The sequence below is a fragment of the Wyeomyia smithii genome, chromosome 2, assembly GCF_029784165.1.
Source record: "Wyeomyia smithii strain HCP4-BCI-WySm-NY-G18 chromosome 2, ASM2978416v1, whole genome shotgun sequence".
Classification (NCBI taxonomy): domain Eukaryota; kingdom Metazoa; phylum Arthropoda; class Insecta; order Diptera; family Culicidae; genus Wyeomyia; species Wyeomyia smithii.
In genome coordinates this window covers 122,980,920-123,083,268 of record NC_073695.1, presented here as the reverse complement: position 1 = coordinate 123,083,268, position 102,349 = coordinate 122,980,920, and the positions used below count along the sequence as shown (strand labels likewise).

The following is a 102,349-nucleotide window of genomic DNA, read 5'->3' as shown; positions in this document are numbered from 1 at the left end:
ATGTAAAGATACTGGATGTCAAGCAATTGCATTCAGTATCCATCGAAGAAGGGAAGAAGACTTTCTTCCCTTCGGATTCCTTCCGTGTAACATTCGCCGGATCCGCACTGCCGAACTACATCTCTTTGGACAGGGTTCGTCTGCCTGTACGCCTGTTCGTACCGCGGGTCATGCATTGCCAAAACTGCAAGCAGTTAGGTCATACAGCCACCTACTGCTGCAACAAGGCACGCTGCAGCAAGTGCGGAGGCAATCATGCTGAGACCGCTTGCAGTGAGGATACTGAAAAGTGTCTTTACTGCGAGGGAACTCGGCATGACCTTTCGGCGTGTCACGCGTACAAACAGCGCGAGGAAAAAATTTAGCGTTCCCTCAAGGAACGATCAAAGCGCTCTTTCGCAGAAATGCTGAAGAGTGCTGAGCCACCCTCGACAGGAAACATCTTTTCCTTTTTGCCAACCGATGAGGGTACATCTGACGATCCCGTCGAAGGGTGTTCTTATGCCATGCCAGAAGGATCTAGGAAGAGGAGAATGATCAACTCTCCTAATCTTTCTCGCAAAGGTCGCAAGATAACCCCTAGCGGAATGACCAATAAGCCAACACAAAAAGGAAGCGGTGAAGAAAAACCGAAGCAAGTACCTCCCGGTTTTAATTTTAAATCAAACCAGGAGTACCCACCGCTTCCTGGAGCACCAAAAACCCCTCGTGCACCCATTTCTCGATCAGAAGATAAAAAAGAAACAGGGTTCATAAAATTTTCTGATATTGTGGACTGGCTATTTAAAACATTCAACATACCAGATCCCCTACAAAATATTCTTCTTGCCCTTCTTCCTACAGTGAAAACCTTTTTGAAGCAACTAGCAGCAACTTGGCCCCTCATTTCAGCTATCATATCTTTCGATGACTAATACGGCGAAAGAGGTTAGGAATTTTATCACTGTATTACAGTGGAATTGCAGAAGTATCATCCCCAAATTCGATCTATTTTCTCATTTAATAAATACATACAATTGTGACGCATTTGCGCTCTGTGAAACCTTTCTCAATTCAAACGATCAACTCAATTTCCACGATTTTAACATTATTCGTCGAGATCGAGACTCACACGGTGGAGGGGTACTTTTAGGAATTAAAAAGTGCTATTCCTTCTTCCGAATCGACCTCCCCTCGATCTCGAATATTGAAGTCGTTGCCATTCAAACGAATATGAAAGGAAAAGACCTTTGCCTTGTTTCGTTATATATTCCCCCATCCGCGCGGATTGAACAGAAGCAACTCCTTGATATAGCAGAATTGCTTTCCGCACCTTTTTTGATTTTGGGAGATTTTAACTCTCGCTGTTCACTATGGGGGTCGCTGTACGACGACAACCGATCTTCTTTAATCTGTAACTTGATCGACGACTTCAATATGACAGTTTTGAATACTGGGGAAGCGACACGCGTACCTAATCCTCCAGCACGTGAAAGCGTGCTTGACCTATCCCTCTGCTCGACATCACTAGCGTTAGATTGCCAGTGGAAAGTGATCAACGATCCCCACGGTAGTGATCATCTTCCAATCGTTATATCAATTGCTAATGGTTCAACTCCCCCGAACCCAATCAATATTTCCTACGACCTTACACGTAATATTGATTGGAAGTGTTATGGGTCTATTATAGCGTAATCTATTGAGACTCACGAGGAACTTCCTCCGGAGGAGGAATACGCGTTCTTAGCTGGCTTGATAATCGACGCCGCGACTCAAGCTCAGACGAAACCGATACCCGGGGTAACGATTAGACAGCGCCTTCACAACAAATGGTGGGACAAAGAGTGCTCTGAGCTGTACGCGCGAAGGTCCGCGGCGTATAAGGACTACCGGGAGTACGGCACTGTCAACCTGCTTCGAAAGTTCGAGGCACTGGGCGACAGATGAAGAGCTTAGTAAAGGCGAAAAAACGCGGGTACTGGCGGCGGTTCGTAAACGCGTTGTCGAGGGAAACAGCGATGAGCACTCTTTAGGATACCGCCAGGCGCATGCGGAACCGTGACGTTTCGAATGAAAGTGAGGAGTATTCAGATCGCTGGATACTCGATTTTGCCATAAAGGTCTGTCCGGACTCTGTACCGGAACAGAAAACCTTTCGCGACGCGTTATTAGTAACTACGGAAGAGCCTCCATTTTCGATGTTGGAATTTTCAATGGCTCTCCTGTCGTGCAACAATAAGGCTCCAGGGTTAGATAGAATAAAATTCAACCTGTTGAAGAATCTACCCGACTCTGCCAAAAGACGCTTGTTGAATTTGTTCAACAAGTTTCTTGAGCTAAATATTGTTCCGCACGACTGGAGGGAGGTAAAAGTCATTGCTATTCGGAAACCCGGGAAACCTGCCTCTGATCACAATTCATATAGGCCGATTGCGATGCTCTCTTGCCTCCGGAAATTAATGGAGAAAATGATCCTCTTACGGTTAGACAAATGGGTCGAAACAAACGGTTTACTTTCAGATACTCAATTTGGCTTTCGCCGGGGCAAAGGGACGAACGATTGCCTAGCGTTGCTTTCTACTGAAATTCAACTCGCATTTGCTCGAAAAGAGCAAATGGCTTCTGCGTTCTTGGATATTAAGGGGGCTTTTGACCCTGTCTCTGTAGAAGTTTTAAGCGCGAAACTTCATTCGCAGGGACTTTCACCAAATTTGAATAACTTTTTGCTCAATTTGTTGTCAGAAAAGCATATGTATTTCTCACATGGCGATTCGACAACTTCCCGAATTAGTTACATGGGCCTCCCCCAGGGCTCATGTTTAAGTCCTCTCTTATATAATTTTTACGTCAATGACATCGATGAATGTCTTGCAAATTCATGCACGCTAAGGCAACTTGCAGACGATAGCGTTGTATCCATTACTGGTAGCGAGGCTAGCGATCTGCAAGGACCATTGCAAGATACCTTAGACAATTTGTCTGAATGGGCTCTTAAGCTGGGTATCGAATTCTCTCCGGAGAAAACTGAGCTGGTCGTTTTTTCTAGAAAGCATAACCCAGCTCAGCTGCAGCTCCTACTAACGGGTAAAACGATCTCTCAGGTTTTAGTCGCTAAATATCTCGGGGTCTGGCTCGACTCTAAATGCACCTGGGCTTGTCATATTAGGTATCTGACACAAAAATGCCAACAGAGGATTAATTTTCTTCGCACGATTACCGGAACTTGGTGGGGTGCTCACCCAGGAGACCTTCTAAGGTTATACCAAACAACGATATTGTCAGTTCTTGAGTACGGCTGTTTCTGCTGTCGCTCCGCCGCGAACACGCACATTATAAAATTAGAGAGAATACAATATCGTTGTTTGCGTATTGCCTTGGGTTGCATGCAGTCGACCCATACGATGAGTCTTGATGTGCTAGCGGGTATTCTTCCGTTGAAACATCGTTTTTGGAATCTCTCTTACCGGTTGCTAATTCGATGCACAGTAATGAACCCATTAGTAATTGAAAATTTCGAGAGGTTGGTCGACCTTCAATCTCAATCCAGATTTATGACTTTATATTTTGACTGTATGGCTCAAGATATTAATCCTTCTTCATACGATTCCTCCAATGTCGCACTTTTAGATACTTCTAATAATGCTATATTCTTCGACACCACCATGAAACAAGACATTTCTGGTATCCCGGATCAATTGCGACCCCAAGAGATCCCTTAGATTTTTTCCAACAAGTTTAAACATGTTAGTTATGATAAAAGGTTTTACACTGACGGATCTAATCTAGATGAATCCACTGGCTTCGGTGTTTTCCACGAAAATTTTACCGCCTCCTACAAACTCGATGCTCCTGCTTCCGTGTACGTCTCAGAACTTGCTGCTATTCAGTACTCTCTTGGAATCATCGAAACCCTGCCCATAGACCACTACTCCATCTTCACAGATAGTCTCAGTGCCATTGAGGCTCTGCGATCAATGAAGCCTGTGAAGCACACCCCGTATTTCCTGGGGAAAATACGGCGGGTTTTAAGTGCTTTAACAGATAAAAATTACCGGGTTACCTTAGCGTGCATCCCTTCTCATTGCTCGATTCCGGGTAACGAAAAGGCTGACTCTTTAGCTAAGGTGGGTGCTATTGATGGCGATATTTATGAGAGACCAATTGCTTATGATGAATTTTATAGCATTTTGCGTCAGAGAACACTCAACAGTTGGCAATCATCATGGAACTCAGATGAACTGGGACGGTGGCTACATTCCATTTTACCTAAGGTATCGACGAAAGCATATTTCAAGGGGTTGGATGTAGGTCGGGACTTCATTCGCGTGATGTCCAGACTTATGTCCAATCACTATACGTTAAACACGCATCTCTTTCGTATAGGGCTTGTAGACAGCAATCACTGCGTTTGTGGCGATGGCTACCATGACATCGAGCATGTTGTTTGGTCGTGTACCGAATACTGTGGTGTTAGGTCTGAGCTTATAGATTCCATTCGGGCCCGAGGAAAACAACCGAACGTACCCGTTAGAGACATTCTGGGAATCGGTGATCTCCAGTACATGACACAGCTATACGGGTTTATAAAAAATGCTGGCATTAAAATTTGATTTCTTTTATCTATTTGCTAGAATACAATTTCTGTCACAAACTGAAAGCGAATGATACACCCGACTGGAGACACTAAAACGAAGACTCGGCATCTCTATGTTTACGCAGACACCTCAGACCAAAACTGCTCAAATAGAACATCACTGGTTAGCCACGTACAAATGAATACAATCTGTAATATAAAATAGTTAAAAACAAAATTGTAACACCCCTCCTCTCACCTTAAATCCCCACTAGCTCGTAGTCGGCCGCGAGAATAAAAAAAAGGCCATCCTCTTTTCCCTGCTAATTTAGAATTTAAAAAAAATGTACTTGGCTCAGTTAAACATAAATTGTATCGTGCCGGGTCAAATAAACTATTTGAAAACAAAAAAACTTTGTTGGTTGACTAGTTCTCGAGATGTGCACAAATTTGTGTTTCATCCAACTATTATGGACATATTAGTTACCCCTTAAAACATCCACATGCCAAATTCGATTTCATTTGCTTGGTTTGTTCTTGAGTTGTGCAGAAATTTATATTTCATTTGTATGGGACCCCTCCCTTCCAAAAGAGGGAGGGGTCTCAAACTATCATAAGAACCTTTATCGGCACCAAAAACCCCTACATACAAATTTTCACGTCGATCGGTTCGGTAGTTTTCGGGCCTATATGGATCAGACAGACAGACTTCACTGCATTTTTATATGTGAAGATTACAACATCAATATTTTAGAACCTAAAGAGTGAATATACATTTATTGGATTGAAGCGTTCATGTAAATCTATTTTTACAAATAAAAAATTGAATGAGAAAGGCTGGGTCTGACCGCTAGGTAGATTTATTTAGGTTTTTTTAGTTGTTCCGCGGCGAGCAGTAGAAGTCGTGCCCAACTCCACCTATAACCAAAAAAAAATTTTTTTCATTATCTTCATAAGTGTCGCTAGTGAAGTACACATGATTATATTTTTAGAATTTTTCTTCGCAAAATGGCAACGGTTTGAAAAAAAAATTCTGTTTCGACAAAAAAAAAATCGACTTTGATTGTTTATAACTTTAGTTGTTGTTAATCAATCACTTAAATCGTGTGTACTTCACTAGATAATCTAATGAAGAAGCTACAGTTAAAATTTCAAGTCAATCGGATGTAAACTTTTTCAGTTCTACTGCTCGCCGATTTTGAAAACATGGTTTTGAGAAAAACGCGTTTAAAGTTTCAAAATGCTATAAATCTTAAGATTCGCAATAACAAAGCCCCTAATAATTTTTTTACCTTCAGTCAGCTATCCCTGCACCGTAAAATTGTCCTTCCTGGGTTTTATTTTCCACTTTTTGTCATCTGATGTATGGCTGCGCCTAGCCTCTTTCGCGATGTCGGACATGCGATGCTTAGCGACTTTGACAAAGTTGGCACCCGATCCCACGCAAAACTCAAACTTGTCACTCATATTTAAGTACTTTTAAATACTTAAATATACTCACAGTTAAAAAGTATAGAAAAACTCAAACAAAGAATGTACACAACGAGAACGGCCGATCGACTAAACAAAGGGAAATTGTGAATAAACACGTTCTGTAGAGACGCTAAAATTCGACGGTCGAAATTTGATGCAGAGACCTCTATACTTCAAATTTGAAACACGATAATGATCGTAGGTAACTTCTGCTAGTTTACAAAACCTCGAAATAAAAAGAAAAACGAGCATCGCCCAATTAAACGAAAATGTGTTTAGTAAAGCGGGCAATGTATGCAGTTTGCGAGAATGCGAAAATGAACGGGAAAAGAAGGTGTGACTTTTTAGGCTTAGAAAAAATGTTCCCTCGTCCAGACGAAAAAAAAACTTTTTTTCTAAGCCTAAAAGTCACACCTTCTATTCCCGTTCATTTTCGCATCCTCGCAAACTGCATACATTGCCCGCTTTACTAAACTTAAAATGTAAGTCATATGACAAAAATGAAATTAGTTCGTAACGAAAAATGTGATTTTGGAGTATAAAAGTTGTTCGGTAAAAATTGATTTAAACAAACATTGAGTTTAGATCTGTACTTGGGTGATGTAGATTTTGATTCTTGGATAGTTTTCGCATGATTTAGGCAAATAAAAATAAATGGCGAAAAATTTTTTTGTTGGTAGATATAACCCCTTAAGCACTAGAAGGTAGGGTTTTTTTGTTTCGTCTGCAAAAATTTACAAAAAAAATTTTGCCACTTTTACAATACTCTTCTATATCCAGTTGCGTCGTTTACCGCTTATGGTGTGACCACAAGCCACGACAAATCAACTCTCGTCACGTTCGATATTTGTAGATTTCAAGGCAACCCATGATACCGTTGAACGAGAATGACTATAAAAAATGCAGGAATATAATTTTCGGACAAACTTACGTGTATGATTGGAACTGGTATGATCCCTTCTTCCTTTCTACATACACATTTTACTAGCGGGCTAGATAGCCTCTTAATGTGCTAGTGACTGATCTAATAATCAAACAACAAACAACTTTTCTAGCGGCAGGACTTACGAAAAAACCACGTTAGACAACAGATAGGAAATGGAGTGTGACCTTGAACTCACACTTCCAGCTTTGGCACTTCATTCGAACTTCATAACTGGTACATTGTTTTGGTTTTGCAGCGACTAGAACACCTCCTCTTTATATTGAATATTATTATATTTACATTATTTTATTCATCATACACTAAACATTCGTCCTTTGTCACTAAGTATTCAACACGTTCCTACAACACAAGATGCGGTACTCGATTGAAATATTGTTCCTGCGGGACATTGTAGATGTTGTGAGTTGAGGTTGCTATCACAGAAGTAATAGAAGCGACAGTCAATGGGATCGGGGAACAGTCCAGCGGATTCACAGCGATACGAATTATCTTCATCCGGTGGTGTAGTACTAGAGACACCTTGTCTATCCATACATCGACCGTCATTGAATATTTGATCACCACTACAACGGTATAGTTGAGGATAAAGAGCACGAGACTGAGTATCAACGATACAAAGATAGTAGATGTTATTATTTCCAGGCCAGCTATTCATTTCTCCTGCACGTGAACAGCTCCATTGCAACGTAGTGCAAATAGTATCATTGCGATGCAGTGAGCAATCCCCTGTTGCGGCCGAAAAAGCCATTGTATCACAAACCATATTTATAGACACCATGTTTTGCTGTTCTTGACGGCACAAATGATATCGTTGGCAATCAAATGGATTAGGAAATACCCCTTCAGTGTTACATACAAAACTGCCTTCTTGGCCAGGGCTGCAAGCACCAACATTTTGAGAACAACCTCTTTCTAGTACATTGCAGTAAAACCCGTTATCTTCGTCGCAATCCTCGAAAGGCTGGGGACGCCATTCACCATTTATGAACAGACATTGTGCGGCCGTACGACACGTCATACAGATGAAGCCTTCTCCGCTGCAGGTAGAAGTTTGAAATTCAGTTATCGAAATAATTTTTTGGCCACTTACAATTATCGTCACCTGAAATGTTAAAGAAAAAAAATTTTTTTTTACTTATTATATTTATTATATGTACACATTGTTCTTAAACGCTCTCTCTCTCTTTTCTGGCTTTAACTAGTTTTATTCTTAACACTTTCACTTTTCGCCTTATTCATGGGCATCACATGAAAGATTGCAGGTTCGAGTCCCGTCTGGATGATGTATAATTTTTCGAAGTCTAAGTCACACTTTAGTCCTTGTTTTTTTCTCATAAACGCTGCCTGCTTTAAAAATACACTTTAATAGATTTTTACGTTCATTCCACCAAATTTACACCAAAATTTGCGAAAAATCATAAAAAGACAAGCAATAACAATATTAAGGTTCCGACATCCAACAAACTCTCAGCTCCAAACCAAGGAAATTCTTAACATTATTATCGATAAGACCTAACATGTTTTCCGTTTATTCACTCATTGTGTTACATTCCAATACATATTCACACCAAGAAGTAGTGAAGTTTATGCGTATGTCTTAAGTGCATTTAATGCGCAATTGATTATTACCGTTGCAAGTAAAATGTTGATCAAAAACCACGAGGTCATTCTGTACAGAAAAAAGTAGTAACCGTACGATATTTATCTAGCTGCTCTATTACTAAGGAGCGAAAACACCTTGACTAACAATCTAGCCTTATTGATATGGATAGCCTAAAACAACTGAATATATACCTGCGAAAAAAGGCACTGCCAAACCTCAGCGATGACCTTATCGTTCAGTGTTCCCGTGTCACAGCGATTGCTTGGAGCAAGTTATATCGCAAGGACGTAAAATTTATTAGATAACGAATTTTCCTTGCAGGGGATTTTTTTATTATCGTATGAATGAGTCTCCAAATTTCATTAGTTTCCGATAGGCAGATTTTTGTTTTTACAAGGGAATTTTCAAAGTAGAAACTTTTCTTAGTTGGTTTATCGATAAAAAATTATTAGTTATTTACTATGACTTCTCTAAAAGGCTCGAGAAAAAACCTGTCTCGGGAAAAATTCACCAATTAAGTTACAACCAATGTTGATTCTACAATCTTGGCTTATAGCTGCCTGAAATATTCAGTATCCATATGGGCTCCTTTTTCTTCTACGTAGCGAAGCTGGTACCTCAGAAACACATAAATCATATTTGTAAATAATAAAGTTGTTAAAATTATTATAATTTCTGACATAATTTGATGGAGTCCTAGTTGCAGTGTGAGTTGCTTGTATAAGAAAGCAAAGTTGGTTATGAGAATCCATCAATTCTGTAACATGTTAAATTTAGTTGTCATCTAAAACATCACCTTCAGAGGTAGATAAAATTGTAGATAAGGTTTGGTGAAATTTGTGGATTCAACACTGGTGAATACTGTTCTCGATTAATCCAGAAATCAATCATTCAAACAGTCGTCGAACATGAACAACTCTGACGACTAATGAAAAAGACGTACCGTAATTGGTTTACGGTAGCCATATGATGTAATAACCTATACTTGCTTGCCTGTCCCTCCATGAATCAAAGCTGAAGTGACTCGTGCGGTTCTGTTTATTAGACATAATTTCAGCCAAGTCGGGACTCAAACACAGGGTGGGTTGCTAATTAAACCAGCATTGTATCTTGAAGCCAACTGTGTAATCAGCCATAAATGCAAATGATTTTAAGTAACTGATTTGTTTCAAAACTACACAAATTAAAAGTTATATGGAATAAAACAATGTAAATATGTATTATTTTTTAACAAGTTGTTTTAAAACACAAATAAATAAGAATCGGAATCTAGTGAGCAAATTCAATAAAATTGAGAAACCTATTCTGGATTGTTCAAATATGTGCTTGAGAATATTGGTTGAAGTTCTTAAGCCATACTTTAAAATTTCGAAATTGCAAAATACTAAAGTAACCTGCACAAATCGCATTTAATTGAATTATTTTTAGAATATTTTTTTAAATAATAATTTCTCGCTGAACCATAAAGCTAGGAAACTTTTAATATCTATATACATAGTACATTTTCGTTTCTAGTACTTTCTAGTACTAAACAATACAACGTAAAGCTCGTCAGAGCTTCCTATAAAATTCCTCCAACTTTTTACATTTTGCTTCTGCGCGTTCGAAGATGCTTCAGAAGCTTTTAGAAAATAAGTACTGCAAGGAAATTCGTGTCAACAGCAAAATATAAATAAGTTTAGCGGTGTTTTGAATCATTTACGGTGCAACACCGATCATTGATGATATAATTTTTATGTTGAGCAAAGTATCTAAATGCACTTTGTGCTTTTGGTACTATAATTATAGTTGAGATGGTGCTGTTTCGACTTGATTTCGCTATATTATTTTACTTGAGAACTGCTTGTTGGTACCCTGAATATTTTCGAGATTTTCATGGACGTTACAGGAAATTATTGCATGATGTTTAGTTGTTTAAATATTGCATCGATTTAAACATTACACTGGTCGACAAGAGCGGTTGTCCTAAAATACAATATAGTTGCCTTAAGAAGATCATAGTTTTTCAACCATTTCTGTGAATTTGGACGTTCGCATTCGGGAAAATTGATTAAGGTCTCCGAGAAACCCCTCCCCGTTTTTGTGAGACGCAAATATGTCTGTGTTTTTCTCCAATTTTTCAAACAGATTGAGCAAACACTGGGAATTTTCATACGTATCAATTGCTCCATGTATCAAATCATGTCAGGTGGATGAAGTATGGTATGTAAGTGTGAATTTTGGGGCTTCCAAATTATTTCACTACAAAATCACAAAACTACGTATTTTTATAAAATTCAAACAACAAAACCGTTCTTTAAATTTTAGGCTCTACATTTTTGCGGTAAGATCACCTGGATCTATACATGATGAAATATTTATTTTGGCATGCAAACATTTTGAGAAAAAGCAGTTTAAATTCACCAAAGTACGTATTTTCATGAAAACCTGATTTTCTCAGTCTTCCACGGTAGGTTTCAACTTAGCTCTTTAATTTTCAAGCTCTATATTTTTAGAGTAACGTCTTCTGCATCCAAAGATGGTGAAGGTTTTTTTCTAGCATGCACAGATTTGGAGAAAATATAGTTTTCATAAGAACTCCTACTTTAGTGAATTCACTGCAAAAACTAAAGGTATAAAAGTGCTCAAAAGGGCCGAATGTCGTATATCACTCGACTCAGTTCGACGAGCTGAACATTTTCTGTATGTGTGTGTGTATGTGTGTGTGTATGTGTGTGTGTATGTGTGTGTGTATGTGTGTGTGTATGTGTGTGTGTGTATGTGTGTGTATGTGTGTGTAACGCTCTCCCAATCTCACTCGATTTTCTCAGAGATGGCTGGACCGATTTCAATGAAATTAATTGCAAATGAAAGGTCTAGTTGCCCCATAAGACCGTATTGAATTTCATTGTAATCGGATTTCTAGTTTAGAGGTTATGTATCAAAATGTAAAAATCACGAAACATCAATATCTCAGAAACTACACAACCGACTAAAACAAAATTAATTTCAAATGAACGGGCTACCTGAAAAACCCTTAACTTTTGAATTTTATTAAGATTGAACTTGTGGTTAAAAAGTTATGGAAAGAAACGTGTTCTGGAGACTATTTAATCTCACTCATGTTTCTCAGAGATGGCAGGACCGATTTTCATAAAATCAGTGTCATATGGAAGGTCTCGTTGCCCCATAAGACCCTATTGATTTGTTTAGCAAACGGATCATTACTTTGCCTGTTATGTTTAAAATGTGAAATCCAACTATGAAAAGAAACATATTCCGAAGACTACATAAACTCACTCACTTTTTTTAGAGATGGTTGTACCGATTTCCACAAAATTAGTGTCAAATGAAAGGTCTAGTTGCCTCATAATACCCCATTGAATTTTGCTGTAATTGGTCTGTACTTCCCATAATTCAAAAATTGGCTAATATGCCATTTTTACCAAAATCGAGAAAACAGTTTCTCGTGATGGTACACACCCTAAACAAGGTCCCTACGGAAGCCGATTGTCAAAAAATGCATTTGGGAAGGCAGCAAACGTGAAACAATTTTGGCTAATATCCAAAATAATTGTGAAGTTGGCTAATATCCAATATGAACCTGTGGCATGTTCACGAAACAGTGTATTATTACTGTACTGTGTTTCTTCCAACTTTCGAAAGGGTGTTGTAGCTTGGTGGTTACTGGGGACAGGTGAGCGATCGTAAGGCCCTTGCATCAAATTTGACTTTTTCAAGAAGAATATTTGATGCTACAAGAATTTATTTGTTGTGCTGCGGAACCCAATGATCAGAACGAGTGACTGTTTCCTTCTGTCATGAATCTTTACATTTAAAAAAATTATATTTAGCTTTTTGATTGGGAGTAATATTAATAAAGAGAAGATTCAGATTTCATTTGGATTTGATGAGAAAAAATAGGAAAGTGGATTGTGAGATTACCATGAATAATAATATTTTCGTTATATTGTTATATTGCTGCACATAACAATTGGCTCGTCGTCCTTTTCATCCTCACTTGTGCTTCCGTGTTGTTTTATTAAATTTAAAACCATTTTCATCATCAACGAGTACGATATAATTCACATCGTATGGATATTAGCCAAATTGCACACCGTTTTGTCAACTGACCTTTCGTTTATAAAAAAACGGCTACTGTGTTAAAAATACGTGGCGGATGTAATTTTTCTACAGATTTCCCTGTTTCAACTCAACGGCATGGTTCCAGCATATATGAAGGGTGATATACTCAATAAAAAAGCTGTCATAAACAGTCAAAATATGTTGTACCGACAAAAAACCTACAAATGCGTTTTTCTCGATTTGATGCCTATGGCATATTAGCCATTTTTTTAATTATGGGCAGTGTAACTTCGTCTGTAATGTATCGAAATGTGAAAATCACGAAGCTTCATTATCTTAGAAACTACACAACTGGTTTGAACAATATTGATAACAGATAAACGGGCTAGTTAAGAGTTCACTGATGAATTATTATCGAACACGTGGCTTCAAAGTTTGGCTTCCCTTTACGTTCCCATTTCATTTGATTAAGCAACCGTTATGTGTTAAATTGTTAAAACAACGAAAGTCTATTATCTCAAGTATTACACGACTTATTTGAACATAACTAGTGACATACAAACGAGTCATCTCTCAAACTTACAAATATCAAACTTCATAACAATTTGATATGTGGCTCAAAAGTTTTGGAAAGAAAAGAAATTCAAAAACTATTAAAAACTATACCTGCTTTGATCAATATATATGGCCTCAACATGATTTGAATGTGGTATCGTACTATTTGAACGTTGCTGGTATCGCTTGTGATTAAATTGTTCGAAATCGTCATTTCTTTTATTTCGATATTTCTCAAGCACTAACATTACGTCAAATTTCATATTTTATACTTCAACTACAACATCAATATTGTAGAACCCAGAGAGTGAATATACCTTTTCTTTGGATTTAAGCATTCATGTAAATTTATTTATACAAATAATAAGTTTGAATGAGAAAGGCTGAGTCCGACCGCTAGGTGGAGCAATTTAGGTTTTTTGTTTTGTTTATGCATGCTCACCTCTGCGCCAAATGGCTTCGAAACAAGCCTTGTGCAAGCGCGATGTACAGTTCCAACTGAACTACACAACAATGATGGCACAAAGTTCACGAAAAACCCTTTTGAAAGCAAAAACCATCCTGTTTCGACTGTGTATCATTTTCTACAAACCTCAAGAACAATTCGCCAGGAAAGAAATGAAAGACCGGCCAAAGTAACGGTCAAAAAAGGACTTCGTTTTTCTTGTCAAAATCAAGGTTCAAGTGCAGTGATTTGGTCCAGTGAATGTACCGGGACTAATGATTGGAGAAAGTTTTGTATCAACTTCGTTAAAAACATCATGCCGATAGATGGTATATGTTAAGGCCAAATAAAGCTTCATCACATTACGGCAAAAACACCAATGTCCCTGAACAACCATTCGACCTCATTTGTACCCAATATACGCAACCCAACTATCATGCCACAGTGTCATCCTGCGTGCAACCGAAGATTTTTTTGGGATTTTGTTCACAACCTCTTTTTTCTTTTCTTTACAATTCATAGCCGTAAGATGTCAAAAAAGTACTGATACATGATTTTCCAAGAAAATAAAACAAGAAATCCTAAAAAATATAATTTTTGAACGAAAGTGCTGTTTTTGTATTTTAAAATTGATATTCATTTTTCGACAAATGCAGCCTTTTTTATTTAAATTTGATAATTTCATCGTGATCCTTAAGAAAATTTACATAAAAATAACTATTACCCCGATGCAATATGAGTAAATCTCGCGATATATCATTTTTATAAAACCTCTTCTGAATTTCACCATTTTATATCAAGCAATTATATTTATTTGAAAATGTCTGTCAACTTTCTGACACAAAGCACAGCCCAAAAAATGATTTTCAAAAGTTTTCTGCCAATCAAAAAAGCAAAGCTTGGGTGCTGCATTCTGATTCGGAACTTGACCTTCTGTTTATTATATACAGACTTCGCAGTCTACTGTTTAATGTACAGGACAATTGCGGGGCTGGCGCTACGATCCTACGACACAAACAGTCTCTTCCGAGCCGAGACTCGAACCTATAACGACTGGTCTGCTTGGCCAGCATCGTACTTCGAGACCAACTGGAAGAACCTTCCAGGTTGCTGCCCATCAAGAAATCCAAAAATATTTTTTTATTTTTTTGCAGCAATGTTGCCATTTTGCCTCTCGATTATTTCCCAACAATTAAATTTTTCAATTCTTTAATTTTCATTTTCATCGCTATTTTGTTATACATTGTTTCATTTTACGGCATTATAAAATTGAAAATAATTTTATTTAAATTTTCTCATAATGATGGAATGAACAAATATGATAAGAAAATAAAAATGAACATACCTAACAACAAGTTGCTTGCTTTTTTGTATATTTTGCGTGTTTTTATTTTTTTTTATGGGGAGCTGCGTTCCGCGAGGTTGCAGAGTCCGCCTTGTCGAGAAGATGATCGTGGGTTCGGATCTTAGTAGAATCAGGCAAATTCGATGTCGAAAAGGACTTAAGCATCGGTTTATTCTCAGGGTTCCCCACAACTCATCCTTCCTTCACGCTGAATTCTATAATCCCTTGGTGTGACTTCCTCAAAACAAAATAAGTCGACACCGAAATTATATTTTTTTCAAAGTGAACTTAGATGAATAATTCCCCCAGCTTTGGGCCAAATCCGTAATAGTCGTTCATATGGAAGATGCATTCAAAAAGTCGGCATGATGGTTGTACAATGCTATTGTTTCAGCGCCATGAGAAAGCTTCATCGGAAACGTGTCTTCATGAGTAATAAAGCAGAAAAAATCCAAAATTTTAGTTGTCACCCGTTACTATATACTGTGTTAAATAAAACTTTTTCAACAAATTTTGCAATATTTTGCTAAACCATAATAAAAAATCGCGTCCCTCAAACATAATTTTATTTTTAGAATTTGTTTTCCAAAAAAGTCGTTTTTGCCTTTCTCCCAAAAAGGTATGGCATTCACTGAAAAACCCAAAGGTACAAAAGTGCTCCAAATGGTCGAATCTCTTATATCAATCGACTTAGTTCAACGAGCTGAGCATTTTCTATGTGTGTGTATGTATGTAACGCTCTCCCAATCTCACTCGATTTTCTTAGAGATGGCTGAACCAATTTCCATGCAATTAAATGCAAATGAAAGGTCTAGTTGCCCCATAAGACTCTATTGAATTTTAATGTAATCGGATGTGGTTATATATCAAAATGTGAAAATCACAAATCTTCATTATCTCAGAGACTACACAACCGATTTGAACAAAATCGGTATAAAAAACAGGCTTTTTTTTAACCATTTGGATAATAATTTTAAAATGATTGTACATGTAGTTCAAAAGTTATGCAAAGTAACGTGTTTCAAAGACTGTTTAAACTCACTCACTTTTCTCAGAGATGGCTGGACCGATTTTCACAAAATAAGTGTCTTATGGAAAGTCTTGTTGCCCCATTTATTAATTTTATTGTTATTGGACTTTAACTTTGTCAATTATGTATAATAATGTGAAATCAGGCTATGAAAAGAAACATGTTTCGAAGACTGCTTGAACTCACCCACTTTTCTCAGAGATGGATGGACCGATTTTCACGAAATAAGTTGCAATAGAAAGGTCTAGTTGCCTGATAAGACCCTATTGAATTATTATAATTGAATTCGTCTGTTATGTATCAAAATGTAAAAGTTATGAAACTCCATTATCTCAGAAACTACACAGCCGATTTGAACAAAATAGGTATCAAATGAACGGACTGTCTTCAAAACCCCCAACTAACGAATTTCATGAAGTATTGAATATGAAGTTCAAAGGTTATGAAAAGAAACGTGCTCAAAAAACTTTTAAAATTTACTCATTTTGCGAAAGAAGGCTGGACTGATTTCAACAATCTTAGTTTCAATTTAAAGGTTTAGTTGCTTTATTGGTACCCATTTCATTTGATTATAACACTAGCTGACAAAATCGAAAACAAAAATGCTGCTCTAAAGCTCACAACAGTTTTTTTAGTCAATAATAATAGTATATTTGACACGGCTAGCTCAGCTCACAACAACAACAAAATCACATAAATGGTTAAAAAGCTATAACTTTTCATTTTCTTCCGAGTTTGACCTTCGGGGCCACACTTGTGTTGACCAGTGTAATCGAACATTTATTTTAAGCATCATGTGATGGCAACTTCCGGTTTCTGTAAAACAGCCGAAAATGACCAAATACCTGCAACTATGAGTATCTCTGGAATCAGAAGCTAAAAATTTACCACATACACCATTATGAATTGTAAGATGGCGACTTTTGGTTTCTGGAAAACGCCCGAAAATGACCAAATAACACCCAATATGGGTGTTTTTTAAACCCGAATGACGCTCAGGGGCCAGAAAATGTCTCCAAATGCCATTTTGATATCCAAGATGGCGACTTCTGATTTCGGAAAAACTGCCGAAAAAGACCGAATATTACTTAATATGGGTATTTCCGTAATCGAAATGATGCATAGAAGCAAAGATAACTAGAAAAGGATACCCAACTTTAATATTTTTCATACATTTTGAATACGACCGATTTCCGACGGTTAGTGCTGCCATCTGATGACTTAAATTCTCATAAAATTGTCACTATGAGCAAAACTGATTAATCGTGCATAGTCCGTCATTGATCGTTGAGCTGTTCAAGATTGTATATGAAAAAGGTGTAGCAGTTCTTCTACCAACACTTAAAGTTATGTCGCAAGCCAGGTTTCAGCACCATAGTGCATATGGTCAGGTTCACCGGGGCACCCGATTTTTGCTTTATTACCCTCGGCAAGAGTGGAAAACTTGACTGTAGAGCGTGCTCAGAGCGGTTATCAGGAAATTCTGATGGTACGTTCAATTTTAAATGATGCGCCCATTATTCTTGATTCTTCCGGAAAATTTTGTCATTCCGATAAAAACAATCATTTCAAATGATTTGCTTTTTGACTTTGATCATAACCAGTGGCCGAATCGTCGTACATTTGCAGACTATAAATTAATCGCAAGGAAGCAATGAATTTGGAATGTTTAAAATTATTAAATTAAACACAAAAATGGGCGAGACGAAGTTGTCCGGGTCCGCTAGTATCATATAAATATATAAATCATCATGGTATCGAATGTTATTTCACAAATCGTCATAATCTTTTGAAAAGCTGTATGAAAACCTAAATTAATCTACCTAGCGGTCAGACCCAGCCTTTCTCATTCAAACTTATTATTTGTAAAAATAGATTTACGTGAACGCTTAAGGTGAAACCTCATTGAATCCAAAAATGGCCGACTTCGAGTCACCACTTCGAAAGCACAAGACTCGGAAATACTCATTGCGTTCCCTATGAAAATTCTATTTTATGTTTGCTTCACCACAGCAAACATAAAATAGCATTTTCACAGGGAACGAATTAACTTTTTCCGAGTCTTGTGCTCAAGGATGGAAAAAATCGTACCGCATAACAATTATTCGGGTATCATTCCTGAACGTGCTATTCATAAGCTTTCAATCCCAGCAAACCATCGCTTTAAAAAGTTACAAATTATCGCTTGCAAGAGAAAACTTAAAGCAGAGAAAACTTGCAAGAGAAAACTTAGAGCACTTCTTTGATGATTTTGTTTCAGTATTACCTGCTTTAGGCGGAGCGAGCAATATATAGCGAGTGTTTCACGAAAGAATCGTAAACGATCGCACTCAAGCGACCGCAACGATTCTTTCAAATGTTGGTTGCTTGTAGGTGGAATTCGGCTACTCCACGTCGTGCTTTTACCGTGATGATTCTTTGTGATTTCAAATATCACATGCTAATGCATCATGCTACAATTTCCGTTAGCATTGATGATACCTGCTTGCTCTGGTAAGCAAACAGTTGAACGCAATCTAACGTTCATTTGGATTCATCATGCAGAAAAAACTCTCTGGTTTGAATCAATAAAATGTTTTATTATTAATCTATTCAACGATTTGTTTTGTTTCAATCAAAAGAACGATTCATTTCAATACAAACTTTTTTTTTAAACAAACCAACGACATAGTTTGAAACAATCCCGAAACGCTACATCTGTTTTAATCAAAATGGTTTGTTTGTTTCCAACGTGTTTTTTATCGAAACAATTACCAATTTTATTGTTTCTGCTAATTACTTTTAGCGTGCAATATCTAAGCAGTTTTGTCCTGTCAACCTCCATTGATCATCTCGAAGTGAATTGCTGGCATTTCAGCGTTACAAGCTGCCTAACTTTTCGGTCAAATTTCGAGTTATAGTTATTGTACAGTCTTTGAATTTTCGTCTTTCTATTAGAACAGTACTAGGTTTTTTTTATTTCTCTTTCTTAAGGAGATTTTCAGCCTTCGGCTGGTTCATCTCCGGACAGTATTAGGTTTTAATTTCAATATTGAAGCTGAAGGTATGGCTCAGGAATTCATCGAAAAAGAGGAAGTCAAATATGATATGCTCAATAGAGAGCAAATTGAGCTTTATCTTTTGTTGAAGTCATTTGACTTGTCGGATGATAGTATCGACTTGTTTCTAGGTGAGTATTGAATTTTAAATGATACTTCCGTCAGTAAAAAGTAGTACTCTTATGAATAAGAAGTTTTTCTTAAGTATGCACACTCTACTGCCACAAAGCGACTCCAGGTTAAAAATAAATCGTTGAATCACTTGCTTATAACTTGTGTGTAAGCATCATTTTGTGAAATGGTGTTTAATTACTTGTAGATCTAGATATCGAATGAAAGAAATAAAGATCTTATTGGAATTTGTTGTTCACTACAGTTGTAGCTTAGAAGGAGATCTATAAATGCCCCGAATATCATTTTAGAAGCAAGATTCATAGAGTGAATTAATTATTTATTCCATGTTTGTTGTTTGTTGATATCAAACAATTCATGTTTTTTTAAATAATAATTGACTGATACTTTTTATCACATTTCAGAAAACGGATACAAAATAGATCTATGCCGTTAATATCAAAATTTACTAAGGACGGTGTTTTGTATTCCAAAGGCTATGCTATTTTTTGTGCAGCAGCACGAAATAATCAACACGTTTTGCCTCTTAGATTCAGTGTTATTGCCCGATAGTAGTGTTACAGTTTTTGCCCAAAAATTTGATATAATTACATTCGAAGACCATATTCAAATATTTCAAATTGATGTTGATCATGTAGTTGCTCTACAGAATTTTCAAACACTGAGTTCAAGCAAAATAAACTTGCATCAAATAGATTCCTGTCTTTATTGGAGATATTGCAACTTTTTGAATATGTTTGATGTGTTGCCCAGAATTATACTAATGATGACTAATCCTACCTAGCAAAACATTGTAAAACACCTTCGCGAATAAATCATTGTTCTTCTCGGACTATTAAAAACATTGCTCAATAATAGGGTAAAGTCTCCTTCATTAGATCTATTGATAACATTCATCGACAAAAAAGAAGCGTTTACCCTGTACACATCAAGCTTCAAATATCGATAAAATTGACAAATAGGGTATCGGTTCTATTATCATCAGGTTTTACCTATTATCGTCCGGGGGTGAATAATGTCCTAGAGCATTAACTTCTTGCATGATGGTTCTTCACAATGCAGACCTTTTTCCCGCAAAAAATTAGTTCTCTATGACTTCATTAACCCCCCGAATGATAATTGGACAAACCTGATGCTAATAGAGCTGATATCCTAATTAATTTAGCTTGAAAACAATAAAAAAATTCATTGAACAAAAAGTTTGGTTTGAATCAACAGACGTCCCTGTTTAATTTAATAAAAGCCTTTATTCGATTTAATAAAATGTCGTATTGTTTCAATAAAATCTGTTAATGTGTTTCTAGCAAACGATTTATTTGAATTGATAAGATGCTTTTATTAAAATAAACTGCCCATTTTGTTGGTCAGAAAACAATCGAAACTTTTTATTAAAACAAACCAAAATTTATTTGATTTGATTGAATATTTTTCTGCGTGATAATATTGTATCACTGGCGATAACATCTCAAAAATCTCGCGATACTGTTGAATGCAAGTGAACTTGGATTCAACAAATACTAGCAAAGCCTTGGTGCTACATTCCGTATCGGAATTCGACCTTCTGTTTCACTATACACAGACTTCGCAGCCGACTGTTAAGTGTAAAGAACAATTGCGGGGCTAGCGCTACGATCCTACTGACACTAACAGTCTCTCCCAAGCCGGGACTCGAACATACGACGACTGGCTTGTTAGGCCAGCATCGTAACTCGAGACCAGCTGGGAGATATTTCAACTATCGTGTTTGAATCATTCAGTCTCCTTCCATGGTATTTGGAATTCTTAGAAGCGAAAAACAATCAGCAGCGTTTCTATGGAAAGCTTGTACGCGAGTGGAAATAGTCAAACGATACCTGATGAATCAAAGAACACATTTGCAAGAAATATTGCTAGTGAGAGAAAATTTCCATGCTTGCTTGTGCTTTCGAAAATTCGAAGTGGTGACTCGAAGTCGGCCATTTTTGGATTCAATGAGGTTTCACCTTAAACCCAATTAAGGTATATGCACTTTTTGGGTTATAGAATATTGATGTTGTAATTAAAGTATAAAATATGAAATTTGACGTAATGTTAGTGCTTAAGAAAAAAAAAAAGAAATGACTCCTAATTTAGAACAATTTAATAACGAGCGATAGCGGGAACGTTCAAATAGTACGATACCACATTTAAAATATGTTGAGGTCATATATATAGATTAAAGCAGGTATAGTTTTAAATAGTCTTTGAATTTCTTTTCTTTCCAAAACTTTTGAACCACATATCAAATTGTTATGAAGTTTGTTATTTGTAAGTTTGAGAGATGACTCGTTCGTATGACACTAGTTATGTTCAAATAAGTCGTGTAATACTTGAGATAATAGACTTTCGTTGTTTTAACAATTTAATACATAACGGTTGCTCAAGTTCGTTTATAATCAAATGAAAAGGAAACGTATAGGGCAGCCAAACTTTGAAACCACGTGTTCAATCATAATTTATCAGTTGACCCTTAACTAGCCGGTTCATCTGGTATCAATATTGTTCAAATCGGTTGTGTAGTTTCTAAGATAATGAAGTTTCGTGATTTTCACATTTCGATACATTACAGACGAAGTTACAGTCCGATTACAGCAAAATTCAATAGGGTGTTATAAGGCAGCTAGACCTTCCATTTGACACTAATTTTGTGGAAATCGGTCCAGCCATCTCTGAGAAACGTGAGTGACATTAGATAGTCTCCAGACCCGTTTCTTTCCATAACATCTGAACCACAAGTTCAATCTTCATGAAATTCAATAGTTAAGGGTTTTTAGGTAGCCCGTTCATTTGAAATTAATTTCATTTTTTGAGGTTTTAGTCACCGTATAATTTTATTCCCTTCGGATGGAAGATCAACCATCCAAAGGGAATGAAATTAATTTTGTTCAAATCGGTTGTGTAGTTTCTGAGATATTGATCGTGATCGTATCGTTTCGTGATTTATACATTTTGATACATAACCTCTAAACTAGAAATCCGATTACAATGAAATTCAATACGATCTTATGGGGCAACTAGACCTTTCATTTGCAATTAATTTCATTGAAATCGTTTCAGCCATCTCTGAGCAAATCGAGTGAGATTGGGAGAGAGTTACACACACACATACACACACATACTGAAAATACTCAGCTCGTCGAACTGAGTCGAGTGATATACGACATTCGGCCCTTTTGAGCACTTTTATAACATTAGTTTTTGCAGTGATTGCTATACCTTTCTAGGAGAAAGGCAAAAACATCAGATGTTTTAAATCTTTTTTAATTACTTCTCAAGAAAGTTGGTGGATGATAATTTCGAATCAGGTGGTATAAGGTCGATTGCAGTATTTTTCATAAAGTACGAGAACTTATGGGATTATATACCTCGAGAATAAAGAGCAAAGTTTGATTGCAGATCCACTGAAATAAAAAAAACTCATATTATTTCATTAGTTTAGAAGTGTCCCGGCACACTTCATTTTTTGAGGTTTTAGTCACCGTATAATTTTATTCCCTTCGGATGGAAGATCAACCATCCAAAGGGAATGAAATTAATTTTGTTCAAATCGGTTGTGTAGTTTCTGAGATATTGATCGTGATCGTATCGTTTCGTGATTTATACATTTTGATACATAACCTCTAAACTAGAAATCCGATTACAATGAAATTCAATACGATCTTATGGGGCAACTAGACCTTTCATTTGCAATTAATTTCATTGAAATCGTTTCAGCCATCTCTGAGCAAATCGAGTGAGATTGGGAGAGAGTTACACACACACATACACACACATACTGAAAATACTCAGCTCGTCGAACTGAGTCGAGTGATATACGACATTCGGCCCTTTTGAGCACTTTTATAACATTAGTTTTTGCAGTGATTGCTATACCTTTCTAGGAGAAAGGCAAAAACATCAGATGTTTTAAATCTTTTTTAATTACTTCTCAAGAAAGTTGGTGGATGATAATTTCGAATCAGGTGGTATAAGGTCGATTGCAGTATTTTTCATAAAGTACGAGAACTTATGGGATTATATACCTCGAGAATAAAGAGCAAAGTTTGATTGCAGATCCACTGAAATAAAAAAAACTCATATTATTTCATTAGTTTAGAAGTGTGCCGGGTATCTGAACGATCGGTTTAATAAGTATTTTATTTTCAGTGCAAACTGGAACGTTTTTTCTCGAAAAAAAAACACGTTTTAAGCAAAGTTAAACTTCGTTTATCAAAAATCGGTCGTTCAACGACCGGGGAATTTATTAACGAACATTTTTAAAAAAGATGAAGAAAATCGGTTCAGTAGTTTCACCGCAATCGTAACCACGGCAAAGTCATTTGTTGAGAAACACTGTTCTGAGATAAACGCGTATAAAGTTTCAAGTTAAGCTTATGCGGCCGTGGCGAGGCACGCTGCAAATCGCTCTAACTTTCTCCTTATTGCCCGGATCTTTATGAAAATTTGGGAAAATGTTCTCAAAATGTTGTACTTCAATATGATGCAATTTTTTTTTTCGATTTTTTGAAAAATAAAAAGGTATATTACCCCTTAATACAAAATAAACTGAAACTAAACTCTCTTGAGCACTCTCATATTGCTTTTCTGAGCCACTATGTTTTTCTTTTATTAAAGGCAGAGCTTTTGTAGTGTTCAATATAAAGTTAGGATAGTTAACGGCGTCGTCCGGTCGTATGTTTAAAAAGTATTTTTTCAGCTTGTTCGGCGTGCGACCAGACCGTACCAAGCGCCAAAAACTTTATTTCGAGTAATCGGTGTTCAAGGTTCATCCACCCCGTATGTTTTCTGCAAGTTGCAACAGAGAATTTTTGTTTTTAAATAATTTTTAAAATAAATTTAAAATAATTTTTACATCCACTGCACAGTGTTTTATTTTGCTGATTTCGTGCGCAAAATTAATAGCGTCTTCAAATTAGATTTTAGTGATATATTTATTCGGAAAAGTTTCTATGTATTTTATTGTTTTCTTTTAAAATGTACGATTTAGTGATTCACCATCACCTAGAAGTGATATGGAAAATTTATTTTTCCAGGACAGTGAGATAGACAGCTAGTGTCTTCGAAAAAGTTGTGTCAAATGGTTTTACTAGAAACTTTGTCGAAGGTGTCGGATTTCTGTCTCTTATGTTAAAAAAGATATAAAAAGTTTTATATGCAAAGTTCACTCAAACCATAATTTTAAATATAACTTTTTTTCCTGGATTTTCTACATGTTTTAAACCTTCTACAAAATTTTTAGCCAAACATAAATTCACATTTTTGATCTTGCTATGATTCAAAATAAAAGAGTTATTCAACAATTAACGGTTTTTCAAGGGTAAGTTTAATTTCAAATTACTCAGCCGTACGCAAAAATACGCAGATAACTTTTTGATGCTCTGAAAGCACGTCTATTTTACTTTCAAAAAAATATAAAATCATTTGTCTAATAAAGTCTTTTCGGTTGTTTCAATGAAAAAAATCTTTTGCATGAAAACTCTAACTTTATCATATAACTTTGTTATTTCTAAATATAACGTTTTACAATCTTCAGCAAAAATATAAATCCAATAAAATCGCGTATTTTTTCAGAAGGCCATAAAAATATATATATAATTTTTAGTCACAGTTTTTTTTGTGTGGACCCTACTACGACCAGTAGTTGTGTGATCTATTGTGGCATTGTCCAGACGTTTTTGCTGTTTGCACATTTCTGTTTTTTTACCATTTTGCAGTGCTACTTATTGAGAAGTAACCTGCTCCGTGTTATAGTGCTTTTTGTCTTCTCCTTCAGACTTAGTAACCTACTTCCTTCCTTATCGACCTTATCATATCCTCCTGCAGGCTATCACTCTAAAAGCATATAACGTGCTATAGTCTATGATATTATCGAAGCTTTAGACCAGTGGTTATTAAGTCTGGAGGGAAGTTATAGTACTTTTTGTCTTCTCATTCAGATTTAGTAACCAACTTTCTTCCTTATCGATTCTATCAAATCCTCCTGCAAGCTATCACTCTAACAGCATAGACGTGCTATAGTCTATGATATTATCGAAGCTTTAGACGAGAGGTTATTAACTCTGGAGAGAAAATTTTGTGTGAAAGAGCCTGAGAATAAACCCATACTTAAAGTCCTTTTTGCGAACGAATGGTTTGGTTCTACTAAGATTCGAACCTATCACCATTCGCTTGTCAAAGCGGACTCTGTAACCTTGCGGCTACGAAGCTCGACAAGACAATACACAGTTAATTGTCATCTTTGCTGTCTAGCTGTCTGTCTCACTGCCCTGAAAAAATAAGTTTTCCGTATCACTTCTAGGTGAAATAATCACTAAATCGTACATTCTAAAAGAGACACAATAAAATAAATAGAAACTTTTCCGAATAAAGTATATCACTCAAATCAAATTTGAAGAAGCTATTTATTTTGCGCACAAAATCAGCAAAATAAAACACTGTGCACTGGTGTGAATGAGTCATTTTTTTTTTTAAATGGCACTTGGTTCGGTCGGGCACACGTCGACCCTTTATAGACTGAAAAAATAAATAAATTTTAATGCTGTATAATCCATCTGTATGAATAGCATGTTAAATTATGATTTCAAAATGTATATTGTTTAAAATCAATCCTGCATTTAATCTCGAACTAATTTCGATTTTTGATAAAGTTGTAGACAACCTCTAGAAAGTTTACAATAGTTAGCTGATCATCGATTTATTCAAAAATATACAATTACCTATGAATAAGGTTAGTTTTTTTGAGAAATTTTTAAGGAAAAGTTTTAACATGTATTCCCCAAGAGAGATATTAAGTTAATAAGATAAACGAGGGCCTTCGCGCGTCTCACACATCTACAAAATGGCAACATTAGTACTAAGATACTCTGGACGACACGGAGCTGCTGGTGTCAAGATTTCGTTACGTATAACTGTAACATAAGGGCATCTTCAGCGGTGGTCCAATTCGTTGTTTTGTTCTATTTTTTTGGAACAAACTCTAATTCACTGCTGCACCGGTAGTGTAAATTTTGTTTTATACCAGATCTAAATTGAAAAAATTTGAAACTGGTATATGTTTCGGTCTATTTTTGTCACTTTTTGGAACAAGAAATAGATCATTCCAAAACCCATTGTACGCTACCAATAGGTGGGTAAAATGTCATATTTCAATTGAATACCTCATTTTAGCTATTTTCATATAAGCGTTTTGCGAGTGTTGGGGAATAAACAAAACAAAGATTTTTTATCACAATTCACAATTCATTTTTGTGGATTTTCTGAAGAAGAAAATGAACAGGTTTGTCGTTTTCGGCTTCAAGGAAACCGATCAGCAAAAGAAGGGAATTCTGGAAGACCATAACCGTAGGCTCAACTACTTGATTTGCAACCGTCAGCCACCAGGATGACAAATATGTTGGGTATTTGTTAATCGCCTTAATTGTACACTCAAAGAAATCGACACGACACTATAAAGTGTTTTGCACTTGATTTCGCCCTACTGGTCCAAACATATAGAATTCATATGCGAAACACTTTAGAATTATTTATCGTGCAACACCCCATTTTCAAAAGGAAAACACTTTCAATTCTCGTGATATGACATACAGACATAAAGTGTTTGGATTTTGAATCTCAAATGAACGTTTACCGAGCTTCGAATGGTTTTTCTTCGATTTTAAAATGAAGATAGTTTTACATGGAAGTGATTGCATATTACATAACCACAGATAACAGACATCCAAGCTAATTTTGCTTCATGTGTAAAAAGACGCAACAGTTTTTCAGCATGTCGCAATACATAGTATGGTGGCGCTAAGAACACTTAGTGGTCAATGATTCGATAAAATCGATAGTTTTCCAGCTCTTATCGATATTATTTCAATAAGAAGCGTTGCCGTTTTTCAATGTAGAAATTTTGAGCAGTCGTAATTTGTACATGATCGACAATTTTATTCAATGCCAGTTTATATTTGCGAAAAATTTGTTTGTTTTAGTGTTGATATGAAAAAAAAATACACAAACCTCACAAAAACAGTGTTATATCGTTGCAAAAACAGCGACTCTACTATTTGTGAGAATTTTCTTGCGTCTGGCAGCTTTGACTATAATCCAGCGCTGCCATCACTAAAGTGGTTAAAGTCGCAAGTTGCAGAAAGATGTCGTTAGCATTCCAAACAAGCAAGAATTTGAAATTTTACACACGATTTCGCGAATTTTTTGTTCTAGCTTGGATATCTGTTATCTGTGACATAACCTTTATTTTATTTATGAAATTTAAAATTTAAATTTTACTATAATAATTCATCGCCAAATATAATCTTTACTTCTCTGTTGAAGAAGCCTGTAAGGCAAACAAAGAATTTAATTAATTGAATTTAATTTTAATTAGTAAACAAATACTTGCCTCTAGCGTAAAGATGCTTTCATCAGAATCTCTGTGATCTTGTGCTGGAAGAACGAAATAAAATTAGAATTCGATTCTTTTACGTGACATAAATCACTCACCTTGCCAAATCTTACAGATGCATTCCGGAAAATCGTCGAACTTCTAAGCCGTATGACACCTGCTGACTTCTCATCTTTCGCCATTTTTCTACTTTTCAGCACAAACGGCACTTCATTTGACATATAAAAACAAAACAAATCAACTGAAAGTGTTTCGCACAAGATAATCACTGTGATGAAACAGTGGGGCAGATTCAAGTGTAATTCACTTGAAAGGGATGTTGGAATCATACATAAAAGAAGTGGCGCTCATGGATGTAAGTTGATGTGTGTGACAACTTGAAACGAAAGTGAAAAATGATTGAATTCGACAAAAAAAATTCTTCTAATAACAACGCGGAGTCATTTTAATATCCAATTGATGAAACACTTGGATGGAGCGTGCGCAGTTTTTTCAGTGTAGTGGGACCAGAGCAGACCTTAAGAAGCCAGAAAAATGTTCCTCGGAGACAATGAACTGAAAATGTTCAAAATGCAGGCTTGTTTCAATATCCTCAAAACCCAACCCAAGTTTGAAGAACTGCAAGATTTTGAAATATTGATGAGATGAAAACGGAAGATGAACATCTACGCGATCAAATATTTTTCGCTAACCTCTGAAGCTCAACTTGTAGCAGAAATTTTTTGATCATACTAATCCATCGTGAGAAATGTCACTAACGCTCGGGTCAACCCACCAAATCCATAAAGCCTTGTGGATATAAAGTGTCTTGCCAAAGTAATCGTTTAATGTGCGTAAAAATTATCGAATTTCCGTTTGTTAAATATTGAGTGCTTTTTATTATAACAAGTCTCATAAACTGATAGCATGGGGTATTGAATTGTTGACAGTGTGACAGATGTCAGCGGTTTAAAACAACAAGATATACAACACCGGTGCGGAGAACGAAAATTTGGTCTATATTATCTAGTTCTATTCTGGTTTCGCTGGTGTAAATCTAGTATAAAGTTGTTTCAAAAATAGACCACCGTTGAAGATGCCCTAACGGAATGATAAAATTTGAAAATAATGATATTTCAATTTACTGTTACTGCAAAAAAAATCTACGCATCTCTCGATTAAATAATGGTTTTGACTTCAGTTTAAGAACATTTCAGAATAAAAATGGGATCGAAGGTTGTTTAGCGTTATGTAACTTTAAAGGGCCAACCAATTATTACTAACGGATCAAACTTTTTATTACATAGGGGGGTGTCTGAAACCTAGATATTTTAATTACGCAATGTATGTAACACACCTTATCAACAGCAAGAAAACTCTACCAGTAGCTTACATCTACTACTCACTATTGGTGACGGCAAACACTTTGATAAAATGGAATTCAAAATCTATTCAGGGAGCAATAAGGAAGACAAAAAGAGTTTGTATAAAACATATATTTCCAAAACAAAAACTAACTTATACCTTGCATTATTTTTCAGGGACAGTCTGTCCATTGACATTTTCTATCATACCAAAATGAGCATAAATAACAACAACCAAACATTTCATATTACTATAACCAATCGACACTCGAAACTTTTCAAAAAAAAAAACAATCATTCATAAAACAGCTGAGCAATACTACCCTGTAAAACAGTTCTAGACTTGGCGAAGTTCGAGTTTGTTATGATTGTTATTCTTCAATGAAGTGTATTACAGTAAATTGAAAATCCTACGAACAGCACCAACATGAATGCTTGTCTCTTGTCTCGGTATGGTATTACTGACGAACTCCGATGTTCGTGGTACATGGCAGCCGGGTGATCTCCTGAAAATTGAGTTATAAATATGAATGCATATTTTTTTCCGGAAATAACACAATATTGCCAAACCTTTGAAAATGTGCACTACTACGCTCGCTGGCTGTGAATTACTCGGAACACACGTGTAATTTCCCGAGTGATCTTTGGTGGCATGATTGATGGTTAGCTCCGAATAATGGAAATCTGTGAATTGTAAATATTTTATACGCGAAATGATTCATTCATCAATCATGTAGTCACGTGAAAGGTAGAGGTCTACATAGTATAAGCAAGAATCCTGAACAAAACCATTTTAAAAGCAAATACTGGATAAAGTAGCTCAAAACATAATATCAGTATCGACAATGAGTTGTATATGAATTAGTCGACTAATAATCCTAACCAATATTAGTTTTATCTAAGTTTTATTGTGCATAATACAGTCAAAAAGCGCCGTAAAACTTTCTTATAACCAGTTTAGTTACTTAAGAAGCTTAGTATATTTTTACGGCGAAAAACCTGTTCAAATCAAACCGAACAGTGTACCTATCGAAAATCTTAAGACGAGAAAAAATCTTTAATTTGTCATAACCTAATCGATTGAAGGCATTGCATAGAATATGGATAAAAAAATGTTTTTTTTACTTGTCAATACTGATTTCGCTGAAATATTGTACAGTTGTTCCTTTTTGATTATGAGATCATTTTATAATATCAGTTCCTCATGTTGAATCACGACTGCTACTTTAAAAGGGCGTACCCAAAAATGTGACTGATGAATAAAGTATTCTATATCAGGAAAACGGTTTGTTTGATTGAAATTATGTGGTTGGTAAAGCTGTGTGTAATTGAGTTTTCGTTTTAGAAAAAATACACTATAATATTTTTCAAATTTTCGAAATTGTTACAAAATAATAAAAGTCTCAAGAAGAACATTTTTGAAAGCTATTCTGCCCATAATTCAAAAATTGGCTAATATGCCATAGGCATCAATTCGAGAAAAACGCATTTTAAAGTTTTTTGTCGGTACAAAATGTTTAGACTGTCCATGACATCTTTTTAATGGGTATATCACTCTTCATACAACCTGGAACCTTGCCGTTGAGTTGAATCAGAGAAATCTGCAGGAAAATTCCACCCGCCAAGTATTTTTCACGCAGTAGCCGTTTTTTCAATTATTAACGAAAGGTCAGTTGACAAACCGGTGTGCAATTTGGCTAATATCCATACGATGTGAATTATATCGTGCTCGTTGGTGATAAAAATGGCTTTAAATTGAATAAAACAATACGGAAGCTCAAATGAGGATGAAAAGGACGACGAGACAATATTGTTATATTGTTCCGTGCAACAATATAACAATACAACAAAAACATTAATTCATCATAATCACACAATTCACTTTTCTTTTTTTTTTCATCAAATTCAAAGTGAAATTTAAATCTTCTCTTCAATATAACCTCTAATCAAAGAGCTAAATAGCATTTCTAAGAATATAAATATTCATGACAGAAGGAAACAGTCACGCTTTTTAAACATTGGGTTTTGCGGCACAACGAATAAATTCTTGTTGCATCAAATATTTTTCGTAAAGAAAAGTAAAATTTGATGCAAGGGCCTTACGATTCCTTACCTGAGGCCAGTGACCACCAGGCTACAACACACTTTCAAAAGTTAGACGTAACAAAGTATAGTAATAACACACTGGTTCGTGTACAAGCCACAGGTTGAAACATATTGGATATTAGCCAACTTCACAATTATTTTGGATATTAGCCAAAATTGTTTCACTTTTGCTGCCTTCCCAAATGCATTTTTTGACAATCGGCTTTCGTAGGGACCTTGTTTAGGGTGTTTACCATCACGAGAAACCGTTTTCTCGATTTTGGTAGAAATGGCATATTAGCCAATTTTTGAATTATGGGCAGTATTCTAATATAATAATGCCTGTTCGTACTAGGTTGATTAAAAAAAAGAGCCTTTTTTACAGAGTTTTTTTTTTTTTGTTTTTGAAAGACAAAATTATTGTCGATCAAAGTAACCCTTTAGACGCCAGAAATATTTTTTAGCAATAGTAGACTCTCAGATCATTCCAATGCTTGATTTATGTCAGAACAAATTCCGGGACATCAAGTTTCGGGATTGACTCCAGCGCCGAGTATCTGAGTGTCTTCAATAAAAAGTATGCATTTTTAAAAAAGTTTGAAAACATAATTTTTTATTCTCCAAAACAACCGTAACACATTTAGTTTTCATTTCACCATGCTTGAACAAGCATCAATGCTAAGCTAACATCGTGTAGTTTTTGCGAAAAAACAAACCTTTGAAAACTGGATTTTTTGAGATAAATATTCAATTCATAATTATTCTTTAAATTTTTTTTTTCAAGAAGTATTTTTTTCTTGCGGTGTATACTTTTTCTGTAATGATAAACATACCATCTACAGCTACCACAAAAATTAAAAAAAATCAAAATAGTGTTCGCAGTTGCCCAAATCTCATAAAACATTGTCGAATACATAACATAAATGAAATGAACCTAACTTTATTACCTACAATATTGCCGAAGACACCATTTAAATCTAACAAACAGTTCTTCTGAAATGGAATATTTTATTCTTCAGTCACTTTTTTAGATAAGCCCTTTTGAAACAGCAGTCGTGAGTCAACATGAAGAACCGATATCAGAAAATGACCCCTTTATCAAAAAGGAAACAAATGTGCAAAGTTTCAGCGAAATCGGTAATGATCGATCAGCATCGATTTGCGCGTTAACACATATATGATGTTGCCAACGCCATAAGAGGAAGAAATCCTATCGTAAACATTGATACAATAATTAATAACGATTTGTATAACTATATACTAACCTGCTTCAGCAGAAACGTTAATTCCTCTATCGCCATCGTAGTTTATCATTCGATTATTGTGGTACCAGAAAATAAACGCGGAGGCTTCAGTACTCTGAACAACACGACATATTAATTTTAATGTCGAATCTGGTGTCAAGTATTTAACTTGTGGGCCTACTATTTCTGCGCGGGCTTCTGCAAATCAAAGACATAAGAAATACGCAAGCATGTAAATAAATTGATGATTAAATTTTAACTATGGCTATGAATACAAAGAAGGTAGCTTTCTGTCCACTTTTATATAACTGATTTTTGTTCCCTTGGCCGGCTCGCGGCACCAGAATAACGTTAAAATATACACGATAGCGATCTTTTCGACATTCTTTATTATTGACACGGTAGCACAGATTTTCTTTTCAAGTCAACTTTGTCGTTCGCTAGATCTACATGTATGTACAGACATCTTTTCCGTATAATCTTTCTAACACTGCGCTTCACGGGAAAAAATCACCCCTCCAGGAGCACCGGCGTCCGTTAGCCGAACCAGTTTGCGGAATAATCAATTTCTTGCCACATATGCAAGAAATCTTCCAGTCTATAAAACATTCAGCTTTATCGTTTACCAAAATGTATCCAATAAACTGATTATGGCGCATAAATCTGAAGTTTCTACGTTATCCGCGCAAATTCGCTGATTTTTCTCTCTCTTAAATAGCCTCACTGGCACCATATGTAACGACATGATTTAATTAGAACTGAGCTTTCAGCTGACTGCAATCAAATCAATTTACTGTACACTAACCTTTTTTCAGTCGTAATATAATTCGATATGCATATTATTCAAACGAGGGTCATCTATTCTTAGTATACTCTAAAAGTTCTAATTAAAATTAAGCTCGGTTTTAGGAAACAAAACTTTAAAATTTATACTGATTTTTTCCGGTTTTTTTAAAGGTTCAAAGATTCTCCACTGACACTTTCAAATTTCGTTTGACGCGCTATTTTAAAATATGCGATTTTTATTAAAATTCGAATTTTCAGCTTTAGAAATTAGTCACGTTCTGTACTATTCACGAAAGACAAAAGTCTCATGAATTTAGTTGTGCCTCAGCCTTAAGAGATTCTACCCAGACCTTCCTAAATTTTTTTTTCTATTAGAATTTTTTTTAAATTTTATCTATTAAATTAGATTAGAAACAAATATAAAATTTAATATACAGTTAGTAATCGAATAATTTTTGTCAGTTGCTTGCTGTAAATGTTATGAATTTTATTTAGGTGATCCAACAAACTATTTAGTTGGTTTACAGCTTATTAAGCCGATTTCATGCAAACTTTAGCTTAGAAGCTGTTACACAATAGAATTGCTTGTTGGGAAGTTTCGATATTTGCATTTCATTTATTTCCCAAGGAACTGGCAAGATTTTTTGTTTGACACTAAGACCGGTCAAATTGGTTCAGTCATTGAGAAACACGAACATTAGAACTTTAGAAAACATGAACAGAACACAAGTGAAAGAAATCACGCGAAATTCGTGTTGTAAATTTTCAACAAACATTCAGCACAATACAATAATCTGACCTCTCAACAGAAGAACTAATTTAGTGATTTTGATGTGGTCCCAAGCGTATACTTCTAGCTGATATTTACATCTTCAATGTGAATAAACCGGTCGTTCTAAGCCTTCTGTCTCAGTGGACATAATATTACATAATTAACTAGGAAAAGGTCCCATTCGCAATTACGATATTATTATGAATCGCAACACTCGGTATTGCACACGGCAACCGAAAAGCCTCCCAGCTGGCCCCAAACGAGCAAAAAAGTCTCACTATGCTGGTGAAGCTGCAGCAGCAATTATGCCGGGATGACTAACGAGTTATAGGTTTCGAAAAGGCTAACTGTGACAGGGTCGGACATTGTGTTTTGTTGGCTTCTGGCTGCTCTTTGGATGGCAGCCAAAGCTTCCTTTTGCTATTTTTCATCCATGTGACATTTTCGTACTTGTTTTTTTTTTTGTTTTTATCGCTAGACAAAAGAAACATCATTACGAAATGTTAAAACAGCATAATCTATGCTAGTTTCGTTTTTCAAGCTTACATAGAAGGTACAAAAATTGCGAGTAAGTCCTTTTATATAGCTTCTTTCGATCTTACGTAAGTTTTCCGGTAGCTGTATTCAACAAAACAATAATGGCTGCTGCCACAAGGAAGGAAATAAAAAAAAAGCTATTTTTGATTCATGGGAGGTTTTTTTGGTCTGTAATTGTCGCAATAGCATTCTGTAGATAATGTTTCCTAGGCATTGGGTGTTGCTTGCCATGTTCAAAGGTTTTTACCAATGTTTAATTTTAACGTAGGAGCGATTTGAAAAAACCTTCTTCGCTTAAAACGAATGATTGCATTTTGTAACGAAACCAGTCTACAACGAGGTATTTGAGAAGGATTCTACAACGAGTATTTGCCAAGAAAAACAAAATGCAATTTAATTTCCCGAGTTCAACTGTTTTCGCTGTGATTTGCCGATTTCAACTGTAAAATTAGGGCTAAAAAGTTACTGTGAAGACCTTTTATTAATCCGCAATCCGTACCGAACAGTTATGATAAGCAGACTCCCGAAATATAATCGTTTTATGTGTTAACATATTGAGATTGAATGGCCGTAATCTTAAATGAATATTTTGCTAGAAAATTCTTCGTTACTTTTAAATTTTCAACTAGCGAAAGTGTGGTTTTGTTTACGGAATTTGAGTAAATCAGATTTCTTAATCAACAGGAAGATCACTAGAGTTGACGCAGCAAATTCATGTGAAAAATATAGGTTTAAGTTTTCTTAAAATACTGTGAAATATATGAACCAGAATGACATTTTTACATTCAGCGGTTGTTTTCACTAGCATGAACTGACTGGAAATGTTGTTATGATCTAATGCTTATTGATCAAGGTATGGCCTTCGTCTAATTAGGTAAGTATTAATCGATGGAAATGAGTTTTTGTACAACGATGATTAACAGTGTGAGACAAAATTTAGTCAATGAAACTTGATATCCGACTAATAATAATACAAGAAAAGACTTATTTATATAATAAGTTATGTGCATATAAAGCAGAAAGTCATGTTTCGACTGCATTTCCCGATAACCAAATGCTATAAGGTTCAATATTTTCTTATTAACAACAACTCCTTGTTATGATACTTTTGGCCTGGGTAGCGCACAGGATTTCTCGGTCTCTTATAACAGTAAGTGTCAAACTAACATTATAAAAATCCCTTCTCTAATTGATGTAAGCGGGTTATCGTTGTTGATCAATAAATAAATAAGATCATCAGGAGTTGCATACTGAGGCTTTGATTTTATAAGATCATTTGACATTAAAAATGTAAAATTCAAACGACAGTTTTATTTTGTTGCAACAAATCAATACCAACTTTAGGCGTTTTTTTTTTTGTTTTGTACAGGTCATTTTAAGAATATACATTATTACTTTAGAATCCTATCAAAATATTTACAAAAAACTTTGTACCTAATCATTACTCGATATAAAACGAAATACTTGCAGCTTATCTTCTCATCTGTCTATATGCAAATGATACTGTAAAACCATTTGGTTATACAAGGGTACTTGCCATTATACCAATATTTGCATATTTCTACTCTTCGAATACAATCATCGCAATCTATTGTTTCATATTAAAAAGAAAAGTACCGTAGCGACATTCCTCTCCGGTGCGACTTCTGGTGTAAATCTCAAAGAAAGATGGGAACAAAAATGATGCTGAAAAGTAATTTATGCTGTGTCGCCATTTCCAAGTTTATAATAAAATGAAAAAGAAAGTTAAATCACGCTCGGAAGAGTTTAATTAAAAACAAGCCTCTTTCAAACCGAGGCAGTCACAAACCAAAGTGGTTCCGGTGTACTTTAGCAATGCCTTTACCGAATCAAGTGCGCCGCATATGTCCGAAATGTGTGCTTAAAATTTAATAAGGGGTCAAATATACAGCACATACCTACCACAGATGCTAACAGAGGCAAATTGGTGCAGTGTGCTGATATTCAATATGTCATACACGGTGTATGCATGATGTAGTAGATTGACCACAATTAATGGCAAAATGCTGTCCTATATCGGAATACAAATATTCGTGTTTTTGGACACGCTCTACCTAGTAAATACGCCGGTTTAAAATAGCGCTTTCAAGCTGTGCCATTATTCTTTCTTATTTTTAACTAGCTAACCCGGCATACTTCGTCCCGCCCATATTTGTGTTTAACTAAATAATTTTAAGCTTTACAAATTTATTGATTCCTTGCAATTTATTTATAGTCTGCAAATGCACGACAAATCGGCCATAGGATATGATCAAAGTCAAAAGACAAATCGTTTTAAAATTATTAGTTTTATCGGAATGATCACATTTTTCTGGCATCAATCTGATTCCGAAAATACCCATATTGGGTGGTGCTTGGCTGTTTTTCAGGAACTGAAAGTGGTCATCTTTCAACTTCTTCGAAATGGTGTTCATTGTAAGTGCTTGGCTACTATGTATCATCTCGATTACGGAAATACCTATATTGAATAGTATTCAGTTATTTTTGGTTGTTTCCCAGAAGTTGCCATCTTACAATTCTAAATGGTGTCTGAGATCGATTTTTATCTCCTTGTATTATTTGGTATTTGGTTACTTTAGGCTGTTTTCCAGAAACCGAAAGTTGCCATCTTGGATTTTTAAATGGCATTTTGGGACATTTTCTGGCCTCTGGGCGTCATTCTGGTTCCGGAAACACCCATATTATAAAACGAAAGTTTTCATCTTAAACTTACAAATGGCATCTGGAGTCGATTTTTGGCTCCTGTGCATCTTCCCAATCTCTCCCAGCTGGTCTCGAGGTACGATGCTGGCCTAACAAGCCAGTCGTCGTAGGTTCGAGTCTCGGTCGGGAGAGACTGTTAGTGTCAGTAGGATCGTAGCGCTAGCCCCGCAATTGTCCTGTACACGTAACAGTTGGCTGCGAAGTCTGTGTATAATAAACAGAAGGTCGAGTTCCGATACGGAATGTAGCACCAAGGCTTTGCTTTGCTTTGCATCTTCCCAATCATTTTAGGCTGTTTTTCGGAAATACTGGCTGGAATATCTCTCCCCTTCCAGAGTACGGAGGAGTGTCAAACCACCATAGAAATTTGTACAAAAGCCCTCTCATCCAGAAGTGGAAGGTTGTCGAACCACCATGAAGATATTTTTGCTCCCAAAAACCTCCACATGCCAAATTTGGTTCCATTTACTTGATTAGTTCTTGAGTTGTGAAGAAATTTGAGTTTTATTTATATGAGAGCCCTCTCTTCCAGAAAAGGGAGAGGAGTCGATCCACCATGAAAATATTTATATTTTTTATAATAGTACAATTCATCCAGATGGGGAGGGGTATCGAACCATTGAAGACTTATTTGTTACCCCTAAAAATATCTCCATACCAAATTTGGTTGTATTTGCTTGTTTGTTAGGTTCTCGAGTTACGGGAAATTTGTGTTTCATTTGTATGGAACCCCTCCCTTACAGAAGAGAGAGAAGTTTCGAAACATTGTGGACATATTTTTTACGCCTTAAAACATTCCCCTGCCAAATTTGACTCCATTTGCTTCGTTAGTTCTCGAGATGTGCAGACATTTGTGTTTAATTTTTATGGAACTACTCCTTTCCAGAAGAGGAAAGGGGTGTCGACCCCTCCCTTACGGAAGAGGGAAGGGTGTCAAACCATTATGGACATATTTGTTATCCCTAAAAGCATTCACATGCATATCCATACATATCCTCCCACGATATCCTCGTCACGAGGTACGATGGACTGGACTAACGATTTGTTAGATGTTGTAAGAAATGACTTTAATATTCCGCTAGCTTCGCACATTAGGAAATTAGTGTCTTTCGAAAAATGTTTCGTGCGTAAATTCATATTATGCACAAAATATTCACAGAAATATAATTAATTCTGTCTCATTTAAGTGTTGGAGAAAACACCCTGATCTTATCGGCTAGAGGATTATCCATTGCGTTTTAAGAGATACTGACACTGCACTACTAACTCTGTTCGCATTTAAATTATTTTTTAAGTCAAAGTTTACATACAAAGTGTTTTCATAGTTTTTTTTATTGAAACTAGTGTTTTATTGTGTAGTAACTAGCAAACTGTTGATATATGCTCGAATATGTAACGTAGCAAGAGAACGATGGCCGTATATCATTTTAATTATTAATTAATTAACAGGTCACAATCAATAATTTATTCCATTATTGTCGACCTACAACATCTACCAAATGTATCTCCGGGTCTTTCTTTCTTTTTTCCATGTCACATGACTTTTATAATGCCGATACATAACGTATGAGGAAAAAAATCCGAACAAACTTTCAATTCCAAATTAAAATCTTGCGCAATTTTTTTTTCTATACTTGTTTGTTTATTCAAGTAATGTAACTCATTAACAAACCTCATAGAAAAAACTCAGCTCCATATCGGGTTGATTTCCTGATACTCTGGGGTACTTGCTTTATAGCTTCCTGAATTTCGAATGTTTCAATTGTTCTCCTTTTTGATTTTTCTATCAAACAATCGACGTTTTGGCTCTGAAATCTTTATGGCAGACGATTCGCTTCAAATTTGCTCAGAAAGTTTCAATAGACAATAGATAGCTGTGGCACATTTTGGGGATTGTATCCTTCGTAATAATTATATATTGCCTTAGCGCATACCCGCTAAAGTTGCATTAGCATAGTGTGACAATGCAAGTTCTGGTCAACATACATTCGACCCATACGATGAGTTTGGAAGTTTTGGCGGGCGTTCCCCCATTTAAAAGACCGCTTTTGGGATCTGACTACTCGCATTCTCAACAAATGTGAGGTTCAACCCCTTGGTAATTGAAAACTTCGATAGGCTAGTTGAACTTAATTCTCAAACCCGTTTCATGACTGTGTATTTCAATCACATGTCTCAAAGTATAAATCCTTTCTCATACACCTCCAATCGTGTCAACTTGTTAGATGCTTCTGTTTCTACTGTGTTTTTCGTTACATCCATGATGAAAGAACTTCGTGGAATCCCGGATCACTAACGCGTGCAGCAAATCCCTAAAATATTTTTTAACAAATATAAAAACATCAACTGCGACATCAACTGTAACAATCCACTGCGACAATCTTCAACAATAATTTTACCGTCTCCTACAAGCTCAATAATCCTGCTTTTGTTTACGTCGCAGAATTGGCTGCAATTCAGTATACCTTAGGGATTATTGAAAAAAATGCCCACGGACCATTACTTCATCTTGGATGTAAGGCACTCTCCGTATTTCCTGGGGAAAATACGGGAACGAGTGCTTTATCCGAAAAATCTTCTCAGATTACCTTAGTGTGGGTCCGGGCAAAGCGGACACTTTAGCTAAGATGGGCGCAACAAACGGTAATATATACGACAGACCAATTGCCTCCAATGAATTTTTAAAATTTTCACGCCAGAGTGCACTCATCAACTGGCAAGCCTTGTGGGACAAGGGAGAACTAGGGAGGTGGCTACAAGGCATCATCCCCAAGGTTTCCACCAAACCCTGGTTTCGGGGGCTGGATGTAGGACGAGATTTCATTCGCGTGATGTCTCGGATTATGTCCAACCACTACGGGTTAGATGCCCATCGTAAGAGCGAGGAGCGACATAATGGCTGTGAGCGGGCCTGGCACTACTCCGGACGATCTAGTCCGGAGGATGTGCGACGACCCGGACATCTGGAACGCGGTCTGTGCGGCCGCCTCTCAGATTGTCCTGGAGCTGCAACGTGTGTGGCGGGTCAACCACCATCACGCCAGTGATAGCTAATTACCAGTCTCCAAGTAGTTAGCTAGGAGGTTATAAGAGTAAAGAGGGTGCATCACGCACAAAAGCCACTCCCCGACGTAATACTTAACCGTCGTTCCGGGAAGACCAGGGCTGGAGACTGGAGGGGTTTTAGTGGGTCGGGACAGGGATCAGTAGGTGCCTGGGGGAGTGTAACTACACCAGCATCTCTCCCCTAGTCTCATTCCCACACCCTGAGTTCTCTTCTCAGGTGTCTGTTTGCAGATTTCCCCGCCACCTTTAAAAAAAAAGATGCGCATCTCCTGCGTATTGGGCTGGCGAGCAGTAATCATTGCGTTTGTGGATCAAAACATTGAACACGTGGTTTGGGTGTGTGCTGAATTCCGCGGCGCCAGATCTCTACTTTTGGATACCCTCAGGGCCCGAGGAATACAACCCAGTTCGTGATATCCTCTTTCAGCGAAACTTGCCATACATGCTACTTGTTTATAGCTATTTGAAGAGCATCAAGGTGCCCATTTAACAGCGAAACGAATCTCGGATAAGAAAAACCATGTTAGATTTAGTATTAGATATAGTTTCAGCTCGTAGTCGGCAGCGAGGATAAAAAGTTTGCCTTTAGCTTATAAGATATTTTAGACCATATGGCCAACTATATGGCTCCGTAGAACATTAATTTGTATTGTGTCGTGTCAAATAAATGTTGTGTGAACAAAAAAAAGTTCTGGTCAAAACACTACTTTGCCATTTTTATGGTACTTATATTCTAAGTTTTAAACCCATTTTATGCAGATACTTTTTCACCGCTTTTGGATCAATTTGATATTTATTGCCCAGCTGACGAAATGATTTCGCCGACCGACCAGGCGTTTCCGCCCTCAATCTCGCTCGAACTTTGCTCTCTTGCAAAATGCTTTTTCGTCCGGAACCAGATTTTTTTTTGAAAGTATTTCCATTCTCGAAGAGTCTGACAATAATGTATAAAAATGTTTTATTTATATCCAAGAACTTTAAAATACTGGAAAACTTCACTTTTAGATTTTTCTTTATTTCACTAACAAAAATTGAAAATCAATTCACAACGATCTTCTTCCGACAACGCCTTTTTCTCAACTAAGCGTCACTTGACAGAATCGACTGGTCGTGTTACCAGTTATATAAAAGTGGATCTTCATTTTGTGGAAAAGAATTTTTCGATTTGTACAGCACTTCGAAATCGTAGACCAATTTGAAAGTTGTTCGGATTTTTTTCCTCACACGTTATAACATTTTTGTCAAAAACTATAGGTTCACTTCTCCTATCAATCATCGCTCACTCGTTTTGTTTACGTTAGCATATACGACCTTTCGTCATGTTGCTTGAGATGTTAAATTTTCAAGTTCATAATACGCTTCTAATACTAATTCTATCAAAATAAAAACCAATTTTTATTTAAGTTTACGTCTGACTTTTTTGCATAAACTTGCACAACTCTACACAACGGTTACAGCCAAGCTCACCACCAAGCTTGTTATTAGCTGCGACTGTCATTGTTTGTTTCCATTCATGCTCACTGAGCAAAATTTCCTCATGATTCGCGAAAACTTCCACCGTTATAACACGAGTGTTGAATGCGAATTACGAAAAGCGAGCAAACGAAACAGACAAAATCTGTCACTGTAGGGCTGCTGTTGGCTTCAAGTCACGTCGCACTGCTCCCGAAGAATATTGAATCTGCGAAACTATTTAAGATAATGCTCAGTGTCTGACTTGCTCGACATCTGTACGACTAGCCAAAAAAATTTAGTAAAATGATTTTGTTTCATTTACGCCAATAATAAAGTTTGATAAATGATACTCTGTTCCGATCGGTTCCAAGTATATGATTGTTCCGAATAAAATAAATGCTTTTGGGGAACACAAGTTGAGAAAAAATGATAAAGTTTATAATTACTTTGGTAGTTATAGAAACTCCTAAAAATAAAAGAAAAAATAACGATACAGAATGGATGGACTTAAGAGCGGCCAGATTATAATATGTCTGTATCAAGTAACGAGTTATGACGCTGGTGTAGCAAACCAACAAACATAGCTATCTTTAAATGTCGTTTGATCATCCCAAACAAGTTATTTCGACCTTCACTGCTAATGAAGATAATACAGTAGCAAAACTTTTTTTCACGTGTGTTTGTAACATTCATTATTTGGTTTAAGGCGATAACCTACTTTTAAATAAACCATTTGTTAATATTTGGCTTGATATCTTATTAAAACACTGTAATATATACCAAACCTATTAATTCGTCGCGTAGAGAAAGTAATATAGAAAAGGTGAAATAATTATGGCTATAACTTGTTGGAATAAAAACATTGCAATACTCTTTGAATAGCTCTGTGCTTTACGAAAATGATCTCAGTTTCCCATATGGGAGGTAAAGGTTAAAAGTACTAGTGCAGTGCATAAAAAGAAAAATATACAAACGTTATATGACTTGGTTTACGACGAGTCTATCTACCTATGACTCGGAGCTCCAGAAAAATGGATGTCGGTGGATGCGTTGAGACTTGGCATTCGTACCATCCGGCGTCCCTGTCCTGTACGAATTTTATCTGCAGCGTCCAATCCTGCAATTGTATAGCAATATATATATATTATTGTGGAAATAGTTCTCGGCACGTAACCAAAACAATTTTGTTAGAACCTCGGAATTTTGCAAGTGTGTGGCACTGAACCGTTCGTCGCTACTGTAGGTTGTCAGCCCAACAGTGAGTAGATGATAGTCTTTCCGTCTGATCCACGACACCTAGGATATGGAATGAGAATTAAAAAAAAGCCATTGCAGTGAGTATCCCTAGAGCAAAACGATAATGTAAAGTACAAAGATAAATATTCAAGTTGCTCGCTTCGCAGGGGAATTGTTGTTGATACCCTTTCCTCAATTTCTGTTTCCTACATCGGTAGAAAGGGGGGTTGCGTTATGCACCTGCGAAAGAACACAAAACACACAATATAATGAAAATGACTTGCCGTTCAGTACACCAAGGTATTCTTTACGCGGATATTGAACTCGACTTTTAGTGGCGTGTTTCTGTAGTGCGATAAAATAACACATTTTCACACTGAATGACACCGAACGGATGTATCTGAATTCATACAATTGAGCGTTTTGACATTACTTCACCACGTGCATAAAAATAATTCTTGGTGTGTGGCAAACTCACAGGTAGTGGATCTAGCAACCGGCCCATTTATTTGAAGGGATGGCTAAGGATATCCTTTCCTGCAACACCTTTCCTGTAACACTTATCACTATCTTACAAAAGGAAACCAAACAAAGCCAGTATTACCGGAAGATGCTTTTATTCCAAGGTAGGAACTGGGGTTAGAGAGAACATTTTAATTAAGGAATTTTTGTTAGCACACTCAAATATACATGCACGTAAAGCAGTTGGAAATAGGAAAAATTGTGGTCTGAAAAAATAACCTGCTACGTAATTCAGTATCAACGAAAAATTGAACCTGGCTCGCGTTGCATAATGTTTATTAGTTTATTCAAATATGTAAATAGATTAGGAAGCTATGCTCTCGATAGCACGGAATAATATTTCATGTTTAAATACATTCATTTTTATTCAAGTGATGAACATCTCGTAAAAGTGTACTCAAAAAGCGGTATACAATTGTTATTAATTACTATTTCTACCTTGCTCTGGTTTTCTACCACGGACTCCAACAATCGGTAAATTAATCTCTCGTGTTTCAGCATCTCGTTACATTAGCGAAAGATATGAAAATTAATGACTTAATCAACGTTAAACAAGAATATCTTAATTTCATACAGAAAATAAGAGCAATTTACTCGTCTGCCAATATATTCTGTAATGACAATCGAAAAGCATAACAAGATCGAATAGTCAAAAAGTGTTTGTATCCATGTAAAGCTACTTATTCAAAGACGATTCTTTTTCCCGCCTGACTAATATTAATATTCAAATAACGTTGCGCTAAGTTAAATTGTAGACCGTTTCGAGCTTCCTCAGTCACTACCATTAATCAATCAAGTGTGATTAAATTTCGTTCATCCTTTTCTATCCATCGCAAAACTCACTCAAAGGTGGTCCCATCTAAGTAACATAAAAAGGTCGACTCGGATATCGTTTTCAATAGAAACTCACTACTCCTTCCCCTATATGGTGGATCCGGCACGGTATATGTGCTGTCGAACCGACTTGCGAAGTCACTGCTGTGGAGTTTTCCGTCCCGAATTGCATTGGCGTCTTGTAGTATTTCAGCAAATCTTCACTTTCGCTGTCGAAGTCAAACGTAGAAGAATCAATTTCACTGCTGTCACTACTACCACTGCTACCACTACCACTGAATACACTATTTTGGTTATCACTACCCTCGTTACTACTGCCTTGCAGTGAGTTCCTGTCACCCGGAATGTGGGGCGATAACAGGAAGAATGCTGTCCGAAAGATCATGTCACTGTTATCTTTGAATGATATCGTGTCTGCAAAAGGAAATAGAAAATGCGTGTTAACGTTGTGAGTTACTGTCATGACGAAGGCGGGAACTTTCAGATTAGAGCAGAAAAGAAAAAAGAATGCCTTTGCGATACTCGATAATATTTGTTATAACTAATAAATTCAGAGAAATTATTTGATATTAATAAAATAATTTCGTTTTCAACATTTATTCACATGACAATCAAAACATATTTCAATGGCAAACGACCTATCCTCCAATATCGACCATTTGTGATTTAAATGAAACTTTGCACATGTGTATGACTTAGCAAACTGAGTATTTTTCGAGGGTAGAAATGTTTGTCGTTCACAGTTTACGGTAATCTATGTGCAGCCGAAAACTACGTAACGTAAATAAGAAGGACTGTGTAACGAAAAGAATTTGAATTCAGACTGTGAAAGACCGTTGTCCGTTTAAATCTACAGCCATACATTAATACAACCACACTTATTTCGTACTCAAAAAACCTTTCTTGGGAAGGAAATATAGTAAAATTTTGTGAAATAGTGAGTGAAGTGATTTTAAAAACTGCTTGGATTGATAACGTTCTTACACGTCACGTTTTTACTTGTTAGTTCAAAAGCAACAAAGAAAAATTCTCCCTTTCGTAACAAATCTGTTACTTAAAAATAAAAACATTAATCACCAGTCAAGTAACAACACATACTCTATTATATATTGAACATGTTATGAGATCACGACAATCTAATAATGGCCGATACAACTAAACGAAAAATTTTCACTTGTAATTTCAAAAGCAACAACGAAAAAATCACTTTTCTGTAACAAATTCGTTACCTAAAAAGCATTTGCTGCAAAAGAGCAAAAGACATTTGCTCAGTTACCAAAAGTAAGTTGCTTGGTACGAAAACCAGACGTATTCTTTCATCGTTACGCAAGGTTAAAAAAACAGTGAGGTGAACTAGTAAACAAAACAGTGGCGTTTACCATTGGACATTTGAGTCTGGTGCGCTACGGGAGAGATTCTGCATATGAGTGAGAAAAAAGGGTAAAGTCAGGCTCATTTTGCATCAATACAATACATACAAACCTGAGAATACAAACGTATGTTCCCCTGCTGAAACACATACAAGCACGTGGCCGTCATTATTTTTGTTACATTTGCCAAAGATTTGGGTATATAAAAACGATTGCTGTTTGAAAGGTAATATTCAATAGAAACTATTTAAATTACTAGGCGTTTAATACAGACACAAATTAAAAATGTTTTTTTTAGTATAATGGACACGAGACATACTGCCAACAGGCATAATAAACGCGAAGCCGAATGGACGCAAGGCCGGATGGACGCGCGGCCGAATACGATGTTGTATGATCGCATGAGATTCAGTTAACGTGGTGATGTGCCTTGAGTTTGCGACATCCATTTCACCTCAGAATGTCTATCGAAAAATATGTCGCACGTTTGATGATTAATAAAAAGCGTAATTCAATGAATTATATATTAAAGTCAGGTATTTTTTATTCTGCGTATGTAGTTCAAGAGTAAATATATTCCCAAAGGGTTCAGGTTGAGCATATTATTTTTTTTAAATCATGCGGAGAAGACGCATAATCGAGAGCAAGAAGCCGTCGTGGTTTTCGCAGTCCGAGCCGGCCGCCGACCCGCCGTCGGCCGACTGATCTACTGGTTGGCTAGGTCTACTCAAACAGAGTTTCCTTCCCTTAGTCAAATCCGAACGAGCGGTAGCGCGGAGACAGCATTGGCTCGAACAACGAGTCTGCCGCAGGCCGCGAGTGCATTGCTTTTCAATTGCAACTCTGATGCGAAATACATATTATTGAAAAAGAGCTGTGACTTTGATGACGAAAACACCGTAATCTGTCTCACTTCTACTCGGCCTGGCGCCCATTCGGCCTTGCGTCCATTCGGCCTTGCGTCCTTTCGGCCTCGCGTCCATATGCCTCGTGCCCGTATGCCTACCGTCAATAATGTCTAGCGTAATATGCCTCGTGTCCATATGCCTCGCCTCTGTATGCTTTACGAAGTGTCATCCGTTCATTGTACTAAGGCCTGTACTCGAAAAATATACGCACCAGGCAAAACTGTTCGCCAAAATTTTTTTTAATCAGATTATCTTAAAACTTCCAGGGAATGAACTAATACGTATGGCTTATGTTTCGGGAAAATTACTTTATCTAGTTTTCTCTCCATTGCTGAAAGCAAGCACCTTTCTCTTGAGAACCCTCATCACATTTTGTGCAATGGTGGAGCCGACCTTTTTGGTCACTTTCATCCATTCTTTCTTCAACTCAAACTCGTTCTTATACACCTTGGACGATTTTCGAACTTTGGCCTTCATTATAGCCCAAAATCTATCCACCGAACGAATCGCTGGTGAATTTAAGGGGTTTGCGGTTTTTGGTGCAAAAACAACGTCGTTGTCTCTGTACCAATCCAACGTCGATCGCGCGTAATGGCATAAGGCCAGGTCCACCCTAAATAGTGTCTCGCCTTTATGGGACCGAAAGAAAAGCAACAGACGCTTGTGGAGGCACTCGGTGTGGTAAATTTCGCTGTTCATGGTACCCGTTGTGATGTACAGTTTACTCAGTTTACTGCATTAGTATATGGCCTGCCAGAGCGAATATTTTTTGGCGAATTTATCCACTTTCTTCTTTCTTATGCATTCCGGAACATCAAACCGTGATTTGGCAACGTAGAACTCCAGCCCCGGTATTTGCTTCGTCATCCATAACCACACACATCGGTTTCTCGATACAGCTCCCTTGCGCGGGATTTAGCCGCCATGTTTTGTTGATCACGCCGGTTCAGTACCTTCCAGACCTTGAATACACGTAGCCCAGCTCGTTTCATGGTTTGCTGAACGAACCAGGCGGAACACTTTGCCTTCAGAGCCTCGTCGCGAACCAAAATGTTGGGATTACGCCTTCACAGGGTCAGCTGTGTTCGATTTTCTTCCACTTCCAGCCCGCCGCTCGGTCGTATTGGACTCCTCAAACGTTTTTACCACCCGGGACACAGTTGTATGGGTGATTCTAAGCTGACTTCTGATCCATCTCATGGTCGCAGTCGGATTTTTCATGACGGCGCACAGTGCGTTGAATGTAGAGTAAGACGGTACAAAAATCAAAACTACACGATTTTGTCGATGAAACATGTAACAAGAAAAGTTGTTCATTACCTTCAGAGCTACTAAATGCCTAAAGGTCTAATGTGATTCACTAAATCACAAAACTGTCCCAAACGCCAACGCACTCATCCTATACCAGAAACCGTTAATCTTTTTTAGTTTTTAAATAGTTTATTTGACACGGCACGATACAATTTATGTTTAACTGAGCCAAGTACATTTTTTTTAAATTCTAAATTAGCAGGGAAAAGAGGGAGGCCTTTTCTTTATTCTCGCGGCCGACTACGAGCTAGTGGGGATTTAAGGTGAGAGGAGGGGAGTTACAATTTTGATTTCAACTATATTGAGTTATACGATTTATTTATTTGTACATGGCTAAGCAGTGATGTTCTATTTGAGCAGTTTGGACTGAGGTGTCTGCGTGAACATGAAGATGCCGAGTCTTCGTTTGGGTGTCTCCAGCTTAGTGTATCATCTTCTTTCAGCGTGTAGCGGGAATGGTAATCTAACAAATAGATAGAAGAGTTTCATATTTTAATACCAGCGTGTTTTATGAACACGTATAGCTGTGTCATGTACTGGAGATCACCGCTTCCCAGAATGTCTCTAACGGGTACGTTCGGTTGTTTTCCTCGGGCCCGAAGGGAATCTATAAGCTCAGACCTAACACCACAGTATTCGGTACACGACCAAACAACATGCTCGATGTCATGGTAGCCATCGCCACAAACGCAGTGATTACTGTCTACAAGCCCTATACGAAAGAGATGCGTGTTTAACGTATAGTGATTGGACATAAGTCTGGACATCACGCGAATGAAGTCCCGACCTACATCCAACCCCTTGAACCATGCTTTCGTCGATACCTTAGGAAAAAGGAATGTAGCCACCGTCCCAGTTCATCTGAGTTCCATGATGATTGCCAACTGTTGAGTGTTCTCTGACGCAAAATGCTATAAAATTCATCAAAAGCAATTGGTCTTTCATAAATATCGCCGTCAATAGCACCCACCTTAGCTAAAGAGTCAGCCTTTTCGTTACCCGGAATCGAGCAATGAGAAGGGACCCACGCTAAGGTAACCCGGTAATTTTTATCTGTTAAAGCACTTAAAAACCGCCGTATTTTCCCCAGGAAATACGGGGTGTGCTTCACAGGCTTCATTGATCGCAGAGCCTCAATGGCACTGAGACTATCTGTGAAGATGAAGTAGTGGTCTATGGGTAGGGTTTCGATGATTCCAAGAGAGTACTGAATAGCAGCAAGTTCTGCGACGTACACGGAAGCAGGAGCATCGAGTTTGTAGGAGGCGGTAAAATTTTCGTGGAAAACACCGAAGCCAGTGGACTCATCTAGATTAGATCCGTCAGTGTGAAAGCTTTTATCATAACTAACATGTTTAAACTTATTGGAAAAAATCTTAGGGATCTCTTGGGGTCGCAATTGATCCGGGATACCAGAAATGTCTTGTTTCATGGTGGTGTCGAAGAATATAGCATTATTAGAAGTAGCTAAAAGTGCGACATTGGAGGAATCGTATGAAGAAGGATTAATATCTTGAGCCATATAGTCAAAATATAAAGTCATAAATCTGGATTGAGATTGAAGGTCGACCAACCTCTCGAAATTTTCAATTACTAATGGGTTCATAACTGTGCATCGAATTAGCAACCGGTAAGAGAGATTCCAAAAACGATGTTTCAACGGAAGAATACCCGCTAGCACTTCAAGACTCATCGTATGGGTCGACTGCATGCAACCCAAGGCAATACGCAAACAACGATATTGTATTCTCTCTAATTTTATAATGTGCGTGTTCGCGGCGGAGCGAAAGCAGAAACAGCCGTACTCAAGAACTGACAATATCGTTGTTTGGTATAACCTTAGAAGGTCTCCTGGGTGAGCACCCCACCAAGTTCCGGTAATCGTACGAAGAAAATTAATCCTCTGTTGGCATTTTTGTGTCAGATATCTAATATGACAAGCCCAGGTGCATTTGGAGTCGAACCAGACCCCGAGATATTTAGCGACTAAAACCTGAGAGATCGTTTTACCCGTTAGTAGGAGCTGCAGCTGAGCTGGGTTATGCTTCCTAGAAAAAACGACCAGCTCAGTTTTCTCCGGAGAGAATTCGATACCCAGCTTAAGAGCCCATTCAGACAAATTGTCTAAGGTATCTTGCAATGGTCCTTGCAGGTCGCTAGCCTTGCCACCAGTAATGGATACAACGCTATCGTCTGCAAGTTGCCTTAGCGTGCATGAATTTGCAAGACATTCATCGATGTCATTGACGTAAAAATTATATAAGAGAGGACTTAAACATGAGCCCTGGGGGAGGCCCATGTAACTAATTCGGGAAGTTGTCGAATCGCCATGTGAGAAATACATATGCTTTTCTGACAACAAATTGAGCAAAGAGTTATTCAAATATGGTGAAAGTCCCTGCGAATGAAGTTTCGCGCTTAAAACTTCTACAGAGACAGAGTCAAAAGCCCCCTTAATATCCATGAACGCAGATGCCATTTGCTCTTTTCGAGCAAAGGCTAGTTGAATTTCAGTAGAAAGCAACGCTAGGCAATCGTTCGTCCCTTTGCCCCGGCGAAAGCCAAATTGAGTATCTGAAAGTAACCCGTTTGTTTCGACCCATTTGTCTAACCGTAAGAGGATCATTTTCTCCATTAATTTCCGGAGGCAAGAGAGCATCGCAATCGGCCTATATGAATTGTGATCAGAGGCAGGTTTCCCGGGTTTCCGAATAGCAATGACTTTTACCTCCCTCCAGTCATGCGGAACAATATTTAGCTCAAGAAACTTGTTGAATAAATTCAACAAGCGTCTTTTTGCAGAGTCGGGTAGGTTCTTCAACAGGTTGAATTTTATTCTATCTAACCCTGGAGCCTTATTGTTGCACGACAGGAGAGCCATTGAAAATTCCAACATCGAAAATGGAGGCTCTTCCGTAGTTACTAATAACGCGTCGCGAAAGGTTTTCTGTTCCGGTACAGAGTCTGGACAGACCTTTTTGGCAAAATCGAGTATCCAGCGATCTGAATACTCCTCGCTTTCATTCGAAACGTCACGGTTCCGCATGCGCCTGGCGGTATCCCAAAGAGTGCTCATCGCTGTTTCATGGACAACGCGTTTACGAACCGCCGCCAGTACCCGCGTTTTTTCGCCTTTACTAAGCTCTTCATCTGCCTGCCCAGTGCCTCGTACTTTCGAAGCAGGTTGACAGTGCCGTACTCCCGGTAGTCCTTATACGCCGCGGACCTTCGCGCGTACAGCTCAGAGCACTCTTTGTCCCACCATTTGTTGGGAGGGCGCTGTCTAATCGTTACCCCGGGTATCGGTTTCGTCTGAGCTTGAGTCGCGGCGTCGATTATCAAGCCAGCTAAGAACGCGTATTCTTCCTCCGGAGGAAGTTCCTCGTGAGTCTCGATAGATTGCGCTATAATAGACTCATAACACTTCCAATCAATATTACGTGTAAGGTCGTAGGAAATATTGATTGGGTTCGGGGGAGTTGAACCATTAGCAATTGATATAACGATTGGAAGATGATCACTACCGTGGGGATCGTTGATTACTTTCCACCGGCAATCTAGCGCTAGTGATGTCGAGCAGAGGGATAGGTCAAGCACGCTTTCACGTGCTGGAGGATTAGGTACACGTGTCGCTTCCCCAGTATTCAAAACTGTCATATTGAAGTCGTCGATCAAGTTACAGATTAAAGAAGATCGGTTGTCGTCGTACAGCGACCCCCATAGCGAACAGTGAGAATTAAAATCTCCCAATATCAAAAAAGGCGCGGGAAGCAACTCTGCTATATCAGTGAGATGCTTCTGTTCAATCCGCGCGGATGGAGGCATATATAACGAAACAAGGCATAGGTCTTTTCCATCCATATTCGTTTGAATGGCAACGACTTCAATATTCGAGATCGAGGGGAGGTCGATTCGGAAGAAGGAATAGCACTTTTTAATCCCTAAAAGTACCCCTCCACCGTGTGAGTCTCGATCTCGACGAATAATGTTAAAATCGTGGAAATTGAGTTGATCGTTTGAATTGAGAAAGGTTTCACAGAGCGCAAATGCGTCACAATTGTATGTATTTATTAAATGAGAAAATAGATCGAATTTGGGGATGATACTTCTGCAATTCCACTGTAATACAGTGATAAAATTCCTAACCTCTTTCGCCGTATTAGTCATCGAAAGATATGATAGCTGAAATGAGGGGCCAAGTTGCTGCTAGTTGCATCAAAAAGGTTTTCACTGTAGGAAGAAGGGCAAGAAGAATATTTTGTAGGGGATCTGGTATGTTGAATGTTTTAAATATCCAGTCCACAATATCAGAAAATTTTATGAACCCTGTTTCTATTTTATCTTCTGATCGAGAAATGGGTGCCCGAGGGGTTTTTGGTGCCCCAGGAAGCGGTGGGTACTCCTGGTTTGATTTAAAATTAAAACCGGGAGGTACTTGCTTCGGTTTTTCTTCACCGCTTCCTTTTTGTGTTGGCTTATTGGTCATTCCGCTAGGGGTTATCTTGCGACCTTTGCGAGAAAGATTAGGAGAGTTGATCATTCTCCTCTTCCTAGATCCTTCTGGCATGGCATAAGAACACCCTTCGACGGGATCGTCAGATGTACCCTCATCGGTTGGCAAAAAGGAAAAGATGTTTCCTGTCGAGGGTGGCTCAGCACTCTTCAGCATTTCTGCGAAAGAGCGCTTTGATCGTTCCTTGAGGGAACGCTTTATTTTTTCCTCGCGCTGTTTGTACGCGGGACACGCCGAAAGGTCATGCCGAGTTCCCTCGCAGTAAAGACACTTTTCAGTATCCTCACTGCAAGCGGTCTCAGCATGATTGCCTCCGCACTTGCTGCAGCGTGCCTTGTTGCAGCAGTAGGTGGCTGTATGACCTAACTGCTTGCAGTTTTGGCAATGCATGACCCGCGGTACGAACAGGCGTACAGGCAGACGAACCCTGTCCAAAGAGATGTAGTTCGGCAGTGCGGATCCGGCGAATGTTACACGGAAGGAATCCGAAGGGAAGAATTTCTTCTTCCCTTCTTCGATGGATACTGAATGCAATTGCTTGACATCCAGTATCTTTACATCTTGAATCAGGGGGTTTTTGAAGCAGCCAACCCCGTGACGCAAAATGTCATCGACCGTGAGGCTTCCTTCGGTAACCACACCGTCGATCTCCACGTCCTTGGCAGGGATGTACACGCGGTACTCTCTCGTGAAGAGCTCGTAGCTAGCAATTGCGTTTGCTTGCTTCAAGCTACTCACAACAACTCGCAGTTTGTTCGGTCTAACCTTTGTAATTTCGGTTACGTCCGAAAACTGTTTTGCCAGGTCCTTGCCGATTTGAATTATATTTAGAGGCTTCTTTATGGGCCTGAAGTAAACTACGAACGGACCTTTCGAAGCATCTGGGTAAGCTTTCACCCGTGTTGCCGGTACCCTTGGTACGGGGCTAGGTAGCGGGGAAGGTAGAGGGGAATTGATGGGGGAGATCTCAATCTCTTCCCCAGTTGTTTCCACATCCAGGAATAGTTGCACCTGCATGTCGTCCATTTTGCGGGAGCGTTACGCTCTACCGCACACAAACGATAAATATTCGAATGTGGGGGGGGGGGGGTCAAATAGTTGCTATTAAATTTTAAAAACAATTTTTCAAACTACAATGGATCAAAATTAAAAAAAAAGGCAGTAATACTAATACTAATTACAATAGTAATAATAATAATAATAATAATAATAATAATAATAATAATAATAATAATAATAATAATAATAGTAATAATAATAATAATAATAATAATAATAGTAATAATAATTATAATAATAACAATAATAATACTATTAATAATAATGATAAAAATTCTAAAGTGAATACTTCACCGAACGTCTAAGTCACGACCTCACGGCTGATAGTAGGATTAATCGAGCGTCTCCGCAGAACAAACAATGACGATCCAGCTTCGTGTTGTGACACAGTGGCCGTATCCTACACGCGACCTTGTAGATGCCACTTGTAGTTGACTTCCACTCGCTCGATCGTATGGTGGTCCGTGCTGCTAGCGGGGTAACAGCGGTGCGGGAGAATTATTCTTGCTGATATATCAGCTGCGTATCGGATCACTGGCGGGGTAGCCTGCCCCTACCAGTGTGCAGAAGATGTTTCTGCCGATAAACTACCGGCTATTGTTATCGCGCAGCACAAGAAATAATCGACAAAAAAACACCCGTACGATAACTCGTGTATTGTTATTTTGCAAACTCAAACGGAGATGAACAATTTGCGTCTAATCGAGACGAAAGCAAAACAACGAAATGAAACCGTTAATCTCTTTGTAAAAGTTGTACATTGTAACGAAAACTGCGGTGTTTATGTTTTACTAACTTTTATATAATTGCAAAAGTGACTTATGCGCAATTATACAAAAAAAAATTTTTTAGGTTTTCTTTTATGCATTATTTTTATGATTTTTGCCTTTCTCCTAGAAAGGTATACCAATCACTTGCAAAACCGAAAGTATAAAAGTGCTCCAAAGGGCCGAATGACATATATCACTCGACTCAGCTCGACGAGCTGAGCATTTTCTGTAAGTATGTGTGTGTGTATGTGTGTGTGTGTGTGTGTGTGTGTGTGTGTGTATGTGTGTGTGTATGTGTGTGGGTATGTGCAGATTTTTATTCTCAGTCACTTTTCTCAAAGATGGCTGGACCGATTTTCATGAAATTAATTGCAAATGAAAGGTCTTATTGTCCCATAAGACCCTATTAAATTTCATTGTAATCGGATTTTTAGTTTGGAGGTTATGTATCAAAATGTAAAAATCATGAAAAATCATTATCTCGAAAACTACACAACCGATTTGAACAAAATTGATTTCATATGAACGGGCTACCTAAAAAACCCTTAACTTTTGAATTTCATAAAGATTGAACTTGTGGTTCAAAAGTTATGACAAGAAACGTGTTTTGAAGACTACTTAATCTCACTCATGTTTCTCAGAGATGGCTGAATCGATTTTCATAAAATCAGTGTCAAATGGAAGGTCTATTGATTTGTTTTGCAATCGGACTATTACTTTGCCTGTTATGTTAAAAATGTGAAATCCAGCTATGAAATGGAACATATTCCAAAGACTACTTGAACTCACTCACTCTTCTCAGAGATGGATGACCCGATTTCCACAAAATCAGTGTCAACTAATAAGTCTAGCTGCCTCGTAACACCCTATTGAATTTTACTGTAATCGGACTGTAACTTCGTCTGTAAAGTACCGAAACGTGAAAATCACGAAACTTCACTATCTCAAAAACTACACAACCGATTTAATCAATATTACTATCAAATGAGCGGGCTAGTTAAGGGTTAACTGATGAATTATGATTGAACACGTGGTTTCAAAGTTTGGCTGCCCTATACGTTCCCATTTCATTTGATTATAATTGAGCTTAAGCCACCGTTATGTGTTAAATTGTTAATAAAACAATGAAAGTCTATTATTTCACTGACTTATTTGAACATAACTAGTGTCATACGAACGAGTTATCTCTCAAACTTACAAATAACAAACTTCATAACAATTTGATATGTGGCTCAAAAGTTATGGAAAGAAAATAAATTCAAAGGCTATTTAAAACTATACCTGCTTTGATTTATGTATTTATGTGGCCTCTACATAATTTAAACGTGGTTTTGTACTATTTGAACGTTCCAAAGTCATTGATTCCTTGCGATGTGTTTAAAGTCTGCAAAAGCACGACGAATCGGCCATAGGATATGATCAAAGTCAAAAGACAAATCGTTTGGTTTGTCGGTTTTATTGGTTTTATCGAAATGACACATCCTCGACTTCTGGCTTCTGTACATCGCCCTAATTCTGAATATATTCATATTGGGTGGTATTTGGTCATTTTCAGCAAATTTTCTGGCATTAATCTAACACCGGAAATACCCATATTGGTAGGTATTTAGTTATTTTGGTTGTTTTCCAGAAACTAACAGTGGTCGTCTTTAAATTCAAAATGGTGTCAAGGGTCTATCTTTGGTTTCTATGCATCATCTCGATTACGGAAATATCCATGTTGAGTATTATTTGGTCATTTTCGACTGTTTCCTCTAAGTTGCCATTTAACGATTCAATTGGTCAATTGTTAGCTCATTGCATCATTCTGGTTCCAGAGATACTCATACTGGATGGTATTTGGTTATTTTAGGCTGTTTTTCACAAACCGGAAGTCGCCATCTTGGATTTCAAAATGGTATTTAATATAATTTCTGGCCTCTGAGTGTCATTCTGGTTGAAGAACACCCATATTGGGTGTAATTTGATCATTTTCGATTTCAGCTGCTGTGTATCATTCTAGATCCGGAGATACTCATGTTAGACGGAAATCAGCCATTTTTGGCTGTTTTCCAGAAACCACAAGTTGCCATCCTACAATAATGGTGTCTGAAGTCGATTTGTGGATCCAGTGCATCATTACGATTCCGAAAATACCCATATTGGGTGGTATTTGGTCGTTTGCCGCTGGTTTTCCGTAACCGGAAGTCGACATAAATTGGTATCTGTGGTTGAATTTAGCTCCTGTGTATCTTTCTTGTGGTCCCCGTGGCTCTGTGGTTAGCGATGTCGAGGATCTTTTTGAACTGGAAATTTTCTCGACTCAGCACTGGGGCACGGTGTATCGTTGTACTTATCCTACACATGCAAAATGTGCCAAAAACAATATCCAAAATGTTGCCTGAGGTCGATTATGGAACATATTTGTTACCACTAAAAACATTCACCTGCCAAATATGGTTGATTAGTTCGCGAGATGTGCAGAAATTTGTGCAGAAACATGTGCTTCCATGAGAAGGAGGGGCGTCGAACCATTATGGACATACTTATTACCCTTTAAAACATCCACATGCCAAATTCGGTTTCATTTGCTTGGTTTGTTCTTGAGTTGTGCAGAAATGTATGTTTCATTTGTATTGGACCCCTCCTTTCCAGAAGAGGGAGGGGTCTCAAACTATCATAGGAACCTTTATCGGGACCAAAAACCCCTACATACAAATTTTCACGTCGATCGGTTCGGTAGTTTTCGAGCCTATATGGATCAAACAGACAGACAGACCGGACTACATTTTTATATGTATAGATTACAACATCAATATTTTAGAACCTAAAGAGTGACATACATTTATTGGATTGAAGCGTTCATGTAAATCTATTTTTACAAATAAAAGTTTGAGTGAGAAAAGCTGGGTCTGACCGCTAGGTGGATTAATTTAGATTTTTTATATATTTAATTACCAGAATAACAAACAATTTTCAAATTCTTCATGATGCATATTAATATCATGTCAAGTGTTTTAGGTCATCCTCAGACGAATTGGAATAGTTGTTCGAAACGGTAGCAGCAAATACTGGTTCTTCTGGGGAAATATTTTCAACGAGCTCTGCAACTCGCCATTTTGTAGTTCTGGTTGAGCAACTTTCAAAAAGTTTCTGACGACGCCCACGAGAAGAAATGTTGTTGTATTCATAATTATCATAATTTTTCATGATATACTTTTTTATTCTATTGCACTCCTCCCACTTCGAGTTCAATTTCGAACAATATAGAGCAGAACACTTGCGCAAATTTCTATAATCAACTGTGTCTTCTGGTAGAGACAATGTCAAGTATCAAAATACACATGATGTTCTTTTGCTTACATAGCAGTTAACCCACTTCTCAAAATCTTCCGGTTCACGAGCGATCGGCAATGATCTACGAAAAATAAAAAATCTCGCAGAGTTTCAGGAAGTTGCAGTTAATTTCTATATATTTGTAGAGGATACTTCAAGCAAACTTTTGGCATATGTTTTAGAGAGAAACTCGGTGGAACTTCTTTTAAAACGCTAACGAAAGTTTGAGTTCTCGTTTTTTCTAGGTTTAATACCTTCACCAATTCACCATACCGATTACTCATACACGCATTTAAAACTAAGTTTCTCTATCAATGAAATATATTGCTCTAACCTTGATTGTTATTTTCCATTTTATATTACTGAAATACACGAAGCAATTAAGTTTTACCAACGTTTAGAAAACGAGCGACAATTTAGCACGAAATATGAAACTAATGATTGCTCTGGACGCTGACGTTTGCTATGCTTGTAATAGTATTAGTGATGCTTCCCTAAGCTGACTAATTTTTGTTCACAACCCAGAAGGTATCTGTGAACACTTCGGGGTACTTGGTGCATCCAAATAAAAAAAAAGAAAAATGATTTTTGTCTTTGGCTCAACACACTATGCACCGCGCTAAATTCTCTGGCGATTTCCTTCTTTTTTCGATTACATCTCAATAACCACTGAACTGATTGTTATGAAATTTTGCGCATGTAAATAATACACTCCAAACTAGTAATACCCAGCTTTTTATCAATTTTTACCCACGGACAAAAAGTTTACACACGGTGCATTTTTTTCAAGTACAGATTTTACACTGTTTACTTTGACGTTCCTCTTTGTTAATCTTACTTTTGAATAAAAAATTTACACACTTTGATTGTTCCTAGTGAGTCATGAAAAGGACATACCGTAATGCATCAAATTTCGAACACTTGAGCTACGATGAAACTTCTTTCACTAAAAAACAACGAAAAATTAATTTTCTCATCGATCATGTTGGTTATTTTATTTTTATTGCAATTAAGTGCAATTTATATTGATTTGGACATGTTTTGTACATGAAAACCAGGATAATTTAGAACTCGGCTTTGATTCAAATTTCGAACACTTCAACGTAATCGCTAAGAGATAGATAGACAAACTGTCTGAATACTGACTGTCACTTTTTCCAACGCCTGCTAATTCCCTGGAAATGGCCATACCAAAACGAGCTAAACATCACAGGGCGCAGGACGTTCCGAGGAACGAAATGTTATATAATAACCATACATTTTATTACACTAGCTGCCATAATTAGATTTTTATTGTAAAGTGTTCGAAGTTTGAATCAAAACGGTATGTCTTGCAAATACTTCAAATGTGTTAAGCTCAATTTTTAAATATCTCCAAAATGAATGCAACTAGAAAGTTGATCACTATTCGTTTTCCGATGAAACAATATGAATAGACTTATTCAACATTATCGAAATAGATAATTCTTCGAAAAAATTTCTTTAAAATGTATGTTCGAAAACATCAGCCCAGAACAATGGTCCTAAAATGTCAGCATCCTGAATTTTTTATTAAATCTTGAAGTTAGTCGAACTAAATTTCTATTTTTAACAACGGCTTTTACCCGTTAGCACACAAGGTCATTAAGCAGACAGTATGTGCAGTTGGGAGAGCGAAAAATAAGCGAACTGGAAATATGATACAGATTTGGAAAAATATACCGCTTCCCTATGGGACTTAAACCCGCAATCTCCCTGTTTCCGGCATGGTGTTTTGACCAATTAAACTACGGGCGACGGTGGTACTGTTCCACAATCTATATCGTATCACATTCCACTGCCGACTTATTCTATTGCTCATCCCTAACCACACCATGCCGGAGACAGGGAGATTGCGGGTTCAAGTCCCGTTGGGATGCGGTATATTTTTCCCAATCTGTATCATATTTCCAGGTCGCTTATTTCTCGCTCTCCCTACTGCACATACTGTCTGCTTAATGAACTTGAAGTTAGTGTTCACTAAAAACACCAACATTTGATATTTGTTTCCAACTTATTTTCCTCAAATATTTGTTTGAAGATTTTCTTGCAAAGCATTATGTTAGTTTCTTTCAACTTCTGTTTTTAGCATGAATTTTATTTGCACAAAATAAAATTTGTCCCAAATATATCAAATGTTTGCTTCGTCTTATGCCTGATTTAGAAAGTTTCTTTATAAAACCGAATACTGCGTAGCTCAATGTATGCTTCAAGAGCATTTGCGTCTTAAGTCTAAACAATATCTCCAACCGTGAAAAACATCAAATTTTCTAAACCAAACACGATGGCAAAGTTTCATCAAATCTAATCTGCCATATATTGGTTGATTAGTCATTTGACATGGAGCCGATCAAAGGCAATTGATCTTTGATAAGTTTTACCGTTTATTCCGCTCACTTTAGTTGAGCTCCGAATGAATTAACAAGAAAAGACCTACTCCGAAGTAACCTAATAATATTTTCGGGTAAAGCTCTTAGACACTCAGTCTCCATGTTTTCTCCGAGTGATAAGGAAAACGCTTTACATCCTTCATCAGACTTCGTAGTGAGAGAGGTTTCATTTCCTATTCATCGATATATATTATTGTTGGGAAGCTTGGCTGGAGGGTGGGCAAAGAAAAAGAATGCCATGGCCGAAAATACTACCATGAACGCGAACAAAAATGTTCCTATTCTATCAGGGATCACCCGCGTAACAATAAAATTAATTCAACAAATATACACCTAACGTTCAATCAGAAACATACCCTTGCTGAGATTTTTTCTGACGTATTCCTCATTGATCTAATAACTTTGAATTCCTATGATATCGCCACTATTATTGGCATAATTCAGAAACAGTTTAAGAACGCGACTAATTTTAACTCAATAATTATCGTATTTGTAATTTATAATATTTCCTGTTATTGAAATTCCAAATGTAAAATTCGATCCGGCATAGTTTAACGTAAAGTATATGATCGTGCTTCAGACACAACACTTTTTTCATTCACCTTTAAGTTTTTTAGTGATGTATTATTTAAAGACACTTAATCTATTGTATACACATTTACACAATTGAAGTAATTAAATGAAGCAAAATTAATCTCACAATGCTGGGTTGCTTTCAGCAGTCAAATTCGTCAATCGAGTAACTTGTTTCAGAATGGCGCACACGATTTATTTTCGGTTGTTTCTAACATGTTTTCCATGTTTTATCAATACTCAAACATCTTTACGCTTAAATTTTTCGTGGAACTTGCTTACTACTTTCTTCGCAAAGTAAAAATGCAGCATTGAATGAATAATGGCTATGATCATGAAATGTATGAAATAATATCTGATGACAATTCGCACATTCTACAATGAAACACTGAATTTGATTACCCAACATATAAATTGTGCTGAAACCACCCTTATGTCCAAGCTTTACGTTTTGCGGTGGGTGGCGTCTCTGGGCTCAGAATGGGAAACTTTGCTCCATTTATTATTTTCTAGTCTATTAATTTTCATGCGCATTCTGCTCTTTCACATTCTCTGAGGGCAAATTTTCTTATGTAAAATCTACATTATTTCTCTTGGTTTCGCTGTTTCAAGTTTGACTTCTTGGTATTTTCATTTTCCTGCAGCAGTACCGATGTCTGCCTTCATATAGAAAACAAATATAAATTGTTATCCGGATGGAGATACGGATGAGAAAGCAATATGAGAAATGCAGGCCAAAATGCTTTGTGTGGTGGGATGTCCGCACGTGGACTACACATTCTTGTAATCGTCCTCATAACACCCTTTCTCACATTCACGAAGCACCTAAGCCGTCGTCAGGCGTCCGGCATACTGGCTTTAGATTATTGAAGTTGACAGACTTGAAAGAACAGTTTCAAACGACAGAACATAATTTATTCTCTGTCAACTCTGACACTTCATGCATAATATGTGCACAAAACATCGTAACCAATAGCATGATTGCTTGCATAGCTTCTAATGACTGTTGGGAAAACTATAACATGATGCTTGATTGTGATGACTAAGAAGAAGTGAAACATTTATTCCTTACGCAATTTTACTTCGTTTGGTTGTCAGAGCTGTTGGTCTTAGAACATTTGTAACTTCGCATTGTTTTTTTTATCAGACTATGATATGAATTATGTACGTATATTGTGTTTGATTTATAAATTTTTTCGCCAGTACATGATAACTAATATAAAGATTTCAATTTAGTAAAAATATTATTTTTTACAATAAGAGAATAACAACATCACTACATTGAAGCTTCATTGATAAACAGACAAACGAGTCGATTACTGTTGCAAAATCCAACCAGAACCACTCCATTTAAACGATGATAGTGAATGTATCAGTTCAACATGATTCGAATATTTTGTGACGCATTTCGAATGGAAACATATTACAACATAGTCTCCAGACAATGAGTACTGAGATATAGTCTGAGATATAGCCTGTTAAACGTTCAAATTATGCCTTCTGAGCAATAAGTTATGTAATCGTTCTTGTAAACAGATACGAACAAAAAGGTGCGGGTTGTGATGCTACATCTACTGTTTATTTGACTTGGAAATTATTTCCCGAGTAAAGAAGCGGAACCTTCTGTGTTTGTTTCCATTAGGGTAACGGGGGTATTTTGACCCACCTGGGCACATCTAACGCATTCTATCTAATAAATCTAATGAAGCTTTGTATGCACCATTGAAATAACATATATGAGATCAATATTGCCCTATAGTTTTCGGAAAAAAACACCGACGCTAGTTGACATTAGTTTTGAAATTGTTGAGCAGATATCTAAAATCATGCTTAAGTCGAGCTAAAGTCAGGAGAAGATGACAACATTCGAGTCATCTTTTGAAATAAAAAATACGAAAGATTTTGAAACTATTTCATTGATGATATTCATCAATAGGACACTATAAGAACAATTTATGAACTCAACAAAAAAAAATATCGCACGCTTAGCCTGGGGGCTAATGGCGGTCTCGACCAACTAAATGATAGTTGAGAGAATTCGTTATCGATATTGTTTTTTTGGCACATTTTGCATGTGTAGGATAAGTACAACGATACACCGTGCCCCAGTGCTGAGTCGAGAAAATTTCCAGCTCGAAAAGATCCTCGACTCGATTGGGAATCGAACACGATATCACAACCGTGTGGGAGAGCTAGCCGACCGACATCGCTAACTGCAGAGCCACGGGGACCACTTTTTATGTACTCATAAAAGTTTATTATTAAAACAGTAACCGAAATATGTTCGTTTCATGCACATCGAACATATTTTAGTTATGTCATCTAACCTAACTTTGATAGCTCTTTGATTACCATTCGGTCGTTTATTATTAGATGAAGCAAATATTTGCTATTTTTCGTACGGATTTGTTTTGTACAAAAAAAATTCGTACCACAAATAGTAAATACTTGCTTCATCAAAATATATGTTTAGTACGCCGCAGAAGTTTTGATATTTTTAGGCTATTTTACAATAAATTGCGTTGTTTAAACATGTATTTCGAATGTAAATTGTAGAACAGTTATTTATTTTGAAAATAAATTATTTCATTAAACTATACAACCACTTCCTAAAGTTTTCCAAAATACCCCCTCACCCTATATGCAGAGGAAAAACGCTTACGAAAGTACAACAAAATATGTACTGTAAGGCAAAATACATGAACAGTCGCCAAAAGCATATAAAAAGCCAAAAGCCAATTGCAACTAATATAATCATAACCGTCATGAAAAGTATCTGGGTTGAATGTACGCTGTAGACTAACTTGTAATTTCCCGCACGTAATCATTATGAGAAGACACAAACGAATCACTGCAGCTCGAACGAAGATGAAAACCAGATATCCTTCTAGTTACATAAATAATATGGCAGGCTAACATTTTTTAGGCTTCGTGTATTTCACTATGATGCTGAAAGCTTTCTCAATCTGTTGTGATATTGAAGACGGTGAACGTGACGTAATTCCGAAAGATTTCAGAATTGTTTTTGTTGTAGGCATTGAGTTTATAAAACTAAGCTGTAAAAACTAAGCTAGGCTTCATCCCAATATGAAAGATTTTCATACAAAAAATATTTTCATCTTTCTTTCAACACTTCTGGTGTTGTTTGAACTTGTTATGATTAAAATTGCTTAAGCTCATTTGAGACTATAATCCGCTCAAATTTTGATAAATTCATCGAAATCAAGCCTATACAGATCAAGTCTCTTGAGAGCAATATTTGTGTCTGGTTATAAAATGCTAGAAAAGGTAAACGAAAGGGCAAGGTAAAATCAATATACAAAAAAAAAGAATATTTTATAGTTCATGAAATCATAAAAAATGAAATTGAACTACAGTTTTGTGCTTCTTGAGTGCAAATGCATTCCTACTACTCAGAATTACATGTTTTTGATTTTAGAAAAAGGTTATTTTATAAAGGAGCATGCATAAATGACGTGAATTTTTTTTGGGTTTCCTTGACCCCCATCATAGAATTTCGTCGAAAAATTGCAGAACCCCCACTAGATAATGACGTAGCTTTATAACAAACCCCCCCCCCCCCCTCCCTGACATTTTTTTTTGGCAAATTTTATTACCAAGAACAATTGTATCAATATTGAACAAAAAAAGACATTAAAGTATTGAAAACAGATAAAACAGTAATAAAAATGAACAATTCGAATATCCATTTTTTTTCCTAATTTCATATTTGCTACGTAGCTTGGTTTGACTCCCCACCCTCCCCATCGTCACATTTCGTCACATAATTGCAACACCCCCACCCTCTCCTCCCTCGAATGCTACATCATTTATGAATGTTCACTAATGTAAAAGGAACACAAGAATTGGAACAGAATAATTGAAGCAATAGTTAAGTTCAGCACAAAAACTTAATGAAATTTTCTATGTGTTCTGTTGAATAAAGTTTAGGATTCTAATTTCATTTTCTGAGAACAGTTATGTTGATATGCCCTCCGTATACTTGGTCTTTCTAAATAGCATTATTAGCGAGTTTTTTGCAATCTCTCAGTAAAGTAAAAAGCTTACCTCAAAGAGACTGAATGAACGTCGTATAAGTTTTGATTTTGCGAACACGTTATTCGAATTTGTTTCATTCAAGATTTTTAATGTTCTTGCAATGTCTTAAAAGGATGAGACATAAGTTTTTAGCGGGCATTACACGAAGCAAATATTTGCTTGAAATGATATTCAATATTCATTTGCCCGTCTAATATTAAAAATATTGGCTTCAATTATTCGCTGAAACAAACTTGCTGTTGTAGTATTTACTAAACGAAAAATTAGGTAAATATTTGCTTTGTCTAATGTTATTCTTTGCTAGAGATTCCGCTACTGAGCATATATTTGCTTGGATGTTTTCTTTGTTCATACTGAAATTTGGAATGAGTGATGGGTTTCAGAGTGACATTTCACATAAAATGTTTAGATTTTTCACAAAGCAGACTTGCAAGTGTTTTTGAAGATTTTTTTAGTCAAGATTGTCGAAGAACAATAAAATTCAACTTACAAGTCATGCGTTGTTTTACTTCTGTTGGAAGGATTAATTTTTTCATTTCATTCATAATTGCACTGCATTTATTAGATAATTCACTGCATTAATATACATAAAAAGATTGTTCATTTCATACGTTGAACTTACTGTTTAGAAAAATATTATACAGAATACTGCTTTGTATCAATGAAGATACCAACTCCAAATGTAAAAATAAATGTATGAATATGTTCATAAGCAGAAAGTCTTCCTCTCGGAGAAGTTTACAGTAGCATCCTGTTTTTACCCATGCTGAGCAACCTTAAACTGGACAGCTGAAGCCCTTGGTCTCACCGGGACCGCCGTTAGGCATTACTTCAAGGAGAGGGCCAGTCGTGCTTTTTAGCACTTATCTCTACGGGTAGCAGAGCAACCTATTCAGGCCAGTCAGTTAGCTAGTTAGCTAGTTAGCTATTGATCTACTGACTGGGGCATGTCGATGGTTTCCCGTCGATTGGTGCCTTGCAAAATATTTACGATCTGTGATGCAGCCTTGATGACCGCACTCCAGATTTCCCTATTCCCGCATATCCTATGCACAATATTCTCTGGCGTGGTGTCCGTCCCACTTATTGCCAGCATTTCGTGCCTTATCCGCTCGAAACGCGGACATGTGAAGAACAAATGCTCCGCGTTTTCTACCGCACCCGTACATGCGGGGCACATAGGGGTCTCGGCATACCCGAACCTATGCAGGTACTGCCTTAAGCAGCCATGGCCTGACAGGATCTGTGTCAGATGGAAGGTTACTTCTCCATGGCGCCTATTAATCCAGCATGCTAACTCTGGAATGAGTCGGTGTGTCAATCTACCTTTAGTAGTGTTGGGCCACTCCCGCTGCCACCTAGTCATTGAAGATGGCTGTATGGTGTTGCGTATACCCCTCGTGTCGCGTTGGTCGAAGCACTCTACATCCTCTTTGACGATGATGCTGATGGGCATCATGCCAGCCAAGACACAAACCGCGTCGTACGACACTGTTCGGTATGCGCACGCGACCCTTAGGCACGTTAGCCTGTACGTACTCTTGAGTTTGCCGCGATGGCACGAGGTACCCGAAACCTTGAACCACACTGGCCCTCCATACGTAGTCACGCTAGCAAGGACTTTGCGCCTGCTGCTACGGACCGCTGAGCTGTTTGCAATTATGCGGGATAGTTCCGCTACAGCCATGGAAGCCTTCGATCATAACCTCCGCAAGCTTCAAGGAGCGTTTTGAGACGGTAGTGCATGCTTCCTCAGCCGTTCTGGTGACGGAGAGAATTGCATCCACCGTGGACCTACCTGTTCGAAAACCGAAGAATCCTCGTTTAACCCAATCGTGCTATGCATCTGACGACGCTTTCGATTCCCGTCATTCCTGATGGTGACACGGCAAGCATGACCAAAATACAAACCAACAACGGATTTGCAAGAGAAGAAGAGTCAGAAGAGTATTGCTCATCAACCTAAACATGGAAATAACATTCGACAGACATAAAAAATAAATGAAAACTAGATTTACTATATTCGCTACGAAGTTTATTTTCTAAGAATAATTCGAATTGCGTAATAGCATTTTCATGTTCATGTTCATGTTCATATGTAACTGTGCCAACTTGCAGCTACTAATAAGAAATGGCTCGACTAGATAATCGAATAAAACTGATAGGACACCAAACATCATTGGATACTATACTCACAGACAAACAGACGTGCCACTCGATGACAATTTCATCGACCAGAAAAACAACGATTGTTTTGAAATTTTGCTTAGTGGGCAATAATGCCACTAGTGTCGCTATAAGTAAGCGTGTACAATTACTATCAAAGACAAAAACCGTCAGCAATGCCGCTGAGGCTCATTTTAGCAAGCGTGCATACCCATTAGCAAAGACAAAACCCGTTTTACGAGAATAAGTTAGTAGGCAATAAGCTCACATGGTGGCGCATGAGTGCAACGTTTCAAATAAGGACGAAGATTTTTCAGGATTTTTTTTTTCGAAGAGGCTCGTCTGTTTGTCTGTGCTATACTACATAATGGGGCGGCAGTGACCTGTATGAGAAAAATTGACTTCGAATTTCGCTTAGATGTAGTGCTGGAAAGTTTCGTCATGTCAAAAAAAGCTTAATTGAACTTTGGGAACACGTACCTCAAAGCGGTCAGAGTTTCACTTTTTTGATCAATAAATAATGCACAAATCCGTCGAAACCGAACACCTTTTTTCATGCAAAATTTCTTAGAAATGCATATAACGTCAGGATCTGATGTTATTTCAATTTTAAAAAAAAAAAAAAACGACTTTAAGATTCCGATAATTTTTGGCGATAAATTACCTCTCGAGTTTCGCTCAGAAGTGGGACTTAAAAGTTTCATCTTCTCAAAAAGAGTAGCCATTCAAAATTTAAGCTCAATTGGACTTCGGGAACAGGTGCCTGAAACGTCGGCATCAAAAAAAAAATTCGATATCGACAATTTCATGTACAACTACCAGTGCTTTTCTTCATTAGTCGAAAAAGTCAAACTTTGACCGCTTTGAGGCTCTACTTCTAAGCGAAATTCGAAGATCAAGTTTTTCCTATATATTACATTGTCGTCAATCTGACGTTTCATGCATTTCTAAGACTTCAAAAAAGTTTTGATACACTCGTGAGGAAAATTTTCATACGTATCACCTTCAAAAGGGTTGGCATCCGTGAGATTATTTATCAATTAAGTAGAGGTCGAGGTGAAACCCTCGAAAATTATGTCTCCTAAGAGTATAACCTCAACCATTTTTTCAAAAATAGGTAGATTTAGTGCGATTGAAAACGAAATTGCCAACTCCCACAATTTTTGGTAACAATATGATTTCACTGCAACCTGGTGGGAGTGACGCCCAGGAGGTAAGCGGTGACACCAAAATTTTCCGCCCGGGTGTCACCCGGTCACGCTACGCCACTGCATACAGAGAAAAGAGGGAGTTAAAAATTGTAACTACATGACGCAAAAACCAGTGTCACAAACCTAAGTGACTACGGCGCGCCAGTGATCAAAAGCAAAAAAAATCATCTGAAATCTCTCTGATCTTCTAACTCTCTGAAAAAGTTAACTTTGCTAGTAGCAACATAATTCACAGAAATGGTTAAACAGCCATAATCTTTTATTTTTCCCAGTTTGAGCTCCAGGGCAAACCACAAGTGTAATCAGATCCGAACACATTCACACATATAATAAATACATACGAAGATTCTAGTTTTATTATTAATATGATCCACACTTGTAACTTGTCAGACTTCGTCGCTAAAGATTATAGCAAATCTTTTTTCATAGTACATAAAAAATAAAGGTTTTAGCCACCGACCATCGCGCCTTCAACTAACTCGGTTACGGATAGATAAACACCATTATAAAGTCATAAATCAAGAAATTCTATAAACCGCGTCTTAGCAAAACTTTAAACGTATACATAAAGATTGGCGTTTCATACATACCGGTTTTCAGTAATGGCATTCTTTGCAGTACGCACAGCGTAACGATCCAGCTTCGGAATAGACAGTTCAAGTTTCGCGATAATCCCAAAAAGAAAACAATATTTATCATAATTCAATCTTCGGTAATCCACCTTCACTGTTATGTTTATTCTACTTATACTGTATCTCAGGATATAGCGCAGGTTATATGTAAGGAAGCACGCGAACAAACTTAAACTATGGCTGGTTTATCCAACATAGAAATACAATTCTCGACATTCACTTTTTGCACTTGTTTACTCAGCTGGTTCCTGAGATTAGATTAACAATGTTATATTTCGTTTTAGTCCTTTTCTGAACAACATCAGCCAGAAGCAATCGTTTTATCATTTTAATTTTATCCTGGATACACTCTGTTCGACCATGTTAGTTCCTGTGTACGTGAAAAGATAGACGGATTATTTTTGTTTTTATGATACTGCTACTGACTGCACTGGTGTCTATACAACCACCGCTGAATGGCGTTCTCGGCCCGACCTAGCTGTGCCGTCGTAGCTTGCTAGTATAGTCTCCTAGTCTTTATCTTGCTCTGCAACCACATAAAGCTCGGTAAGCCCGCACAGTAGCCAGACTATGAACTGGCGCCTAAACAGTAAATTTATGAAGCTCTGTTTATCGTCACAAAATCTTGTACAAATTACATTGGAATTGTGACTTGAGGAACTTAGTCACATATAGATTTACTAGATTTGTCTATTTCTGTACCATTTACAGGTTTTTTTCATTTTGCATGCCAATTCTACATATGTACGATGCAAAAGTCATGTAGCGGCATGACGTGATTTTTTTGTTTGACGTATACAAAGACAATATAAATATGTGGTAAAAGGTATATCAAACACGTACTTTATATATTCATATATTGTTCCACATTTCTGAAATTCTCAAATGTTTCCTCACAATCCATTTCCTCGTTTGAAATCTAATATAAAACTAGATTTGTCCACAATTTTTTTCAACACCACTTTGAAAAAATGTTTTAACGCAGTTTCATCAAAGTAATAAAATTTTATGTAGACTAAACAGGGATGTCATGTAGAAAACCTCATGTAGTTTTCGACGAGTTTTCTACGTAGAATACCTCTGGTAGAATACCTAACCAAAAACGAGTATTCTACGAAAACCAGTGAAGAAATTTTTGTGATGAATTACATGAACAATAAACGAAATTCAAGTTTAAAAATATTATTTATTTTTAATTGTGCTGATTGTTTTATGTAAATCGAGAACGAATTTGACATTTAAATCGTTGCTTTTAATCTCCATCGATTGAATTAATTTTTGATGTGTTTCATAGGTTTTCGGCTTAGAAATACCTCTCGTTTGCAAAATATTCTAGGGCTTTCTAGCCAGTACAAACAATAAACCCAGGTAGGTTTAATTTTATCTTCGAAACTTTATATAAATTTGTAAATTAAATTAAGTAGCAATTCAGAACCCAAAAAATGAGTAATTACTTAACTCAAAACTGAGTAATACTGTACCCAAAAAGTGAGTAAAAATCAATCAGTTTCTCAATTATGCGTATTGACGGAGTTACTCAGTTTATGAGTTGTTCCACTTTCTACGAAAATGCGTCAAATCTTACTCATTTTAGAATTATTTTTTCCGAGGGTGTACAGAATTCTTCCTGCAACCGTTTAAAGTCGCATGGAATTTTTAATGGGTTTTTTTATATATGTCAGGGGAACCATGAACCATTGAGATGTTGGGTACGCTCTAAATATATGAGATTTGACTGCGATAGCATAATTCTGTAGAAATCAGGCTTTAGATGTGCCTTTGCTATTGCACTGATTTTTTATGTGACGCATATTATGCGATTTTGCTTTCATTAGCATTTTTGGATGACAACAAATATGTTGTTGAACCGTGAGTTATGATTGAAATTATTGAGTGAAAACTTTGTTTGCTTTTTTGAGTTTCTTTATCATTTCGCCATAATCACAAAATAGTTCGGTAAAACACTTTCTTGCTTCTTCGTGTTTCTTTTTTTTTTTTTTGTTATATTAATTCTCCCGTTACTTAAATACACCTAATCAGCCCACAGAGGTACTCTAGAACAAAAAGCTGGCCAAAATAAGAAAATAGTTTTTTGTCGCTTTTTGATGCTATATTTTTTTCTGCAGCTTGAATAAATTCTTCACAAAATGCCATCACTCGATGAACATTAAACGGTGTTATCATGTAAACATTGACAATTTTTTAAGCATTTTTTTAGGAGCCGAACCATTTATAGTAACAAGGCGTCAAAAAAAATGACAATTGATCAATATTTCGCAGCAAATGAGTTCCTCATGTTCAATGCTAACAAACCGGTTGATAGAAAATCCGAAATTAGGAATTATAACTACTCTTAAGAAGTTTTCGGAATTAGTGATTTTTGCGTATTTTCGAGCGTTTTCAATATTACAAAAGTTATCAAATCCGATCATATAATCATCGGTAGAATGGAAATTCATAACATCACGAACACATCCTCGCAAATTTCTCATCCAGTAACGTCCGGATTGACATTTGCGACCCGTTTGAAAAATGTTGTTTATGACAAATTTTGACGTTAAGTATTCACGCGTACATGGAAAACGAAAAAAAAATCCTTGCCTCACGATTAAAACAGTGTTTTTGCTCAATGAAGATTAAATAAGAATAGTTTAGTGATTGAATTTCAACTAATTTAAGTTAACTTAAAATTAACTTGATACACAGAAATAACACTCCGTACAAAAGGCTTTTTCTAACCTACGTAGGTTCCACGAGGCATCAAATTGAATATTCTTAATGAAGATATTTTGCTTCATAATTTTTCTGGTAAATTCTTCGATTTGTTTCGCTGCCCGTTTTGCGAACACAAATTATTGCTAAATAGCAGCGAAAATAAATTTGGCCAGGTTTTCACTCGAGTTAGGGGCCATCCACATACCACGTGGACAGCTTTGAGGGGGGGGTTGGCTAATGTCCACGGTCCATACAATTTTTTTAGAAATTATATGGGCAGTTGTCCACGGAGGGGGAGGGGGGTCAAAATCGTTAAAAATCTGTCCACGTGGTATGTGGTTGGCCCCTAACTCGAGTGAAAACCTGGCCAAATTTATTTTCGCTGCTATTTAGCAATATTTTGGGAAATATTTAAGTGAGAAGTGGAAGGGGCTGGTTCGAGTATTGTATCAAAGAGTAACTCTAAATATCACACATAACTTAATGTTTACATTTACATAGCCTATGTGTCATGTTCATTAATGTCAGTGAGCAGATAATAGCAGAGTAATACGCTCGTGTAATTTGTGTTCGTGTATAATTGTGTGTTACTTCTCTGTGCAGCGCAGCGAATGGCATTTTATGACTCATACTGTGAATTTTCGAGTGTTTGAGAGTTTTCTACTTGTATGAGGTTTTCTACCGTAGAAAACGTAGAATACATCCCTGATCCCTGATACTAAAATTAGAATACTTCTAGAAATTCCTTTCCAATACGTTTATATGTGCTTAAAAAACATTCACGATACCTCATCAGCGGAGCAATTAGCCAAGTAGGTACTACGTTATCAATAAATCAAAAACTGTCTGAATGTGTTTCTAGCTATGCTAATTCTCCGGTACCATGTATAACAGAACTCGGTAGGTAGTAACAATGTAGATATTTTCTCTCACTTCACATGTGGAATCATGATTTGGACATTCATGGAAATTCCATTCAATTAGAATGAATGGATTTTTGCTTTGGAAAAAATCAAATCAATGGCAGTGAAAGTCTGGTGGATGCTGACAGAAATAACGATTTGATGATTTATCGGTGGTATACGAAAGGTTATGGTGCTAGGCGCCCTTTGCATGAATTTTGACTATGCGATGTTATTTCAAACATAACAATCTACCTAGAACGTATAGCAAAAAACGATACAGAAACTCATTGCATGCTATAAATTATTTCATTTTTCTAGTTCCAGAGTAGGCATAAAACAGTATAGAAAACAATTTTATTATATATTTAGGAAAACGGAGAAGGAAACAAAGTTTATTTAATTATCAGTAGAAGAGAAAAACGCTTGTTTTTTTGCTTTTCATAGGTAGCGTAACGATTTGTTATTTTGTACACAAAACTTCTTGACTTCTTTGTAATACCATTTGGTTTTAATCGAGTGTTTAAACTAACTACACCAAGTGAGTAAAACCGAAGACATTATTGCTTTTCATCAAATTGATAAAAATATGTATACACACTTTCACGGTTGTCCGCAGAAACAACTTAAGCCTTTCACAGCCTTACTCGAAAGTGTCATCAGCATGTTCATTCTCATTTAATCTATCCAAAAGTAATTACCAGAAAAACCGCATACTGGATTTTATCCTATTTTCGTTTCTCGTAACTAAACTTAAGCGAGCGGGCATTTTTATCCCCGCTCCATGCAAACTAAACACACACCGTGATAAACAGATGACATACTTTAAGTATGTTTCAACGTATAAACTTAGTTTTTAATATAAGCAATACACATAATTCAGTAGTAGAGTATATGCAAAATCTTGATTACATTTTATTAATTACTAGTTTTCAATTAAGTAAAAGAACCATGGAATAGCAAATAAATTTGTCTGTGATCTATCAAGACACTTTGCTTTCATCCCAGCGGCGCTAATGTAACTTTTCCTAATTGTGTTGCCGATAAAAGTTTTTATTGATTCCCAGTTTTCTGTTCGTCAATTCTCAATGTTATGGCTGAAATATCGTATGGAGTGCGGAGTAAAAAATAACTGCAGAGAATTTCATTGCGGTCAACATAAAATTTTCTATTTTTTTAGAAATGTAACTACGCCTAAAGCAGAGGTATGGGTGAAAGTTAATATCTGGAAATGGGATTGTTCCAAAAAATAATTCACAACAATGTTTTGAATGCCTCGAGCCTTCACGTTTCTCTTCAATACAAAATATGCACACCCTTATAACAGACGAATGCCGCTGTAAGAATACAAGCCGCTTTTTAGTCAATGAGGCCAACTGCTTTAAATTTGAATAATTCAAACAAGATGTATGTAAGCCTGGTAGAAGAAACTTGAGTCTTTTTGAAGGAGACTTGCATTTTTGGGAGTTTTTATTATCAGACTCCGTGTTGTGTTCAGTAAGTAATTCTGTGGTTTTGCGTCAAGGAAGACTTCTAATTCTTCGCCCGCCGTTTACAGATCGAAGGGATTCATGCGATGACCTATGCGACATCAGTAATAGAGCCTGCACAACCACTGAATTTACTGGTAGTTTCAATTGAAATTTTTAGCCAAAACAATAAAAATGAGTAATGTAAATCAATGTGAGAATCTACGCATCAAGCCATCACTTCTAAGCACTTTTTGTAAAACATCACGAAGTTACACCAAACGTATATTCATTCTGCAGTTTCATCGTAATTGATCGTTTCCATGTAAAAAGAACTAAAAAATCGCATAATTTCAATCGACCATTGTCAATTTCATGAAAATTTTGCACACGTTTAAAATTGTGAGTTTCATCTAAATCATTGAGTTTCGATAGATCATTTGGTGTGAAAATGGTCTATCTGTAGATTTCAGCGGAATGTCAAGCCTATCGTCACCTGAAATATTTATTTCTTTAACTCCCATTATCGGCACGAGCAGCAGCAAAACGATCAGTTTCCCCTTATCCTATGTAGATCAGGATAGAACAATCGCATATTGACGATACTATTCAGCTTGCCAGCCAGCTTTCTACCACTCTATACCCCTTTCTCAACCTCTCTCTGTGCCGCTCTACCTTTCTAGGTCCCCTTACATCTTTCTGTTTCTCCTTCTCAATCTTTTTTTTTTCTTCCGATTTCTGACTCTAAGTTTTTCAGTGTCTCTCTATATTTTTGATTTGTCTATCACCTTCAGTTTCTGTTTTTCATTCTATCGCTCTCCCTCATTTTCTCTTTTTTTCTCTCTGTGTGTCTTTAAGCCTTAATTTCTTGCAGCATAACTTTATTTCTTTAGGGGGTTTTCAGGCTCGCAATATTAATTACAGTTTCAGTAATTTACCGAATATATATACCGAATATAATATATATATATATATATATATATATATATATATATATATATATATATATATATATATATATATATATATATATATATATATATATATATATATATATATATATATATATATATATATATATATATATATATATATATATATATATATATATATATATATATATATATATGCACTCTAGGAAACTGGAGTTAGCGCACCATAAAACGGAGGTTACGGTAAGCTCTTAGGGGTTATGGTTGACGATAAGCTCACATTTAAGAGTCACGTCGACTATGCCTGTAAGAGGGCTTCAACGGCCGCTGCAGGACTATCTCGAATGATGTCGAATAGCTCAGCGGTATATGGCAGCAAGCGTAAACTTCTTGCCAGCGTGGTTTCGTCCATACTTAGGTATGGTGCGCCAGCGTGGTCCAAAGCGTTAGGTACCAACAGTCATCGTCGTAAACTGGAAAATACCTACAGGCTCATGTGCCTGAGGGTTGTGAGCGCGTACCGTACAGTGTCATACGACGCAATCTGCGTCCTGTCCGGCATGTTGCCTATCAGCATAGTCATTAAGGAGGACGTAGAATGCTTCGATCAACGTGACACAAGGGGTATACGAGGCACCAGAAGGTCATTCTCGATGATGAGATGGCAGCAGGAATGGTCCAATTCCGTAAAGGGTAGATGGACGCATCGACTTATTCCAGACGTATCCGGATGGGTCGGGAGGCGCCATGGAAAAGTTAACTTCCACTTGACACAGATTCTGTCAGGTCATGGTTGCTTCAGGCAGTATCTACACAGATTCGGGCATGCGGGGTCCCCCATGTGTCCCGAGTGCGCGGATGCGGAAGGGACTGCTGAGCATGTCTTCTTCGTGTGCCCTCGTTTTGTGCATGCGTGGAGCGACATGATGGTAGTGTGCGGGCCAGACAGCACTCCGGACAACCTAGTTCGGAGGATGTGTAAAGACCCGAACATTTGGAGGGCGGTTTGTACAGCCGCCTCTCAAATAGTTTTAGAAATGCAAAACATGCGACAGGTTGACCACCGACACGCCAGTGTTAGCTAACGGCCAGTCTCCAGGTTAGTTAGCTAAGTTAGCAAAGAGACCTAAAGAACCAAGAGGGTGCACAGAGCACAAAAGCCGCTCCCCGAAGCAATACCTAGCGGTGGTCCCGGGGAGTATTATGGGCTGGAGACTGGAGGGGTTTTAGTGGGTCCGGTCACTGATTCAAACCAACCCCACACTCCCTGAGGTTGGTCACCTCAGGGGTTTGGATGCAAATTTCCCCTCCACCTGGAACAGAAAAAAAAAAAAAAAAAAAAAAAAAATATATATATATATATATATATATATATATATATATATATATATATATATATATATATATATACAGGGCCGGATTTACGACTGTGGGGGCCCGGGGCCCAGTTATAGTGGGGGCCCCGAGATAAAACAAAACCTTTTTTTTATCGTACGAGTTAAAAACATTTATTTGCTATTGAAAAGTTTTCAAAAATTTGTTAAATTTTTCTCTTTCGTGTTGTTTTGCAGAAAACTTATTAATTAAATAATCAACATTCAACTCCTTCAGTATACTCGTACTCGAAACTTAATAATGCTAAGACTGCCTTTCATTCTCCACAGTCGTACGCAACCTATTTTTAATTAGTTTCATCTTCGATTTTTTTTTTTCTTGACACCTGAAAAAAAAACCTTATTTGAAAAAATTGCGATCCACAGGCAAAAATTTGCACACAATTTGAGAAAGACTGCGCAAATATAAGACGACTCTGACAATAATCTACAGAAACTAGGAAAAAACTACACACATCTGCAGGTCAATAAAATCTGCACACGAACTCAGAAAATCTGCATTTTGCAAAGCACATCTGGTGTTCCTGATTCGGACAAGTTAGCAAAAGCAATGCATTAAAAAAACTTGTGGGTTATTTTCTTTCTCTGCTTTATCTCCCATGCGCGCTGGTTCGATTCAAATGGTGTGTTAATGTGTGTCATTCCAAGAGAATCCAAGGCAGGGATGCCACATATACAGATTTTTCTGTATTTTACAGATTTTTGAACTAAAAAAGCAATACAGAATCTGTATTACAGAATTACAGAATATTGTCAAAAATACAGATTTTACAGAATCTTTTGCTATTCGAAATGAAATCATTTTTTTGGAAGGTTAAATTCAATTCAACGACTTTCAAACTTTTGTGAAAAAACCTGATGCTGTTTATGTTAGTATCGTTGCAGAAGAAGAGGGATGAGACTTGGACGAAGGCGGAAAATAACGTTTCGAAATATTTGACGGGATTTCTATTTAAAATTTGTGAAACAAATTGCAAAGCTGTTCGATTTTATCGATTCTGTTGTAAAAACGGTAGCTTTATTCAATTCTAAACATTCGTGAAATTGGAAAATTTAAATGATTTGATTTCCAAAATTCGTAACAGTAACTGATCGACAAGACATGAATAACGAGTTTTACTCGCTAAGAACAAACTTTTTGACCGGAAGATTCGATGAAACAGATGACTTAACTTGGTCTGAGTAGTTGGACGCCACAATGCCAATGGTAAATTCATGTTTCCGTTACTGAGATCATTTGTGCGAATTTTTTCAATAATTCCACATTCTTCGGCTTTTGTAGAACGCATATTTTCAATATATAATTGCAGCAAGTCTGAAGCCAGAAATCTCATGGCCCCTAAGCTTATGAGCTCAATTTTAAAAGCTAAAAGCTACGTTGCTAACCAAGCAGGAGCTACTAGAGTTAAATTAACAAAAACATGCATGAACATCACGTAAAGATAAATAAGCAATATCGTGTTCAGTTACTACATTTGATTAACTCGCCTAATTATAAGTTTGGAACTAATAAAAAATTAGGCCAAAGCAAAAAATGGTGATTTGTTTCAATATTTTCTTTAAGGAAGAAGATTTTCATGCAACATTTTTAGTTTGCTGGATACAGATTTTTTATATAGATTTTTTAGCCCGTGAAACAGATAATACAGACATTTTCGAGCAAAAATACAGAAATAAATGTGGCAACCCTGATCCAAGGTGAGCTCTTATGGATGTAGTTGTGATATTGGCGCTAGTGAAAAAATAACACTGAAAGAAAGTGTCAGATTGAAATGGTCTGAACAAATTTTCTTACTGTAAATCGAACTTTTGATTAAATCTCATTTTTCAAAGAGAAAAAAATCTTTTTCTCAATTTGTGGGGGCCCCAAAAATGTGGGGGCCCGGGGCCCGGGGCCCCCCCATAAATCCGGCTCTGTATATATATATATATATATATATATATATATATATATATATATATATATATATATATATATATATATATATATATATATATATATATATATATATATATATATATATATATATATATATATATATATATATATATATATATATATATATATATATATATATATATATATATATATATATATATATATATATATATATATATATATATATATATATATATATATATATATATATATATATAAATATATATATATATAGCAACTTCCATCAACCAGCCAAACCGCTGTTGGCAGCCGTCAGCCAATACCAGGATCATCTTCCGATCCGGACAAAGACGGCAACTTCACTGCAAAGTGAGCAGCCTTCGCTGCGTGCAAGCGAATCTCCATCACGCAAAAGGCGCCTCGGGTGTTCTTTGCAGGAGATTCGCCAAAGAGCAGTTAGCGGCTGCATTCATCCAGGAGCCGTGGATCAACGAATCCAAAGTTCTCGGACTTAACGCTCCTAACGGTAGGTTAATCTACTGTGACACGCAGTCCAAACCAAGGACTGCAATTCTGCTAAATAGAGAACTAAATTTTTTACCTATTACAGAATTTATCCAACGCGACGTCGTTGCCGTCACGGTTGAAGAGCCGACAACCAGAGGAAAGCAGGAAATGGTTGTCGCGTCGGCCTACTTCCCGGGCGACCAAGGTGATATACCGCCACCCGAAGTTGCTGCGCTCGTGCGGTACTACAAGGCCATTAACAAGCCGTTTCTGATCGGCTGCGATGCCAACGCTCACCACACGATCTGAGGCAGCTCGGACACCAACACAAGGGGTGAGTACCTACTTGAATACCTTACTTCTAACGATGTCAATGTATGTAATGTAGGGAATAACCCCACATTTATCAACGCTATCAGACAGGAGGTCCTTGATCTCACTCTGTGTAGCGCCTCTATTTCTGAAAGGATTAAAAATTGGCATGTCTCCGATGAAACTAGTTTGTCGGACCACAGACACATCGTTTTTAATATAGAGGCTAACCCTCTGAAAAGAGAGCTGTTCAGAAATCCTAAGAATACAGATTGGGAATCCTTCAAGGAACACCTGATCGATTCACGAACTTTCAGTTACAGCAACATTCGAAATTCAGTTGACCTGAATTCGGCAGCAAATGATCTACAAAACAGAATCATGGATGCTTTCGACGCTAACTGTCCACTAACACAGCGGTCAGTATGCCGTGACGTACCCTGGTGGAATGATCAACTTAGTGACCTTCGTCGGGAAACTAGGCGGTTGTTCAACAGGGCAAAAGTCACGTCTAACTGGGACGACTACAGGGCGTCCCTCACTAAGTACAACGCCGTGCTACGCAAGGCTAAACGGAAATCCAGAGTTAGTTTCTGTGAAAGAATCCAAACTCTGCCGGAAGCTACGCGGCTCCAAAAGGCGATGTCCAAAGACCATACTAACGGTTTAGGACAAGTGAGGAAAGAGGATGGATGCCTCACTGTCACTACCAAGGAAACGCTGGAGGTTCTTATGAACACCCACTTTCCTGGATCGACAGAGACCGAAGAACTGAATAGTGATGGGTCGCGACAGGACAATTCGAGACATATGGCGTCTCGGGAGTCCATCCTGTCCGACTGTTCACGGAAGCTTCAATAGGCTGGGCTCTAAGCTCATTCGACCCTATGAAGTCTCCAGGTCCAAACGGCATACTACCCATCTTTCTACAAAAATCGGCCGCAGTTATCATGTCCGAACTCATCAACCTCTTCAGAGCCAGCTTTATCCTGGGTCATATTCCGGATAACTGACTGAAGGTGAAGGTAGTGTTTATCCCCAAAGTTGGAAGAAAGGACAAAACCCTACCTAAAACTTTCAGGCTCATAAGTCTGACTTCATCACTTCTCAAGCTGATGGAGAAAATAATGGATAAATATATCCGTGATGAGTTTCTTAAAGACTCCCCGCTGAACAGGAACCAACATGCCTATCAATGCGGCAAGTCAACAGAAACTGCTCTTCACAGCTTAGTAACGTTGATTGAAAAGTCCCTGAGTTATCAGGAGACGGCGCTATGTGCCTTTCTTGATATTGAAGGGGCCTTCGATAACACGTCCTTTGCATCAATTGATACGGCTCTTTCTCATAAGGGAATCGACCACACTTCAAGGAGCTGGATACACGCAATGCTCTCTAGCAGAGTGATCACAGCAACCTTGGGAGATTCGTCTGTAACAATGTCAGTGATCAAGGGATGCCCGCAAGGAGGAGTTCTCTCGCCCTTGTTATGGTCACTAGTTGTCGACGCACTTCTCAACAAGCTTTCACAGCTTGGTTACGAGGTCATTGGATACGCCGATGACATCGTCCTCATCGTCAGAGGTAAAGATGACGCAACTCTGTCGAGCCGAATGCAAACGGCTCTGAATACCACCATGTCATGGTGTTTACAGGAGGGTCTAAACATAAACCCCTTAAAAACAGTCCTAATTCCATTCGGCAGACGAAGGACGATCTCCATCACTCCTCCAATACTGAATGAAGTTAGACTGGGCTTCAGCAATGAAGTCAAATATCTCGGAATTATTCTGGACAAGAAACTGAACTGGTCTGCACAACTGGATCATGCCGCTAAGAAAGCGATCTCAGCGATCTGGGCCTGCAGAACTCTGTTCGGTAAGACCTGGGGACTGAAACCAGACTTGACACTCTGGTCTTACAAGACCATTGCCCGACCAAGAATCACCTATGCTGCCCTAGTGTGGTGGCCTAAGGTGAACGAAGTGACTGCGCAAGCCAAACTCAAAAAAGTTCAAAGACTTGCATATCTTTCGGTTACCAGCGCTATGCGAACAACTCCAACTGCAGCCATGGAAGCTATGCTTTGCCTACTACCTCTACAGTCCCCCCACGATTATGGATCACTTAAGAAGATGTATGGATTCAAAAAATCATTTCTGACCAATTTTATTGTTTGTAAGTAATCGCTAAATGTTTTCAGTCACAGAAATATGTAATCTTTCACTTCATTGAGTATTTGTTTCCATATTCTGTGAATATTTCTCAGAAAGTATATTTATTTCATAACTCACCAAATACACAATTATGGATCACTTTTGAGAGCGGTTCTAATTATGAAACAATTCGCATCATATTATGGATCAGCATAATGAAAACAGCTTTTGGAAACGAATTTATTCAATAAACCTCATTCAAATTGTGTAATGTGAAGAAATAACATATTTCAAATCGTATTAAAGATCCCGCATGGCCTGGCCACATTTTATGTGGCTTTTGAGGTTGCAGTTAGATCGAGAGTCCAGGTCTGTCGCTTCCGAAGATCGCAATGAACCATTGTATACGGTACATCATAACAGTTTCCCGCTTTACGTAGCTTTCCTGTCCCTCGTGCCTTGGAAATAATATTTTTCAAAGGCTCAGCACTGTTAAGCTTCCGTTTAAAGCTCAATAGAAGTTGAGAGGGTGTTGTAATTGGTAAAAATCACTTTTGAATCGGAGTGATCCATATCTATAGAGAACTATTTTGTCTCGGTCCTTATTATGGAACACTTAGAAAATAACTAGTTTTTACAGAAAAATCGTTATCAACCATCAACATTTCGATGAATCGTGAAGAACTTACCTTGATCTTTGTGTATGAGTTATTTTTTGCACGAGAATTAGCGATAATATCACATATGAACCTTATGAATGATGAGCTTGCTACTTACGCTGATTGAGAAAAACGACAAATATTTTGATAGATTCTGGAAGACAATATTTCACGCTTATACGAAACACATCAATCTAGGAATAAAAGCGATGTTTTCTGTGTTCAAAGCTAGCAAATATGGCATATTTTACTGCAAAAATGTTACATGCCTTCGAACCGTTAGTTTAACTGAGTTAAATAACATGAGACACAAAAGTGATCCGTAATTGTGGGAGTTCCATAATTGTGGGGGGAGTGTACATCTTCATGTGAAAAAGAAAGCAGAGCTTGGCGCTCTAAGGTTGCAAAGGAGGAAAACTATACTTGAAGGGGACCAAATCGGCCACCTTCGCATACTTAGGGAGTTCAAACTAACTCCGCTATTAACCATAGTCTCCGACTGGATGGACGTTAGGACCAACATGGTTATTCCATATAGAGTGATTGAAACAAACCGCTCTATGTGGAACAATGGAGGGCCTAATCTTCCACCTGGCATCGTCAGTTTTTATACGGACGGCTCGAAAATGGGATCCCTTACGGGATCTGGTATATACGGACCCGGTATCAGGGAAACGTTTTCCCTGGGAAAATGGCCCACCGTTTTTCAAGCACAGGTATATGCCATATATATCTGCGCAAAAATATGTCTGCAACGCAACTACAGACATGCGAATATCGGTATATTCTCGGACAGTCAAGCAGCACTACTAGCACTTAAGTCCGTCAAATGCGCTTCCAAACTTGTTTGGGAATGCATTGAAACTCTACGGGAACTTTCCCGACAGAATTCAGTTTTTCTGTTTTGGGTGCCCGGACACTGCGGAGTCGAGGGTAATGAACACGCTGACTACCTAGCAAGACAGGGATCAGCTCAGCGGTTTATTGGCCCCGAGCCGTTTCTGGGTACGTCCATTTCCGCTATCAAAAGCGAACTACTAACTTGGGAAGGGCTAGAAATAGTATCCCAATGGCAACAGGCACAGGGCTGCAGACAAGCTAAACAGTTTATCTATCCGAACCCTGTAACCGCCAGAAAGCTACTTAGTCTAAATCGTAGTGACCTACGGATAAACGCGGGACTCCTCACCGGACACTGTCCCGCTTTTTATCATATAAAGAAAATCGGCGTAGTGTTGAACGACACCTGCCGATTCTGCAAATCTGAACCAGAGAGTTCAGAGCATTTGCTTTGCTCTTGCGAAGCTCTTGCTTCCTCTAGGTACAACTTCTTAGGAAGTTACCTTTTAACTCCATACCAAGTATGGAGCTCCAATCCCAAGCAGGTCATTAGTTTCACCAACTATGTTGTACCTAATTGGGGTACAGGTTTACAACAAAACAGTTCTACTCCATCAATGAGTACGAGCAATCCGTAACCTGTGCACAGCAACCGGGGCCCGCCACAAAAGACAATCAGCAAGAATGTCGCAGTGGCATTTCAGTACCCAGTGCCCTTCAGGCATACAGAGTAATATATATATATATATATATATATATATATATATATATATATATATATATATATATATATATATATATATATATATATATATATATATATATATATATATATATATATATATATATATATATATATATATATATATATATATATATATATATATACTGTCTTTTGTAACAGGCCTTGATTGCTATGAAAAATTAAAAACATGATGAGTAGACCATGGTGTAACGGTTTGACGACCGAAAAGTAGGCGCGGGGTGAGGAAGCGTTTTTTCACTTGGGAGACGAAGCATCACTATGCAACAGCGAATAACTTTTTCGTGTTTGTTGATATTGTTGATTGCCTCACTAACTAGGCAATTAAATACCGCAATTTCGGGTGTTTTAAGTTGGAAATTGTTTCTTAAATTAGTGAATATTGGTAGCAAGGTATATAGCATTGCGATATTTATAATTTAAATGCATCCAAATGGTATATCATGAGATGCCATAATTTTTATGCCCTAATTGTTTATAAACAAACCTACTCGCTGGCAATTTTTTTCCAATATGGCCGATTCTGCTTTTGACATATCGTTAAACCATGTCTTTATACATGATGATTAAAACTATAAAACTCACATTTGGTACTATGCTTGTTTAACTAGTACAATAAGTAGTGCACAAACTTATGATTTATACAAACTATAATGCGAAGCCTTGGTGCTACATTTCGATTTGGAACTCGCCATTATATATACAGTCATACCTCGATATAAGGCAACCTCGATATAAGGCAACCTCGATATAACGTAACTCGATATAACGTAACTTTTACTTCGATATAACGTAACTTTTAAAATGTATTGAAATTGAAAATAAATGATACAGCAACTGTTTTTGGGGTATGAATTACTTCAAAAAAATGTTTGTAGTAAGTTTTAAAATTAATGAAACTAATAGGAAAATTGTCCTAAATGGGCATAAAAAAGGTTTGAAAATACTAATAGGCGATGGAGAATAGGTTTTCATGCATCTTCCAGTAACAATTCACAGACTAGCATCAATTAGAAAAAAAAAATTTTTTTTCTTGTTGAAATTTTATCTAAATGGGCATAAGAAAGGTTAAAAAATACTAATAGGTGGTGGGTAAAAGATTTTCCCCATCTTTGAGTAATCGCCAACAGTCTTGCATCAATTAAAAAAAAAAAAATTTGCAATTAAAAAAAAAATTTAAAAAAAAATCTAGAGCGGGGGCCTAGTGTGGTTGGTAACGTCTCCGCCAACCACGCTCGACGCCTGGGTTCGAATCCCACCGCCGACATAGGTGTCGATGGTTGTGAGGTGGCGTGATCCACTCACAACCAACCAAACTGGTCTAGATTCAATCCTAGCCGACATCGGGAGATTTTCTGAGGCGAAAAATCTCTGGGATCACGCCTTCCATCGCATGAGGAAGTAAAGCCGTTGGCGCCGGTCCGTTAATAAACGGGCCGTGAGTTAGGGTCCTGGGTGTGGAGTCGCCTCCCTGGGCGTCGGTGATTGGCCACAACAGTGGCGGAACTAGACCGACGGAAAATAAGCGAGAATAAAAAAAAAGTCTTGCATCAATTAAAAAAAAAAATTTTTGCTTGTTGAAAATTGTCCTAAATGGGCATAAGAATGGTTTAAAATTACTGATAGGTGATGGGAAAGAGGATTTCACGCATCTTTGAGTAGCCTGTGTATCAATCGAAAAAAAAAGTTATTTTTTGCTTCTGAAAATATATCTTAATGGGCATAAGAAAGGTTTAAAAATACTGATAGGTGATGGAAAATGGGTTTTCGCTCATATTTGAGTAACCATTAACATTCTTGCATAAATTTAAAAAAAAATTTTTTGCTTCGATATAACGTAACGAAAATAAAAATAAAGTTGCCTTATATCGAGGTATGACTGTATTATACAAAGACTTCACGGCCAACTGTTTTAGTGTACAGGACGATTGCGGGGCTAGCGCTACGATCCTACTGACACTAACAGTCTCTTCCGAGCCGGCACTCGAACATACGATGACCGGCTTGTTATGCCAGTACCGTACCACAAGACTAGCGAGCTATATTGAATTAATATATTTATATATTCCTAAATACAGGAAAAACGTCGACACCAGGATCTGATCAAAAACTAACAGCTGGTATTTTTCTACATTGTTAAGCAAACATTATGCATAAGCAATATCCGTTGTAAACTAGAAGTAATCGAGATTTAATACAAGAAGGGAAGACATAATTCAATATTGCTTCTAACGTCTCAATCAAATCCACATTTCGGAAAAAAACCTTCACCAGCATACCAAAAACGCTTTGTCGAAAACTTTTCTCACAAACGTTTTGTCCAATTTCTATCGTAAATCAGTTGAAACACATTATTAAACTTTCACACAAAGCATCCAATTATTGCTCCATTAGTAGGTTGCGGTTACTTCTCGTTTCATTCTCGTGACACTCTTTGACTACTTATACTTTTTCCTAGCTACAGCACATAACACTTCCAAATGATGCTGACATTTATCCAATTACGCGAAAATGTAAATCTACTTCATAGCAAACAGCAGTTGCAGTACTGTTGACAACTAGTAGAACAAATCCAATTTATCAGCACTCACACAAACCCTACGTACACCAAAATGGGTACTAAAGCGAACAATTTACTCCACGAGATAGGCTATATGTGAACAAACTTTCCCACTTCGTTATCATCACTTGCCACCCCTTTTGAATTTTCCGGTAAGTATGTACTTCTTTCGATTACACTTTCCGCTATAGCACTTCCATCGAGCACCAGGGTCATAAGCGCCCGCAATTCAATATAGAGTCACAGCGAGCAATCACCGTATCATTCATTGTATTGTTCAATCTTTCCTAGTCGACAAGTGGATCATCCCCAATCGCCATCTAAACACGCGTCGTCACCATTTCGAACACCACCCACAGCAACAAATCATTTAAAAAGTTTTCCGCTTTAGTGAGTTGCCAATTTCACGAGCACTCGAAAAGGCAACCAAAGATAGACTGATTGTGCTGTATTTTTAATTTGGTTGACACTGTCTCGCAAGGATCTTCTTTGCACCAAAATAATACAACAGCGCATGTCCTTACCAGTCAACGGTTTGTCAACCCGAAGTAGAGCCGAATGGCATCGTATACGCATTAGAAACGAGCCTCCTATAATGGAACATCAATTGTAATTCATTGATAAAAATTTGATGATCAAGAATGTATACCCAAATATTTATTTCTATTCTGTATGCCCTCGAACACATTGTGTGGAATTGCAGGACCATAAAAGAACCGAAAACCCCTTGTTGGCGCCATGCATATTTGGTTGACACGCTTGTTGTGACATAAAAATATACTGCTTGCATTGAATGAGAAATTACGTCTAGTGGGCAACACAGGTCGAGAAAAGAGAAAAAAGAAACAGTAATAGTAGCCGGCATGCTGATTAGCAATTGTTATTGGTCCACTGTAGTGGTGTTGTGGCTAGCTTGTCACGAATGAGTCCACCTAGAATGAGCTATAAATCTCTAATGAACTGGCCGCAATGAGCGAACTTGAAAGTGCTTCAACTAGCTCGTAAAGATGTCAATGGATGAGCTTAGTCACCTACTGAAAGCAAAATTTTGCAAAAGTCCCTGCATTCGTAGCCCAATCATTGTATAAAATATGCAAATTTGTGCATATGAAACAAAATAGATTTTAAGTTTTTCGACAAGATGCTAGCTGGGTGTCGTTGACTTACAAGACATCAAAATTATTGAGAGATTGTTTGTACATATAACAACATTATTTTGCCAAAATAATTAACTTCGGTGAGCTTTTAACCCTGAAAGGATAGTCTTCGTCAAATTGACTCCTCGTTTTTAGTGGAATTGTCCTCTTCTTTTTCAAATAGTACGAATCCGTTCTCGTTTGCCAAAAAAACTGAATTGTGGTATTTATTATGTATAGATGTGTTAACACCGTGATGATCATACATTATTAAATTTTAAATAAAAATTTGCATTTTAAATGACATTTGAAAAAAATGAAAAATTAATTTCAAAATCTATGCATCAATTAAAGGCCAGAATAAAATTATCTTTCCAGGGTTAATAATTATCAAAACCCGCAAACAAACAACTTTTTTCTAGAAGCCAGCATAATCATAGAATAAAGTTCTTGCAAAGAAAGCCGCATACGGGTCCCGTCTGCAAGAGCTATATTTTTTTTAAGCCTAAGTCGCATCCTCCCGTTCTCATTCATTTTCGCTTTTGAAAAATTACATACACTACCTGATTTGCCAGAACTTAAACTGTAGTCATGAGCTGAAACGCTTAAATTATTTCGTAAAGCATAAAAGTTCTAAAGCATTACAAAATGTCCATAAAATTTATGACGTCAATGTAAAAAATATATGAATATTGGAAAAATGAGCGGATTCTTTGTCGATGAAACTGGATTATATGTCAAGCCCTTACGGCCTACACATTCACATGTAATAAAAAAAAAGTACATAAGCGATTAACTACCTTGTTGTAATTTTGTAGCAATGGTGTATGGTGTATGTCTCTGGGCATCCGGATACTTTGAGAGAAAAATCTAGATAGGAAAGTGTATTGCGTTATTTGTTTTGCATCTCGAAATTGAAAAAAAATATGCATTTTATACTGCCTTAATAAAAAAATACACTATGTCATTCACCTCGAACCTATTTCAAGCAGTCTGCATTTATTTTGCAGGGGATTTTCTTCAACACCCTAATAGCGCCTGAATGGCTGCAAATTGTGTTGGTTCTATTATTGATGTTGGTTCAAAGGTTTTTCCATAATGAAATGTTTTTTTTAAAGGGTAAACAGTAAAAAAAATTACATTACTTTAAATGCACATAAATGGAGCATTGGAAACTATGTAATATTCCGTGTAGCATTATATTCTCATGCAAAGTAAATGAATATATTGTGAATTTGCATGCATATTTATATTCGAAACTTTAAGTTTATATCAATTAACGTACAAATTTTCATGGCCTAAAACGATTCTGTAATGTGCATTATTGACGGTGTGAAATTGTATATGTTTATTATTTTATGTGCTAGAAATCGTTATGTGCTTTTATTTGTATTGGTTGTAAATTTCTTTTTTTGGTACTGTGTAGGATTTGTTGGTAGCTTAAGTATTTATGATTAATATTAGTAAATAATGAGTATGTGTGTGTGTCCAATCACAAATGGTGACTTCTCAACACTGATTTATCATTCGTAGGGATTTAAACCTACTTGTCAAAAAAGGGGAAATAAACTTACAACTAACTTAATTGCCAACTTATTGGCTATAAACAGCGCTTATCGTAGTAATTGAAGATTGCAACGATTTTTGTCGAAAATTGTTAATAATTTTATTCGACATAGCTTCTAATGTCTCAACACCAGTAAGTTTATGTAATTCGAGTGTGCAAACCAAGGAGGGCGCTTCAAAATTCAGAATTTTATTCTGAATCTTTTGAAGCGTTTTCTTCCTTGTTAAACAACAACTTGACCAGATCGGTACAGCATAAAGCATTGCTGGTCTAAAAATTTGTTTGTAAATCAAGAGTTTGTTCTTTAAACAAAGTTTAGAATTCCTGTTGATGAGAGGATAAAAACATCTCGTATATTTGATGCACTTGGCTTGTATACTCTCAATGTGCTCTTTGAAAATAAGTTCTTATCGTAAATTAGTCCCAAGTGCATAACCTTGTCAGACCAACTTAAAATAACCCCATTCATCTTGACAACGTGATTATTGTTTGGCTTGAGGAAAGAAGCCCTAGGCTCATGAGGAAAAATTATCATTTTAGTTTTGGAAGCATTGGGAGAGATTTTCCACTTTTGCAAGTAGGAAGAAAAAATATCTAAACTTTTCTGCGATCGACTGCATATGACACGAAGACTTTTTCCTTTTACGGAAATGCTTGTGTCATCGCAGAGAAATGACTTCGTGCATCCTGGAGGCAAATCAGGAAGATCTGAATATGTTGTACAGGACTGGGCCCAAGACAGAACCTTGAGGCACACCTGCTCTGACAGGAAATCTATCAGATTTTCTATGATGAAATGTATTTTATACATTCGTAAGACGGCTAGTTAATCAGAGTTTTCGTTTTCGTCAATGGAATTAATGATATTGATCAAAATTCAAGAGTTTGTGGCCCGTTTCTACCTACCCTACCATTTTAAAAGTATGCGTTTTCTATATGCTAAACGTGATTTTTTATATGCTAAACGTGATTGTAAAAAAAATGTTGGTCGTTGTTCTTTGGTTTTTCAATGAAAAATGAACAATTGCTCGATATGTCTTAAATGGCAGTTCACCTATGTACGGTATATGAGCGAAATGTCATTTAAACCATTTCGAGCAGTTTTTTATTATTCATTTATTATTCGAAGGACAAAGATAAACATTTTTTAGATTAACGTTTTTCTCAGAAAATTACATTCTTTCAGCTGATACATAAAAATCAGAAAACCATGTAGAACTTTAGGAGCCAATTGACGCTCGATACATCAACGATAAACTTTATTTATAGCCACCTAATCTCACAATGAATGATCTTCTGATGACATAGATAATTTGCATCAAAAAGATCAATAGGCATTTAACATAATTTTATTTTTCGACATTCAACAGGAAATGTCATATCATCTGATAACACAAAGTCATTCAGGTACGCAATGAAAAACCTTCTACCATTCCAATACGTATTGCGAACGGTCCTGTCATTCTTTGTCTTTTGTGCCGCATGACAAGGATGTCCCTTGATGGAAAAATATTCTCCGAAAATAGTGAAGAGTCAGTTACCTCCGGGACGCAATTTCAGGCAATCATTATCAAAACTGGACCTACATCACCATCATCAACATTTTTCAATTAAATTTCGGATTGTTAGGGAAAGGTCGACAGATAATATCGAAATATAATGGCTTTCGCATCGAACCGGGCAAGTAGAATAACGTGGGTGGATTGTTTGCTAGCATGCAAGCCTATTGTACATTCATTGGAAGGGCATTCACTTTTATAGTATATTATGCATACCATGCAACGGGGTGAAATTGATCACTTTTTACCATATTTTCCATATGATTTCCGAAACATAATTCATTTAAAATGAGCACTGATATGTCACAGTTCTCCAAGATTAACGTAATTTACCTTATTAAGTATACTTTAGGTTCAGAAAAATTTTGACATTTTGGAACTTATTCAATCAAACTTGATTGAGTTTTGACAAAATTGAAGAAATTTTACGAAAATATATAAAATTGCCCTGAGCATTCAAGGATTGAATTTGTCAAATACGCGAATTTCAAATCCAGGACTCGCAAATATAATCTAGTGCTGCGCGATCGGTATATTTAATCAGGAATTTTTGGGTGGTCAATTTCACCCAGTTTCATCGTACTTTTGAGGGGTAATACATACATTGCGGCTTATTGCGTCACAAGTTTACAAAGTTATGATTTACAAAGTTATGATTTAGAACCCAGCATTTTTTGAGCACAATACATAGCACAGTACAAGCGTAAAATAAAATAAATAATAGTAAGTAAACTCTTGTCCAATTTTAAATATTAGACCAAACTGGCGATTAGCTTTAGAGATGATCATCGAGAAATGTTGCCTAAACGTTGATTGAGTGTCCAACAAAACACCTAAATCGGTGACAGTTTCGCTACGTTGTGAACTTGTGCCAGCAATGCGATAGTTGATCAACAAAGGTTGCTTTTTGCACTGGAAGCTAATCCAAGGAATGCTTAGCAACATGTAATTATGATGACACCAGTCACTAAAAAATTCAATCAGCGATTGAAGCCTATGGCAATCTTCAAAAGTTTCGATGAGTTTAAAAAATTTAATATCATCCGCGTATAGCAATCATGTGCCAGGTAGTAGAACTTGGACAGCGAAAAAAGTATGCTACCCTGGGAACTGTTACTAAACCAAATGGACTGCGACTTGACCAACTTGACTCCGATCTGACGATTACGTAGGTAGGAATTTAGCCATTCCACCATTCTAGTTGCAACTCCAAGCTTGTAGAGCTTGTCACAAAGTAGCCCATGATCCGCACGATTAAAAACAGGTTTTAGGTCCGTGTAAATAGCATCGATTTGAAGGCTCTGGTCCATACCACGAAGGCAGAAAGAGGTGAACTTCAGTAAATTAGTTGATACGGATTTACCGGGGTGAAACCCGTGCTGCGCAGTACATATATAGGTTTTTACGTTAAACATGAAATGATGATGGATAATGGATTCGAAAACTTTGGAGCAAGAACACGAACATAAGATCCCACGATAATTTCCCACATTTCGCCTATCACCTTTCTTAAATATTTACCGGAAACATTACTGATTCTTTCCAACTGCTAGGAAATCGATGTCTTAGCAAGGAAAAATTAAAAATCGCATTTGGCGTTGATTCTAGGTTTCTACAGATCATCAGTTTACAAATGGCTATTGCAACTTCTTCGTTTGTAATCGTAAGGAATTCAGCATTGAACACGTCGCTCGGAACATGAGTAATAGCTGCAGGGCAGCAATATCGTTAGGTGAAGCGCACTCCCTATTAAAAACGCTAGCGAAGTGCTCGGCAAACAAGTCACATTTCCTGCTACTCGTAGACGCTTCACTGTTTAGCAAAAACGTGTTCCTCCTTACGCTTGGAATTAACGAACCTCCAGAAGCTTTTCGGATCTAAGCGTAGGCTTATTGTTCATCGTCCTATATGATCGACTGGCAGAAGTAAACCGAACCCGATTAATTGGGTTTCTGTTCTTTTGGTAGGCGCGCAAAGCTGACTTTCGGTTGAGTTTTGGAACATGTCGATGTACAAGTTCCTGAACTATAACAGTGAATCCAGACACGGCCTCATCCAAATTACATTACTACGAAATAATACGTTTTAAGTTTTAACTTCAACAATTGTAAATGAGATTAAAACGCGAAATTTCATTTTTCGATAAAATTTGGATTTATTGAAATATTAACGAAGCCGAGTATGTTTTTGCAAAATATAAACCCAAATATCTGAAATTGCCCCTGACACAAGTAAAAGAGATTTTTAAGGCTATTCGCACCTACGCGAATTCTCATATACAATTGTCAATTTATGTGTGAAAACAAAAGCAAAAATATTTCTCTCCTTCACTTTCGCCAGTAACAACCAAACCAATATCAACAGAGTCGTCAGGGCCAATTAAAGAGAGAGAGAGAGAGAGAGAGAGAGAGAGATAAAGAGAAATTGACGATGAAAAAATCGATTTGGCTACTGGGTTTCACGAGTCAGAGGTGCCAGATCTCTTTTCAAAGCGCAATGTTCACTAACTCGGTGGTGACGATAGAAGTACTGGGGAATCATAAAGTGCATAGCAAAAACCGCGAAGGTGTTGAATTTTATGTTTATCTTCAATTTTATATACTTTCGTCACAATTGATTATTATTTTGTGACCCATATAACAGGTTTGTGAACTTTCGGTTACAATCACTGTGATTATGCAATTTTGAAGCATTCTCAATTCATTGCTTAGCAATAGAGCAAGAAAAACGTATGAAAATAAACACGTCCTCTATTGTACCTGATTGCAATACGTCTCTGTGCTATTACCTTTCTTTGTTCGTTTGGCTTTTTTTTTTCTGTGTGGGCTCATCACTGTGACCAGAGATTAGATCTATTGTGATATTGCCCAAGTGTTTTCTGTACTCCGCACTTCATATTATTGGCAGTATCACTATTGAAGGAAGTGATACGCTTATCATTTATATCCGTGCTTGTGTGTAAGTTTTCCCTTTCCGTTTCAAGCTAACTACTCTACTATACCGAGCCTTTGTCCCTCCTTATTCTTATTTATTTTCTTATTTTTCTTATTTCTTTGCGAAATAAGTGATTTTATCTCACCAATGTACATAGACCACTCTGACTTCACATATGGAATCCTCGAATCGTTTCGGAACAGAGTGGTCTATGTACACAAACCTGGTAGATGACAAAGAAAATGACGGTAACTCGTATAAAATGGCTAGTGTCATGTGTTGTATAATAAATATAGCATGTCACATGTAAGATGTCACGTGTAGCATTACATATAACACAACATGTTACATATTACATAATATTTTACATGTTACATTTTTCGTGTTACATTACGTGTAACATGTTACATATCTTGTGTGACATGTTACTTATCACATGTATTGTGCTACATGCTGCGTGTTACATGATAATGTTACACTGATTTATGTGCATAGACCACTCTGTTCCGAAACAGAAAGGCCATTCTGTTTCGGACGAAATATCAGCACGGTATAATTCAACTCTAAAGTTCAATTTTTCGAAATTTTCTTAATTTCTCAACTTTAGTTTTCTAAGTAGAAGCGGTTTATGCAAAAAAAACTCGTTTTCGAAAAAAATGGTCTTAGACCACTCTGTTCCGCAACGGCTCATTTATATGCGTGTTTATGTTGGTTTTCTGAAGTGCTGCACTTTTCACTCGTTAATTTTCACACATCTCTAACTAAGCAACAGAAAATGCTGAGTGGGAATTCCCAGAATACCCACAACTCGGTGACGGAATTTCCTTTAAGTCTTTAAGTTGCGTTCTGATCATTTTGATTCCCCTATCTTACAAATACATCCTGAGTATGAATACCCAGTGTTGAAGCTAATGGCAATCAGTTATAGCGAAACGAATCTGCATTGCCAAACCAACGCACACCGATTCACAAAGACAGTAGCCTCTACCAGTTCATGCCTGTTATGGATGAGCACGGCATGATACGACAAAGCAGTCGAGCGAGGAAGGCAAAAAATTTGCCGTTCGACACGAAGTACCCCATCCTGCTACCAAAAGATCACTCAGTAACAATCTTACTAGTCGACTACTATCATCGCATTTATCGCCATGCTAACTCAGAAACAGTCGTAAATGAAATGCGACAAATGTACATGATTCCGCGACTCCGCGTGTTAGTGAAAACCGTATCTAGGATGTGCCAACATTGCAGAATTCGTAAAACCAAACCACTGATGCCGATAATGGCTCCGCTACCGACAGCGCGGTTGGCTCACCATATACGCCCGTTCAGCTACGTCGGAATAGACTATTTCGGCCCACTCTCGGTGAAAGTTAAACGATCAAGCGTCAAACGATGGATTGCCCTCTTTACCTGCCTCACCGTGCGTGCAGTGCATTTGGAAATCGCATATGACCTGTCCACAGCCTCCTGCATTGCGTGTGTGAGGAGATTCGTTAGTCGCCGCGGATCGCCAGTTGAATTCTTAAGCGACAATGGGACTAACTTTCAAGGCGCAGAACGTTTGCTCCGCGAACAGATAAACGCAGGATTGTCAGAAACTTTCACGAATGCGGCAACTAAGTGGACTTTCATTCCACCGGCAGCCCCGCACATGGGCGGCGCGTGGGAGCGCTTGGTTCGTTCGGTTAAAACAGCAATGGAAGAAGCGTATTCGGATGGAAATTTGAATGACGAGGGGTTACAGACTTTAGTCGTGGAGGCAGAGAGCTTGGTGAATTCACGGCCTCTGACCTACCTACCGTTAGATTCTGAAGAGTCCGAAGCTCTCACGCCAAATCACTTCTTACTCGGGTGCTCGGGAGGGGTGAAACAACCAGTATCAATTACCGGGATATCTAAGCCAAAGCTCCTAATGGGCATGTGAGAGCAAATTCAAAACCAACTTACCACGTTTTGGAACCGTTGGCTGGTAGAGTATTTGCCAGTAATCCGAAGACAAACAAAGTGGTTCGACGAAGCCCGTCCAGCCGAAGAAGGGGACTTAGTCTTGATTGCCGATGAGGCAAAACGCAATGAGTGGATACGAGGCCGAATAATTCAGGTGATAAAGGACAGCGAAGGAAGAGTTCGACAGGCAATGGTGCGCACCTCCAAAGGTCCACTACGACGCCCAATGACGAAACTGGCATTGCTAGATATAGAAGGAAGTGCAATCTCGACGGGCCGCAAGATGCACCGGGGGGAGAATGTTGAAGCTACTCCAGTCTAAATGACAGGCGACAACAACAAAATTGCCAGTCTCTACACTAATAGCTTAACACTCTCTTCTGCCTACCAACCATCAAGACAGAACCGTCAGATGAGATGACTAGTTAAATTGAAACAGTCGAAGTCAGTACGCGTGACAATTAAATAATCCTTTGTGAGCCAGTTTGTGACCTAGTAGTTCGATTTCAGCAGTATTAGAAATAACACATAATTCTCGTGAGTAATAAACTAATGTAATACGATAGTAGAGAATTCATAATGTTGAATTTAATATAGGAATGATTGATAGAAGGAAGGAAAGTGCATACAAGAGATAGTGGAAAAGGAGACTTGATATTTGTAAGTTAATCATGAAACACTTAAAATTAATCTAAACCTAAAATAAATCATTTGCAGTTGAGCTGCACTAACCAGTCCGCTACAAAAACCTCGTTTCGTTCTCCGTGTATCGAACACCCAGTATACCTATAACTTGATGTCGAAATCTAGAGAGCAAGTGTTTCCGCGAACCTCCTCAATGAGTTCTAAAAAATCTAAATGTAAGAGTCTTTACGTTTCATTTTGAAACATCTTTCAAATTCGTATAAACGTATCTGTAAACGATCCGATTCGTACTGAGATATAAGATGTGAAATGCCTTATGAATTTTCGCGTCTCTGTTAACGAGTCCCGATCAGAGAAATAAAACAAAAATGTTACAGAAGCTGTTAATTTGCAATGAAAATAACTTTTTTGTGTTTTCCATTTGATTCCGTCAGGTATACTAATATCAAACTTCGTTACTAACGTTTTAACTTCCTAACAAAATAAGATAGCATATAGAACATATTAGTAGAGTAACGGGGGTATCTTGGCCCACATGCATTATTTGGCCCACCCGGTAACATTTTACGCATTTTATCTGATAAATTCATTGAATATTAGAAAACTATGCATGCAACATTGTGTAACACACCAAAGAATCATACTACACTATAATTTTCGGCGAAAAACTGGCTCTAGGTAGTGTTATTTTGGAATTAGTTCATACATTTTCAAAGTCATGGCTGAGTCAACCCAAGGTCAAGAGGAAGTGGTAATATACAAGTCAACGCACAGTGGTACAGAACGACAATTTGGGCAGACATGGGGTTTTCGATGCAATTTTGTGATTTTACAGCCATACTTTCTATGGAGAAGTTGCTTCTTATAAATAGGTCTACATACACACTGAAATGAAAATTAGGGTGGTCCTTAAACATGCAAAATAGAACAGCTAAAATTCTTGTTTGTGAAAAAAATTTTGAACTATCTTTAGCAAAGTTGTAGATTACTTGATCTGGAGCATTTTTGTAGAAGACTACTTTTTTGTAACTCTTGAATTGACTGAATTAGAGCAATTCTGCTTAGGGTGGCTCTGAAAAAATAGTTTTTTTGCTCTATTATTTTTATTTCAAATTTCTCAGTAAAGTTGACTTCGGACAACTTTTAGAACTTTAAAAGACGCAACTTTTGGTTGTTAAACTTCAAAGGTATCTTTTACGGGTGAAGAGTTATTAATGTTTTAATTTTTGAAATACGTTCTTTTCAAAAGTTGATATCTCTGAATGGGGCAAATGAAAAAAACATCTTCTGGTTTCATTTGGAAGAGCAGCTCGTGTACTTTATCATATAAAAAAATTGGAGATATACTTTTTCTCGAAATTTAATAAAAAAAGTAAATTTTTTTCAGTTATAGTTCATTTATTTGGTAAAACTACTGTACATATTTTTCGATAAAGTTATAGATTAGCTTATTTAAGATAACTTCGCATTTAAAAACACCTATATCTCTTCAATTGACTGATAGAGTGTAACTTTACTTGATGGATCCACGATTTTTCATATATAAATTTATGTTTTACTCTATACACTAGATGCGTGTTGAACTTGCCATCATATATTCGCTTTGAAAGTTACAGTTTTAAAAGCTAAAAACACTGATCACCGGCGTAGCGTGGTGGGCAGAGGGGGCGGCCGGGGTGACATCCATTCTAATATTTTCATGCGTGTCACTTCTAGAAGTGTGACATCCGCGAAAATAATAATCAATTAACATGCTTCAGAGGTGAGACTCACCAAAATTATATATATTTTCTCCTAATGGTTGAAACAAAATTTTATTGCAACTTAGGGGGGTGACACCCAAAATTTTATGCTCCGGGTGTCACCTGGTCACGCTACGCCACTGACACTGATGTAACTTATAAAGTGAAGATATGTTGCAAAGTTTAATACACTAAAGTCGCTTTTACGCGGGGGATATGTGCCGCGGAAAAAAAACCGCGTAAATTCCGGAATCCGCGTAAAAAAACCCGCGCAAAAAAACTGCGTAAAAAGCGACCTCAGTGTATGTAATATGTAAAGGTTGTCATTGGCGACAGAATAGAAGTTTTAAAAACTAAACAGAGAGAACTATACTGCGATTTTTTTGTGTGCCTGGAGAGCATTATGCAGAAGTGCCACTGCGACAAATACCTGTCTTTTGTATCTGAGAAATTGGATGCGAGCATAGAGCAAAATATATGTTTATATATGAAAAATCGTGGATTCATCAGGCAATGCTACACTCTATCAGTCAATTTGAGAGATATAGGTGTTTTTATTCGCAAAGTTATCATGAATAAGCTTATCTATAACTTTACCGAAAAATATGTACAGTAGTTTTACCAAATAAATGAGCTATAACTGATTTTTTTTTCTTTTATGACGAAAGTTAGCAAATTCAAACTAGTTTTATTGAATTTCAAGAAAAAGTATATCTCCAATTTTTTTATATGATAAAGTACACGAGTTGCTCTTCCAAATGAAACCAGAAGATATTTTTTTCATTTGCCCCATTCAGAGATATCAACTTTTGAAAAGAACGTATTTCAAAAATTAAAACATTAATAACTCTTCACACGTAAAAGATATCTTTGAAGTTTAGCAACCAAAAGTTGCGTCTTTTAAAGTTCTAAAAGTTGTCCGAAGTCAACTTTACTGAGAAATTTGAAATAAAAATAATAGAGCAGAAAAACTGTTTTTTCAGAGCCACCCTAAGCATAATTGCTCTAATTCAGTCAATTCAAGAGTTACAAAAAAGTAGTCTCCTACAAAAATGCTCCAGGTCAAGTAATTTACAACTTTGCCAAAGATAGTTCAACATTTTTTTCACAAACAAGAATTTTAGTTGTTCTATTTTGCAGGTTTGAGGACCACCCTAATTTTTTATTCCTGTGTATATATAGACCTATATATAAGAAGCAACTTCTCCATAGAAAGTATGGCTGTAAAGTCACAAAATCGCGTCGAAAACCCCATGTCTGCCTAAATTGTCGTTCTGTACCACTGTGTAACGTCCGGAAGCTATTGTAACAAATATGCATGCTTATGAAACAATTCGTTGTTGTAGTAACATCAATAAAATGTCATAGAAACAGTTTGTATACTCTAACATGTTGGAAAAAGTTGAAAAAGTGGTTAAACGCATGTCCGTAATATGTTTGCCTATTTCTAAAACAAACATATTTTGGCCATGCCAAGTTTTGACATCTCTTTGATTACCGTTCGGCCGTTGCACGTGAACTAAGAAGCAGCTTGTGGCAATTTACAGGTGATTACTTCTTAATTTATCACATTTAACGATATGAAATTAGATGAGAATATCTGTCAAACCGCTCTAAGCCAAATCATTTCATTTTTAGATGCCTAAAATTTACAAAAATTCACAGCAGAAGGATGTTCTCCTCAAACCCACTATTTTTGCTCTAAAAATACCGATGATGATCTTAAATATAATTAGTCCGAACTATTTCCATACACGTCTGTAGATATAAAGGTGGGCCAAAGTAAAAATTTGGTGGACCAAAATATGTTTTTAGTACTTCGTAGAAATTTTGATATTTCCAAAATATTTTTCAATATATTGCATTGTTGAACGGTGTATATTAAAATAGACACTTAGCTTTTAACAATGGTGTAATAAAGTAGGTATTTATGTTGAAAAATTGTGTTTGTTTTTAATGAACTGTGCGAACACTTCCCAAAGCTGGCCAAAATACCCCCGTTACCCTAACTATCATGATGTATAGATACGTGGTGTAACGGTATGATAAAAAAGTGGGCGCGCGATAGGGTAGCTTTTTTGCACTGGAGAGATTCAGACCAGACGACGCTAAATGACAGCTAGCAAATTTTCGAATTACATCACTTCATTGGTTTCCGTCTGATTTGGTGGTTGCATTTCCACCTAAGGAAGAGTTTCGCTATGATCGTCCTACTCTGAATGTGCCACAATGACTGATCTTCTACGCTAAGGATAAAATACGTCCGTAATCGGATAAGTACGCATCTGATAACAATAACTAAAATTAAAATTTCAGAGAATTCATCACCAGAACAGGTGTCCACAGTATCCAACTTTTTACGCTCTATAATGGCGGACGCTATAATGCAAAGTTCGTAATAAATTACCCACCCTCTTGAAAACTCTGCTCGCTTCAGTATGAAGTCTTCATGTATTTTATAAAAAAATAAAAAATATATCTGGCAACATTTGTGTTGCCAATTCTTCAGAAACTTCAAAACTGACGTAAGCAGAGAGATTCGCATATTAAAAAGCAAAGCAAAGCCTTGGTGCTACATTCCGATTCGGAACTCGATCTTCTGTTTATTATACACAGACTTCGCAGCCAGCTGTTAAGTGTACAGGACAATTGCGGTGTTAGCGCTATGATCCTACTGACACTAACAGTCTCTCCCGAGCCGAGCCTCGAGCCTACGACGACTGGCTTGTAATGCGAGCATCGTACCTCGAGACCAGCTGGGAGGGTCGCATATCACGATCACCCATTATAGCGACCGTCATTATGGGGCGTAAAAAGCACATAAGGAGCTTTGAATCAAAAGCGAGTGTTTGAAGCAGCACTGAAGATGTTTAAGGAAAAAATGACCGTCGTGGACATCTAAATTATTCTTCACGGTACGGTACGATGTCATTTTTTGAAGTGAGCTGGGTCGGTTGATCGCCCTTGTGATTTGATCCGGTAGGTGGTACTGATAAAAGCAGATCAAAACTGATTATAATTTATCCTCTGCCGTTGAGAGTTTGATTATTATTCATAAACAAACCGATGCCATGTTAATTTAGTTTTTCAGCATGGCTGACTATGCGTTTTGACATACCGTTACACTATGTACCTATCCAGCTTCTCACGACCGGTAATGGCGGACAATGGACGCAACCCATTTTGACGTGTTCTGTAGGTCAGGTAATTTTCAATCGCAGTACCGGAGTAAAAAACAAAAAAATATGCAACGTAACATAGTAACTTCAATAAACAGTATTGTTTATTTTAATCCGCGCATAAAAAAGCAAAACCTTGGTGCTACATTCCGATTCGGAACTTGACCTTCTGTTTATTAATACACAGACTTCGCAGCCGACTGTTTAGTCTACAGGACAATTGCGGAGCTAGCGCTATGATCCTACTGACACTAACAGTCTCTCCCGAGCCGAGACTCAAACCTACGACGACTGGCTTGTTAGGCCAGCATCGTACCTAGTACCTCCGCGCATGAATACGACAAAATTTGAATACTAAAACGCTCATTGTTTGTTGGAGTTGCTTCGCAACGTCACGACGTTGTTATATTTTCTACTCCGTTACTGTCATTGAAAATTACCTGACCTACAGAAAACATCAAAATGGGCTGCGTGCTCTATCCTCCATCACCACTCATGAAAAGCTGGATATATCATGGTAACATTCATTTTAAGAAAGAACATGCTTTGATAGAGACGTACAATTTGCTAGACTTGTTTCAGAGCAACTCCATTTGAGAATTTGTTAACAGATTCTTTTTGATAACAAACGCATATGGAAAACACAAAATCGAACTTTAATTAAAATGTTCGTGGAAACAATTTTCTCACAAAACGTTTTTTATAAACATAAACAATCCGCAAATACCTTGTTTCCGGCCAGTTCATAAAATTTTCTTCTAGGCCGATTACATAGTGAGCGCGAACAGCGTCGCGAAGCGATTTTCGTTGTCGTGGTTAAATGTAGCCCTATTTACGGCTGTACATTTACCCAGGGCAACGAGAATTGCTACTATGTCATCGGCCTTAGTAAGATCAATAAAACACTAGTAGCACAGACTAACAGACGTAACACTGGAATCAAGCTCCATCGCCACAAGAAACCAATAATTTGACATTTCCAATCTAATAACAATCATCGTGTGCCTCACACATATTTTGAGGATCCTAATTTTGATACATGCTCGGACACGAGCGCTCTGATGTTGAATTACACGAAGCAGCGGGAAAACGACAGCAGATGGTGGTAGTGTTGCTACGGTAACGTAATGGTATCATCTGAACGATGATTTGGGCGGAAATTTGTTCAAAGTGTTATGTCTGTTAGTATATGCTAGTAGCATAAATAATCATCATCAATAGCACGTCCGTAGAACGTATTTTAGTGAAAGAATCAGTCCTAATGTCTTATACTCATGTGGAAAACTGTTTTATCATATCATAACCTACAAAATAAGTTTTGATGTGAATTACCAGCATCAGCTGATTTTAACAGAATTTGTTGCTAACTTAAACATTTACTTTTAATATCGGCTATTTGTATAGCCCCTCAACAGTTTGATTTTAATATGTTTAATTAATTGAAAATGTAGAGAACTGCTCCATCAAAATAGCTTTACTCGACAATGCCCTTAATCCAATTAAATGAACAGCATTGAGCTACCCGTGCCCTTTTTAAAAATGTTTTGATTGAATATTTTTATCCGAAAGAAAATAAAAAAAAAACAGGGCTTTCACCTTTGCCGCCAATTTGCTTGACGGAGCGGAATGGTTTCCTATCTAAGCAAACATGAGTGAGCACTTACAAAATCCATTCCTCGTTTTATTCTTGTTCTTGTTTTGTCGTTTTCTCGTGTTTGAAGCGTGCTAGAGTAAACAACGTAAATGAAAAAAAAAGACCGTTATATAACTTGAACTGGAACGACCCGTAAACAAATCGAATACTTTCTATCGAAACGATTTCTTATTGATATCAACATTAGAAAGGAAAACAAACGTAGGACAATTGGTCGGCGTGCGACCAAACCAAATCAAGCGCCATAAACATTATTTTGAGTAATCGCTGTTCAAAGTTCAACCTTCTTCAATTTTATTGCATAATATCTATAAACACGGTTTTTATAACAAAAAAAAAAACAAACAAAAGGATATACAAATTTGCAAGTTGGAGTTATGAGTTGGA

General features: G+C 37.2%; 3 protein-coding genes across 13 annotated transcripts; 1 reads left to right on the top strand and 2 right to left on the bottom strand.

Annotated features, from left to right (window-relative positions):
• Positions 1–7,224: 7,224 nt before the first annotated feature.
• On the bottom strand, positions 7,225–29,394 carry LOC129725784 (uncharacterized). Of its 2 annotated transcripts, none has more exons than XM_055681992.1 (2): positions 29,255–29,394; positions 7,225–8,073 (listed from the first exon to the last, which is right to left on the bottom strand). In XM_055681992.1, exon 2 carries the CDS (start codon positions 7,987–7,989, stop codon positions 7,300–7,302), a length of 690 nt encoding a protein of 229 aa, XP_055537967.1. In that variant the 5' UTR covers positions 7,990–8,073; positions 29,255–29,394; the 3' UTR covers positions 7,225–7,299. The 2 variants fall into 2 exon arrangements, with proteins under 2 accessions (XP_055537967.1, XP_055537965.1); XM_055681990.1 differs by lacking the exon at positions 29,255–29,394 and adding an exon at positions 8,601–11,645.
• On the bottom strand, positions 29,046–86,023 carry LOC129725783 (lachesin-like). Of its 10 annotated transcripts, none has more exons than XM_055681986.1 (8): positions 85,935–86,023; positions 68,446–68,857; positions 44,269–44,606; positions 42,795–42,896; positions 42,609–42,717; positions 32,282–32,458; positions 29,502–29,615; positions 29,046–29,437 (listed from the first exon to the last, which is right to left on the bottom strand). In XM_055681986.1, exons 2-8 carry the CDS (start codon positions 68,552–68,554, stop codon positions 29,310–29,312), a joined length of 1,077 nt encoding a protein of 358 aa, XP_055537961.1. In that variant the 5' UTR covers positions 68,555–68,857; positions 85,935–86,023; the 3' UTR covers positions 29,046–29,309. The 10 variants fall into 10 exon arrangements, with proteins under 10 accessions (XP_055537961.1, XP_055537954.1, XP_055537955.1 ...); XM_055681979.1 differs by having other exon boundaries at positions 85,628–86,022; XM_055681980.1 differs by having other exon boundaries at positions 85,643–86,022.
• A 7,713-nt stretch (positions 86,024–93,736) lies between these two features.
• On the top strand, positions 93,737–95,522 carry LOC129725781 (uncharacterized). The gene is made up of 3 exons (XM_055681976.1): positions 93,737–95,279; positions 95,340–95,402; positions 95,460–95,522. Exon 1 carries the CDS (start codon positions 93,787–93,789, stop codon positions 94,717–94,719), a length of 933 nt encoding a protein of 310 aa, XP_055537951.1. The 5' UTR covers positions 93,737–93,786; the 3' UTR covers positions 94,720–95,279; positions 95,340–95,402; positions 95,460–95,522.
• The last annotated feature ends 6,827 nt before the right edge of the window (positions 95,523–102,349 follow it).

What these genes read in the sequence shown, in the direction of transcription:
- LOC129725783 (XM_055681986.1), bottom strand. Translation starts at nt 68,554, where the DNA reads ATGATAAATATTGTTTTCTTTTTGGGATTATCGCGAAACTTGAACTGT. An exon ending in TAACGTTTCTGCTGAAGCAG is followed by an intron (nt 29,616 to 32,281) that starts GTTAGTATATAG and finishes TACAATTCACAG; the next exon opens with ATTTCCATTATTCGGAGCTA. An exon ending in AGTAGTGCACATTTTCAAAG is followed by an intron (nt 29,438 to 29,501) that starts GTTTGGCAATAT and finishes CTCAATTTTCAG; the next exon opens with GAGATCACCCGGCTGCCATG.
- LOC129725781 (XM_055681976.1), top strand. Translation starts at nt 93,787, where the DNA reads ATGCCTGTTATGGATGAGCACGGCATGATACGACAAAGCAGTCGAGCG.
- LOC129725784 (XM_055681990.1), bottom strand. Translation starts at nt 8,639, where the DNA reads ATGACCTCGTGGTTTTTGATCAACATTTTACTTGCAACG. An exon ending in TCAACATTTTACTTGCAACG is followed by an intron (nt 8,074 to 8,600) that starts GTAATAATCAAT and finishes TTAACATTTCAG; the next exon opens with GTGACGATAATTGTAAGTGG.